This window comes from Castor canadensis, chromosome 18, assembly GCF_047511655.1.
Source record: "Castor canadensis chromosome 18, mCasCan1.hap1v2, whole genome shotgun sequence".
NCBI lineage: Eukaryota > Metazoa > Chordata > Mammalia > Rodentia > Castoridae > Castor > Castor canadensis.
In genome coordinates this window covers 317,251-422,500 of record NC_133403.1, presented here as the reverse complement: position 1 = coordinate 422,500, position 105,250 = coordinate 317,251, and the positions used below count along the sequence as shown (strand labels likewise).

General features: G+C 55.5%; 2 protein-coding genes across 10 annotated transcripts in view; both read right to left on the bottom strand.

Moving 5' to 3' along the window:
• The window catches only part of Myo18b (myosin XVIIIB), a 114,066-nt gene extending 111,179 nt beyond the window's left edge, over positions 1-2,887 (bottom strand). The window contains exons 1-2 of one of the 4 annotated variants that reach the window (XM_074061008.1): positions 2,700-2,887; positions 829-1,296 (exon numbers count right to left, since the gene is read on the bottom strand). The gene's annotated coding sequence lies outside the window, so the exon portion shown is untranslated. The remainder of the gene's footprint in view (positions 1-828; positions 1,297-2,699) is intronic. The other 3 variants (XM_074061009.1, XM_074061010.1, XM_074061007.1) reach the window with 3 other exon arrangements.
• A 6,721-nt stretch (positions 2,888-9,608) lies between these two features.
• Positions 9,609-85,615, bottom strand: Grk3 (G protein-coupled receptor kinase 3). Of its 6 annotated transcripts, none has more exons than XM_074061011.1 (22): positions 85,378-85,516; positions 81,393-81,625; positions 68,584-68,660; positions 55,218-55,291; positions 47,282-47,383; positions 45,591-45,665; positions 41,526-41,587; positions 39,575-39,626; positions 38,255-38,346; positions 36,048-36,147; positions 31,640-31,718; positions 30,056-30,186; positions 28,079-28,173; positions 24,745-24,852; positions 20,142-20,208; positions 19,575-19,675; positions 18,236-18,302; positions 16,933-17,028; positions 13,919-14,081; positions 12,929-13,065; positions 11,274-11,387; positions 9,609-10,701 (listed from the first exon to the last, which is right to left on the bottom strand). In XM_074061011.1, exons 2-22 carry the CDS (start codon positions 81,500-81,502, stop codon positions 10,540-10,542), a joined length of 2,064 nt encoding a protein of 687 aa, XP_073917112.1. In that variant the 5' UTR covers positions 81,503-81,625; positions 85,378-85,516; the 3' UTR covers positions 9,609-10,539. The 6 variants fall into 6 exon arrangements, with proteins under 6 accessions (XP_073917112.1, XP_020042471.2, XP_073917117.1 ...); XM_074061013.1 differs by lacking the exon at positions 81,393-81,625 and adding an exon at positions 12,275-12,422 and having other exon boundaries at positions 10,563-10,701; positions 85,378-85,615; XM_020186882.2 differs by lacking the exon at positions 81,393-81,625 and having other exon boundaries at positions 85,378-85,615.
• Positions 85,616-105,250: the final 19,635 nt, after the last annotated feature.

Genomic DNA, 105,250 nt, shown 5'->3' with positions numbered 1-105,250 from the left:
TTAATTTATGTTAATTAAGATGACATGAAACAGAATGGAGTCCACAGCCCCATTCGAGGGCTCGCACCACACGGGGCTGGCGGCCACCATTTTGGACAGAACTGGCCTGGACCCGTTCCAGCCTCGCCAAGTGTCAGGGGCCTAGGGACCTGGTGGGTGTGACATGGAGAGGAAGTGCCATCGTCACCTCTTGGACCAAGGTCAGGGTTGTGCTAACCTCCCTGCCAAGCATCCCACAGTGGAGAGAGAGATGAGAGAGAGAGAGAGAGAGAGATGAGAGAGAGAGAGAGAGAGAGAGAGAGAGAGAGAGAGAGAGAGAACAGAGACGAGAGAGCCCCAAACGTCACCGGTGCCCCGACTGACGCCATTCCGCTCTGTCATCCCTGGTCCAGAGGCCATGGTGACAGATGGGCTGGGGGGAGGGGGTGGCGCCATCTTGGCTCTGAGCAGGAGTGGGTGGGTGCGATTTGCCCACAGGTGACAGAGACAGCAGCCACCAAACCTCTGCTCCGGGACCCGTTTCCTCCTCAGAAAACCCCTGCCGACCGCGGAGTGGAGGAGGCCGGGGGTGAACGGGCCTCGTCCCCGTCAGACAAAGCTCAACTAAGTGACCCATGTCACCTCGGGCTCCTTAAACCCCAAAATCCCAGCCCTAATCTGTTCTGTGAACTCTGGCGGAGCCCGGGAGCAGCAGGCGTGAAGGACACGTTTAGAGCCTCTGTCTGTCTCTGTCTGTCTGTCTCTCCCCTCCCTGGAGAACCCAGCTGTCCTCCATGAAACTGAGACACGGAGGCTCCAGCCGCAGCTGGTACTCGAGAAGCAGCTGACCTGTGTCCAGGCCGTGGACGCCGGGCTTGAGACATGGCCGCTGAGGTCCCCTCGGCCAGAACCCGGCGTTCTCAAAAGTGACTTCACCGAGAGAGAGAGAGACAGAGCTGAAAAGGGAAATTACGGAGGAGGTGACTCACGCCAGGGACGGTCCAGTCCAGTGCCTCAGGAGAAGGAATGGAGCGGGGGTGGGGATGGAGAGACAGAGAGAGAGAGAGAGAGAGAGAGAGAGAGAGAGCGGCACCTCTATTCTTTGTTCGTCTGTGGCCCCATTAAAGCACGGCTGAGGTTGTTTTCCTCGGAGTGTTGGTGACCGTGGCGGTGGGCAGTTTTGGGGTGGGGTGACAGATTCAGCTGCTCGCTGAACGCCTCCTTGAAGGCAGGGGCTGACCTAACCACTGTGCAGGTGGCCAGCGCTGTGCGTCCTGGGACAACTTGCCTGGCCTCTCTGTGCCTCGACGGTACCATCTGTAAATGGGGGGTGGAATGGGGTCCCCACTTGTCCCAAGCTGCCTCCTCTGCTTTTCAAATAATTCAGTTCCTCCTAGTTTAAATTTCACAGAGAAGCTGGACACCAGAGCCCTGGGCCCTAGGCTCAAAACGCGCCACGTAGGCCTGTTCTGATCCACAGGGACCCAGGACCGCTGTCACACCGAGGGGCTGCGGCCCGAGGTGCCCCGCCTGTGGACCCTTGGGGTGTCTTTCCAGCGTGGGGTCCCTGTTCTCATCTCTCAGGGTGCAGAGCTTGGGTCTCAGTGGCCCCAGAGGAAAGGCTGTCAGGTCTGGGGGCAGCAGGGCCACTGTGAATTTATCCAGTTCTGAGACCCATCGGGGGTCTGCAATGAACCCACTGGCAGGTGAGGCTGCTGCAGGGACCCCACGGCCCACCTGGTCTCCCTCACAGACCCCCGGGCCCCCATGGGACGTGCCCAAGGTCACAGGTCAGCAGCGGCCAGACGAAGGGACTGGAGGTAACAGATGTGTGCAGGTGGACCAGGTCCCTATTAAACACAGGATTGCAGCCCCAGGGCACCAGGGCTCTCTCCTCCGCCCCCCCCCCACAATTCCGTCTTTGTTTTTGGGGTTTTTTTTCTCTCCTCTTCTTGGACAGAAGCAAAGTGAAAGTGGCAGCCTGGCGTCCAGGCCTGGGACAGCCGAGGCGGGGCTGGCGGCCTGGATCCACCCGCTCTTCCAGCCCCTGCAAGGGACAGCTGCCCCGAGCCACCCGGGCCTGCAGCTGTCCCAAGGCCTTGGACCCGGGGGCCCAGTTGACCCATCAATGTCGGGGCCGCTGGAACCTGTGGACGCCATCACAATGGCCTGGTAACCAGGGGCCAGCAGCACCTTTGTCCTCTCAAAAAAACAGCAGGACACCGACACTTGATCCACCACCCCCACCCCACCACACTCTGTTGGAAATTTGAAACCAAAGCCACCAGCAGGGGAAGATGACATGGGGTGCTGGGCGGGAAATCGGGGCTCCCTGGCCTCAGGCTGAAAGCCAGCCAGGCAGAAACCCCTGGAAGACAAAACCCCCAAACCCGTTGTCTGCGCTGAGACCCCCATGACAGAGGCCACCTCGGGACCCCGGTGTAACGTTTTAAAAATGACTCATGAATGGCCAGGCCTGACAAGAACTGCTGGCTTAAAATGTGTCCATTTGGCCAGCGCCAGGCCCTAAAACCATCCCAGAACGCCAGCTTGTTCCCAAGTAGCAGCTCAGCCAGAGAAGGCGTCAGGCCCCAGCGGCCACTGCCACCACAGGGGCCTAAAATAGACCCCAAGGAATGGACTGAGCCGCCCCCAGCCCCCAAAGCACATCCCACACGGGACCGGCCCCAGCTGCCATGGCAAAGCCAGCCCCCAGGTACCTCGTGGCCGAGCGAGCAGTGTCCCCAGGTGTCCCCCAGGTGTCAGCGAGGCCGCAGGCAGCAAGCGGGGTGCAGGAGGAAGAGGACCCTGCCCTGCGCTCCTCCCCACCCTGCCCGCGGCAGCTGTCGACAGACAGACGGTCACTGCTAAAATTAGCCCCTGAGCTGCAGGTCTGGCGGGGGACAGCAGAAGGGTGGCTGGTGACCAGCCGCACAGAGCATGGACATATTTGGAGGAGAGGACAGGGGAGGGGACAAATCTGGACACCAGCACATTCCCAGCCGTCACCTCTATCTCAGGACGGCCCCACGGCCATGTAGGCAGGATGTGGGCAAGGGAGGGAAGGGCCACCGCTGGCCGGAGGAGGGAGCCGGGCTGGTAGCGCCCCTCGCACGGTGGGTGTCCAGGGGGCTGTCATAAACCCAGTCCACATTACTCACCCCTCTTATACAGATGGAGAAACTGAGGCACAAAGGCTAACCAACTTGACCAAGGCAATAGGGGGCCAGGACTGGATCCCAGGCAGTGGTGGCCCCAGAAGACACGACCTAAACCTAACAGTAAGGGGCGCCAGGCAAAATGCTTTCTGTCAGGGGCTGGGCAGAGCCCTGGGAGTGGGGGTGGGGGGAGAGATAGAGAGAGAGAGAGAAACACACAGAGACAAAGAAAGAGAGAGAAATACACAGAAAGAGAAAGAAAGAGAGAGAGACAGAGAAAAGGAAGGAGGGAGGGAAAGAAGGGAAAGGAAAAAGAAAAGCCAGGTGCTGGTGGCTCCCACCTGTAATCCCAGCCACTCAGGAGGCAGAGATCAGTAGGATCGCAGTTCGAAGCCAGCCCAGACAAATAGTTCCTATGACCATATTTCCAAAACACCGGTGACAAAAAAGGGCTGGCTCAAGTGGTAGCACCTGCATAGCAAGCGTGAGTCCCCGAGTTCAAATCCCAGTAACTGCCAATCAATCAATCAATCAATCAATATAAAAGGAACCTCATACAGTGTGGATTTTCCTCAAAAGCTACAAACAGACCGGGACACGGAGTGTAAATCTGTACACGAGACACCTGCACACCCGTGTCCACCGCAGCTCTGCTCACAACAGCCAAGCAAATCAGCCGAGCAGCCAACAAGGATGTCAGCCATGAAGGCTGTGACGAGGTCTGGTGGCTGGTGTCGGAGGCTCAGCCATCTTTGGAGCTCCCCTGGGCTGACTCCAGGCTCCACTGTCCTCGCTGCTGGGGCCACCGAGCACCATGAGCTGTCCCCAGCCTCACGCTGGGTTTTCAATGGGCCACTGGCTTCTTTCTGCTCCTTAGTGTGTGTCACCTACAGAGCGACAGCCCCTCTGTCATCGTCTGCATTTCCTGCTTCCGCCATTGTCCCCAGATGCTTGCTGTGACCTGCGAGCTAACCCAGACCCTCCCACTGGCCCATAGCCCTGTCCACTTCCGCTGACAGTATGGACCCTTGGGCTACCCTGGGAGCCAGAGGAGATGGCGCTCTCCTGTCACCTCTTCCCGTGACACAACAGCCTTGCATGGGCCACCCAGCGCCCACATCCCACTTGAGCCTCGGTTTCCCCTGCCCCCTCCTGGAAGTGGACCCCGAGGTGGGACTGAGCAAGCAGGCCCACTGAAGGACTCAAGTCCACTCAAGGACGGGGACGTGTGTGCTCCGATGAAGCCCCTGGGCCACTGTGGCCAACCCTCCAGAGCGGCTTGCTCCCGGTTGCGACAGGAAGGTCAGGACCTCGTAGCCCTGTACACCGCCACTGGGGACGGCCACCCAGGAAGAGAATGAGACTGGAGGTGGCATCTGATGTGACACCCCTAAGGGGGATGACAAGAGCCGTCGATGACAGCACCGAGTTACTGAGTCAAGCTCATTTCTGCCACAGAGGATGTGGACAGCCAAGATGGCGTCCGTGGCTGACTCTCTGGCAAAGGTCACCAGGATAAGTGTAGTTGCTTCATTTGTGTCCCCAATGTCACCACTGCTCATGGCCCAGGTGGCTGTGGCGGCCCCTTAGGAAAATGGGGAAACTGTGACCTGCTCCGCAGCCACCCCAGGGCTCAGGGAAGGGACACTGTGGCCAGAAGAAAGGGGACGGTGCTCCAACATCGCTCTCCTGCCGACTGCCTCCTGCAGATCTGGCCCTGCAAATGTCTGTCCCGAGGAAAACGTCTGTCCCCCGTGGACGGCTGAGGGATTGAGCCCCTCCCAGGTGCCCGGCCATGTCCCCGGCACCACCAGGCGACCACCCTTCCCAACTCCCTGGCCGTCTGGACGCCGTCCATGCATGGACCTGTCCCCAGCAAAGCCATGAGGCCCGTGTCTCCCGCTATCATGGGGACATCCCACACCGCATTCTTCTCGGCCCAGGGCTGCGGAGTCCTAAAATAACCTGTTAGACGAAGGCGTCCTAACGGCCTTGTGTTGTCCCAAACTGTCAGACGTCACCACCCACAGGGACACACAGGTGACAGGTGAAATACAAACACCTTGACCTGGCCGTCTGCATGCGGGAGGCGCCTGGAGCCCCCGCGCTCTCCCTCCTTCATTTTCGGGTTCTTCTCTGTTCCAACCGTTGCACGGGGACCCTGCTGTTCCCACTTTCCCTGTTACTTGGTCCTCCTGCACGTCCATTACTGGTGGCCATTTCTGTCTGAGGCAGGGCCTTGCTGTGCAGCCCAGGCCTGGAGCTCGCGGTCCTCCTGCTGCCTCAGCCCAGAGCGCGGGGATTACAGGTGTGAGGCGCTGCGCCCGGCTAAGTTCCTTTTTTATCTGAAGTGGAAACCGTTGGCCCACGGCTCTGGCTGTGTTGTGCGTCCTCTTGTGCCACCGTCTGCTGGGTTCTCCGAGTTCTTACTGGTCGGCAGGAGGGAGCAGCTCGGATTCAGGCCTCTGGTCCTCCCTCTGTGGGCAGCTGTCTGCTTTCCGTGTGTCTTTGTCACGGCTTGAATAATAAACGAAGGCTCGGGTGCATGGCTTTCATGCGTGGTGTCCGCATCGGCTGCTGGCACACTTCGCGAGGTGGGGCCTGGCCGGAGGAGGTCACCAGGGCTGTGCTTGGCTCGGGAGGTCATACCTGGTCCCGGTCCCAGTCCCTTCCTCGCCATCGCTGCGTCCAGTCAGCCACCTGCTGAAGACGCTCCTCCACCACACATCCTGCCACGGTGTTCTGCCCACGCGCTTGGAGACCCAGTGACCTTGGGATGTGCCCCCAACGCTGTGAGCGTTGTCCTCTCGGGCACAAGGTCATAGGGAGGCAAACGTAAGTAACACGTTCTGTTTTGTGTGGTGCTGGATTTGAACCCAGGGCCTCACACGTGCTAGGCGAGTGCTTTGTCAGAGCCACACCTGGCCCTGTGTGGGTTTGAAAGAAAATAAAAGGAAATACTTAAAATCTCTGCCCTTGCTGTTTCCTTCCAGAAAAGTCACTTGAGTTCTTGCGTCTGGTCCTCGTAGTTTGGAAGTCACTCCCTAGCTCCTTTCAGCAGTCGCCCCGTGCGATTTTCGTGCAGTCTACACTTCATCCACATCTACCTGCTGGCGCTCCCGAAGTCAGGAGGCAGAGGACGGGGGACGACCGCCCCGCCCGTCCTGCCTCGTGGAGCCGCTGAAGGCTCAGAGCCCGCAATGGCCGGGGGCAGCTCGGTGGCGAGGTGCTCACCTCCCAGCACGCGTGAGGCTCTGGCTTCAATCCCTGACATGGGGGACAGAAAGACGTAAGGACCAAGTGTCAGGTCCACCTCTGGGCTGGGCCAATAGTGAGCTGGAGACAGTCAGAATACTGAGGGGACCAGGCATGGTGGTCCACGCCTGTAATCCCAGCTATCTAGGAGGTAAGATAGGAGGACCACGGTCTCAGGCTGGCCAGTCACAAGCATGAGGACCGACCTGAGAAACAAACTGGAATGGAAAGGACGAGCGGCTCAGCTGGTGCCTGCCTGACAAGGCCGAGTCCTGCAAAAATCAAAAAGACCAACACGGGGCCCTGGGAACAGCAGGGATCTCAAGTCAGAGCAGCTGACTTGAGAGAGGCCAGCGCCTCTGGGATGTCTGTGACAGCAGTGTCCTGTCCACATGGGGACTCTGAGGACAAAGGTCGGGTGACGGTTCGCTGGGCTGTGGCGTCTCAAGGTCGTTGGCATGGTGTCCCCCCTTCCCCAGGGTGACCCCTCTGCTCCCAAGAGAAACAGCAGTCAGGACCCCTCCAGCGCCTGGGGTGCACACCGCAGGGACCATCATCGCGAACCCAGGTCCCTGTGTGCAGGGAGCAAGCACCGTGCGCCACCGCTGATGCCCCTGGTTCACACACACTCCCTCCTCAGACACCCACGCTGGTGTCGAACACCCGCCGCACCCGGGAGCAGGCGCGAGGCCAGGGATCCTTCCAGGCTACCCTGGGGTAAAGTTGGAGTCCAGTCCAGGTCCTAGAAAAACTGACCCCACTTTGTCCCCGTCCTCGGTGCTGGGCAGAGGCCAGGCCCATGGCTGTCACATGGAGACCACGTCTGCAGGACGGGAAAGGGAGAGCTGGACACTCACAAACCCAGACGCCTGCAGCCCTGGACATCTGCACCCCTCAAGGTCACCTGTGACAAATGTGACCCTGGCTGACGAGAAGGCGTGGTCAGGACACGGGGCTGTTTCTGGGGCATCGAGGTTTCCAGCGTCCACTCCCGGCTTCATCACCCACAGAGATTCGCAACAGACATGGCTTTGTTTCTAGAGGGTGTGACATGTGGCCAAAGACAAGGTCACCTGGTACTGTGGAAGATGGGCAGAGGTGGCTGGCGGCTGAGGGGCTGCTCTCTCTCTCTCTCTGCTCTAATTCTGCTTCACATAAATCCTCAGCCAGGGTGTGATGGCACACAGAGATGTTTGCTTTTCTCACCCCATTTCCTTTTTTTTTTTTTTTGGCAGCACTGGGATTTGAACCCAGGGCCTCACACATGCGCCACTCCCAGCCCTGCAGGACCCGGTTTTCTAGACTGCTCTGAGTAGCAGGGGGTGACGGGTGTGTTTCAATCTCCCCATGGCAGCTGCAAACAGCCTTCCGGTAAAGGAGAAGGTGACAAGACGGATGGGGTGGTGGCAGTCACAGGACGGGGAACAAGGCTCACAGGCTCCCCCAGTCCTTGCAGGACGGCACTAGGGAAAGGACTCGCCTGCCCTGTCACCTGCTGGTCCCTCGGCCTGGCCCTGAGGTGTCCCTGAATCTCTTAGCACAAGGCCATGGAACAGGGCAGAGACCGTTAGGGACACTGGGGAGCCCGTGACAGTGCTGCCTGGTGACTGCGGGTCCACACGTGCGGACAGGAGAAGAGCGTGACCCATGTGGACATTTGCGTGATCAGAGCTTTACTGCGTAGACGACAGAAGATGTCATCGGAAACAACAGAAAGGGTGTTTTGATGAGAGAAACCCACAGATCCTGCAAATGACAGGTCCTACAAGTGACAGATCTGCAAATGACAGATCCCGCAAGTGACAAAATGCTTCTCTTGGAACAGGGTGGGGACCTCGCTCGTCCAACCTTCCTCCACCCGGAAAACGCCAAACCCACAAGATGGTTAACACAGGACAACACCTCAGTCAGTGCAAAAACCACACACCAGCCACAACACACACAGGGACAGGGACACGGACCCGGACCGATGACACAGAAACACAACCTCAAGTCGGTCACACGGTGCTCAGCAGGACGCACTCGTTCCCTGATGCAGGAAGACACTTCACTCTGGGACAAAACTGTAAGTGGCGGTGAGCGGCCAGCTCGGGGATGGCTCTGGCTGGGAGGTGAAACCGTGAAGCCATCTGCAGAAGTGTTGTCACAAAGTCATTCTCAAACATAATGAAGATGGAAAATGAGGGACTCTGGGGACCTGGGGACACAAGCCGTGTGGGTCAGGAGGACAAGCTGGGGTTCGTTTTCAGGGCGCTCCACGGACGTCACCAGCAGCTTAAGGACCCCGTGTTTGAGGCTCTGCTGCACCGATTCCTTTGAGTTAAGAGATCGAGGCTTACCACACAATTTGATAAAAATGACACCAAGCGCGGTCACTTTCCTGGACGGTGTTAGAACATCCAAACGACAGAAGCCTGAAACCATCAGGAAACGTGGGCTGACTGTCCCTGCTAACTGTCCAGGCGTGAGCAGGACCACGCGTGGAATCCACGAGCTCCAAGCTAAAGAGCCAAGTCCAGCAGGACGTCGCCTTTGCCCCCGGGCCAGATGACACCACACATCTCTGGGTCAGGGCTTTGACAAGGCCATTTCGCGTCCTCGGCAGCGTCCACATGGGCTCTCTCCAAGAGAGCGAGACAACCAAGTTCTCCTCCAGAGAAGAACCGACTCAATCCTCCGGCCAGGATGGGAAGGACAAGCCACCTGCAGGGCGTCGCTCATGTCACAGTACAGACGTCCGAGGCTGGCCCAGCGCCCAGGGGCCTGCGGTCAGCCCAGGTGACACCTCGAGGTCATGCCTGCAGTTAACCGCGGCCAGGAGACACTGCTCCTGGCGGCGTGTGTGGTGGGCACACGACCAGGGGTGTGGCGTGTATCCGTGTGTGGGTAGGCGTGTGTACACCTGGGCACGTGTGGGTGTACGTGTGTGTTTGAGTGTATTTCTATGTGTATGTGCGCACACGTGTGTGCTGTGTGTGCCCCACACTGGACACGGCAGGCGGGGAACACGTCTGACTGAGACACACAGGAGACCCCCCCACTCCTGGGAAATAATAGATCCTTTCAGCAAATTTGCCAAATTCTAAAATATGATTTTCAATAAAAAGTCCTTGTTTTCCCAGTGACCACACAACTTGGAGCCACTGAGACAGAACAGCAGGACGTAATCTCGTTTTCTGAGTTAATTTAGAGATGCTCACTAAAACCACGCCAGGCACCAGACAAAGATGTGGACTTTAAATTATTTTTTTTGTCTGAGGACACGGGGCTCGGCTGCTCCTTCACGGGGGCCCCCCCTGGGCATGGCTGGGCGGGGACAACCCCGGGTGTCATCACCATCACAGCACAGCCCAGTACAAAGCAATGCTCGCTAACAGCGATGAAGGACACAAGTCACCTGCACAGTGAGCCGCGGACACATTCACTTGAAATTAACTGAAAGGTAAAACCGAGATTCTCCTTTCTCCAGCACGTCCATTATCGCCATGTCTCCTGACGCCAGCCAAGGACCCACCGCGGAGGCGCTGGCGCTCGGGCAGGACGCGTGCGCTGGGTGCTGCATGGCTCTGACCACTGGCCCTGCCTGAGGTCAGCACTGCGCTGCTCCCACGCAAGCAATGGTGCCCTCCACAACCGAGGACCCCACACCCTGGGCTCAGGTCCCCATCGCCCACCTCACTCACGGCCATGCCGGGGGCACCAAGTAGGGGCCACCGTCAGGAGGCTTCGTCAGCCTCCAGCCCAGGACACAGACACACTGCCCGCTGTCCCCAGGGCACGGAGCCGGGCACTGGAGGCCTGTGAGTTCCCTCCTGGAAAGTCTGAGCTGTTCGACATTAGATTTAAAAATCTGAGGGGGGAGGGACAGTAGGAGTCATTTCAAGTTCAAGGTCAGTGAACCCCAAAATTTATGCAGCCATGAGAGTAAGCTTCTGCTTCTTCAGTAGTCTGGACTGTGGCAAAGCTTTCAAGCAGGGCCAAAGTCCGCCGGCCCCGAGGACACCTCCGTTCCCACCAGGGCATTGTGCTCAGGGCCTCCCCGGCTCACAAGAGCCCATGCTCAGAACCACAAGGGGCCCGGGCTGTGCTTCCCGGGCTCTGCTGCAGGGCCAAGGGCCGTGGCCTCCGAGCCCCCGCAGCTCCGGGGTCAGAGGCCGGTGCTGTTCCTGTGACACAGCGGTGGCTTGGACAGCTCCACGAGGCCAGGCCGGGCTTTGTTGAGGAACTTGGGGGCGCGACGCAGCAGGAGCTGGGCCTCGGTGAAGGCCTCCGTCAGCTCCTTCTTCCACTGCACGAACTCGGGGTCACTCTGCATGGAGACACGGGCAGGGGTGGGACCCGCTCCCCACCGGCCAGCAGACCCTAGGAACGGCTAGCATCCTGGGGACCAAGGGACACGTGCCCTGCCTGCCCGCCCTGCAGCCATGTCCCTGAGGCCAGGTCTGCTGCACCTGCTCAGAGCCCCCCAGAGAAGGCACCCTGAGCCCCACACCCCATGACCACGGCTGTGTCCACAGGCCGCGATGGCCTGAGTCCTACACGGCCACATATGTGGGGACTGGGGACAACGAAAGGGACATTCATGTGTGTGAGGTGACAAGGCCGTTATTTAAAATGTGCCGTTTGTGTGGCACCCGCCAAGGTGCCGCATGGACCCCTGCAAGTCCCCCGGGTCTCCTGCTTGTCACCCGCCAACCCCAGCCCGAACGTGCAGAGAGCCGAGACCCCAACTTCAGGAATGGTGAAGTCTGGAGCGTTCCCACAGGGCGAGCAAATCCTTTCACTTACTTCCCAGAATCTGTGTCCCCGTCTGTGACAGTCTCGTCCTCGGCCCTCTTGCCACGTGTGGGAACAACCCTGGCATCATGGAGGGCAACTCACCTCGCACTGCAGCACGAACTGCTTCCCGCCCTTGACCCTGACCAGGATGCAGGTCTTCTCCTTGATCTGCGTTTCCTCCACGGCCAAGATTTGGTCCATGGTCAGGAGGCTTTGCTAAGCATAAAACCACAAAGTTACTTCAAGCTTTTCTGCAAGCTCTCAGCTTACACTGCTAAGCAATTTAGGAAACCATTTTTCTTTCTCCGAGGACTCTCTAGAAGCCAGGGGAGAGGGCGCATAGGAGCTCCAGTGACAACGTGCCCAAGAAAACCGCAAAGAAAGCCGCGTGTCCCCGAGCGCACAGCCCCCAGGGCCTGGTCTCGCAGGGCCATGAGCACTGAGCGGCGGACGGACGCATCGCGCGTCTCACACGCTGTCCGTCAGTCACACTGCGCGTGACCCAGGGGTGACCCAGGATTTTCGGGAAGAGGGACACACGGTGAGGCAGCGTCAGCTTGTGAGCTGGGGGGGTATGTCAGTGCTGTTAAGATGTCATTATAAACACAGGTGACGTCCTTCAAGAGCATCACACCAGGTCTACACCATCGTCGCACAGGCAAAGGCTACAGCTCCGTGAGCCCCTCGCCACTTACGGGGTGAACACTCCAGGACCCTAAATGAGCACCACCACCAGCATCCACTCCCACGCCCTCGTTCTCCTTATCACGCTCCCAAGCCACGCGCGCCCCCACGCGGCCTCGGCAGGACCCTGAACCATCGATGCTGCTGGGCCGGGTCAGGCTCTGTCTCTGTGCACTGTGACACAGGAGCACCGTCCTGGCCTCCCGTCCCTGGCCTGGGCAGGACCCTGAGCCCCTGGCTGTGCTAATCTTCAAAGTGACTTCTCCGGTCCAACACCGATTTTGTTCATTTTTACAGAAACTGGGTCGTAAGCAATTATAATCCCTCGTAACTCAGTGGCAATGTTGCCCACAGAGACGGAGAACTGTGATTCGGCGTCACACGTGCAGGTCTGGGCCCTGTCCCCAGCCTTGCGTTACCTAGACAGGGTGTCATAATCAGGGCTGGCTCCTTCCATGGTGGCCAGTCTGGGCTCCTCACACCAGAGACGCTCAATAAACGCAGCTCGGTCTGCTTACAGGTGCAGCGGGGATCAGGAGTCTCTTCCTGCCTCATTCCCACACTTAGCTTTGGGGAGACAAGAAGGTAGCTGCCTTGTCCCGTGTCTTAAACGCCACCCACAAAAGGAAGGAGCTGTGGCGACCTGGCCTGTGTGAATGGGGGGAGATGGGACACGGGCAGGCCCGTCCAGGCCAGGGTCCCCTCAGCAGCTGCCTCTCCAAGCCTGGTCTCCTCTGGGTGCCAGGCCTCATGTGAGCACAGTGGATTTCTGCTGTTCCCTTCCACAGAGGGGGAAACTGAGGCTGGGAGTCCCTGGACTGTGCTTAATCCCTGGAGACCCTGAGCTGCCCACTGGCTCCAGGTCCAGCTTCTCTCCCTGACCCCACTGGCTGCCCCCCAGCCTGCGTCCCCCACTAAGCCCACAAGGCTTCGGGTCTCTGCGTGATGCCTGCAGTTTCCAGACACCACAAGCTCCTCCCTGACTGGGACTCCACTGGGGGTTCCGGGGTTCAGAGGTTCAAGTCTGACATGACCGTCCCACGCCAGGTGGACAATGCTGGTACCACACTCACCCGCGACTCGCCGTCTCCTCGCCACTCCAGCCTGTTGGGGAAGAGGTAGAAATAACGCCGCTGCCACTGTGAGAGGAAGGGGTTCCCCAGTTTCAGCATGGAGCCGTGCAGGATGCAGTCCTTCCCCAGCGCGTAATCTGCAGGCGAAGACAGGGCGTCACACGGGCTCCGCGGACGGCGCACTGTGCGGGAACTGGGTTTCTACGGCACCGCGCACTTGGCGGCCATCGCCCGGCTCAGGAGCGTGGGTGCAGGGGCTCCCGGCCATTTGTTCCTCCTGGGTCCTAAGTGCTGAGAACAGACAGCCATTACAAAGTGCCCGGCATGGGGCCATGGTCCCTCCAGTGACCCCACGGAGAGAATGGGTCTCTGCCCTTGTCACGTGGGCTCTGGTCGCCCTCACAGGCAAATGAGGCGACTTCTTGCCCCAAGCACTACAGAGAGTCACGGACTGACAGGCCCCAGGGACCGGAAGGCCTGATGCTCTGTGTCTGGAAGGCGAACAGGACGCTCAGTGAAACAGACACACGTGGCTTCTCGTGGTCTGTGACGTGAACGTGCGGTGTGCTTGTCGGTCTCGACAGTGACATGTCCTGCCACGGCTCTCACCCAGACAGCCACACACGTGGTGGGGACAGGAGCAAAACGACACTGCAGGCCTTCTCCAAAAAACATCTCAACAGTGACGATGGGCACTGAACCAAGCCACTGCCCTGCGTGACCACGAGGTCCCACGCTGGTGACACCCCCATCCCCGACCCTGCTGTATTTGTCCTCGAGGACTGAGCTCCCAGACACTCCAGGAGAAGAGATCTGGACCAAGCATGGCCACCGCACCCTCGCCTGGGGGACCGGGTGTGACACACCCACTAGCTTGTCTCACCCCATGACACCGAATAAGGTGCCATCTGTTGACCCCACGCCTTGTGGCACTGTGAGAAATGGTGGAATTGCAGTGCATGGGTGGTGCCGGCCCCACCACCATCTTACCTTCCTCGTGGCACAGCTGCTTGCCCTTGGCTCTCCTCCGGGCCTCGACTTTGTCAGTGTCGGCGTTGACTGCCTCGTAGACAGTGTCCACCACCTCCTGCTGCCAGCGTTCCGAGATCACCAGGGGGAAGTTCCTGTACAGCTCCTGGTCACAGTCAAGCAGCTGCTCGTGTGGGGACACCAGACATTCAGGACTCAGAGCGGCCCCAAAGGCAGCCGTGCCCCACCCATCACGGTGACCTGCAGGACTGTGCTCAGGGCATGACAGGTGACGACGGTGTGTGCTGCCACCATCACTACACAGGGTACAGGTGACACCGGTATCTGCTGCCACCGTGACTGCACAGGGTACAGGTGACACCGGTGTCTGCTGCCACCGTGACTGCACAGGATACAGGTGACACCGGTGTCTGCTGCCACCGTGACTGCACAGGGTACAGGTGACACCGGTGTCTGCTGCCACCGTGACTGCACAGGGTATGTCGGATGACAGACTTGTGTGCTGTCACCATTGCTGTGCACAGGGCACGCCGGGTGACACCGTCACCATGACCGCATGGGTGGCAGTTGTGTGATGCAGTCACGCAGGGCACCACTGGTCTCACGTCCCACCTTAAAACGTGGACACTTTACCCACTAACACCCCAACTTACAGAGCCCGACTGCCAGGCGAGCTCTCGGTCTATTTCTTTTTGTGAAAGCAGGAAGGCAGAGCGACAGAGTTTCAGCAACGATGATGAGGGGGAGCTGAGAGGCCCTGTGACTGACCCTCCTGCGAACTGTGAAGCCGGGGACGCCGTGACGCGGGCCCATCTGCCACTCCCTCCACCACTCTCCCAGTGACAGGCGCCATCGCAAGGCGTTTGATGTGAAGTGAGCATCGCGTGGAGATGGGACAGCTCGGCCCCCACGAGCCACGGTGGGATGTGAACTCTCCTCTCAGGGTCGCTCAGACCTCTCTGCCCCAGACAGAGGCCCGTGGGCGGCCAGTCTCTAGAGATGTCCCTTTCCCCACACCTCAGGTGACAGAGGTATCACGTAGTAGGTGAAGTTCAGAGGAAAAGGAGTAACGAGAGTCACCAGCACGTCCCTTGGTCACCTCCCCCCACACACCCTGATCTGGAACAGCATCGTCCCCCCAAATGTCTTCTGCTGTAAGACTGCGTCCACTGTGGGTTGCCTGGATGACCACAGCCTTCCCTACTTTCTGCTGTCCTCAAATGTCCCAGTAAACCCAGAGCTGAAGTCCCTGGTTGGTAGCAGTGTGACGAAGGCGCAAAGGCCCCGGTGTGTGGCATGCACTGGGTAGCGAGGACTCCGGCCCCACACACTCAGAAGCCTCCAGGACCTCCCTAACCCTAACCCTAAGAAACCCTAACCCTAACCCTAAGCCTCCATGTCAGCAAAAATGAACTAATGCAGAAGACAATTCATGCTGACAGGGGGATGGGGTGAGATTTTGGGTTTGCTTTGGGGTTTTTTTGCTTTTAAAATATGAACCGTGTCATCTTTGGGCTGCTCTTCATTTCTCAAGAGGCGACTGCCCCGGCACACGGAGCCCTCACTCCGGACAGGACCCTCACCACTGCCGTGTCCCCACCACACTCAGCATCGTGGTCCCCAAGTGACTTCCCAAAACAAGCTCAGAGGCCACCAGCTTGTCACACGCAGCCGCTGCCCTGGAGAATGACACAGGCCGTCTCACTGATCTGCACAGCAGTGCACTCCCCTCGTCACGGGTGGGGAAACGGAGGCCCCAAAATGGCTGGAATCCACTCAGCGAGACTGTGCAGCGCTGAGCCATCTGCTGCCCCCAGAGCTGAGGTCTGGGCTACAAAAGCCTCGCGTCTGAGAATCTCGTGGACTCAGGGACGTGACCTCCTGCACGATGGCAGCTCTGCTTTAGTACATGATGTGCAGCAGCACACCTGGTAACAAAACTCTGCTGTGACAGCAGTACTCTCTGCAAGTCGCTTTGTCAGCGACACCCACAGCACAGCCGCACAGTGGCACTGATGCCATGCAAGTCTGGGTGCTGGCCTCAGCTGTCCACAGGACAGCCTCCACTCCAGGTGGCCACCAACCTCGACAGTCCGGGCTGGGCCCACGGCACTTGCCTTGCACCTAGCTCTGCCTCCGGGGCCCCTCCTGTGGACGCTCCATCAGTGCACAGCTCGGCCCTCTCCTGACACCCCTGGCTGTACTCTCCCTGCCCCAGCTGCCCTCCCTGCCCCGGCCACCCTCCTCCACACCTCGCGTCCCTCCAGCCAGCGAGCTGCCCCCACACTGCCCCACGGCCCGGGAGGCTCCTGGCCGGGCTCACAGGCCACGTCACTCTGCCGTCCCCATTCAACAGGAGCATGTTTTAATGTGTCACAGCTCCTGGTGTGGGGACAAACGAGGGGCATGCAGGAGGAGGGCAAGCAGCTTGGGGAATGGAGCCGCCTGCAAGAAGCCACCACAGAGGGACAGGTGGCAGCCTGGCAGGTGACACACTCTGACTTGGCACCCAGACACGCCAGTTCCCTCTTGTCATCACGCCTTGTCTCTACTCGGAGGAATAATAACACGAGCAAAAGTCTGAGACGTGCAGAGGATGACACAAAACACCGGTTACGTCACCTTTGACTGACAAAGGCGGAGTGACCCACTGTCTCCCATCCCCTCCTCGCGTGCGCGGCGGATCTGAGTGAACCATGAAGGAGGCAGCACGGCCCTTCCATGCCAGGGAAGCGGGGAAGCGTCTGACCTCGCAGCTTCTCCCACACTCCAGGTTCTAACCCAACCACAGACGCTCTGGCGGCTAAGCCCTGATCCCTCCTTCCCTGATCAGTTTGTTCCTCCAGACTAAGATGACTGCTCAAGGAAAGTTCCCGGGGACTCCAGCTGACGGAGCTCCCTCATCTCTGTGTCCCCAGACACGTCTGAACTGAAGGTAACTGATTCCCAGCAGAAATTCCCGTCCAAAAAACACCAAAAAGCAGGAACACGGAGGGCGCAGAGCAAAGGCCTACCTTCACGCCTTTGGTGTCCTCCTCGTCAAACGAGCCGATATCGAAGGCATCGGCAGCATTGACCTCTCCCCGCGGTGGGATCAGGGGTGGCGCGTACTGGAGGACACAGAGCAGAACACGTCACGTGACCCTTCCTGTCCCTGTCCCAACCTCGAGCTGCACAGCGACCCAGCGCGAGATCCCCACGCTCGCTCAGCCTGCACGGAGCATGCCATGCGGGGAGTCACGGGAAGCCCGCACTCCCGGGAAGACCCCAGATTTAGAGAAACTGAAGAAAAGAGATGCACGGCCAATGTGCTAACTGATGGTTACACAGGACGGTCTCAAGACGGCCCCGGGTCCCCAGCACAGCTTACGAACAGCTGTTCCTCCTCGTGTGACGCGGCACAGCTGAGGCTGGGCAGGACAGCGTCCACACGAACATGGCCGCAGCCCCGACTCTAATGCCCCAGGACCCAGTACAGAAAGTCACCGCCCTTCTGCAGCCTGACCTCGTGCAGAAACACGCTTTAAACGAATTTAGCTGGGCATGGTGGCACACACTGTAATTCCAGCTACTGGGGAGGGAGGACAGCAGTCTCTGACCACTGTGGGCAGTTAGCACAAGACCGTATACAAAAAGCAAACTGAAAGCAAAAGGTGCTGGGGGGGCAGCTCAAGCACTACAGCACCTGCCCAGGAAGCGTGAGGCCCCGAGTTCAAGTCCCAGTGCTGCCAAAAAACAAGTAAAAATAAGGAAAGGGACCCTTACGTTCTGTGGTACTTGGGTAGAAAAATGTAAGTTTCCGTCACAATTTTCTTGTGTAGTTTACACGGGTTTACGTAAAAGGATGTTCACTTATTGAGACAGAATTCAAACACATGAGCACAAACTCGAAACATCTCGGCGGTGCAGACGTTTGCAACAGCTCGGCTCTGTCTCGCCCTTCACTGACTTATCGCAGGCCCCTCAGGGACAGTTCCCAGGCAGGCCCCATGGGCACCACATCTGCCTGGACCCACGTGACCCCTGTAACCCATGTCAGCTCCAGGCCGGCAAGACCCAGGGCTGTGCGAGTAGCCACGGTTCCATGTTGTCTGGGGACTGATGACAAGAAAAGACATCTGACCATGCTCAGCACAGACCAAACGTCTTTTCTGTAGGTGGCTGGCTGGATCTGCCAATGAAAGCCCCCGGGAACACGTGGCCAGCAATGTGAAGGAGTTTCCCACAGGGTGACCTTCAGGGGTCAGAACCCGAAAGCAGCAGGGACAGGCGAGTGGGCTGTGCAGAGGTGGTGGTCTCTGCGCCCTGGGGCCATACCTTTTGTAAGTAGACGTGCTGCCAGTCAATACCCCTGAAGAAGCTGTGCTCTTTCACCTCCTGTGCGCTGGAGAGAGAGAAAGAGAGAGTGAGAGAGTGAGAGAGTGAGAGAGTGAGAGAGAGAACCCCCGTGGTGGTAAGCACCCGGGAACGCTGTCCCCTCTGCAGAACCCAGAGGATTTCCACTCTCAGATGGCAGCTCAGCTGTCACGTAAGGCATTTTCACACACAGATGCGGGTGTCTCGCAGGCATCACGTGGACACACACAGGACATGAGCCAGAGCGGGGTGCTGGCGTCACACGTGACAATGGGCCTGTGACCAGCCGAGTCCTGTCTCATACCCAGCACAGCAGCGGGGTCAGTCGAGGTGGAGGACAGCGGGAGGACGCCTCAGACACGGGGGCCAGAGCTTGAACCTCACAACCCCGCTCTGAGGAATGACTAGGGAACCCAGAAAAGCAGAGACCTCGGCCAAAGGAACAGCAGCTCAAAAAATGAGCTGTGACAACAGGTGGGTCAGAGGGGTGACCCCGTGGAACAGCTCTGCTTCTCCCGGGGCTGGGCCATCGCTCCCCCCACAGAACCGCGAGAGACGGTGACGTACACGACTGACTGTGGACGCAGGTCTGGCCGCCTCTAGTCTGTCTGCCTATCTACCTATCATCTATGTATCTACCTGCCCGTATGTCTACCTGTCTATTCATCTGTCTGTCTATGCTAAGACTGATGCCCAGCCTCAACAGGAAGCTGTGATGAGCGACACTGATGACGGGAAGGGAGGCTGCAGAGGACACGGCATGTGTGAGCTGCATCTTCATCAGTTAGAGCAGAAACACGCCGCCCTGTTAAACTGATAAATGAGAATGTGCGCGTGAACGTGTCATCGTCTATCTATGGAGGACGCAGACACCATGTGCACACGCGCACACTCACGCACACAACACGCATTTGCGGTCGTGTGTGCGGGAGGTGACCCGGGAGGGCCATGGTCGGCTTCGGCCCTCAGCCTCACGGAGGCCAGCACGGGGCAGAGGCGCCGATCGCAAGCATGACTGGGGTCCCCCGGTTCTGCCTGAGAGAAGAGCTGAGAGCCTGTTAAACTGCCATTCCTACCAACGCACTCGTTCCCAACGGGAGACGGGCCTCCTCCGTCACCTAGGCCGATGCTTGCAGTGAGAGCCTGTCCACCCAGATCAAACACAGGACAGCACATGACACCCATGACCCCCACCCGGGCAAAATGGGAGCTTCCCAGGGCGAGGGATGACTGCTGGCCCTGGGAAAGCAGCTGCTCTGCCTCTCAGGGAGGGACCCGGGGAGGCAGGGACGAGACCTACCCGCCGCCCTGGCAGCCGAGACGCCCGCTGACCTCCCGCTGGAGCAGGCCGTCCAGGAGCAACTTCAGCTCAGGCGAGAAGGCGTCCGGAAGCTCCACGTGCTGGGGACAGAGAGTCAGGCTCGGGTGGGCGCCCCAAGGGATGGGACGGGATGGGGGCAGGGTGGGGGACAATGGGGGGCACCCCGAGGGACACGAAAGGGGCAGCACGGGGGACAGGGAGTAGCACAGTGTGGCCAGAGCTCCCACCCAACCACACAGGGGGGCCAGGCGGGACTGAGAGCCGGGGACACGGGACGGCTACTGGTCAGTGTCAGAATCCACGCCCAGAGCCACTGCCGAGGCAGGCGTCCCCGCAGCTTCTGCCTCTCGGTCACCGTGTTTAGTTGGGCGTGGATTTGCCATGGCTTCCTTGCACGGTTTGTTTGAGAATATTGAGTTTTGCTATGGCCTCCTTAGAAATTCTCCTGGTGATTTTATTAATTCTTTATGACTTTAATATCCATCCGTTACTACACTGTGTGGCCTGACAGCAGTGTTGTGCGTTTTATATAAAACCCATCCTTACCGTGGTGAGGGTCGCTCGGTCGATCTCGTGCTTGTCTTTGGTTCTGTGCTGCCGGAAAGGGCTGTGTCTGCGGAGAGACAGACATCTTGTTAGGTCCCGTCACCAGTGGTCAGCAGACACTGCCTGACCCTGGGGTGAAGTGTCATGTCCTGCTACCGCTCTTTCAAAGCTACAGGGACACAAGGATCAAAAACATTTATCATTTCTGGAAAAGCACAAGCCACCAGATATGTTGGGACCTGAATGAGCAAGATGGACACGCACTTGAACGGCTGGACCCTCGCCACCATGGACTGGTGGCCCTGAAATTAGCATCTCCAATTAAAATATCTGGGGATAAAACAAGCTGAGATGGGAGGGAGGAGGGGCCATCGTTCACACGTGTTAGTGACCTCAACGGCACACTTTTCCTGCACCATGGACCCAGGTTCCTAGAACATGCTGAGGCCTGGCAGAGCAGGACCAAGTGAACAGGACCTGCCCTGAGGGCCAGGACTGCTCAGCAGCCACTTCCTGGGGTCGTAGAGATGGGTCACAGGCACCACTGCCCCGAGGTCTGGGATCCTGGGTCAGCTGTGTGCTGACCTCGGTGGCAGTGTCCATCCTGATGCAGGTTCTGTCGCCTCACAGAAGTGCTGAGGGAAAATTGACTGTGACAGGGCAAGTGCCAGGGCCAAGGCCACAGCCACGGCAGAGGACAGCCAGTGCCTGAAGAGCGACACTGGTCAAAGTCAGACGTGAACGTCCTCTAGTGACCTACGTGGCTCTCTCCTGCTCTGTCCTGTGCCGGCTGTCGGGGAAGCCAGTAATGAAGGTCACCTTATGGACAGATTCCACCTGCGTGTGGTGCAGAACTCCAGGAAGGACGGAGATGGATGGCGCGGGTCTCACGGCAGGTGGCGAGCCCTGTGGCCGCTCCCTCACGCAGACTGCTCTCCTCCATGTCGTGAGGCAGCACAAGGTCCTCTCCCGATGCTGGCGTCCTGTTCTTAAACCTCCGGCCTCCAGAGCTGTCAGCCAGATGGAGTTCTGTCATGATGAAATTACCCAGTCCACCCTGCCTGCACTTGACCCTTCCATCCTGGCCTGGACCTGGTCCTGGACCTGCAGAGAGGCCCTCAGTGCTGGTGCTGTCTTTGTGAACTTGGGTGAGCACCACGAGCCTCGATCTGTCGTGAACGGCTCTGCCGCTCGGCACTGAGCGGTCAGCCGGGGAAGCGTGGCCTGCAGCAGAGCCTTGGATGCACCTGGGCTCCCAACGACTCAAGACCACCATTCTCTGTGAGCAAAGCCCAGATTCAATTTCTACTCCGGAGATGGTACAGAAACCTTGACCAGGAGTAATGTTCATCTGAAGGCCATGGCCTCAGGCCCTGGGACCACTGTTGTCAGCAGCTCACCTTGAGGCTCTGGGACAGCTGAATGTGTCCCCCAGGCCAGCTAGGAAGCCACTCGGGACGTGACAGACGAGGAAATGTGGCACACACCCATTACACATGACAAGTGCACAGGCCACAGCCAGCTCCAAAACAATACAGGTGTAACTCATGTCCAAAGAAAATTTTAGAATGCCACAGGATTGCCTGTCACAGCAAGTGTGCCGACAGCCCTGCCTATTTACAGACGTTCCTTTTCACCACTAGGAACCAACACAGTCCACGGGCAGCGTCCACTTTCAGAAAGCACCCAGCTCTCCCTCCGCCTATAGCTCCGGGGATGGAGCTGCAGCTTAAAACAGGCCAATGCCACACCATCCTTCCTCAGTGGACATCCGGAATCCAGATGAAGGTCAGGAAGGGGCAATGTCACAGATTTGCAAGGCGTTGGCATTTTCGCACACAAATGCTCTTGAACGTCACACAGAGTCACTTGAGACAGACATGCTGACCGCCCCAAAACAGGCAGGTGAGCGGCTTGGCTCAGAGTGTGGGTCCTTCTTGCCTGGGTGGCTTCCCTGTCCAGTCCTTCTCCAAATGCCTGATGGTGTTCTCCTGGGGTGTCCAGCAAAGCAAGGGGCTCAGAAAGCATTTCAGAAGCAGTGGGGACACGGGTCAGCTTGAAAGGAGGCCACCTCGCTGCAGACGTGGGAGCACTTCTTTTCTCTTCACTGATGACACTCTGGACGGGTCTCTGTTGGGGAGGGGACTGTCCTGTGCCCTGAGGATGGCAAGCAGCTCTAGGCTTTGTGCCCCTCTAAACCATGCCAACCCAAAGCACGCCCAGGCCATGTCCAGGTCCGCTGCAGTTGACAGCCAATGCTGGGCAGCTACTCCATGACAGTCGAGGATGCAGAAGGGACAGTTCTGGCCAAGGCCCGCCAGGACAGTCAGGACACAGAGGCCCAGAAGGCCAGGCTCTGCCTGCTGAACCCCTGCATTGCCCATTTCTAGCTGACGACTCTGCAATACCGTGGTCTTCGCCTGCTTTCCAGCGCCAAGCCACTGAGCCTGTCCCCCACTCATGTCCCTCTCCAGTTCCACTGCTGCCAGAACCACCCAGCATGTCATGCTGACCTTAGAGGCCTTCGGTCCCTGGGATGTCAGGAAGGTCACACTGCATGGCCATGCCTCATAGCCGGCCTTCCAGGCCCTCTGGGTCATCTCACCTCCTTCATAGACTATCCCTGCCCCAAAGAGGGCACTGCTGGCCTCTACACAGGACCCTGTCCTGTTTGTGCTACTGTCCCCCCACCCCGTCCTTCCAAGCACCCTGTATGCCATGTCCCACGTGAAGTGGGCCCTGCTCTGCAGTTACTGGGTTCTCCCATTTCGTGACCCCACATGGGGCCACACTGTGAAAGGGCCAGCTCGCCTCGCTTCCTCCCACCCTCGTTCTTCCCTCCTTCTGAGCCCTTCCCCCACTCGCTGGCTTGGGGCTCTTGCGCGCTCTAAGGGCTCAATAAATGTCTATCAAGCTTGATTTAAATCACTCCAGTCAAACTCACGTCCTGCTCTTTGGTTTTAGTGCCACGTCCTTCCCGTGAAGACAAACACGGGCGTGACATCGTAAGCCTTAGCAGGGACGATCCCATGATCCCACCCACCCTGTACTGATGGGTCCTTGTGTGTCAGTCTTGTTCATCCTGAAAACGCCACACAGAAACACAACATGGAGACCCTCCATCTGGTAGGGCAGCCTTCCATGCTACCTGGCCCCCAAGTTCTGTGGCAGCTCCTAGACCATCCCCAGAAGCCATCATCACCCCCAGCTCCTCCACCTGTGACAGTGACCATCCCTGGGGTGTCCTGTCTGCCACAGTTCTCTTGACAGGAGCCACACAGAGCACAGGGCTCCTCGCAGGCCTGATGGAGGACTTCACAAGGCGCTAAACTTTGAATTGGGGCCAAGCCACACTGGACTCACTTTATCAGCTGTAAATCACTCTGCTGGGTCACACAGAGTTCAGATTCAAACCAAACCCTCCAGCCTTTTAAGCCAAAGTGGTGCCAGGCCCGATCCTCCCTAGCTTCCATGCAGGGACACCTCTGCAAACAGGCAGAGTGACGAAATCAAGATGCAAACGCACCCTGAGCACACGTTTGCGAGCTCCCGCTGTGCTTTCCCTCAGGCATAGCACTCAGAGACTCACAGCCTTGTGCTCTGCAAACATGGTGTCCATACCTCCAGCCCCAGTGCGATCAGACCAGGACTCCTGGTGTCCCCACAGGACCACGGGGCCTCTGCCGAGGGAGAGGCTCTCACTGGGGAGCGCTGCCGATGCTAATCAGGTCAGCCAGTCTGACAGCAGGAATTGGGGTCATGCCGGCCCCACCAGTAGTGATTCAATTACAGAACAGCAGACCCGCTGTCTGAGCAGTAATGCAATTCCAGATCCCATGGGCACCACGGGAAGGAACCAGATGACTGGCGTCCCGAGCTAACTAGGCGTGCAGGACCCGGCGGGGTCTTCCCTGCGCTAAGCAGATGCGCGGCCCTCATCAGGGTGGCTGACGGACAGAAGAACGGCGCACGCGTGGAAGGGCTGCACCCTTGCTCAGTGTGCACTGAGGACAGGCTCTTTGGGAGAATTCCCTGCCATGTGTCCTCCACCTCACCATCTTCAACAATCTAAAAAACCAAGTTCAGTATCGGCTTTTTAAAGACACGGATGAGTTTCAGTGCATTCACGAATAAATGCAAATTTTAAAGATGGCTTACTGTGGGTCGTTTCTCCCAGTCCTCAAAACGTTTAGAGCTCACAGGAGAAATTCATCAGTAGACAAGAAAATTACCCCACCTTCAACAGTCTGCAAATATTCAATATAATTCTTAGTCCACGCCCGGTGCAGGCCATTCGCTTTGTTTAGGTCCTAGTTTTCCAGCACTGTGGATCCCCGTAACGTGGACACAACCGTGAGGCTTTGACCCAGAGCTCTCTGAGAGCCCCTGCCTCCCGCGTGGTGGTACAGGGGTCCTAAGCTGTGTGCGGTTCCCAGTCACTGCATGGCCCAAGACAACGTCAGGGAAGTCATTTCAAAAGGGTGCCCGTTTCCTTCAGGCTGGGCACAGGGCCAGGGCCCATGCGTCCAGGCAAGCGACCCCGGCTCCCCCAGCCCCATGTCCCTGGTGGCAATGCCCGCGGGCAGCCCGCGTGTCCACTCACCCTCTCAGGAGCTTAAACAGCATGCAGCCCAGGGAGAACCAGTCGGCACTGCTGTCGTAGGCTGTCCCCTTCTGCAGCACCTCGGGAGCCATGTACCCATGGGTGCCCCTGTGGGGGAAGACAGGTGGTTAGCAGGGCAGACTCCATGGATAAGGAGGGGGCACAGGGTTCAACAGGCCTCCCACAGGCCAGTGGGAAGCCAGGTCCCCCTCCACCAACACGGGCATTCCCACGGATGTGACAACACGGAGGGAGAAGGGACACCAGCCCAAGTCCAGCGGGTAAGGTCAGTGTCCTTGGCAGTGAGGAGCAGTTTCCTCACCTTCTTGAGAGCCCCATGGACGCCAGCCTGGGGGAGCAGGAGGAGGGACACAGGACAGCCAGCAGGCTGCACCACCCCGAGCTGTGCACCCGAGGGCAGGGGCTCTGCTGTGTCCCTCCCATGCTGAGGACCTGCGCTCTTGTGTGCTGGGGGCAGGGCTGCTTGCTGGGTCACACTCAGTGACAGTGACGGGTCCTGGGAGTCGGAGGGTGTGGGGGAGGAAGCACACGCAGGTATACGTGGTAGAGCCCTCATATCTGCCTAAAAAGCCACTCGAGGGCCAAGGGTCAGCTACAGCAGGCCGACTGTGACTTGCAGGATGTCACCTGACTTACAGAGTTCACGCTGCCCTAACTCTTCCTGCCCCACAGTGCTGGTCCCAGATGTCCATGAACAGCTGGAGGAGCTGTGGCATGGAGGAGAATGACCTCTGAAAAGCCATCACTGGCACCTGATTTCCTTCACCAACACCATGGATAAGAAGCCATCCACCTTGGGGTGCTTTGAGGACCGCAGATGGCACAGGCTTAGCATCAAGGTGTACAGGAGAACTCAATCCAGATGAAGGACTTATTTTATTTTTTTTGGTGGCACTGGGATTTGAACTCAGGGCTTCACGCTTGCAAGGCAGGCGCTCTACCACTTGAGCTGTGCCCCAGCCTTTTGTTTTTGTTTTTCAAATAGGGTCTTGCACTTTTGCCCAGGCTGGCCACCAACCAGGATTCTCCATTGCCTGCCTCCTGCATAGCCGGGATTACAGACGAGCTCCACCACTGCTGTCCTGCCGGGAATCTGAATCTCCTCTAACAACTCACGCTCAGACACCAGGAATCTGCTCAGAAACTCATCTTGGGTCATTAAAAGAATTCTTGAAGGAGCGCCGTGACCAGGTGGCAGTGGGTGCTGGTCCACCCCTGCAGGCCTGGGTCTCTGGAGGGCTCCAGTGCACAACCGTGTGTGGATGGCACTGCGGGGACCACAGCTGCCTTCCGGTGCATGGCCCCACAGGGAGCAGGGGAGACCTCCCTCAGGCACCCAAACCATTTTCTGGGAAGTTTAAACCCAGCAGCTCTGGGTGACCTGTGACTCACAATCCCAGGACTGAGTGGATCAGTTCTGGAATGGATGGAGCTGAAGGATAGTGAGGAACAAATGAGGGTCTGCCAGCTTCCACTGAATGTGATTAGAGTGGCTGATCTGCCCACCCACGACAGTGACGGCTTCCTGGCACCCACTGGAGGAGACCGTGACCGCTGGCCAACACATGGGGCCCGTGCTGCGGCTTTATGTCCCTCCCTCAGGTAAGCTGGCCCTCATCGGCCACTGGCAATTGCTTCAGCTCCATGGTCCTCTTTGGGTCCCCTGGCTCCTCACAGCTAAACTCAAGCTCGTCCATCTGTCACCCTGTCCCCACACGGACAGGTCTGAGCTCCGAGCAGGAGCCCCAACCATGGCAGTGCTTTGGGGATGGACTGGCCACTCAGCAATGTCCAGGCACTTTCTCTGCAGCTTTGAAGAGATCTGAGAAACCAAGTTCAGGGTGAAATTCTGGCAAAACACCTTCAACCTAAAAAAGCAGCAAAGCCTCGGGGATTTCGCCACAGTACACAGAGCCTAGGACCTGGCTTCAGAGCTGACGCTCTGGCCCCTGTGGCCAGGTGTGACGCAATTTCTCTGGACCTCACTTGCAGGCCATGTGGAGTGGACGGTGACACTCATGACTTGTGGGGTCTCCATGAACATCACAGCAGCAGTTCACGAGGTCTGGGCGGCCAATAAGCCACCTAGTGTCCCACAGACACGCTCACTGGTCACGTAAAGGACACAGTCCCTGGTCCCTGGATCTGCCGGCTCCAGCTCCGGCAGGTAGGGATTGGGCCGCCTTCCAGCTGCTTCTCCAGCACCTGCCACAGAACCCGGATCTGAGAGCTCGCTCTTTTGAAAGACTCACTCGATTCTGATGAACTCCGGCATTTGTACAATATTATGACTGCAGTAAATTGAAGAGATTAGCATACCAAATGGCGGTGGCATTAAAAATTCAAATGACTCTTAGGAGTGTCTGGTGTTGTCCCTGGGAGACGCTTACGCATGGTGCGCGCGCCAGCAAAGCTGAAGCTTTCGTGGTGGGGACAGTCCTCCAGGCCGTCCAGCACTGTGACGTGCCTTCAGTCTGGAGGAACAGCAAGATACAACTTTGAAAGCCTCAGCTAAGAACGAGATGCTTAAAGACAACGCCACAGGCCTGAATGTACACTGCGCACGGGTGTCCACCTCCTGCAGATAAACCAGTCCAGCGGGTCACCCATGGAGTCCCGGGTCCCTCACTTGTGTCTACAGAGCCTGGCCGGCCACCTCACACCTGTGGTCAGAGGAGCCTCGGGCCAGGTCACTCATGTTCCTGTTGGGTGACCACAGTGTCCCCTTAGTGGCCAGCGGCCTGCAGTCACCTCCCTCACTCACTCTGACCTAACGATACAACCCGCAGTGTCAAAGCCATAACTGCAAGGAATGACTGGCTTGTTTAAGAGGACAAAAGTCCTCATTCCTCTGCAGGGAACAGCAAAGGGCTTTTGGAAAGAAAGGCAGGCGGGAGGGCCGGCAGCCCTCAGCCCCTCCTGGGGTTCCGTGCAGCTGCCCGCCTCCTTGGCACACAGGCTCCTCACGTGTCCCTGGCACAGTGAAAAGGGGTCCGCGATCAGCTCCACTTACAGAAGAGACTGCGGGTCAAAGGTTACCAGCTTGCTCAGGGCCACATGGGCAGCTTATCTGCAGCTCTCGCTGGGCCCACCTCCTTCACACAGCACTGGGCCCTGAGCACGACCAGTTACCCGGGGTCAGTTCCATCCCCATGGATGGTGACGGACTGCGCACACACAGTTCTTCTCTCCACTCCCACGCCTGTGACACTGGACATCCCCACCCGACTCTGCATCATGGTGTACTGAAACCGCAGCTGGTGAGAGGATCGGGGCACCGATGCCAGGCCGGCACGGCACCAGGGCGACTCACACGCTTGCGTATGGCTTCTTCTTAGAAAAGTCACAGGCGAGGCCAAGGTCTGAGATCCGCACGTGTCCATGCTCGTCCAGCAAGATGTTTGCAGGCTAAAGGGAAACACAAAGACACGCCTGAGTCCCCGAGATGCTGGGAGGACTGTGACGGCCTCTGCAAGTGTGTGCACGTGACATCGCGCGTGACACCGCGCTATGTCTGCTCCAGCACACAGATGACGGTCTACCCTGTCACACCAACACAGCACAGGCACTGAGGAGAACACTGCTCCTGTGACGAAGGCAGCTACCGTCAGACAGAGCCTTACAGGAGGGTCGCCCGAGGGGCCAGACCGCCGGTCATCACAGCGGAAAGCATTTTCTTCACGCTGTCCGGGCCCTCCTGACAGCAGGAGTGGAACCACCAGCCCTGCAGCTTCTATGAGCCACAAAGACTTCAGGGAACGAGGGCAAAAAACAACAGCAAGAGCTGTGCAAGTGCAGAGGCTGCCCGGGCACCAGAGGCTCCTGCCTCCATTCCAGCTCAGCAGGGCAAACAAAGGGAGAGCCTGTCTCGACAGAAGCAAGCTGGGTGTGAAGGCACACGCCTGTCATCCCAGCCACAGCGAGAAGCATAGCAGGAGGATCACAGCCTGGGCAAAAAGTGAGACCCCAGCTCCAAAATAACTGGAGCAGAAAGAACTGGTGGTGTGGCTCGAGGAGCAGAGCACCTACATAGCAAGTGCAAGGCCTGCTCTCAAACCCCAGTGAACCAAGAAGAAAACGCAGAGGCTGACCTAAGAGATCAAGGCTTCCCACAGCACCACACAACCCAATCAGGACAGTGGAGCCGGGGCGGCCAAACGGCTAAGTACGGCTGCGACCCCGACCGAAGAAAGGGCCTTCCTGTGACTGGCAAATCACAGGATGACCCACGGCCATCTTGAAATCTCTTTCTGCTGGAGATCAAGTATCCCTTTGCTTGAAATAAAAGCGATATAATTCAGTTATAAAATTTGAGCGTGAGTAATCGATTGCGAATGACGCAAATGAGGCCTGAATGGACGTTAAATCAGGACACCGCCCCTGAACGGCCAGAAAGCCGAGGTCAGCACCAAGAGCCAGATGACAGCGGCTCATCGCGGACCTCTGCGACCCATTCCCCGTATGGAGCAGCTGCCTCCTCCTCTCTGACACAACAAAAGCCCGGCATCCTTTGCTTCCCAAGGCTCACATGAAAAGTAAGGGCCTCGTTTGACCTTGAAGAAAATGTTTTAAGATTTATCAAGTATTCTGTGAAAAAAAATACACAGTCAAACACAAAACCTAGCGTTTTAGGTGTGTGGACGGGAACTGTAAGCAAAGGGGTCAGATCGTCCGGCCCAGGCCCGAGAGGAAGGCGCTCTGTCCCTGGCGTCCTCACCCGCTCCCTGCACCGTTCCGGCATTTGCCTCGCCGGCTCGTCTTCATTTCTCGGGCTCCCCGGGTTCCCTGCACCTCCTGCGCTGCCCTTGGATCGCTGGCAGCTCGCCTAGCCAGTGTCACCACGAAGGGACTGCCCCCTCCCGAGCCCCTCCGTCGTGGGGTGCAGGGCTGAGTCTGGCCTTGGGAGACGGTGCAGGCTGTCACCATGTCACCACGTCACCCACGTCGTCCACATCGCTGGCCTCTGGGTCTCCGCCCCACGGCCTAGGTCCCTGTGAAACACTCGTCCAGGCTCCTACAGAACGGGGGCCGTCCGTTGCTCCACGAACACCCACTGGACCACGACGAGTATAAACTGGAGCATGTAACACGCCCCGGACGCTCGTCCCACTGACCTGAACTAACAAGCCAAAGCCTCTGACTCAGGGATTTGCTGCACCAGGGGGGCGCAGGCACCGTGGTTACCGTGACGACCAGGATGGCGAGGTCCCACCCTGGCAGAGCACGCAGAGGATGACTGGCAGGGGCAGGAGCCTATGGGAGAGAAGGATCCCCAGGGCGCCACCCTCACCTTCAGGTCCCGATAGACCACGCAGCGCTGGTGCATGTGCTCCAGCCCCAGGATGACCTCCGCCGCATAGAACCGCATCTCACTCTCCGAGAAGACCCCATGCTGCGACAGGTGGTAATGCAGGTCACCCCCTGGAGAGAGACGCACCTCAGTCTAGGGGACCTGATGGCGTCCACTTGCGGTCGGGATATAGGGGAAGGGGAGCCATGCTTCCTCTCCTAGCTGTCTTTGACATTTGTGGTTTAACACAAATCGTTACAGAGACCTGAGCTCAGAGCCAGGCACGAGGACACAACTGAGGGTCCCAGGCTCCCTGTGACACCGCGGCAGGCCGGCCGCCCTGCTCTGATCTCTGAGCCCTGTCCAACACCAACTGCACAGACATCCAAAGATGGCTTACCCACCACTTCTACAGGCACAAAAAATCCAACCCCAGAACCCAGTCGTGAGGAGAGACACTGGGGAAAGCCAGTACAGGCCACTCCAGGAGGGGTGTTGCAGTGCAGCTCTGCGGTGCCTGGAAGTTTCCTTAACACAACGCTGGAGAAAGGAACTAATCATGAGGCCTCAGGTATGGGGACAGAGAATGTCACCAACAGGGTGAGGGTGTGTTCACAAGCCACAGGGGAGAGTCCCTCCTAGTTTACAGAAGCGAAGCAAAGCTCACCTGCACTGCCTTGGCTTGTGCTGTCTCCCTGCCCCCACACCAGGGCACCAGATGGGGACATACAGGACCCACACCCCACAGGCCCCCAGTCTGTCTGCCCTGGGCCCTGGCTCTGCCCCCACCCTCCCTGAGCACTGCCTGTTCCAGAGGATCTGAGCTGCTGTGTCTGTGAAATTTGGACAGATCTGGTTTCACACTAAGCGCTCAAAACATAGAACTTTAAGTGAGCTGGGTGCAGTAGCTCACACCTGTGATCCTAGCTACATAGGAGGCAGAGATCAGGAGGATCTCAGTTTGAAGCCAGCCTTGGGAAAATAGTTCCAGAGACTGTATCTTGAAAACCCCATCACAAAAACCAGGGCTGGTGGAGTGGTTCAAGTGATAGAGCACCTGCCTAGGAAGCGTGAAGCCCTGAGTTCAAACCTCAGTGCTGCCAAAATACACTTTGTGTGTGTACCATGCTGTACACCACGTCACTTCCTCACCTACAAAAGTGGCTTTTCCAGCAAAGGCCCGTGGTTTAAGAGACGAGCGTACCATCCGAGGGCTGAAACCTCTCCTGGCCCAAAGTGAGCGGTCAGCACCGGCTGTGAATGCAGCCATCTTTGGCCGGTACTTCCAGGAGGCGCTTCCTCCCTAGGAGCCCAGGGCCAGAGGAGGTGGAAGCTAATTACAGGCCTGGCCACCCCAGGCCAGGCACCAAAGCCCACGGCGGAGCCCAGGTCACAGGACTCCAGCTTCTAAGGAGAGACGGGCAGGCCACGGGGAAACCACGGTGCAGGTTGTGAAATGAATCGTGACTGACAACTGAAGGGGAATCTGACTGTAGAAAAGACATGAGGCTTCAGCCTGCCCACAGCACGTGCTCAGATGGACAGAGACTGGCGGATGGACGGAGCAAGCGTTGGGCTGCTTACCGTTCATGAGGTCGAGGATGAAGCAGAGCTTGTTGGGCGTGTGGAAGGCGTACGTCATGCAGACGATGAAGGGACAGTCCTAGAGGGAGGACACAGCTGGTGAGAAGGTGGGCGCGTCTGGTGAGTTCGTCCCCACCCGACGCCGCTGTCCACACACTGGGTGCGACACCCGCGCAGTGACCACAGACGTCAGGGTTGGCAGATCTGGCTGTGGTCACATGTGACAGACGATGTGATCACTGGAGCAGGTGACGAGGCCGTCCCCCACGGGTTGTGTGACTTCTCATTGCCTCCACCTTCAAAGACGGGGACAGAGACACAGCGAGCTATAGTCCCCTTGGCCGGTCAGACACCCGTTTCCACCTCTGCCTCTGAAATGGAAGAACTGCACCACAGCAGGGACAGCACTGGTTTAATCACCAGGAACAAATTAAATCAGCTTTTGAAAGTGGAAAAGATACCATAGTCAGGGAGGCGTAGCTCAATGCTGAGCAGAACTCACGCATCCTAACTAACCTGAGATTCCGTGGGACCTTAATTAAAATGACGCTGACAAGCTGACTTAAAGATGTACATGAATGTAAAGAGCCAAGAAAATCCAGACGCGCGTGAAGAAAACCCAGATGGGGACTTAACAGCGGCAAACTCCCGGACTTATCCTACGGCAGCCAGCGTGGCGTGGGGTCACAGACACAGAGCACGGGCAGAAGACGGGATCCTGAGACAGACAAATGGCCACAGCAGGTGAAGGTGCGAGTGAGGGAAGAAAAGGGCGGCGCTCTCCATCACGGATCCTGAGGCATCTGCGCCACACACAAACCACAATACAACACAAACCGCACACCAATGTCACCACCTGGATGTCTGTCACTCTGAACCTGGAAGACAGACAGACGATCGAGCTGGTGAGATGACACGAGAGATCCCTGAGGATCTCACCGCAAGCGAGGACTTCACGACAGGCCACAGAACACATGAGCCACAGAAACACCAACAAACTGCACTAAGGGGAAACGCAGACTCCGCTCATCAGAAAACACCAAACGCAGGGCAGGACACTGCAATCTGTGAATGCACAGAGGACCTGTGTTCTCCTGTGTCCGAGGACACCTGCCACCAGCAAGGGTCACAAAGCTGAGGTGAACGCACTTGGCCAAGCCGAGTGCCAACATGCAAAGTGGGCAGCATTGAGTGGATGGCATGGAGTGGCTGGAGCCTCCACACCTGGCTGTGGGGTGACCAGGTATGGGTACTGTGGCCAATTGTGAGCTTGTGCTCACCAAGGCTGGACCTCGCCTGCACCCCAAGGGGCACAGCTATCAGCCCACCTTCCAGGTACAGAGTGTGGACGCCAGCCAATGTGGGGAAGACCTCGTATCTGTCAGCAGAAGACAGTGCACAAGCAGCAAGCAGTTCAGTGTTCCTGGCGTCCTGTGGTCACTGTTGTGCACTCTTCTCTGCTTATGCGCCTTACACTCCTTAAGACCATGCAGGCCATCCTTAGCTCATGGGCCGAACACAGAAAGACCACAGCTAGACTGGCTGATCCCTGACATCCCCTACAGAACAAGCCACTGCCACAGGCAACACCTGACACTTGACGCTGAGGGTGCAAGTTATCAGCTACACCACTGGGTCAGAACCTGGGGAGCAGTTAGCTCGGGTATGGGGCTAGCAACTCAAATGGGTGCAAGGAGGAGCCAGGTGTGTGGTGTACACCTGTAATCCCAGCTACTTGGAAGGTGGACGCAAAGATCCTAGGCCAGTCCAGGCGAAAGCATGAGACCCGTCTCAGAACAAGCAGGCCTGGCGGCCCACGCTTGCACTCCACTTGCTCAGGAGGTGGAGATGGGAGGGTGCGGTCCTACACCAGCTCAGGAGAAGGCGTGAGGCCCTACCGCAAAAGCAAAAGGGCTGGGGAGCAGCTCAAGTGGCAGAGCACCTGCCTGGCATGCGAGAGGCCCTGAGTTCAAATCCCAGGACCTCACGATGGGGTGGGGGCCGTGAGAGGAGATTTTGGAATCCTGGCAGTCTTCCATCGCGACCTAGTGCTGGGTTCCCTAGATGGGAACGCATCTGTTCCCTCTGATGGTGTCAGCTCTCTGAGCGCCACACGTCTGTTTAGACTCTTGTGGACCGCGCGTGTTTGCCACCAGAGATTCAGACTTTAAAATGGCAGCTTCCATGTCACGTTCTCTGCAGACTGTGAGTTATCAGTCCCAACAGTCACGAGCAGCACTTGTGTGGTTAAAACGGCATGTGGGTGATTCTGTTAACACCCCACTCACCCACACTCACCCCACATTCACCCCCACACCCCCTCCCCCCACTCTCATACACGCCCCCATACACCCCCAAATGCCCCCTACACTCCCACACACACCATGTGCTCCCACTCCCACTAGGAAACATGGTGAACCAGACTCGGTTTCCCTAAGTCTTCGTGGAAAGTCACCCAAGGTGACCTCAGAACCCCCGAGTCTTCCTCAGCGTTCTGCTGTGAGTGTTTACTGGACCCCGGCCCTCCTCCTAGAAGCAGCACTGCTCCGGGGCCATGAAGCCGCAGGGGAGGACCAGGAAGCCCTGTCCGCACTGTGGCAGAGCACAGTTCACACTTGCAGCCCATCACGGCCACCCCGGCTGCTGTGGAACCTCAGACCCTGGCTGCTGGCCTCGAGCAATGTGGGTTGGGTTTGGTGTGTGACTCTCCAGCCCCTCAGCCCCGGGCGCCCATTCTCAATTCCCCTGCCCTTCTGTGGGGCTGGGGACTCAGACGTGCTGCTACCGCCCCAGGCCCTGTGTTCACTGACACCTCACCCTGCAGGGTCTGGCAGGCAGGAGGAGAAAAGAGGTCGTGACTGTCACAGCAACTGTGCCTGTGACCACCTGTCTGGACAGGCAGAGTGCTCACCTCACCTGTGGATGGACAGACAGATGTGCTGATCCTGGTTCTCAGACCACGCATTTCCCCCTCTGCCCTGCAGAAGACTCAGGACAGGAACCCCTGCCGTCTCACCAGGGGAGGACACTTTGATGAGGACAGGACGACCCAGAAACCAGAGCAGGCTTCCAGGGAAAACAATAGCAGGGTGGCTGCCTCAGCTTCTCTGGCCTTGGACATCCAGCCTCATGGCCATCGGCCATCAAAATTCAAATCGCATGTACTGAAAAACCCACCAGAGTGGCCTTGGGTCAGCAAAGCCAGTCCCAAATAACCACTCCAACTCCAACTCTCCAGCTCAAACCACATGTGAATAAACTTTCAAACACATACGGATCAATACTTGACTAAAACATAGTGATCCCTTCAAACTAGTTCACAGTATGGCCCAGCATGACCCCATCTCTACTTTCTTCCCAGGCAGGACCCATGGGGAACCTCCAGGCTTGAGCTTCCACGCCGCAAAAACTTGCCTTGGACTTTCCCAACATCCCAGCATTTCCCCACAGGCTTTGTGAGAATAAATGGGCTTTGAGGTAATTCATTAAAAATTAATGTCCTCATAACTACTCATAATTTACAGTGAGTGGAACTTTGAAACTTGGGGCCGACCATCACAGCAGAACTGGAAGAACAGGCCACTCCCAGTGACACCAGCACATATGTGGCCACCTGGTTCCACCCAGCAGGACCAGCTTAGTCCCTCATGCACAGGGGTGACCTCGCTTGAAAGACTGCAGGGCGAGGCCACCATAAGTTATTTATAGCCACAGTGCTGTCACTTGTCACAGCTCAGCTAAATCACACTGGTTTGCTCCAACAGCACACAGCCCTTCTAGAAGCAGTTAGGACTGGAGCTAGAATAGTATACAGCAGAGTGCAATGCACACAGGTGACAAGCGAGGCCACACCACCTCCAAGTGACACTAATGGGAAGCCACTTTGCAAATGAAAAGGGGAGACCGAGCTGAAAAGAAGACTGGCTTGACACACAAACCAAATGTCCACCAGGGGACAGAGATGACCCTGTCCACAGTGGTGTGGACTGAAGTGCCAGCCAGGAGGACAGCTCGGAAGTGACAGTCCCTCCTTCCTCCAGCTTGCTCGTGAAGGGCAGGAGCAGCTTCCCTCCTGAGTCGGTCCTTCTCGGCACCTAGTCCATTGTCACTGGTCAAGTGACTTGTTCTCACGGTTCCTTCTGCTACCTGGGCTGCCTCACTCTGGAAGACGGTGGTCAAGGTCAAGGGCGAGGGACTGGGCATTGCAGGGGCCGTGTGCATGGCAGGGACAGCTGGGCTTCCTGACCACCAACACCGAGTGAAACACAAGGCCACATTTTAGGCAGCTGTGCAGGTCGTCCTGCTGTGAAGCAGATGAGGCCCTGAGTTCGAAGCCAGCACCCCAAAACAAATGCCAAACAACGGAGCCCAGGCCGCAGTGAAGGCACCAGAGGGCGAGGGTACTCACGCCGGTGCTGACCAGGGCCAGCATGATGCGCTCGTTCAGGGCCAGCGTCTCCCCCTGCTTCAGCTTCACTCTCTTCTTATCCAGGCACTTCATGGCATACCTGGAGAACAAAGATGGCTGCCGAGCCCATGGCGGCACGCCACGCCACGCCATGCATGGCTCCTGTGGACTCGGCAGTGGGTACAGAGACAAGTGGCGCCGGGGTACTGTGGGAGAAGAGTCAGGTCTCACTGAAGGCATCTCTGTCATCACCAGGGGAGACGTCCAGAGAGGGAGCAGCCCATGAGCTCTCCTGCCTGGTCCTATGAGCAAAGTTCTACCCCCAGCACTCACGGAGGGACAAGCACAATCCAAAGACGACAGCCATCATCCACGTAACTACTGCCCTCCTTATAGACCAGGCTACAGATGCCCAGACAGGTCACGGACTGTCCAGAAGACTGTGGGAGCTGGCCTGCCCTGGTGAGCCCACACCAGGACCCAACACCAGGGGCCCAGTCATTGACGACCCCAGACTCCAATGCCTGAGCGCCTGGCCTAGGTTCCCCTGCACAGGGCCCAGGCAGGAAGGTGACCACTGTCCAAACAGGTGAAGGATGATGTCCATCCCCAGATAATGAAAAGCCACCGAGGGACCTGTGGGACACACAAGGCAGAGCCTGGCAAAGCTGCAGCTCCGGGCACAGGCAGGGACAGAGGATGTGTGTGACACCCGGTGTGTCTTCTTGCCTGGCCCAGCCACCTGTCACTGGCCCCATACACCCCGCTCCCCCTCGTCTGTCACTACTCACACCTCTGATTCTGGGCTTATCAAACCTCTTTGTTCACTCTGTTTTGTTCTCAGAAATACCTTCTAATGAAAGAGAAAACAAAGCCAGCCACTGGTGACCCATGCCTGTAATCTCACTTACTTGGGAGGCTGAGGTCAAGAGACTGAGGTTCAAGGCCAGCCTGGGCAAATAGTTCAAGAAACCCCATCACCAAAAGTACCAAAGCAAAAGGGACTGCAGGGGTGGCTTAAGAGGTAGAGCACCTGCTTTCCAGTGGGAAGCCCTGAGTTTAAACCCCAGTCCACTAAAAAAAAAAGAGAGAGAGAAAGCAAATTCCCACACTTAGGAACTGTGCTACTGGCTTTCCAGAAAGACGTCTCTGCCTGGCCACCTGCACTGCTCACCTCCACGCCTGACCTCACCTCCCCACCTGACCTCACCTCACCTGCACCTCACCTCCTCACCTGACCTCACCTCACCTGCACCTCACCTCCTCACCTGACCTCACCTCACCTGCACCTCACCTCTCCACCTGACCTCACCTCACCTGCACCTCACCTCCCCACCTGACCTCACCTCACCTGCATCTCACCTCCTCACCTGACCTCACCTCACCTGCACCTCACCTGCACCTCACCTGCACCTCACCTCACCTGCACCTCACCTCACCTGCACCTCACCTCCCCACCTGACCTCACCTCACCTGCACCTCACCTCCCCACCTGACCTCACCTCACCTGCACCTCACCTCCTCACCTGATCTCACCTCACCTGCACCTCACCTGCACCTCACCTCCCCACCTGACCTCACCTCACCTGCACCTCACCTGCACCTCACCTGCACCTCACCTGACCTCACCTCACCTGCACCTCACCTGCACCTCACCTGCACCTCACCTGACCTCACCTCACCTGCACCTCACCTCCCCACCTGACCTCACCTCACCTGCACCTCACCTGCACCTCACCTGCACCTCACCTGACCTCACCTCACCTGCACCTCACCTGCACCTCACCTCCCCACCTGACCTCACCTCACCTGCACCTCACCTCCTCACCTGACCTCACCTCCTCATCTGACCTCACCTCCCCACCTTCACCTCACCTCCTCACCTGACCTCACCGTCCTCGCTGATCACAGGCTAGCCTCCATTCAGAAGACCATGTCAACTCCCTCCCAGTGTGTCCCAGGTCCCATGCCCCTAGCTGTTATCATTCACTGCCCCTCGTTCACCTCTGGACCCCAGCTCTTGGGGTGGCCCTACAAGAGGAGGGTCAGGCCCAGGTCCTTGTCCCCTGTGCTCAGCGAGGCACAGTCTACTTTCTGTGGGAATTTCTTCAGGACGTGATCACAGGTTCCCCGGCTCTACCCAGGGATTTTCTACAGTGACAGAAGGCCCTGAGTGGCTGTGGAGAGACAGTGAGGACGAAGCTTACATTTTCCCTGTGTCTGCTTTCCGGCAACCGTACACCTCCCCGAATCCTCCTCGTCCGATGATCCTATGCACACTGAAATCGTTCATGGTCAACTGCAAGGTGAAAACGTGACGTCACCCGAAGTCTGGTCATCATGAAGACTCCACGCCAAACACACACGGTAGTTCTGCCCGTGACTGAGGGAAGCCGCGAGACGGGACCCTAGAGGAGAGGACGTCTGCGGCTCCATGGTCGACCTCCATGGGGGAACAGGAGGAGGACAGGTGGATCAGAGGCCACCACACTGTTTTCCTCTCCAGCTGCAGGACACAAGGCTGGGGCAGCCCAGCCCATCCAGAAGACATCACGGTGCATAGACAAGGGTCCATATGAGGGGTTTTCAGAACGGGCCAGATGACCAGGACGCCACTATAGGAGTCTTCACTGGGACATGAGTGAGGCAGCCCCGTGCTGGGCGTGAGCAGGAGACAGGACAGGGTGACATGACACAGCACACAGCTAGGTTCTGCCACGCACATAGCTGGGAAAACGTTAAGAGGCACAAAAGCATGGCATCCCCAGTGACAGGCCGTCACCTAACAGTGTGTGTATTCTGGCAAATTAAGGGAGAGGCTTCCTGGGTCCCCACAACCCCTAAATCACCAGGTTCCCACGTCAGCTGCACTTGGAGTGCACACTGCAGGGCTGACGCTCGGAGTCCAGGAGGCCACACGGCCCACTGAAGAGCAGGATGCAAGAAAGGGGACTTTCTGCCGAACGAGGTTCTAACTACTTGCTATTAAATCCGCCTGGAGATACGACAGCAGGGGGAGGCCAAAACTCTCTGCTTTCAACAGAGCTGCCCCAAGAAAAACAGTTAAAAACAAACAAAAAAACAAAAACCAGGGGGAAATGTGGGAGTGAGCCGTGAGGAAACACCTGCACTTGAAGGTGACTTTCCTCGTTCTCAAAATGACAAAAAGATGACACCAACTCATATTATCACATCCAATAATAACCAAAAAAAAAAAACTTTACAAGCAGGACAGAAAGATCAGGTCGTGTGTCAATTATGCTCAGAAGACAGGTGTTTTCACCCCGACTTTGTTAGAGGGCCAACAAATTGTGGCAGAAACCCTTCCTTACGTAACTGGGCGCACTGCTGCGTGAGGTGCCGATCACTTACGGGGTGAGGGAGAAAGGCTTCACAGGACACAAAGCCTATGTGTGGGATGTGCCCCTTGGCTGTGCCCCTTGGAGCCTGTGTCTAGAATGAAGTCCTTTCTCAGGAGACTGAGCCAGAGAAGGCTTTTATTTAAAAAGAAAAAAGAGGATACTTACATGAATGTTTAATTCTACGTTTTTCCACTGACAAAATCTAGTGAATTTGTCACTGAAAGAGAACACAAATGATTATTGAACAGTTAAATGTCAAGTTATCTGGGTTGACAGGGTGACATTGCAGGACAACTCGAATGGCGGTACTCGTGTGGCCTCGGGGACGGGGACGGAGCTGGCATTCCCGTTTCACTTACAACTATGGTGACATTTTTCTGAGTCAGCACTGTCCCGCGGGGACAAGCCACAAACGCTATTCAATTTTAATTAATATTTTATGTAATTCCGGGATGAGTTCAGCATGTGCCCAAGGGGACGCCACCAGTGGGACCCCTGCTTTTTGTTTACGTTTGCAGGACTTGGTCTGGTGACTGGCGCACTCATGGAGCGTTGGGGGCTACATGTGGCCAGTGGTCACCATGTTAGATAGTGCGGTTGTAAATTATAGAAAACTGAAGTGTACAAATAATCTGAGAGGAGCAGGTGCTTAAACACCACACTCATCCTGTGCCAGGCCTTCCCAATGACTCCTTGAGCGAATAGGGACGACTGTGACCCCAGGTCACAGCGGAGCAGACAGACAGACGGAAGTGGCCTGGCCAGGACCACACAGGAGAGAGTGGGGACACCAAACACATCGCCTCCCAGAGATACACAGAGGGTAGATGAGGACACACACCGATCCACAGACACAGCCTCGAGGAGCCGTGTGTCACACGGACCTCCAGCTCCATGACCTACTCAACCGCCAGGCCAAAGCTGCTGCGTCCACCCCGTGCCCACCTCGGAATGGTGTGTTTTATTAAATAAATGTCCAAAAGGAACGTGTAGCATGGGGTGGGGTGGGACTCAGTGCAGAGCACCTGCCTAGCATGTGTGAGGCCTGAGCTCCACCCCCAGCATGAGAGAGAGAGAGAGAGGGAGGAGGGGGAGGGAAAGCAGAGATGTTCTTGGAGAGGATGACCCCCCAGCCCAGCACCATATCTGACACAGGCTGAGAGTCCTCAGTGTGGGTGAAGCAGAGGGACAGAGGGGGAGAGGGAGGAGGGGCTCGAGAAGCCCGGGGATGCCGACTGCCACAGTTCCCGAGGGTCTGAAGGACCCTGTGCAAGTATTTCTGAGGCTGACAATGAACAGGCAGAGCCAGGAGAAACCCTTGCAGTCTCACGGCAACCTCTGCGGTGACTTTAGGGCTCTCCCCAGCGCTCCCAACACGTGTGAGGCTGGCAAAGTCACCTCCTGCTCTGAGTCACTGCACACGGTCTTCACAGTCGCGCGAGCCGCCCTCCACACCCAAACCCAGAGCCGTGTTCAGAACCCCTGGGTCTCCTGGCCTTGCTCCCCGTCTTTCGTCACCCACTCGGGGGGTCAGAGCTGGGGGTGGGCGGAAGGTGACAGTCACAAGGGGCCTCAAAGGGTTGGCAATCAGAGAAGCTCGGCTCCATCCTGTCAGGCTCCTCTTTGGGAGACACAGATGGCTCTGGTGTCCAGGCTTGGGTCTCGGGGTCACTCAGGTGCACACTGCTCCTCCCCAACCCCAGGGCAGAGGGAGAACATGGGCACACGTGCAGGCCTTCAGGACGTCACATGGCCAGCACGTCTGAGTGATCCTCCAGACGTGCTTACGAGGCACACAAAGGACACACACGACCACAAGCAGACATAAGCCTCCTCCCTGGCCCATGGTTCAGGCCTAGCCCCCTTGGGGACATGTGGACAGGGAGGTCCCTGGTTGGTTGAGTTTCAGACCACGTTGAAGCAGAACTGAAGGTCGAGGGAGATCAGGTTGTGCAAGCGTGGGGTGTGCGCTGCAGTGAGGAGGAAACGGCCTGACCAAGGCCTAACACACAATCACGGCCATGAATGCCCAGGGGTGAACCAGTGAAGGACAGCACACGGTGACACAGTGACCTCCCACACACAGACCAGCTGGCACACACGTGGAGCTCCGTACCTTTCCTTGAACCTTTGGAAAATGTCACCACGCAGACTTTCACAGATTTCTTCTACGTATGGCTGGAGAGGAAGGAAAAGAAACCACACGTGAACAGGACAGCCTGGGAGTGGAGAGCACAGCCCAGTGCGCCAGGGACCTGAGGGGACCCCCGGGGGACCGAGGTGAGGGACTCAGGTGAGGGAGCCAGGTGTGCCCTTCAAAGCACCCTGTGCTCGTGCTGGCAGGCCCCACTACCAGGCTGGTCTCAGGAGCACATCATGAGTGTCTCCACCATTAGAGTCCCTGAAGGCAGGGCAGGCTGAGTGGTGGCCCTGTGTCCCTACTGGCTGGCGTGGCTCCTGGCGGGGTGACATGCACTTATAAATGGCCAAGGCTGTGCGTCACCCAGGGTCCCAGGGCTGGGTCAGTGGTCCCCTCCCACTGTCATGAAATTCTTCATAACTTTTGGAAACAGGTCCCTGCATTTTCCTTTTGCCCTGCACGCTGTGAACAGTGAGGCACAACTTATGAACCACGCAGAGCCATGCTCTTTAGTCAGTGTTTACCATGGGTTTCAGCCTCCTCCTGCAGGCGAGGAGGCCACGGGGCTGTGAGCAGGTGCGTCCCCCGGCCTCTGGGGAGAAGGTGAGGGCTCCAGGGTGCGAGCTCCTCCCTCTCTGGAGGAGGGCCTGCAACCGACTTCAGTTCTGGGCTGGTTTCCCCAAGACCCGAACCCACCACGCTCCTTCCTGTTCTGTGATGAATTTCCCATCACCAGCCACGAAGTTATAAAGTGCGTTTCCACAGATCGGAGGAGAGTCAGTGAGGCCTTTCCGGAAAATGTCTGACACCCTAGTGTGTTGAATGAGGCGACGTGTAACGTTTCCTGTCTTCACGGTTCATTCTGAGAGTTTACCATGTGAACGAGCGGGCGGCTGGGCAGGGCACCCACAGAAGCCACAGCTGCTCAGGGACCTCGCTTCCCACTACAGAGTGGGCAGCACCACACTGGCGAGGCAACTAGGCAAAGCCACCTGTACCCTCACAACCCATCACTGTCTCGAGGAGGCTCTGCCTCCCTCTCTCTCTCTCTCTCTCTCTCTCTCTCTCGTTCTTTCATGTGCTGATACCTACAACTCCACAGCAGCACACGGAGTCTATCCACGTCCCCTCAGCTGCGAGAGCATCAGAGTGGGTGAGTCCATAGGGACTCCATTTCCAAAAGCAGTTATGCTGATGAGTGTTCTTTGCTATTTCATCCAACATCCAGAGGCAACTCTCCAGGAATTCGTACCTACCACACTGCCACATTCAATAGCCAGGAAACGCCAGGGAGGTGAATGAAAGAACCAAGTTCAGCAGACAGGCCGTGTGCAACCCCTCCCCGCACACGGGGCCCTGTCCAAGCTGCAAGGCTATCACAATAATTCAATACATGAAGAACCTTTGCAGGACACGCCCAGGGCTGGCATGTTAGATGCCTGATGCCAGCTGGGATCCCTCCCAGCCTCACCCCCTCCACAGTCACTCATCTCCAAAGCTGATTGTGCAGCAAGAGGAATTTAATGTGACACACTTTGTCCTTGCTTTCAGGGTATTTCTGTTTCGCTATGGACGCTACCCGAGTAGGGTGAGTGCATCTCTATAAACAGGACGAGCAATGTGCGGCTTTTATTTAAAGCCTATGTGCTGTGCTGACATGACGCCCTCTTCATCTCAGAGCAAGAGCACCGCCCACCAGAATCGATTCCACCAGAACACTGTCTTCGTCCATTTTTAAGTGAACAAAACCAGTAAGTGTTTTTATTTCTAACAAGGAATCCTGAAGAGGCAGCATCTACTGTTCCCTGCAGTGTGAAAATGGTCACGCTGATCTACCTCGCTGACACGATCTCATCAACGAAACCCACCTGGCACAGCTTGAGTGAAGCTCAAGTGGCCCCCGAGGGCTCAGTGTGGGAGCGTGGTCCCCAGCGTGGCCACGTGGAGGTGCTGAGGTCACTGGGGCGCTGCCCTCACAAGGGGCAATGTGGTTCCTGGGACCCCAGTTAGTTCTCATGAGAGGACGGTCACACACAGATGGACACCTCTAGTCCCTCCCTGTCTCCCTGGCTTCCAGTCCCCCACGTGCCCTCTCCTTGCTGCCATGTCATCTCCATGGTGTGACTTGGCCAAGGGGCCTCAAGAGAGGCTACATTTGTGGACCTCCAGTCAAGCTTACCTTGATTCTTTATAAAGGGCTGAGCTCTAAGCACCCTGGTACAGCAATGGGAAACTGCCTCATATGCCACGTGTAACCAGGTCTAGTTTACCAGCATTACAGGAAATGGACCCTTCGGCTCTAGGTGCACCGTGGCAGCCAGCTGAAAACTGAAATTCTCACACTGAAGATGACACAAGGCAAATGCTCACACTGCACCTTCTGACTGTAAAACACCTGCTAATGGGTAAGATTCAGGGAATGTTGAGATGGGAGTACCCAGTGCCCAGTGTAAAGGAGGCCACGTGGACCTTTCTAGGGGAATCCGCATCACCCCACTTCACAGGCGAGCAAGCTAGAGTTTGGAGGCTGCTGAAGTTGCCTAGCACCCCAAAGACTGTCCTGCACCCCCCGAGACTGGATGGCCAGCGCTTAGCATCTTCTGGATGATGCACACAGGTCCTACACTTCAGGAAAGGTCCATCTCATTACTCTGATGAACACTTAACGCCCCTGGGCATTTCCTTCTCTCTAGGAAATCGGCTTCATTTTCTAACAGGCACTTGAACTGCCTTCACTAAAAAGCCTTTCTTGGGCCAGGAATTAAGTGAAAGGAGAAAGCGTGGCACCTCCGTCTCTGTTTCGTACCTGTCGTCCCTCCCTCTGAGCCACTCCCCACTGCCGTCACCTTGGACTCAAGGAAGGACAGGAATGATGGAAACATCTTTATGACAAGGGCCTGAAACTTCCCCAAGGGAACTGCAGAGCCTGGCAGGACAGACGCCCTCCAAATCTCCAAATCTCCAAATGCGGACAGCTACCTGTACCGCCTACACTGTGCTCCCTGGAGCAGGAGCAATCTCCTCACAGGAGCCACGGCTCCCCTAAGTGACGACAACAGTAACAGCTCCAGAACCCTCACAGAACCAGGACTGAGGGAAGAGCCACCAGGACACACCTACGACGGGGACTGCTTAACTCTGTACACCTTTTGTCCCCTGCCCTAATTCTCTATTTAAAGCTGCAGCTCATGTCTGTACCTGAAGATGGCTGAAGATGAGCGGAGTTCTCGCTCTGCCTCTTGCCATGGCGTGTCCTGGGCCATGTAATAAAACAAACCTCCTTTCTCTGCCTCCACCATTACCACCTCATTATTTGGTGTTTAGGAGCAGGTAGACACACCTGGGGTCCAAAACTCTGGCCTCAGTTTTGCATAAATAAATGTTCTCATAGGACAGCAAATCAACATCAGTTTACCTCCCTCTAATTGACTAAATAACCCAAGGCAAGAATAAATTAACTACTTTCATTTGTACATAGCTCAAGGACACTCTTTCCTTTTATAATCAACATAGACATAAAAAGGACACCGTCTCCTTGGGAAGGTGACCCTCTCCAGAAGGGCCAAAGGCTGTGGAGGAGGAGCCCTGCCCCGGCGAAGGGACAGCAAATGCCTGGCCTTGTCCTGATGATGCCAAATCCGATGTCACTTAACCCTGTAGGCCTGCACTGTGTGCAAACCTTGGTTCTTTGAAAATAAATCCACATAATCTGAGAACAATCACCGTAAACACCAAGATCTGACACGAGGAAATAAATCTCATTAGGTCCCTGATTGTCACAGGCACCAAGGTGTCAGATCCTTCTTCCTGGAAGGATTTGCACCTTGGCACCATGAAGATGGCTCCTGGCCTTTTCCAGGAAGACCAGGCTCTTGGGTAGAAATAGGTGACAGTGAGAAGATGGCCAGGACCAGCTCTGGTCATCCAGAGAGAGCACAGTTCCCAAAACAGCTCCTGCACTGCGTTCACACATGCCAAAAAGTGTCACCTAGCCCCACAGAGCAAATCAGATACACTTGTTGCAAAGGAATTTCATCTTACCTGAAAAAGAGTTGATGTCACTTGTTTCTTGGCTAGGTGACTTTGTACGTGTTCTACAGCTTTCTTTGAGAATGGCTTTTAAAAAAATCAAAGAGTATTTTTTTAGCAATAAAAAGTACCAAAACTGCACATCACGGAACACACAGCAGGTAGTTCAGCACGACAAGTGCTAAATGGTAGCCTAGGAAACTCTCAGCAGGATTCTTAAAACCTGTGGCTTGTCCCTCTGGTTGTCCATGTGCCTGGATGGGCAGCAGACAAGTCTCCCCCCTTGAGGTCAAGGGTCCAGTGGTCAGGGGGGTTGGAGGACCCTACTGTCACCTGTCCAGGTGGTCCGCAAAGGTAAAATATCTCCTATATAAAAACAAATGCAGGAACTCGTGCTCAGAGCCAGATGCAGGACTGTAGAGGCTCGGCCCGAGGAGGTGGCACCAGAGGCTCTGGGTACCAAGACTCCCTGCAGCTCCCCAGGGCAGAGCTGGGCAACGACGTGAAGAACGAACTGTAATCCGTGATCACAACTTTAAATTGTCAGGAAAATTGCTTTAAACACCACCTCATGCCGCTTAGCCCAGCTGACGGTGGGGCTCCATAACAGCCAAGTTCACCAGCTCCCCACGCGTCTCCGGGGATGCCGACCCAGCCATGCAGCGAGGCGACAGTGCCAGGGACTTGTCCCAGCTCAGGTGTCTTCCTCTGCCAGCTCAAAGCCATGGCGGTAAGAACTGTGACCGCGCTCTGAGCACCGAGGCACAACAGCGTGGCACTATGGTGAACCATCTACCATGACCAGGGCCACCAATCGGCTTTCTGCCAGATGCAAATGTGGTCACCTGTGTGTCCCCAACCTGATTTTAAAACACAGGGCCAGTGGCTACTGCGTTGGACAGAGTTGGTCAGGTCTGTCAGCTGTACCTTTGGAAAAGGCCTTAATTAATGTGCAGGTGTTTTGAAGTGGTGATTTTCATTATTCTACCTTTTGGAAATAATTTCCTAAGAACCTAGTTTACCGTCATGGCCAACTTAGAGTATCTTATTTACAAAGAAAACATTGATTTTACCTATTACTTAACATTCGGAAGCAAAATTAACCTATCAGTTATGCCCACAATTAACCTGAAGAAGTTATTTAAGGTTTGCATTTGTCCAATTTTGATCGGCCTAATTGTTAAAGTGAGCTAAATTAAAACTAAGCTCGTGCCATGCTGCTCGGTGGTCAAGCACAGGCAAGGACCACAAATGGGCTTCCTTTACGAAGTCTAGACCGAGACTTTCTCCTCAGCTGGTCCAAATTGGTCATGTGATTCCAGCCATTTTTTGCAGTGGGAGTATCAGGTTCTAGAAATATATTAAGAGAACCTGATGCAACAGGTTCTGTGCCAGAATTACAAGGAACAATTGGCAGAGCAGAAGAGAGTCTGGCAAAGTGGTGCACGCCTATAATCTCAGCACTCGGAGGGTGAGGCAGGACGGCGAGTTCTGGGCCACCCTGGGCTACGTGAGACTCCTGTCACAAAACAAGAGGGCACAAGAACTCCACCCCATCCCGGGTATGCAATTTTCAATGTTTAAACAGGTTCCTCCCAAGTTGCTCACGCTGGAAACACTGACCGTGCCTCTCAGACACCCTGACGTGTCGTGACAGGAGGACACACACAGGAGGGCGTGTCGCGGCCAGACAAAGCACCTACATGTGAGCAGGACAGGAGCTCCCTCATGATGTAGGCATCGTAGATCTGCCGGCTCCGACACAGGCGGTCTTCCTCGTTGTCCAGCTTCTCGTACTCCTTTATCTGCAATGTAAAGGTGCCACTCTTGGGTCATGCCGTCCTAGAACCTGCTGCTGCCCTGGGGTGACTGTCACTGACATGTCTCACAACGCATGAGGCCCGCCATCCGTCCTCGCCAGCCATCTCTCCAAACAAATCATACTTAAACTTGGCTGCAGGTCAGGTCGAAGGGCTCTGCTGGGCTCTGAGCCACAGCCTTCCCAAAGTGACAGGAGGAAAACTTGGTCAGGACTCCTGCAGAGACTTGTGAAAATCAGCCACAGGGAGTGCCACAGTGAGGAATTAACCCCTAAGCTACCACGCTGGGTTTTCAGCACTACAAAAGCATTCACAGAAAGGTCACCTCAAAGGCAGCACTTCAAACACTGTGTGAGGAAGCGTACCCTGGCCTGGACGTGGACATGGCCCCATCGCTCTGAGCTGGCAACAGAAGGGCCTGGATGGAAATGTTCCCAACTCTTTCCAGAAATCACTTTAACACAAAGGCAAGACTGAAAAGCTAAGGTTAATGTAGAGCCAGGAAGAGGCCTGCGGCAAGGGCCTGGGCACACCTGTGACACGTGGCCACCTGCTCTGGGAAATGTGCCCACCAGGCAGCCACTCCCACGCTGCCCAGGACACATGGTGCCTCCCTCCGGGGACAGTCAAGGTTGACCTCACCTATGAGAGTGCAGTTAACAGGGGCACAAGCTCCCCTGACTCGAGGGGTTTCGGGTGACAGTGTCAGAGCCCAGCCAGTCCTGCAAGGACTACGGACAGACACAGGACACGGTGTGTGTGGAGGGCAGAGGGATGTCTGACCCTGAGGGTCCACACTGGAGCTCCCTGATTCACAACAGGAAGTCACTGGACAGTCTTAACTGACATGGCGATGGCTGAAATGCCACCTGAACTACTGTCTGCTCAGGGCAGACAGCAAGGGCTGATGACGGCAGGAGCCTGGGCCAGCTGGTGGCCTGCCCAGAGGACAAGGCTGTCTCCAGGAGAACCAGGAGGCCGGCGTCACCAAGGACCTGATGTCCCCTTCCCACTGACTCCTGAAAGCAGGCAACCACACAGGAGCACGGCAGAGCTGGCAGACATGCTGGCCACGAGGGGGCAGGCGGGCAGCAACAGGCCTGTCCCCTCCTCTGGCTGCGCTGCATCTTGGCAGGCTCAGAGCTGCCACCAGAACGTGCAGTGATCAAACACCACCGGCTGCAGGCACGTCACTGCCTGCACACAGTAAGGACCACAGTAGAGCCAGGCGTTCATCAAGCGACTGACTGTCCACACACGTGATGAGGAGCAAGTCCATGAACCAGAGGCCCACAGAGCGACAGACGTTCTCTGGAGGTTTCCGGGGACTGCCTTCATGGGCCCGCGGTGACCTTTCCTTAGGTTGGAGCCTGATAAACTCCAACCTGAACACAGGAAAGGTAAGTCACAGGAAAAATAGAGACCAGGTGTCTGGCTGTAACTCAGACTTGATTTTCTACCCTCAAGGAGGCCACTGAGGACACAGCACCCGTCACCGAGTGGTAGAGGGAGCCTCCACTCTACCACTTGCTTCATGCCGGGAGGCTCGTCCAGATGCCCGAGCACACAAGGCTCTGCTCCGGTGGTGAAGAGCCTCTCACTGAGGGACAGACACGCGGTCAGTGGAGGCGGCCACATGGGCCCTGCAGCCCCTTTCTGCTCCCAGGTGGACCTGAGCCCTGAGTGTAAGCATCCTTGGTCATGGCTGCCACGGGTGGGTCCACCACCAGCAGGGAGCTGGACCCTAGTCACTCGGGTCTCGCCCTGCCCAGTCCACGGCTCTCTCCTTCCTCCTGCACATCATCGAGTTGGCGGTAGCCCTGGGCCCAGGAGTTCCCACTGTCCGTGATGCTGCTTCTCTGGCCTCCGAGGTCCCCAAGGCAGGGCCACCCTGCTCCTCCCCTCCATCTCAATCTCCCTCTGCTGATCTGCAGACGCGGCCACACCTCAGAGCCTGGTGCCCTCATCACAAGCTGCATTCTCCTTCTCCTTGGGCCAAGCCAGGCAGGCGCAGGGTGTCAAATGCCAGTGACAACCTGACCACTCGCTCAGGACCCCCAGGACTCACTGGGACACCGAGCTCCGGATTCTAAACACCCAGCCATGCTCCTGACCCTGCAGGCGGGGGCGTCTCGAGTTTAACTCAGCTACATAGAGCCCTCGGTTTCCACGTCCTCTGCACAGCAGTCACATGGGCCACCTGTCCTCTTCATCCTGAAACTGCATCCCCACAGCTTCAGCCAAAAGCAAGTGACGCCCATGGCCTCCCCTCTGCCACCGACTCACCAAGTGAGTGAGCAAGTGGTGTCTGTGCCTTCTTCAAAATTAACCACGAACCCAGTCAACAAGCTCCTAGCAGAGCCACCTGCCTGAGCTGGCAGCTGGGGACTCCAGACAGAAGGAACCATTACGTCAAGGTGACGGAGAGTTCCGGGTGTGTCAGGCACCAGTGGCTCACACCTGCAATCCCAGCTACTCGGGAGGCAGAGATCAGGAGGATCGCAGTATGAGGCCATCCCAGGCAGATAGTTCACTAGACCCTATCTCGAAAACACCCATCACAAAAAAGGGCTGGTGGAGTGGTTCAAGGTGTAGGACCTGAGTTCAAATCCCAGGACCTCAAAATAAAAAAGGTGATGGAGAGAGACATGACACACAAAGACAATGGAGGAGAACACCAAACAGAAGCCAAGAGGGACAGTGGGGATGAGGAGGAGGAAAGGGAGGGGTGAAAGGATCTGAGGACGCTATGTGTGTATGGGAACAAAGAAATGAAACCCACCAAACATGTTTTAAAGGAGGGATTACAGGGGAAAGATGAGCTGCTCAATGCACACTGCACCCCCCTGTACTATCGATGTATGGTAATTAAAAAATAAACTATAAAAACAGAAGGTACTTCTGAAAATAAAGCGCCACAAAAGGTGAGCCCCTAAACTGTCCCAACACCACCTCTGGGGCTATCTGAGGATACACAGACATAGCGGACGTAGCTGCCAGCAAAGGCCACCACAGGAGACGGAGCCCCGGGCTGACCCAAGTTCAGCGTCCACTGAAACAAAATGTTCCTCACCCTGGAGCTCAATTGCATTGAGATGCAACTGAAATTATTCCACCCCAAAAACAAGGAAATGGAGCCTACATGCAAGGAGGAGACCCAAGAGGCCAGGTGCTGGATCATCAGATGGCGACCTTGAAGTGTAACAGGAAAAGGGGCAGGGGAGAGAGAGAGAGAGAGAGAAAGAGCACCTGCATGGTGAAGGAGCCACAGAGAGAGCAGTAGAGAAAATCAGGACTTTACATAAGGAGAACCAAATGGAAACTCCAGAGTAACAATGCTGTATCTGAGATAAAACTGTCAATGGACAGATATCAGGTGGCTGAATTTGAACACAGACAGAGAAATTATCCAATCTGAAACAGAGAAAAAGAAAAGGTACTGGGGCAAAAAACTGAACGGAACCTCACTCATAGAACAACATCCGAAAATCTAGCACAATCTGAGTCCCAGAAGAGGAAAGCTGCTGTCAGAAGTCGCCATCCTAATTTCCTAGGTTTGGCTAACACCACACACGTACAGGGTAAAGAGCAGCAAACCCTACAACAGACAAACAGTATCCAGTGTCACCTCACTCAGAAGCAGAAACTGTCAGAGGCGGAAAAATGGCCAAGACCCTTCCACCGCTCTCTAAAAGAACTTCACGTGCACAGACTGCAAGTGGACAGGTGGTGATCTGTGTCTGCCCAGTCTGTGACAGTCACATGGAGACATCGCCATTGGAACTGTGTATAAGCCGCCAAACGCACGGGGAACTGACAGTGCTGGTGACTCCAATGCCGTCCTGTCTGTGCCCTGGCAGAACAACCAGATACAAAATTGTCCAGGGGGCCGAGGACAGGGCACAGTGGCCACCTGGACCTGACCAGTATCAACAGAACCCACTTCTCACACCCTGGTTATGTCTTCCACAGCCATTAGAGACAGTCTGAGCCCTGTGTCTCCACCTAACTTCAGGTCACGCACCGTCCTTCTGGTCATGGCAGCCGAGTTAGTGACTTTGTCTCCACTGTGATATCCGTCTACAATGCTCTCTGGTGCCCACCTCCAAGAGGCTCTTTGTCCAACTGCCACCCACTGAGACAGCCTGGGACTGTCCAGTGAGCCACAACACCCCACACTAGCCTGGACCCACGGTGTCATTGCGAGAGGTCCTCCTCCACACACTCCCGGTCTGCGTCACCATCGTTCTGTCGTTCATTGTCTCCTTCCCTCGACCAGAACAACAGCTCCAAAGAGCAGGCTTGGTGTCTGTTCACTCAACAGTGCCAGCCCAACAATCGGAGCGAGGGAACGGACTTTGAACAACATTCTGCCTGGCAGGCTGACCTAAGGGGTGACATCACCCTCCCTTTTCTGGGGCTCACCTCGGATCTGGGTGTAACATTTGCATTTTATGAGTTCCCTTGCAATCCCACTGGGACAGGAAGTTCGAGTGGACACAGGAGCCCCGGACACATTGGGCACTGTCCAGCTGTGCTGCAAGGCAGCCCTGGGAGACAGGTCGCCTGTGAGGATGGTCACAACTTGCTGACAGATGAGGTGCCTGGAACGTGGACGTTAGGTGCCCTTGAGTTCAGGGAGAGCTCCACTGCAGGGACGGCTAGATGACTGCCCCGTGTCCCCTGGTGCAGCTGTACCTCCATCCCAGCCAGGCTCTCTGTCCACACCAGAGGCAGCAGAGAGGCGCCAGGAGCAGCCCCAGAGAGCTGCGTTAAGTCCATGGACACAAGGGATGAAGGTGCCACCGCCCCACAGCAGGCACCTAGGACAGAGTTACTTGTGGGTGGGCCTCAGTGCCAACGCAGCAGAGTCACCGCTGGCCGTGTGATAGGTGACTTAGCACATGCTAAAACTCCAGAGTGGACGCTTTCACGAACAAGAAAGAAAAACAAGAACTTTCAACAGATGATAAGATGTGATTGTGGTTCAGACAGAAATAATAAGGTCAGCACATGCTGAGCAAAATCTTGTGAGATTTAGCCTCATTTATCTTCTGTTTGTGGTGGTATTGAGGTTTGAAGTCAGGGCCTCGAACTTGCCAGGCAGGCGCTCTACCAGGTGAGCCGCTCCACCAGCCCTTTTTTGTGAAGGGTTTTTTTGAGCTGGGATCTCATAAACTATTACTATTTTCCCGGACTGGCTTTGAACCGTCACCAGGTGTGAGCCTCGGCCCCGGGGCAGCCGCATTTTTGTTTGCATGATACTGAATGTACCTTTGTTTTTTTTTTTGGTGGCAGTAGGGTTTGAACTCGCGGCCTCATACTTGCTAGGTGGACGCTCTGCCAAGTGAACCACATACCCAGCTGGCAAGTGAAGGCTGAACTGGAGCACTCTTTCTAAAATGCACTACCGTGATTGTGAAGTGTGGAAAAGTAAGACATTTCCATACACACGCACGAAAGCCAGAGGGAAGGCGCTTCTCCACAACTTACACAAACAGTGGTGCCAAGCCTCTCCTTTGATCACTTGCAATGCTGTGTGCTGAGGGAACTGGCGGGGTGGCGCAGGATGGCGGGGACAAGGCCAGCCAGGCTGCGCGGCGAGGCCATCTGAAGAAGCGATCCAGGGTAAAAGGCCATCGTGCTGCTGCTGCTCCTTCTATGAGCTCTGACTGAGACGCAGCCTAAACTCCACTTTCATTTGTCCCTGACCCTCACTCAGGGGTTTCCACTTCCAAGCACTGTGGCCTTCGGGCTTACTCCATAGTGACTGTGATGCTCTCAACCACTCGGCATTCGGGGCCCAGCACTGTCCTCCGGGCTCCAGGTCCCAGGTGTGAGTCCGGTCAGGTTCTCCAATCCTTACTGGTTATGCTGTCTGTCTGTCTGTCCTGGGAGTCCTGAAAGGAGATCTGTCTCCTTTAACACCTGCCAGCTTTTGCTCTGGGGACTCTGAGATTACGTTATTTGTGACATCAAATTGAGATCGTGCTGCCGTGGCGCTGGCCTCTTTCTATCCTGGTGCAGCGAGTCCGTCCCTGGCGTGGCCACGGCTGTGGTGACGTAGGGGCAGATTGGCCTCTGCCCTCTCGCTTTCCTGCCATGGCACGTGGCCAGTCCTAAACACTCGGCTTCCACTTGGCGTTCAGTCCACGGGCACCGACGGCTTCTGTCCACCCCGCTATTTCGTTTCCCCTATTTTAAGACTAATGGATGTCTCTCGATCCCATTGTTCTCTGACCATTAGATACATGCTTTACTCTGTGACAAGTCACCTTAGAGGTCACCCCAGTGCCAAAGCCGCCCGCCCCACAACCATCCCAGAGCCTCCCCTCCATTCCTGTGTGAGCCGCCCCCCCCCACCATGTCCCCCGCATCTCCCTGGGACGTCCTCTGCCCAAAGGACCTTTTTCAGCTTTGAGCGACGCAGGTCCTGACCGAGTCCAGATGGCCTGTCTGAACACGCCTTCACCGCACTTTCCCTCTTACAGGAACACTCACTTGGGAACCGTTTCTGGTCGGCAGTGTTGGGTTCTCTCGGCATTTCAAGCACGGCCGTGTCACTGCCTTTGCTTTTCTCCAGCGATGCCCAGCGTCAGCCCACTGGTCCCCAAAGGTCACTTGTCCTCTTGCCCAGCCAGAGCTGGGCTTAACAGTCTCATTGGCGGACGTAAGTTCCACATTCTTACATGGACAGATGGACGGACAGACACATGCTTCCTCCGTGTTCCTTCTGTCGGCTTTTCTGAGCTTTTCTGCACCTGTGAGTAGCCACCCTTCCTTATCCTGTGAAACTGCTCCTGCTTTCTCTAGAAACATAGCTCTGCCCTTCTCTCGCTCTTCCCGTCTGGAACTCCTGCTCCCAGACTGTCTGTTTATCTTTGTTGTTTTTCTGAGGCAGGGTCTTGCTATGTAGCCCGGGCCTCAAACATCAGTCCTCCTGTCCCAGCCTCCCGAGTGCTGGGATTACAGGCATGTCTCCCCATGGGTGTTGGATATCCTCACCTATTTCTCTTTTGTATGTGTTTTCTCTCTGACACTGACCTTCCTTCCCTCCTGATCATCTTTCTCGTCTTTGCCTCTCACTCCAACACTACAATGCCCAGCTGGTTCCTTTATCAACTCCCACCAGTGAAGCTGCCTCAGCCTCCGTCCCCTCCCCTCTCCAAGCCCTGTCCATTGTCCCTCTGCTCTCTGCACCTGTTGCTCACAGGTGGTCTGGGCAGGTGTCAGCTGGCTCGGGTGTGGCTCACCCACACCTCACTGGTGTCCCAGCCACAAACTCTGCCTAGCCTCTTGCCGGCTGCTGGGTCTCCTGCCCCATGAGGCCTGAGTTTCCCCAGATCTGTGAGGCTGAGGTAGACAGCAATGTGCCTTCTGGAAACGTCAGTCCAGCCCCAGATTTCACCTGATGTCTTGTTGGGAAGCTGGCTGGACGCCCCACCCCCAGCAGGTTCCCAACTTGGCACGTCAGCATGACCAGGGAATTTTGCTCACTCTTCTTTCAAGCCCAGCAGTGGCCGGTGGCCTCAGCTCTCATCACCAAGAACAGACTGGCCGGTGCCCTGGGCGCCCCAATGGCTCATCCTCGTCCCTACAGTGCCCATCCAGCTCCAAGGCTACAGGGAAGGTGGTTTTTGGAACATGCCTGCATTTTGCAGGTGTGCTTAGCTCTAATAAATTATACGTCACGTTCTGCCCTAATTACTTCTGATGAATTTCTAAATTCATAACACTTAGTACTCTTAACGTCTTGCAAAGCAGGGTTTCAATTTAAATACGCTTTTGAAACAAAGCATCAGGAAAAGTTGTTTCTTACCTCTTCATAAAACTTCACCTGAGGAACAGCGTCATTAATCTCATTCAAACAAAAATCTTTAAATAGCAAGAACCCTAAAGGAAGAGAACACAAGATTTCAGGGTGGCAGCAGGTGTCTTCAAACAGCGCTCAGATCCCAGTGTCTTCCTCCCCGCCTTTGAAAGCCCCTAGTGCCCCATGAGTGGCGGCACCGGGCTCCTGCTCCCGCTCCTCCCGCTTCTGAAAACACCCAGTGAGCACAGAGAGGGAGGCCAGGCCAGGGGAGGCCGGGTGAGGGGGAATGCCATGTCCTCAGAAGCGGGTGAAACCCTAAGCAGAGAGAACCTCCTGGCCTCTCACCCCTTCTCCAGCCCTCGCTCACCTCCTAACACCCCACCAACGCCTTGCCTTGGCCACAACGGGCTCCCCACTCCTTGTCGCTCCTCATGCCTCACCCTGCCCCGCACCCCTCCCTCCTCTGCAGTGGGAAGCATCTAACTCAGTCTCCAGCATGGACTCAGGGTCACCTTTGCTCTGACAACTGTTCTGATGAGTCGGAGGTAGTGACTACAGTGCCCAGCGTACATGTGGTCTATGCGTGTTTGTTGAATGAATATGTGTTTCCATAACTCCTCCAACATGGGTCTGCCAAAATACTGTGAGTTTTGAGCCAACTACTCCTCTGAATTTGGCGCCTCCCACCCTCTGTGACCCTCGCGGCCAGCAGGACACACCCCATGCCAAGCCCACATAAAGGAAAACAGATAACTAAAGAGCAGGCTGAAGTAGAGGTAGTGGGAGATACAAAACTCCAAAACGCAGGGCAATTCTCACAGAAAACAGAAACCCAGAGGGAACTGCAGACATTCACAAGTCAGAAATGGGGGCAGCGAGATCCCCAGGCAGGGTTGAGTGAGGGAGCAGCACTGACCAGACTTGGGCCGGCTGAGGACCCTGGACCTGAACTTGTGTTGCTCTCCTGAGTTCCCCTCCACTGTTCTAGGAACACAGCAGATACCAACCAGTGGAGCTGGACGGGAAGGACCAGGACACTCAGTCCCATGGGCCAGGCCAAGCTTCCCTGAACAAGGGACAGTTGCTGCCACGCCAGTGACTGACCAATGGAGGAAGGGTGGGGGCCCTGGAGTCACACCAGCATTTTGTGTCAAGTGAGGCAATGGCCGCCTCCTCGTCCTGCATTTCACAGTGAAGTCCCACGTCCCTGTCCCCTGCTTCCACCATGAGTCATTTGGAGGTGGCCTGTATGAATCTCCAGGTTTCGGGAGCTTGCTTCAGGTGTTATTCAGATCTGATTCCAGAGAACTCAGTGTCATGCCAAGGTTTTAAATTCACTGAAACTCGACTGACTCTGCATTTGGTCTCTCTAGGTGAATCTCTCCTGTGTTTGGAGACAGTGGTGTCCTGGGCTCTGGAAGGGAGCAAGGCCATGATGTCACTACCACCTGTGCTCCGGTGATACCGAGGCGGGGTTTGCATCCCACCCTTCAATGGTGCCAATTTTGGAAGAGAAAACTAAAATGAGCAGTTGGATTTGAGAGTTCTGACGACATCAGAGACAATGTTGAAGCAGCCGCAGCATGGGTGACGGGCGCTGCTTCTGACCGCCCTTGGCATCGGCTGGGCCCGCAGTCCATCGCCACCACGGCGCCCTGGACTCTGGTCGGCTACCCCAGCTTGACTCCAGTGTTGCCCACAGACACCGGGCTCAGTGTGGGTTTCCAGATCTGCTGGTCTTGGACAGCAGTGCTCAAATCCCCATCCTCTAAGAACCTCGCTTACACTCACACTGCCCTCTCTGGCTTCTTGTCCTCCCTCCCTCCCTCTCTCCCCCTCTCCCTCCCTCCCTCTCTCTCCCTCTCTCTCTCTCTCATCACCCCATACCCCCCCTCTGTCCACACCCACTGTGGTGCGAGCTGCTGGCGGTCACACGTGTTTATTCTCTGCTTCGTTGGCAGCCACACAACATGATCCCAGCGAATCACCTGGGGACTGGCGGTGGTTACGCGCCTTAGGCACTTCTCAAAACTCACATTCCTGTACATCTAACTGGGGAATATTACTTTACTTAAATCACACCTACCTGACACTTCCCTCCCCCCAAAAAAAATCATGAAAGAAGAGAGAAAAATAAGACCAGGTGCACACAGGCGAGCCAGGGACAAAGCACAGATGTCTGAGCGGTGGCTGAGTGGACAGGGAAGAAGCCATGCCAGGCCGTGCCGGCCATGCTATAGTCTGCAGGATGCCTTCATAAACCACGACTGTGACTGGAGATAAAACTGCCACACACAGACGGGACAGAGGTCAGAAACCCCTCCTCTGGCACACCGGGATTCCTTATAAGCAAGAATAAAGGGATCTTTACTTGATAAATAGAACAGCAAGTTGTAAATGTAGGCAAGAAGTGACAGACGTGGAACCACAGCCCTCCTGCCTCCCTGGCATTTGCGCCAACAGAAGCAATTAGTAAATTATTGTCACCTGCTTTACACAAACGGTATAAACATATTTATGCTCATTTAACCCTGCTTATCCAACAGGGTTTTCACTTTTTTAATGTTTTACTTCACATCTAATCACTGCGGGCATTATTGGTGGCCGTCCATTTGCCTTGAAACATCAGTTAGTGTTAGGACATAACAGATGGATGACCTTCTAGACTCAGCCTATCCACCCCACCCCACCGGCAGTTCAGCACACTCATTCTCCCCAAGTGTGGATAAAATGTCCTTACACCTAATCTGTTAACAAGACTGTCCATGCAGGTGATGGGACACTCTGTCCTGGACACAAAGAGTCCAGTGAACAAAAGCACAAATGGCAATGAGGGCAGGTGCTGCTGCAGAACGGGCTCTTCACTGGACATGGAGCATGGAGCACAGAAAGCGAACGGGAGGGAATGGGAGAATCTGCAGCCAGACACTGTCAGGACCTTCCACAGCTCTTTCTTGCCTTCTAAAACTTTTATCACATGGTGACTGACAGAGGAGTAGAAGTTCTGCAGGGTCACCATGCTAATCCCCTCTCCAGACTGTCTGGTTGTTGTCAGTTTTTTCTCTCTGGTGTGAACAGAATGACTGCAGAGTTCACACCCATAACAGGACACCACGGAGCCTTCCTTTCTTCTGAGGCAGGGTCCCCAGTGTGACCCACGCTGCCAGTGAACTCGCCATCCTCCTGCCTCAGCCTCCTGAGTACTGGGGTGATAGGTGTGGCTACCTCGCCTGCTTAGTGTCTCCCTAGAGTCACAGTGGTGCTGTGATGCCTTTCTCCAGCTGTGTAGCCCTGGGACAGCACAACACACATGACTCTTCCCAGTGTTGTTACAGCTGGTGACACACAGCCCTTGGGGACGGCGGACACTGGACGGCGGACACTGGAGGGCCCTCCTTTGAGCCACATGGACATCTGTCCTCTGTATAGACACGGCCCAATGAGCCTGTGGGGGGAACTGCTCGCTCACTCATCAGTGGACACAGGGTCTGGTAGGAATCCACCCCTGTACCAAAAGTGGCTGTGAAACAGACTTGTTGCCAGTTTGAAACATTGGAAAGTGGATTTCGGAGTGACTTCATTTCAGAGTGATCAATGCATTCTCACATTTGAGTAAGGTTGCAGATCTGGGCTCCTGCTCAAGCCAGATGTTTCCTTCTCTGTCTTCACAAACTGCCATTTTTATTGGGTCTCAGGCCTTTTGCTTGGATGTTTCTGGGGCTTTCCTGTGTTGGGGCTGACAGTGAGCACAGCCAACCTGCATCACTCACGGAATTATTACACACAGTTTTGACCAAGCACAGTAAAAAAAAAACAGTAAGTTCTTAAAAATCAAAAGAAGCTTCAAAAACACCACTTTAAATTCCCCAGCACACCTGACACATCTCAGCTGGCTGGAGCAGCTCCCGGTCATTCCCTTGCCATCACCAGATGTGCTGAAGTCACTGTGTGACCTGCTGAGGGTTTCCCGGCCCTTGCTTTGGTGAAAATGCAATCTGCCTCCCAAAATGCAGGGTCGAAGTGAACAGGCTGAATTGGAGTGGTGGAGGGAGAGTCTGAGGTCTGCTGAAGGCGGCCTGTCTCCAGGAAGTTAGCAGCGCTGTGGCAAACGAACCCAGCGCCGCACACAGGCTGAACCAGCTCTGTGTCCTGTGCTCTGCACCCTGGGCTCCACACCCCAGGCTCTGCACTCCGAGCAGGCGTGATTCTCCTCAGTACCATCTCCTTGAACCTGATGCCATGGACGCCAAAAGGCCACAGCTCTGTCATCATTCTGGAACCCGCCCTGCTTCCCTCCTTGGTTACCTGACTGGGAAGCCCCCCGGCCTAGGATGGGTGGTCCACATAACCCTTCTATGTTCCCTATGTCCCTGGGTGACCGGGAACACCTCTAGCCTCCCTGTTCCGTGGTACAAGGACAGTGTGTATGGCGTGCAAGCAGTGGCCATTTACTCCTGTACCCCTCACCAGGCCAGGGCCCCACTGGCACAATGGCTTGACACTCGTCTGACAGAAGTGCCTGGGGAGATGGGAGTGACTATGGACAGCCACGAGGGTTCCAGGAGGAGGCAGGGAACAAGCTGGACACAAGGTAGCGGCTGGAGAAAAGAGCAAGTGCTGGGAGGCAGGAAACCTACATGGAATAAGGGACCCGAGACTCCAGGTGCGCCCCTACAGGCAGGGTGGAAGGAACGCCTCAGCATGTAGCAATGTGTGGGGACGACCGTTTCCCAAAGGCTGTCCTGCATCCAGCAGCCCATGGGACCCTTGCTCAGGAAAGCAATACTCAGAATACCAGAAATACGATGCTCAGTGTTTGCTGACAGCTTAGACATGCCAAAAAGCCTGCTGGGGAACAGCTTTCAATATACGTGGGCAGTTGTTTTATAAACGTAAAACCTTGGCTGGCGAATCTAGAGCTGAGGATTTTAGGGCACAGATGCTTTCTCCTGAAGGGCAGGCCTGGACCAAGCTGAAGTTCTCCACTGTGAATCCCACCCACCCAGGCACTCAGATATGACACTCAGATATGATACTCAGATACGACTGCCTGTCCCTATGTGGTCTTTGCACCATAGTCTGTACCCTAGCCTCACCTACTACAGGCACTGGGGTGGACACTGACCTTCGATCACAGGCAGAGATGTTCTCAGAGACAAAACTTAGTTGTGGGGCACCAGGTGTGAGCAGAGGCCATGAGCGAGGCTGACAGGTGAGAAGGCCAGCCTTCCAACTCTCCAATCCTGACCATGGTCCTCATGCCACAGGCTGGCATGGTGAATATAAAATGACAACTGGCCAGAGTGGTGACACTGTCTGTGACTGCTTTGCCCACATTTCTTTTTAATTTACAACCAACTGAATATAGCAACTTGTTGATCCAAGGACAGGCCTCTGTGTACAAGTCATGCAGCGAGCCGTGAGTGCTGGTCATGAGAGGCTGGTCAGCATGTGTTCAAAGCCACCTGGAAGGGGGTGTTGGGAAGCAGCACTGGCTTCCAGGACCCTGGCTCACTTTGGGGTCCGTGACCTGCTAGTCCACAGCAGGTATACTCAAAATAGCCACGTAACTGACCTTGGTATTTCCAGGATGGCCATCTGTCACAGCCACAGCAGACACCCATGGGTGGGTCCTGGGCAAGATGTAGGGGGACACCGTATGGAAAGCACTACCCATGGTTGTTGTCACTCTAGGACAACAGCACACAGTCACACAGATGTTCATTCCAAGAGCTGCACGTAAGGGAGCTATGTGGCCATCTAAGATCATTGTACACTGAGACAGAACCCAGTGCAAATGAAAAAGACTCACTCGCTCCCTCTTGCCTGTAATACACTGTACTGGACACCAGAGCTTCAGAGAGCTTGTGCTCGTTAGGGAAACCACGGCCAAGAGTCCGAGACCAGTACCTTCTCCACAGTAAGACCAGATGAATGCTCGGAGTGTGGGGGATGACAGGGACGCTGACTCCGCCCTGTCGCTCTGTCCACTGTCACTGAGCCTGAGCGCCACTGTGGCCCACCCGACACTTCATCCTTGGCATCAGGGGACCCTCTGGGCTCCTTCAGCAGGTTGGGCTCAGCAGAGCCATTAGGAACTAGGCAAAGTCCAGCGCCCCAAGCTGGATTCCAGCTCGGCTCAAGGCTGTCTGCAGGACACCAGGCAGGTCCTCCCCCGGGGGCAGCTCCTCATCTGCAATCAGGCTACAAACGGCCTCCGTGGGTCAATGAAGAACTGGGTACAAAACCCGCAGAAAACGCTGCAGGGGTTGTTTATGACAATGTGCTGCCAGGATCAATTCCCCAGCCCACTGAGGGATCGTAAAACCCGGTCAGGCCCAGTCACCCCACTGTCAGCCCAAGGACTGGTGGGGGTTGAGTCTCCCAGCCCCTCGGCACCACTGGCAGTGCAGCTCAGCACCCCACGCTGGCTAGTGTTGCTGGAGCACATGACCTGCTCCCCTAAAATATGCAGAACCCAGTGGGTTGGGACGGGAGGGGAGAGAGCTACGGAGTCAGCGTGGTGCCAGGGTTGACACCCAGCTGATGGCTTGGCCATAGCAGCGTCCCAGCCTTGGCCTTGAGGCTCAAGTTCACCTTAGCCCTTCCAGAAACCTGGGGGGTTCCCCCAGCCTTTCAGGGTGAGCTGGCCAGGGTGGGTGTCTGGTGTGGCCTGGTCCCCAGTCTTTTCTTGTTTAATGGAACAATGCCAGCGAAGCACCCAAATCAGATTTGGTAGGGAATGACTCATTCCACAAAGCAATTAAAGCAGACAGGATACAAGGAAGTCTTCGTGGCTGCCCAGATGCCGGATGTTGGCACCACTGAGTGCTGGCAGGAACTGCGTGCTGCCGTAGTATGGGGAGGGGACCACATGCTTCCTGCCACGTCACTTTCCCTGGTCCTGGGAGCTGTGTGGTGCTGGTCGGCCATCTGCCTCACACAGGAGCACTCAGCACAGTGGTTAGCACACAGGTCACCATGGTGTCTTGAGCAAAAGGTAATTCCTGCCAATCACGGGGTTGGAGCTGCTCAGGAAGATTAAATAGTGGACTTTTAAAAGATACCACATTTGCCAGCCTGCAGATCAAGGACCTGGGTCACACACTGGGGTCCCCCAAGCTCAGCAATGAGCAGGTGGATGATAAGGACTGTGCTATGCAAGTAGAAAGCCCCTCTCTGAAAGGTTCCAGAAGCGGTAGTCACAGCTGCTTCTGCCACCTGAATGATGACTTATAAAGAAAAAAAAAGCCAGCTTTCCCCCAGAACTGGTGCAGCCTTTTTACCCTGTTGATGACCCCAGACCCCATCCTTGCAGTGCCTGTGGGCCGAGACAGGTGGCATCTGTCAGCCGGGCGAGGCCGGCACTCACCCAATACCCAGGCTTGTTCAACCCACCGTGGACAATGAAGTCTCCAACAGGCCACCTTGCTGGGGGCTTTATCTAACAGCTTCCCCTCCTCCCGGCCTCTTTCCTCTCCGAGCAGCCTTTTTTATTAGAAACCAAACTGGAAACTACAGAATCTGTGATCCCAACTCAGCCAGGGGCCCCAAGGCGCTCCCTGTCAACTTTCAGCTGAAAACCCAGTCAGCTGTTTGTTCTTGGTGGATGTTGGTGTCCTGGCTAAAAGCGCCACTGGGTCTTCAGCTCTGTCCCACCACAAAAGCCTGGCTAACAGACGCAGAAGTGAATGGGCCAGGTTTTCTTCTCTTCAGGGATGGGAAAGGGCAGGACAGGGAGGGAACCTGGGGTGTTTCTCAGGGCAGGTCCCTTGGCTGGACAGGAAAGTCCAAGCAGCAGAAACAAAGAGAAACAAAATTGCAAGTTGGTTCCCAAGGAGGAGCTCCCTCCATAACCAAAGGAGAGAGGGTCAGTCGCTACAGTGTAACCCCAGCTCTTGCTCTGTTACAGTGTAACCCAGCCTTTGATTCCCAGTCACCCAGTTACAATCTCAGATTCTAACCATCTACTGTTTTAGACCATAAAACACTGCCTGCAATTATTTCATAAATTCTAAAAGAGCCTGGCAGCTTTATTCACTGAAGCTGACAAAAATGTAATCTTAAAGTGTTTTACGTTGTGTTGCTGGTAGTGTTCAGTATTTTTGTGGTTTTGTGTAATCACCGCATTTTTTTTTAAATGCCCATCTTTATATCTACAGGAGCTGTTCAGAAATGTTTTCTTCTTTTCAGGGGAGGAGGCTATAGGGTAGTAATTTCTGTTCCACAGTGTATTCTCTTTTTACCATGAAACACATGCTCTTCCCCTCAAAGCCCGCAGCAAGTATAATTCTCACACCTTGCCCCAAGAACCAAATATATTCTTTCTGGATATGATTGAGAACAACATAAAAATATTTAAACCAGGCACGGTGACACACAGCTGTAATCCCAGCTACGTGGGAGGTTCAAGGCCAGCGGGGCACATAGTTCCCAAGACCCCATCTCCAAAATAACCAGAGCAAAATGGACTTCAGGTGTGGCTCAAGTGGCAGAGCACCTGCTTTGCAAGCGCAAAGTTCTGAGTTCAAACCCCAGTCCCACCAAAAAAGAATATTTAAGAAGTTAAACTGAAAGGTAAAAATCGAGAAGTAGCAAGACATGAGATTGGAAAGGAGGAAATGCAAATGACTTAACAGAGAGGATGTAGAAAGTCCTCAGGACTTCTCACAGTATGCAGGGCTTACACTCGACTTACCAGACAGGGCTTACACTCGACTTACCAGACCTTAGAAGCTGCTGAGGAAGACGCAGGGCACCAGGGCACCACTGCGCAAACACTCATTCTGTCCCCACAACCAGAGATGAAACCAAGGAGACAATTCCATTCCCAGCATCACAAAAAGACAGAAGTACTGAGAAGTTACTTCAGTCACAGGGCAGCACAGCATGCCCACCTCACGGCTGCAGTGCTGAGCCACTCAAGGGAGCCTGGGAGGGAGGGTGGACACGATGGAGATGCCTTCTCCCAAAATGATACACACACAAGACCATCTCCATCAAATCCCAGCAGGCTTTGTAGGGCAGAAATTGAAAACCAATGCTAAGAGATTCATAGGGAAATGTAAAGGACCCAGAAATGCCAAAACCAACCTGAAACTCACAAACAGAAGAACACAGTGGGGATTTTATTTCCCAAACTCAAAAAAACTTGCTCTGAAGCCATAGCAAGTGAGGACACAGGAGGGTAACTGCGCCAAAATCAAGGCTCCAGAAATAAGTCCCTATGGTGACGGCCAGTTGATTTTCAGCTAGGACATCAAAGACAATCCAGAGAGGAAAGAAAAGTGTGTCAACAAACACTTTTCAGACAACTGGATATTTACATGCAAAAAATTGACAGTGGAGTTTTACGCTCCAGCCCCAAACTCCTGGGGCTCCACTCACATGTCAGGTCCAGCCAGTCACCCCATACCCTATTGGTCAAATAGAGAGCCATGGCAAAGGGCAGGGGACGAGGGCTATTACATGCACTCATCTTGAGCCATCTTTGGGGCACAGACAAGAGCAACAGGTCTGAGTAAAGGGAGAACTGCAGAGAAGCTTGCAGGATTACTACTGCCCTGGTCACAGGGGTGTCCTGGTGGCCTCGGTCCTTGCTTCGGGAAGGGTCTTGAGGTGTTATTATCGCACATCACACAGGTGTCCTTTCCTGAGGAGGCCCGCCTTTCCTCAGGGAGAGTTTCTGTCCTTTGTCCTAGACATGCTATCCATCGGTCCTGCCCTTCCTGGAGCCCAAGATGATTGCAAAGTGACTGGAGAGGGAGTGGCTCAAAGCAAAGACAGAGGTGCCAAGCTGTTCTCATGCTTTTAGTCAATTCCGGGGCCGAAGTGAGGAGTGCATGCTTCCCAGCAAAAGCAGTTTAAATAAATGCCTGTCAGAAAAGGTAATCTAGGCCTTCACCTCACACTACAGCAGAAATGCTCTCAAAATCAACCAGTAGAAGAAAAACAGCAGCACCCTGATTCACAACCAGGAGTTCAAAGGCATTTTTAAGGTCCTGAGGAAAATCTGCACTTGAACTCAGTGTTAGAGTGCAGAAACAACACCTTGGGCCTCACATGGAGGGTACACCTGTCGTCACAGCCCAGGGGAGGCAGAGGCAGGAGGATCAGGAAATGGAGGCCAGCCTGGGCTGTGCAGGGAATCCTGTCTCAAAGAAAACAAGAGCCACCACGAACGCCACGCGTTGGGGAAAGGTCTGGCGGTTAGACAGGAGAGCGCATGCACGCTGTAGAGGTGCAGAGAGAGGTACAGGAAAGTGCCAGGAGATACTGACTTCAGACAGCATGAAGAACAGATGTGCACAGACGGGCTCCTGACTCCAGTTTCCTCCGTGTGAAGAACGTTTGAATGAAGGATTTGTGTGAACAGCTCCCCTCACTGTTCACCTGCCCAGGGCCAAGGGCTGGCCAGGGTCCTCAGGACACCCATGGGGCAGGGCCCGAATTCCCCTCATCCCTACAGATGAGGGGAAGTACCCGTGAATCCACAGGTACTTCAGGGAGAAGCCAACAAGTCTGCCAAGGTTTTTCATTTCGAGAAACTTCTTCGCAAAGCTGCCACAGTGCACATGGGAGGTTGCCCCCAGCCCTTCCCTATCTTGTGAGTGGGGTCTTAGTCTAGAGTGGTGGGGGAAGGGGGACACAGGACAAAAGAAGAGCAATGGGGGAGGGGGTGAATGGCTGGCCATGGAAGAGGCAGCTGGGAAGGTCTGGAAGGGCAGGGGGATGGAGGATGGGGACAGAGGGTCAGACAGAGCCTGGCTTCCCTGGCCCACCTCCCATCCACCCCTCCCCTGCCCTTATTAATGCCAGACAGTTAGTGAGAAAGCCAGAGGGCAGGAGGGGCCAGATGGACACAGAAAACAGTGAGTGAGCAGCTCCATCAAAGACCATGGCAGAGGGCACCTGGCCAGTAACCTGTACCCTCGCCAAGTCTCCTGTCACACTACTCCGTCCCATGACCCAAACCTTCCAGATTTAAACTCAGCTTCTCCTGGACAGATCCAAGCCCCCAGGTTGGAAAGATGGAGACAGAGCTGTGTATTTAGCCATTTTTAATTGTTAGCAGGTTAACTGAGAGAAAATTCAAAGCCTTTCAATGTCAGCAAGGCTGCTCGGGGGACAAATCTGAGGCTGAGGTCCCCTGGTCCCTCGGCACCCTCAGCACGAGGACAGCAGTGATGACAGGACCACGGTCAGGTCAGGTTTTAATCCAAACAATGGAAAGGACATATTGGGGTCTGGGTGTGTGATGAGGGGGAAACAGCAGGCAGGAAAGGGGTACAGGAGGGAGAGAGAACCAGAAAACACCAAGCCAAGGATCCTGGAGCATCTCAGGAGCCAGAAGGCAACAGGGAACTCACCAGTCTACCAGCTGTGTCCCAGTGAACACCAACTCACGGCTGAAATCCCTTCCTTCCCTGGAAGCATTTGTGGGTAACAGGCAAAGGCAGAAACACCCCAAAATGTCCACCACCAACAAGGCATTAGCAAGACACAGCAAATGCACATGAAAAAATCCCACAACTGTGGAATGCCCTGACCTGGCTCCAGCAGGGGCGGCTTTGAAAACACCAGGTGAGAGGCCATGGGCACAGGAGAGGAGAGCAGGGGCTGGGGCCAGTGGGCAGGAGAGGGGACTCTAGCAGAGGCTGGGGGCCGGTGGGCAGTGGAGGGGACAGAGCTTCTTTCCAAAGGGAGGGAGGAAAATGGTCTGAAATCAGCCCTGGAGAAACTTGTGCAATTCTGCAAACCCACTGGAAACTCGTCTTCACACTCTCAGCTGTGTGGAATATTTTCAATAATGCTGTAAAGATAAACTTGAAGCAAGTGCATGATAGAAACCCTCTTTTCCTTGCCCTGCCACAGACAGGAGCTTCTCTCTTGTTGTTTTCTGGTTTTAAGAACAGCATCGGGAGGCAAAGCAGAGCATTACACAGAAGGAAGTTAACCAAACGCCCCCAAAAGCAGTGAGAAGAGTGACAGCTGGAGACAGGGATGACATGGGCTTGCACTTGCTGGGTGGGCGAGGCCACTTTAGCCACCCAGCCCCAAAACCCTTTAACCTATGTGTCCCCAACCACATCCTGGGGATCAGGGTGACATTTCTCTATGTGGCCAAAGGCCACTAGCTCTCCCCACAGCTTCCTCAAAGCACTGACAGGCCACAGGCCACCTGCTTCTCTGTGACAGCACTGTGCCACATGGCTCTTGACTTGGAGGCAACCTCTTTGAACGACCTCCTCAGAGACTGATTTTTACAAACTAGATTTTCAGTTTCAAAAACTGTGGTTTACAAAATCCAAAAACTTTCCACACCAGTTTCTACTGGACATCATAAAAAGGAAAACTGTAATTCCTTTGTTGTTTGTTTTTGAGACAGGGTCTCAGTGCACAGCCCAGACTAGACTTAAACTTGCCATCCTTCTGCTTCAGCCTCCTGAGTGCTGGGATTAAAGGTGTGCACCACCACACCCAGCATACAAAACCGTAATTCTTTCTTTAAAACCTAGAACTGGGAATCAGACAAGTCACTTTCCTCCCTGGGTCTGTGTTTCCTCATCTGTAAATGAGAAGGCCTGAAACAATCCCTGTTCTGTCTGTCCATCAGTCATGAGAAGAACTACAGCAATGTTGTGCTATGCAGATGAGATGGGGGAGACGTCCAGGACCCCCTACAGATAAAAACGTCACCTGGAAGGGCAGAGCTCACACATAACCCACACATCCTCCCAGTGCTTGGGTCACCTCCAGGTTACTTACAATACCCCATCTATGTCAATAGTTCGGTAGTTTAGGGAACCATGACAAAAACATGAGTCTGTGTTTCCTACAGACATAATGCTTTTTTTTTTCTGGCAATATTTCCAAACATGCCTGCTAGAATCATGGATGCTTGACTTGGGCAAACCTGCAAATTGCCTCAAAACTCGAGAGTCAAATTGACTTGTTTCCCAACAGGTTTTTGACAAGCTGTGCACAACTGCCATGCGGCACGCAGTCAGAAGAACCTCGCTCGCTGCGTGAGATTCCCATTGTCCAGCCCTAGCTCTGAGGACACAAAGCCTGGGGACCGTGTGCACAGACTACTGCAGCACCCTCTACATCCTGAAGGACAGGCACCCAGGGGGATGGACACCAGTGATCAAGTACCCAGGGGGACACACACCCAGGAGACAGGCACCCAGGGGGACAGACAGGCACCCAGGGGGACAGGCAGCCAAGGGAAACAAGTACCCAGGAGGACAGGCAATCAGGGGACAGGGATCCAGGGGGACAGGTATTCAGGGAATGGAGAGGTACCCAGGGGACAGGCACCTAGGGGGACCAGCACCCAGAGGACAGGCATGGGGATGGCAGAACTCACCGATCTTCTGGTTGAAGATCTTGTCAAAGGTGACCTCGTTCCTCTCCTCCAGATACTTCTGCATCACACTCCGGATGCTGAAAGACAAGAGCGGGGTATTCTGAACAGGTGACTCATTGTGAGTGACCCTGCCCAGAGGGACACTGGATGGACACCTGCACACAGGACATCACTTTATGAGGCCCCTCCTACTGCTGCCCTTCAGGACCTCAAGAAAGCACTGAGTGGACCAGCAGCCACGGGCTCACAGTCCACCCTCCACCTTCTCCTGGACCCAGGCCCACTCTACATGTAGAGACGCAACTACACAACTTCCCTTAAGGGCCTCAAAGCCACCCTCCATCCCACCACAGGTTTAATGTGCACGAGTGCTTGTTCACACACCACAGACCCCACACATGATCCCATACGTGCACACGTTCACCCAGTAAATTCATCAGTCAGCCTCTTTTAAGACAAAAGCAAAAGCTTCCCAGACCTGTGGTTCTGAAACTGCACCTCCATACACCAACAACCAGAAGGAATGTCAGGCGATAAATGAAAAGTTCCAAGTGCTTTAAAGTTAGGCTTTCAAAGCGTGCAAGACCTTCATGAGGAAAGACAAACTGTCGACCATAATTAAGAACTATCTGATCAAAGGCAAAGACACACCACCATCATGGTCAGAAGGATGAAACGTGGTAGGAATTCACTGTCTACCAAGGTGAACATAAACCCATGTCATCCCCATCAAGGTCCCAACAGGAACTGTCACAGAAAGCAGAGATGAGCAGCTTTCATTTCTACAAAACAACACGGGATCGGTGTGCCTCTGAAGAAAGACAGTGAGACCCGGGCTGACCGTGAACATGGCCACTGCGATGAGAAACAAACGATGGATGAACGGAGCTCCGAGCCTGTGAGCTGAGCCCCACGTACCCTGACTGTGACATGTGACAGAAGCAGCGAGACAGGAAGATGGAAAGGCACTAAGTCAGCCTGCGTGAGCTGGGGCATAGTTCAATGGTAGAACACCTGCCTAGCAAGCCAAGGCCCTGAGTTCAAACCCCACTACCTCTGAAAAAATGGACTAGGTAGAAAATTGAATCTTTCACCCCCTGAAACTGGGAGTGGACAATCCAGCATTCCTTTTTAACCTTTTAAAACAAACTAATTAGGTGCTATTGTTTATAACTAAATGTGCATCTTAGACACTTATACCCTTGTAACTTCTTACCTCGACGTACAGATTAAATTTTCTGTCACTCCCAGAAGTGGCAGCCCATTTGTGACAACGTCCCCCTCGTCTGGAATCCGGGCCACCGCCGGCTTCTTCGTGTCACTCACAGCCCTGCTCTGCAGTGTACTGCCATCTGAGTGTGGCTTCTTTCTTGCCATAGTGGACTCTGTCCATCCTGCTTGAGTATTGGTGTGTGGCTCCTTTCCAGGGCAAGTGGCAAGCCACTGTGTGAATTCTCTACAACGTGTTTATTACACAGTGTCCTTTCCAGTTGGGGCTATTGTGACTAAGGTGCGTTAAGAACCTGAGTTATCTTATGGCAAACCCCAAAAGCTTGACTCACTGGCTGGGTGGTCACTGTGACCCTCACACAGTGAAGAGCTGACTTCTGACAGCACTGCCACCATAGTTCCCACGACCAGGAGGGTCACTGTACTCAGGAGGCCAACAATGGGCTGTGGTCACTGTCATTTTCAGCCATTCTGGGTGCACATCTGATCTGATCTGTATTTGCATCCTCAGCTCCCTAGTGAACATGGCAGCGAGCACTTTTGTGAAGTTACTGGACTCCGTGTACCTCCTCAGTGAAGTGTGTCCTCACGCCCTCTGCCCCGCTGTACGGCTTCTTCACGCAGCCGGGAAATGAGTTCAGGGTCAAGTTCTCGTGTTCCCTCGCACTTGGCTTCTTATCTTGTCATTTGCTTCACGTGTCCTTCCAAGAGCAGATGTGCTGGCTGATGACTTCCGGTGCAGATTCCTGCCGTGACGGAGTCTGTGCTAAGAGCTTTTCCACACCCCGAGGCCGCGAACGTTCCAGTCTACAGTTTCCTTTGGAAGTTTGCAGGTTTTAGCATTCACGTTCAGGTCTCATCTCCCTCTCAGGCTAGTTTTGTGCTCAGTGTAAGGCAAACCAAAGCCCTTGCTTCCTCCTCATCCTACACAGGGTCCCTTCTCGAAAACCTTCCTTTCTCTATGGGTCATCTTGATACTGTGCTGACCCAATGCTAAGTGCGTGTGGGTCTGTCTTTCCTGTCCTGCTGTCTGTCTCTCATGACATAAACACCCCACACTGGCTTAATTGCTCCTTCTCTGACTTAAGCAGACCAGTGAACTGAAATATGCCTAATATGGCATTCCCGGTGGCCCTGGTTTAATTTTGTCTCATAGACAGTGACAACGACACTCCATTTTTGCCTTTTGATTCCGATTCTTTTCTAATTTTCCTTGAGCTTTGTCCCTCAACCTACAAGTGACTCCGGGTGGTGTTGCTTCATCAGCAGAGTCTGGGTCGTATGGAGCCGTTGAACTTGCACTCAGTTCCTTGATGGCCAGGGAGCACACGCTGAAAGACAGCACAGGTTTTGTTCCACTGCCTGGATGCGGTTCTCTGTGGTGCACTGTTGTCGGACTCACTGACCTGTCCCAGTCAAAGGGGCCACCGATCAAGAGCGTCACTTAGGTTTCCCTTGTTGTGACTGATTCCCCACTTTTCCAGAATTTCTGAGAGCGGAGTGCTGGTCTCACGCTGCATCTGTGGGTCTGTGTCTCCTTTGGTCACCGTGTCCCCTGCTGCGCAGCTCTGTGCGCTGTGAACGTGTGAGGCAACAACCCCTCACCTGCTTGCACTCAGGGGTCCCGCCAGCTCTCTGGCAGTGTTGACGTGGCATCATCCGTCTTTAAGCTCCCATTTAAAGCTCTGGCTCACGGTGCGCAGCTGGACCTTGCTTCCCATCCTGTCTGACAACCTCTGCCTCCAAACACTCCACATCTCGTGTGACAACAAATATTCAGATCTACGTCCATCGCTCCACCACTGGCTTGTGTTTTCACCAGCTCTTTTCATGGCTTTCTGGAGCGAGGTACACAATGACCCTCAGGTCAAAACTTCCTCTGTGCCCAACCGCGACCTGTCCCTGTTCCCCACAGGAGCATCTGTCTGCTGAGTCCCCTCTGCTTCCACCTTTTCTGGAAATTCCACAGAGGCAGAGCCATGCAGAATACAGTGTTTCACACTGGCTGTCACACACCAGTATCTGCAAAGGGGATACCCCTTCTTTCACCCACATGCTGGTCGCCGAATGTTGGACTGTTCCCTGCATGGAGCTGATGCCAGCAATGTCATCATGACCAGTCACCTGTAAGTCTTGGGATGCTCATGTCTAGGAATTAAGACCACCAGATGACAACTGCATTTTTAGTATTTTAGGACACTGAGAAATCACCTTCTGGGGTGAGGACCATCAGCAGGACAGGGCAGATCAGTTTCTCTGTGTCCGAGATCCTTGCTGTTTTCTGCCGGTTACTTCAGCCACTCTCCGTGGCAGGAAGGACACATCAGAGTGGCTTTAGTCTCCACTTCCCCACGAGTGATGCACTAAGCAACTTTTCTATGTGCTCATTTACCATTTTCACATCTTCTTTAGTAAAAATGTCTGCTCATAATTTGCCCATTCTGAGGCCCAGCCCTGTGTTTCATCGGAGGAGTCTTTGTATGTTCTGGATGCAAGGTACTTCTCGCATGTGTGATTTTGAAGTATTTTCTCAGAGTCTATAACCTGCCTTGCACTTGCTTGGCGCTGTTTTTCAAGGGCTGGCAATATGGAAATGTGATTTAGCTCACTTTATTGGTGTCTTCCTTCTATGCTTTGTGTGTGTCACAGCTAAGAAATGATGGCTGACTCCAAGACCACAAAGATTTTCCAGTGGGTCCCCTGCTAGAAATGCCACAGGCTTCACTCTTGAACATAGGGTGGGAGGTGAACGTGGAGGTTTCTGTTGGCTTTTGCCTTGGTGTATGCACATCCAGCACCATTTCCTGAAGCGCTCGCTCCTTCCCGCTGAATCGACTCCCTTTGCACCTTTTCAACCAGCTGACCTGAGCTCACTTGAGCTGGGCCCAGCTGGTGTCACAGAGCCAAGGATTGCTAATGGAAAAGGACATAGTCTGTGAGCCCATCGTCCTCCCATGGTTCCACGGGTATAGACAAAACTTACCAAGTACACACTGAAACGTGGGCATTCTGTGTCATTCAACATGCATGTGGCAGATATGAACACTGAACCTCAAGGGACGTTTGATTTTCTTTCCTTTATTTTAATTACATCACCAAGTTGCCATCGGCAAAATTCTGTTTGTGGAAAAGTATTAAAGATGCTTCTTTACTGAACATCTCGAGGGGGTACAAGGAAGGCAATAAAACTGTAGGTCAAAGGACTTAAAGACAGGAGGCAGCAGTCAGGAGGTTCAAGGTCCAAGGCCAATCCCAGCAATGAGACCCTATCTCGAAAATACTCAACACAAAAAAGGGCTGGTGGAGTAGATCAAGGTGTAAGCCCTAAGTTCAAACCCCAGTACTGAAAAAAAAAAGTCACATAGAAAAGTCACCCTCAGACAGACACTGTTTGAAGGATGAGCTATCTGTTACATAATTAAAGACACTGAAGGTTTGCAGTGCAGCCATGGCCTGAGATGGCTGCAAGAGTGGTTTTAGAATTCTTCCGCCTTTATCAAGCCCTTGTAAATGAGTACCATGCACAGCCATGCTGTTGGCAGAGAAGAGAGAAGCAGAAAGAGGGTGGGCAGAACGGGCATGGACCGGCCTTGCTTCCAAGAGTGACCACTCAAGAATTCCGTGCTCACTCCCAGCCCACGGCCCAGCAGCTGCATCTCAGCCACAGCCACCTTCTCCCCAGTGGCCACACTTGACCTTTTCACTCTCCACAAAAGAAAATGGCTCTTCCAACTCTGTGCCATCCTGCACCTGACACTTTCTCCTGTGCCTTTTCTTCCTTCATTTTCCTTCTTTCCGCCCTCCCTCCCTTTCTTCTTTCTTCCTCGTGAAAATCTCATGTTTACCCTCAAAAATCTAGTTTTGGGGCCACCAACAAACACCACGAGGCTTCCACCAAGACACACCACAAGGCTTTCTCGACCTCTCAGAGGCTTCTGGCCACAGGTCACCATGCTCATGATTGCTGTGAACTGTGCATGGATGACACCACTGCCCTGGCACCTTCAACACTCTAGAGAGACTCACTCCGAGGGACCATGGTGCCTGTCATCAGTGTGAACTGGGTAAGGAGGTACACAGGCAGCATCACTGTCCTCAGTAAACACACCTTCTGTCAATGAGCCTCTGCTGAGGACCTGTCACCAAGCCTGAAAGGGTTCTGGCCATGAGGACACAGAAGGTGAATGAGACCGACTCCTTGACACCACATTTGTCCCAAGAACAGCTTCGACCACGGAGGAAGCACGAGCGGGAACTAATGCAAGCAGGAGGGAGGAAATGGTGACTGCTCCCGCTGGCCATCCCTGCTGGGTTCCACACACGTTTGTGCACAGTGACCCAGACGTCAACCCACACCCTGGGCTGTGTGGTCTAAAACCATCTCTCCATGTTTCTATGCAGCACCACCATGGAGCCCAGATCAGCAGGAAAACAACAGCTGCAATCCTCTCTTCAGCCATGCTCATCTGAACAGTGCAGTTGGGGATGGAGAGGCAAAAAGCATGGAGGGCCAGGGCAGCATCCACTGCACCCTTGCACCCTGCAGCACTTAACCTGTACGTCTGTGGTGTGACTTATACCTCCGTCTGCGGGTGTGGCCTCACTTGCACAACTACACTAGGAGATCGGCTCAGCTCTCCTGGGTTTAGAGTCGGCCACTGATAGCTGATAACAAACTGATAAATTCCATGCTAACCAGCCTGTGTCCCCTGCACCATCCACCCGTAACAGGAACTGCCCTCCTCAGGTAAGCAGGGCACATGGCCCACAGCCTGCCACACAACCTCTGCCTTTCGCCCCGATGGGTCACATGACCTTAGCTCCACCAGTGGACACCTGCTACATCAGCACCACTTCCTTAAAAGGAAATGGCTGGGGTTCCACCTGTCTCCGCACACCCCCTCCTGACGCACAAGCAGCCGCAGCTGAGGCATCCCAGCCAAGTGATGCTGGGCAGCAGGCTCCCCGTCCCTCCCAGTTCAGAGTAACTGCCTGCTGCTTCTCACCTCGGCTAAGCCCTGTGATGACTACAAGTAGCTGTAAAAACCCTGGTGCCCAGGCCCCAGGCGATCCTGGTGGAGGTGTATGTGCTGTGGCTGAGACTCTGCGTTCCCCCATAGCTTAGGCCATGCCCCAACCACCAGACCATTCTGGACACAGGTGAGACCTCAGAGGGCACCAGCTCCTCTAACTTTCTCAGATCATCCCAGTCAGAAAGGAAAGGCTGGAAAAGCCGGATGTAAAACCTGACCTATCCTAACTGAGCAAAGCTCTCAAAACCTAACCTTTCAAAACAAATGAAACAGAGAGCCACACAGGCCAGGTGCCAGGACACAGTAGCTGGCTCATGTGGACAGAGGACAACAGCAACTGAAAAAGAGAAAAATACCAGACCTCACACAGCCTGCATGTGAAGACTGACTTATTTCTGTGATTATGGAAGGATTCCTGAATGGGGTCTGGATTTTGTGGCTTTTTAAAATACTGCTTCCTTCCCAGTGACTGACAGACATGGCTACAACGGCAGGAACACTGACTCCTTTGATGGACAGCACCAACTTGGTGTCCCCAGCTCAGTTCAGGTTCCCAGTGCCTCTGCCCCAGGTAGATGGGGTAAATAAGCATTATGAAGAAAAAAACTTTCAAACTAAAACACTCCAGGGAAGGTCATTGATTTCCTACACAGGCCACGCACCCTAAACTGAAAACCCAAAACCCAAAATGCTTCAAAGTCTGGACTTTGGCTGGGCATCATGGCTCATACCTGTAATCCTAGCTACTCAGAAGGCAGAGATCAGGAGGATCACAGTTTGAGATGAGCCCACACAAATAGTCCACAAGGCTCTATCTCCAAAAACCCCATCACAAAAAAGGGCTGGTGGCATGGCTCACATGGTAGAGTGCCTGCCTAGCAAGCATGGAGTCCTGAGTTCAAACCTCAGTACTTAAAAAAACACCTGAACATTTTTTGGGGTACTGGGACTTGGGCTCAGGGCTGGTGCTCATGAGGCAGGTGCTCCACCACCTAAGCCAACCCCAGCCCTTTGTTTGTTTTTGAGATAGGGTCTCTCACTTTTGCCCAGGCCACCATCCGACTCCAGACCACCATCCTCCTACCTCTGCCTCCGGAATACCTGTACCACAGGTGCGAGCCACCACACCTGGCTCAAGATCTGAAAGTTTGTGAGCACTGACAGGATGTCACATGTATAAAGTTCCACCCATGACTTCATGTGATCGGTCATGGTGAAAACACAGGTGCAGTGAAAATGTTGTAGAAAATACTCTCAGCCTGGGTGTACACCACAAATGTGAAACAAATGAACTGTGCATTTAGACCCAGGCCCATCCCAAACATAGCTCATGGTGTACCTGAAAATATTCCAAAATCCAAACCACTTCTGGTCCAGGCATTTCAGCTAAGGGGCACTTGTCCTGCACCTGTGATGACTTCTGTCCCATTAAAGATTCCTAACTATCAGTCTCCCCACTCACGGTTTATAGGGTGAAGGTCTGCTTTAGGAAAGCCCTCTGTGCCATCAAAATAGCCACCATCAGCTGCTCCTAGGTTCAACAAGCTCACAAAGAGCTAAAAGGGAAGTCCAGAGAGGCGGCCTCTCGGGAGACCACTGCAGTGTGGACCAAGGCACCCCCAGGGCTGGGGGTAGAGGGGCTCAGAGGGATTTAATGGCTAGATGCACAGGGGCTGGGAACTTGCCCGGCTCTTTCTACCTCTTCTGGCACTACAAGGAGCCTAGGTGAGCCATGAGAGCCACAGAAACTGTGCTAAGTGCACAGCTCCACAGGAAGGGGCCTCCTGCAGTCATGCAGCTCACTTCATCTGAAAATCACAGAAACCCAGACAGCAGGCGCTCTCCCCTGGGACTAAGAAAGCCAGCGCCTGGTGACAAACTCTCACGTTCTGCTTCACTGCAGGCAGAAGGAGGTGGGACGCCATCGATATCGGATCTTCTCATTCACCACAGGGCACACACAGCCTTGCCCTCTGTCCCAGTTCTCTGGGATGTTTCCGTGAACAGTGAGCTGTTCTCCGCCACTGTGGGAAGGGACAGAGGTAAGCAGGTCCAAACTGGAACAGGACAGTCTGGAGACACACCACACTCATTCCGCACTCAAGGTTGGATGACAAGATTTACTGCAAATGCCCTTGTCAGTCAGTGTCATTATAATAAACAGTTGTTTTAGTGGAAAAGAGCAAGCAAGAGCACACTGAAGACATGCAAGAAGCCTCCACTTCCCCCATCCATTGTAAATGAAGTCATTGATGCAGCACCACCAGATCCCTTGGAGGCAGGGAGGTGAAGGGGGGGAGAGACAGAAAGGGGAGTTTGACAGATGGAGCGATGGATGGATAAATAACAGATGGATACATAGATAACAGGTAAACACATAATAGATAAAGACAGATGATGGGTGGATGTGTGGATGGGTGGATGGGTGGATGGGTGGATGGGTGGATGTGTGGATGAGTGGATGGGTGGATGGATGGGTGGATGGGTGGATGGATGGGTGGATGGGTGGGTGGATGGATGGGTGGACGGGCGGACGGGCGGGCGGGCGGGCGGGTGGATGGGTGGGTGGGTGGGTGGATGGGTGGATGGATGTGTGGATGGTGGATGTGTGGATGGGTGGATGGGTGGATGGGCGGGCGGGCGGGCGGACGGGTGGGTGGGTGGGCGGACGGGTGGATGGGTGGGCGGACGAGTGGATGGGTGGATGGTGGATGTGTGGATGTGTGGATGGGTGGGCGGGCGGGTGGATGGACGGGTGGGTGGACGGGTGGGTGGACGGGTGGACGGGTGGGTGGACGGGTGGACGGGTGGGTGGGTGGGTGGATGGGTGGGTGGGTGGGTGGGTGGATGGATGGGTGGATGGATGGATGGATGTGTGGATGGTGGATGTGTGGATGTGTGGATGGGCGGGTGGGCGGGTGGACGGGTGGGTGGACGAGTGGATGATAAATGGATGGGTGATGGATAGATGGATGAATGGACAGGGTTTTTGTTTGAAATGCTGAGGACGCATGTGAGGAAAACGCTCTACCACACAGCTACGTCCCCATCCCCTCATATACCCAAAACACCATCACAGCCTTAGATATTTACAAAGCAAAGTCCATGGTATTTAACTTTGTGTAAAGGCCATTTCCCATAATTTCAGCTCATTTTGAACTTAAACCTTTGTACAAAACAGGCACAGAGAATTTAGTATAAATAACTCAAAATATAACCAGACTCATTATTATCTACATAAGATAAGAAAGAAAATGGACTAACTCAATCCCACAGAATGAAAATGCTGAGCGTGCTGTTCAACAATGTCTCACTGGCTGGGGACGCAGCTTAGAGCACTTGCCTAGTGTGCACTTGGCCCTAGGTTTGACCCTTAAGGACATGTGCCATCTTTCCTGGCTGACGGGGTCTTATGTTCTGAGGACCCTGCCGTCCTCATAAGGCGACTTTTCAGACCATGTTGACCTAACATCTTGTGATGCCTGGCGCTCCCTTACCACTCAGCAAGCAGAGATTGTCACTTTGAACCACACCTTGGTTCAAAGTCTGGCTACTGCAGACATTATCCCTGCTGAAACTGGGATCGTGACTTTTAAATCATTCATGGGCCAAAACATTCCCCCTAAAACGGAACTTAAGAGGCACTCGGCCAACACACTGAGCCAGGGCTATCCCAGCTGTGTCACTGCTAAATTATGATCACTTGTCTTCGTGAATTTCGTGTTCTCACTTAGCAACATTCAGACTCAGAGCTCAGACTTCAGCACATGACAAGGAGTGACTTGGGACCCACTCACAGCTGCCCATAAAAAGCCATGGGGTGTGGGGGCTGCCCTGAAACCTGTGAAGAGTTGTCACCTGACAGAAGGGCTGCCCTAGGATGGGAGGAGCTCAGTGCACAGCTGGATCACGGGGCCAGGCTGGCACAAGATGGAAAAACCCTGTGCTGTTAATCGCCATCTGGCCCTGAGTCTGAGAAACAGCAGGTGACTTTTACATCCTGACTCCTCCTTCATTTTCCTGAAGCAAAACCCTCTGAGCACTGAGCTGGCCCTCCAGGATACTTGGGTGTCCATACCTAATGACAGCAGACCTGGCAATTCCTGGGCACTGGTCCAGCCACAGCTCAGGGTCCATCAGAGGGATAGCTGGGCAGATGCAGAGGAAAGGAGGGAGGGAGGGAGGGAGGAAGGGAGGGGAAGTGAGGGAGAGAAAAGGATGAAGGGAAGGAAGGAATGATGGAGGGAGCGAGGGGAAGAAAGGGTGGAAGGGAAGGAGGAATCAAGGTAGGAAGTGGAAAGAAAAGGGAGGGAAGGAAGGAGGGTGGGATGGAGAAGGGGAAGGAAGGAAGGCGGGATGGAGAAGGGGAAGGGAAGGAGGAATGGAGGGAACTGAGTGAAGCAACATGCTAGAAGGTTCTAGATGCTCAGAGCCAAGACAAGCAGCTCAAAGAAGAAACCAAGGGGAAATCTGTGAAATTCATCAACTTAGGTTCTAAGGGTGAACCTCTGTGCGGGAGTCCTGCCTGACCCCCATCCCCTGCATTTGCCTAGTCTGCCTGGCATAGCTCTCAATCCCAACAGCAGCGGCAGCATCGTAAGGACAAAGAAAAGCCGTTCTTTTCACAGTTCTCACCACGTTTTCCCTGGGTTCTCTGTAGTTTTTAGTGCATTCTACTACTTAGGAACGCATGGGGGAAAGTGCTTTTGTGCAGATTTTTCCTGGGAGGTTTTAGGATCGGGAGTGAAGGCACCATGTGTTATAGGTGGGGAATCATGATGACTTGTCAAGTCCCATGGCAAGGTGCCTGTGGAATCAGAGCCACATGCCTTGCCTCCTGATCTAGAACCTTCTTTTACTACACACAGCAGTGGCAGGTGGCAGAGATGGCACAGGAAGAGAAGTGGCCACAATGACAACAGGGTGGCAGTCTGCTCCAGAGACCCTGGGAGGACACACAGGTCCCAGCCCACCCAGGGTGACCTTCAGCCACCGTACTCCAAGCCCCCGGGGGCAGAGCATTGCTGGAGTCTTCTCCAGGGGCTTTTCCTAATGCCACAGTCGAGAGTATCCCAATGCACCAAGGCTCATCCCAAGCACATACGACCCACAGTCAGCTTCCAAAATTAGAAGTGACATTTAGAGGCTGCGAAGAGCCATGGTGCTACTTCTGCATTTTACACCCACAGAGCAACCCAAAAACAGCCCAGAGGCTCCAACTTCTAACCCCTGATGAAAACAGAGGGGGAAGAAAGAGGTGAGGAATGGGAGAGGCAGAGGCAGGTCAGGATGCCTGGCTCCATCAGCACCAAAGGCATAGCCTGTCCTGGTTCAACACCAGAGCAACCATTGCCAAGTTCAGTGCTTCCATCACGGCCGGTGTGCAGGGAATGAGGAGGGTGAGAGAAATAACCGCGCACACCAGACACGCTGTCATCTGCAGCAGGCTTCAAATATTTCATTCACCAAGGAAGAGCGTATGAGTGAGGTGATTTTTAGTGTAAATCAATCACAAAATACTGTTTTCCCTTTTTACGCTTTTCCTAGAGTTGGTTGGTTTTTTTTGGGGGGGGGGGCAATCAGATCAATATTCCCTTTTTTCTGAATAAAAACCCAGGAGGAAACTCTGGGTGGGGTGACTTCTCACTAACACCAGCAAGCCTATGCTTCTTGGGAGCAGAGCAGGTACTGAGCTGTCCCCTCCTCACCCTGCCCCCTTCTGGTCCCGCCCCCTCCTGGCTCTGCTCCTCTTGAGTAAAGGGCACCACATGCTTTTTCACTGAGCCCTAATCACAGGTCCCCAGGAGCAGCTACTCTATCAGGTTCTGAGGCTACCACGCTGACTTTCCTTCCTTCATTTTTTGTGAATGTTTTAATTGGGGCTTGTGGCTGGGGATGGGAAATGTTACCTTGGGATGGCCCTCCCCCCCCCAGGGAATGTCCTTTCCCATCCTTCTGGGATGCTCTTTGGAACTTTTTCTTCTTCTTGGAGCTGCTCTTGCTGCTAGCAGCCTCTCAGGGCCCACTGCTGACAGGCTCCTGCTTGGAAGAGAGCTTCCTCTTTCTCTTGGGGGCCTCCTCCTGGCTTATCTTCAGGCTCCCTAGCTGTCCCTCGGGTGGAGGGAGGAAGACTTTACTGATGCGAGTCCTCTGAAGAAGAAGAAAAGTGCACAATTCCATCCATTCGTTGCAGCACGGGAGGCAGGGTGTGTGCTACTCCGGGCTGCCTTCCCTGGCCTCTCTGGGCAGCCCCTGTGAAATGGGAGGGTGCTGTCCCTCCCCGCTGGCCTGAGGGGTGACGGGAACTATGCCTGGGCTGGCGACAGCCTGGCAGAGGGAAGCTCTCAGTATAGGGTAGTTACTGTGGCATTACCTCACCTCACGGACACTGAATTTCTCTTTCCCTGGTCAGGCCCAGGTCATCCACCCACAGTCTGGGAAGCCCTGTGCTGCCCGTGCCCAGCCTGGATGCCTTCCTCTGCACTTCCATCCCTGTCCTCCCAGATGCTGACACAGCCAAGTTCATTGTGCTGGGAGGCACTTTACCCAGAACAGACTGCATGAAGACAAGTGGACAGACAACGGACTCTGGATTCAGGGTGTTGCTCAATGCTTCGCTGCGCAGATTCAGTCCCAAGCTGATGGCACTGAAGCATGGATTTCTAAGATCCATCAGCTCCACGGGGACCCGTCATCTTCTCTAAGTCACCGGCACAGATTATCTTTGACCAAGAATGAAATAACTGATAGGTCAAAACAAATGGCCTTTGGGGTTTGTACTGTGGAGAAAAGAAAAACAGAAAGAAAGAATACTTTTTTCCTGAAGGCTGTTGGGCTTTTGGGTTTTATTGTTTTGTTTTGGAGTCAGGGTCTCACTATGTAGTCCAGGCTGGCCTTGAACTCATGATCCTCCTGCCTCAGCCTCCTATATGCTGGGATTACAGGCGTGTATCACTATATCCCACTCAGGTTAGGCTGTGGGCACAGAATCAAGCCATGGAATACACTACAACCCAAACGGGAATATTTCAAATTTTCCACCAATCGCTCCCTGATCAGCTAACAAATTATAGGATAAAATCCACATCCACCAAAGAAAATCACACCACATTTCAAGATCAAGTTTACGTGGTGTTGTTACAAACAGGAAGGTGGAGAATATCAAGTTACTATGCCGCCATGTCTGCAGACCTCTTCAAAGGGTATCATTAACAAGTTACCAGAAACACTGAGCAGACATAACGAGAGCCATCCCACGCTGCTTGTCCACGGGCAAACAGATCTTCAAGCTGCCACACCAAGAAGCAAACCTCTTTTGTGGCCCCACTCTGAGTTTCCCACTGAACTCCTTAAATGACAGCCAGGCAGGGCTGAGGGTGACTCCCCAGGCCTGGTTCCTACAAATGGCTGTACAACTACACACTGAATTGGGGTCACAGACAGTATAAAGAATCTTTAATGTTCTCAGATCACCAATCACACTGTGTGAGAACTTGCCAAGGCAGCTTTGCAATGGACACCCCAGCATTTTCAGGGTCTGAAGATCAAGTTCAGGTTGCCCAACCTCTTTCAAGAATGCTGATTTCCAGGCAATTCAAGAAGAAAAGGGTGGAACCTAATGTAAAAGCTATCCTAACTAGGCCAGGTCTCCAGGGCCTTCCCTGGTGGATCAATAAAAGGATTCTTTTCCTAACCCCATGGTACAACTGGCCCTGTTCGGCTGGGCCTGCAGGGTGACCTCTAGGTCACAGTTGTGGTTAGTTCCCACAGGCTCCTTTATCAGCCCATTAGCTCAGCAAACGTTTCCGCAAACTGAAGCAGCTCCGTCATTAGGAGCCATACTCAGCCTCTGCAGGATTTATGCTCATTGGTTCCTTAATTGAATAATGTGTCAACATAACAAAATGTTTGCCTCTGGCCATCCCTGGGAGGCCAGTGCTCCAGTGCTGGACAGGGGAGGCCAGCAGGGCAGGCCCGGGATTTCATTTGCATTAGTGAGATACAGTGTACTTCCATTATCTGTTATTGTGACCTCAAATAATTAGCTGGAAGTTAAAACATAAACAGCGATAGCCCAGTTTCAAGTTAACAATGTCTGCTTCCTATTCAGACACAAACATAAATAAATAAATAAATAAATACAAGTCTGAACTTTTTTTCCCAGAACACTGAAGACTAGATCAGATGCCTCCCTCCAAAGTGAATCCGAGACAGGAACTCTTAAAGAACACCACTCCTAAAGAACACCATGCTGGCTTTCTCAGTCAACAGCTCTGCTTCATTTCACCATGAAATTAACTGGCCTGTCTTTAGAGAAAAGCTCCAACTTCCTCTCCCACATCAAGCAGGTAGCTGTCACCCACAGGCAGAGAAAGACTTGCAACATGCTTTAACCTAATCATCTCAACTAACAAAATCCTATTGAGCACAGGGTGTGACAGTTACTATGTAAAAGGTTACACTACAAAGCCAGGCCAAAGCCACTGAGATAAACACAAAACAAATCCTATCCCTAGCCAAGGCTTAATTGAAGTCTATTTGGAAAGTAGCAACAAAGTAATAATTACCCAAGGGCTGTTTCCTAAAATTACTCTCTTGTGGACTTTCTCAGTTCTAATGGACAGCATTACTGAGAGAGACCCTAGCTGCAAAACTAGAAAAAGCAAACAGGCTAGAGGCGTGGCTCGCAAGATCCAGAGTTTGGAGAGCTGGGCCCAGAGTTCAATCCCCAGTACTTAAAAAAGAAAAAAAAAAAAAAAAAGCATCAAGCATTTCCAAAGCATCTCACCAAAACAAAAAGGCACTAAAAAAGTGTTCTTAAGGAACGCTAAAAAACAGAAGTCACATTAAGTTCAAAATACCAAGGAAAAACATGAACAGAGGCTCCTAATTTTAGTAATAATTATATCCCCTTCCCTACCATCCCCTCAAAAAAAACCAGATCTGTTGATTTTATGTATAGAAACTGCACATGCTTAAGATTATCCCTTGGCAGTAGAAGGGGAGAGGAAATGCAGGAGAAAGACATTGAGCATTTGTGTATCACAAGGAAAGAATTGTGCAGCTTTTTCTTAATAAAATTCCTATTACCTTAAACCCTAGGAGCACCCAACTCACAACACCCCTCAAAGGCCAGCCCTTTACTGATTTTCACCCCTTGGCTTATCAGGGAGGAAGACATGCTACCCTGCAAACTGTCCAGAGGGCGGGGAGCCAACCCCCCCACAGCCCATCAGTCTTCTTTTTCACAGCAGACTCCTGAAAAGGGATAAGTTTTCCATGTCACAGGTTCCAGAGCAAAATAATCTGGTGATCACCGCCTTGGTGTGAAGGTGTGATCATAGCTCAGGGTAAAATAGTTACTTGCAAGTGTGAGGCCTACGTCTGCATCCCCAGCACTGGGCGGAGGTAGGGTGGACTCTTCGTCTCTTTTGCACAGTGGTGCAAGTGCGCTATTCACCTTTTCTAGGGTGGTGCTTACTGACGAGAGGAACCAGTGAAGATCAATGAAATCTCAGGAAAATCAAGGATAAATCACGGGGGACATTTTCCAATTCCATGGGTGCCCCTCTTGGGTACTTTAGCAACAAATCCCTGCCTGTACCACCCAACCAATATGCTTTGTAAGTGAATCTCATTTCAACCTTTTACGAAGTCCACCAGACACTGTTCAAGTTGGGAAAAGTAGCCCAGAGGACATGCTTGGTACCAGAAAGGAAAAGCAGGGGGTCAAAATCCACTCACTCCTTGGTGGGCAGAGCTGAGCAGGCAAATGGACAGTGCCCACGAGCCGTGCAAACAGTTTAAGTGCTGGGGACAAAGGACCCAGGGGACCAGAGTGGATGGACTTGGAAAGGCATTGAGGACCTGAGACGGTGACATGCATGGATGGGGCAGAGAGGCCAGAAAGATGGGGCTGAGGCAGGGCTGAGGCCAGGGCACGAGGGGTGACAAAGATGGAGCCAGAGGAGGGATGGGGACAGAGCAGGAAAGAAGGGCAGGGAACCACAACAGCAGAGCAAAGAGGACCACAGGGACTGGGAAGAAGGCTGGAGAGGAATGGGACCTGAAGGAAGGACAGGGATGAGACAGGAGGAACAGAAAGAGAGACACGCAGGAGGACAGAGACAGGTCAGAAGGATGGACAGGGATAGGGACAGAAGGAGGGACAGAAGGAAGACCGGGGCAGGAGGAGGGAAGGGATGGAGGCAGAAGGAGGGACAGAAGGACAGGGACAGAAGGAGGGACAGGGACGGGGACAGAGGAGAGACAGAAGGAGGAACAGGAGGACGGGGACAAAAGGAAGACAGGGACAGGAGGAGGGACAGGAGGACAGGAGGACAGGAGGGCAGGGGCGGGGCAGAAGAGGGCTCCAGCCCTGTCGCAGCCCCTCGCCGGCGCGTGTCCCCGTCCCCGAGCGCTCCGCGGCCCCATTTCAGGGACGGGCACGGCGAAGCGGGCCATGCTCCCGAGGTCACTGGCGCGGGGTCCCGGCGGCCGTGGGGCGGAGGGCGGCGCGGAGAGCCGGTACCTGGGCTCGGGCAGGACGATCCTTTTGCTGGCGCGGGCGGCCGGCGCGGCCTTGCTCTTCTCCATGGCCATCAGGTAGCTGACATCGGCCAGCACGGCCTCCAGGTCCGCCATGTTGGCGAGCGGCGGCGGCGGGAGCGCGTCCCGTCCCGTCCGGTCCCAGATCGAGGAGCCACTGCCGCCGTCGCGCCCCGACGGGGGGGAGAAAGTGCCGGGAGCATCGCCGCCCCGCCCCGCCCACCAACGCGCGCCGCCACCCACAGCCGCGCGCCCCCACCGCCGCTCGCCCCGCCCACCAACGCGCGCCCCGCCCACCAACGCGCGCCCCGCCCACAGCCACTCGCCTCCGCCGTGCGCTCCGCCCACAACAGCACGCCCCACTCACCGCCGTGCGCCCCCACCGCTGCTAGCCCCGCCCACCAACGCGCGGCCCCGCCCCGCTCACAACGGCACGACCCGCTCACCGCCGCTCGCCCCGCCCACCTCCGCGCGCCCCGCCCACCGCCGCGCGCCCCGCCCACAGCCGTGCGCCCCCACAGCCGCTCGCCCCGCCCACCTCCGCGCGCCCCGCCCACAGCCGTGCGCCCCCACCGCCGCTCGCCCCGCCCACCAACGCGCGCCCCGCCCACAGCCGCTCGCCTCCGCCGCGCGCCCCGCCCACAACGGCACGCCCCACTCACCGCCGTGCGCTCCCACAGCCGCTCTCCCCGCCCACAGCTTCTCGCTCCGCCGCGCGCCCCCACAGCCGTGCGCCCCCACAGCCGTGCGCCCCCCACAGCCGCTCGCCCCGCCCACAACGGCACGCCCCGCTCACCGCCGCGCGCCCCGCCCACCTCCGCGCGCCCCGCCCACAACGGCACGCCCCGCCCACTTCCCTCCGCCCCGCCTCTGCGCGCCCCTCCCCCCCGTTCTTTCCGCGGGGATCGGCGGCGAGCGCGCGCCCGGCCATCTGCCCACGCGCCCATGCGCCCTCGCCTCCTGACCCCGTCCTCGCGGGCGGCCCCGAGGGTCTCCTCTTCCCCCTTCTCCTCCTCGCCCTGGGCCTGACGCCCGCCACGCGGGGCCGCGGTGGGGGAGGAGGGAGGACTCTTCGCCTGCACGCGGCGGTCCGCAAACTGGACCATGTCCATCGCGGCCTCGGGGCGTTCGCGTGGCCGCAGAAGGGCAGGTGTCCCACTCTTGCACGGGTGCTGCTGAAGCCCGGTGGGGGGGGCCCTCTGACCGTGATCTTTGACCTCCCCATGAAAACCCAGCCAAGAGAACCCAAAAGCAGGGTGACCCCACCGAACCCCAGGGGTCTGCACTGGTCAGCACTTGGCCCCTCGTGTTTCCCGACCCCCCGGGGTCAGCACTGAGCTCCTCGTGTCGTCGTCGTCTGCCCCCCTACCCCCAATCAGCCCCGGAGCCAGGCTCCTGCCATCAGCTCCACGTCCAGGGAGGGAGCACCCCAGATTTTAGGGAAGGAAGAAAGTGAGCCCCACCCCAGGACAGGGGGATTTCCAGCTCCCACCCCCGCCTGGGGTTTCTGCTTCCCATTTTGCTCAGGAACCCATGTGCTCTCAGGCTGTGTGCTGAAAGGGACACCCAGGAAGTCTGAGGTCCCTCCACGTCACCCTGCATTGCCCCTAAAGCCTCAGCGTGGCTGGAATCTGCGTGAAGGTCCTCCTGAACTGGTGAGGGTCAAATTGGGGGCTGTCACAGAAGCAGTCATCACCTGAACCCTGATCCGCTTTTGTTTTCTGGACCATCCTGCCTGTTTCCCTGCCAAGCCTGCCCTCCTAGTTGGCCACTTTGACCAGATGTTTCTCAAGATCCGTGGCACAAAATGCGTCAAGTTGTCCAGAAAAGGACAAGAGGACTGTGAGCAGTAGGAATGCCAGTGGAAGGAGCTGAGCTGGCAGCAGAAAGCCAAAAAAACAAGGGGCCCTGAATATGTTACTGAGACGAGCGTGTGAGCCACACTTGGGACTTTCACCTTCCACCCACTCTTTTGCCTAAAAAACGGGAACACGGAATGTCATGTCAAGGGTCAGCCCAGAAGGCCGGGACAGGTCCCCCAAAGAAGCATGCCATAATTTCATGACTTGAAATAATACGTGTTTTTATCATTTGGGCTTTTGCATGGTCAGATCAAAGCTGCACCTCTTTTCTTGGTCCTCTTTTACTTCAGTAAATGAAATAACCGAGGGAAGGGGGTCGTCTGATTGTCTGGTCCAGCAGCAGTGTGTAGGTTGAAAACAAGACACCTGCTCAATGCTGAGTAACTGAGCAACTTCTTCCCTCTGCTGCTGCTCTCCTAGGGACAGTAAAGGTAATGAGGCCACTTAACCCGGGACTGTGGAGACAGAGAGAGAGAGAGAGAGAGAGAGAAAGGGAGATAAAAACTGCACCTGGCCTGACCCAGCAGATCCTCAGCAAAGGTCACCACACTTCCTGTGTCTATTCTGTTTCATTTTCCATGCTAGAGAAAATATAGGGACTATATTCACAGTCATTACCCTTGCTCCAAGCAGGAAGACCCCTTACCAAAAATAACATCGCCCCAGGGCATCGCTGGAAACCAAAATGGTTTAAAAAAAAAACAAAACTGAAGTGCATCTATAAAGATAGGCAATTACTTCTCCAGCAGAAGGAACAGAGAGTCCACAACTTGCCTATGAGTGACCCACACCACGGATGTCAGCTGACTCCCTTCCCCAAGGGGGATTTCTTTCCGGTACTGATCTGTGTGAACGTCTCTCTCCCTCGCTGCCTCCACCCCGTCCTTGTAACTGTTTTTAATACTGAGCAGCTTTTCTGTTCCCTGCAAACAAAAGGCGCTCAGTGACAGTGATGGCGTTGTCGTAACTGAGCTGCTGACTTCTGTGGCTAAGCAGCTCAGACTGTAATCACTGCTGCGAACACAGAAAGCAAAGAGCAGCCATTCCTGCTTGGCGCGAGTGTCCCTTGCAAATAATTACGCTCTCCACCGCCCTCTGTCCCCAGAGGATTGAAGGGACTTCAGACTCCAGCCCTCCCACACTTAGGATGCTCCTGTCCCACCACTCCCTCCCTCTCCCTCCCCCTCTCCCTCTCCCTCCCCCTCTCCCTGTCTCCCCCTCCCTCCCTCTCCCCCTCCCCCGTCCCTCTCCTCTTTCTCTCTCCCATTCCCTCCAGCCTCCTCTCTCTGTCTCTTTCCCTCTCCTCCCCTCTGCCTCTTTCTCCCTCTCTCTCCCTCCCTCTCCCTCTCCCTCCCTCCCTCTCTCTCTCTCTCTTTCTCCCCTCTCTCCCCCCTCCCTCTCTGTCTCTCTTTCTCCCCCTCTCTCCCCCCTCTCCCTCTCCCTCTCCTCTCTCTCCCCCCTCCCTGCCCCTCTCTCCCTCCCTCTCCCCTCCCTCCCCTCCCTCCTCTCTCTCTCTCTCTCTCTCTCTCTCTCTCTCTCTCTGTCTCTCTCTGCAGAGTTTACTGGGATAACAGCTTCCAAGGAAAGCACAGGGAAACTGGCCTTGGCTGGGAGTCCCCGAAGTGGGCCAGGCAGGGAGGGAAGCTTTGTCCCCAGGAAAAAATGGCGTCCACCTGGAAAGATTTTGATCAGCAAACATGCCTGACCTTCACTCCTTAGAACCTCCAGCTCAGAGAGACTCGCACCCACACTTGCCTCTCAAGAAAGCCAGGCACCTGTGCCTTTGAGGGTGTGGGCCCTCCTGCTCCACCTGTGAGGACTCAGCCTCATTCCTGGTCCATGCCCCCCACGACGGCACCTTTCCTGCACTTGGCTCACACAGCTGGGGAAACCCTAGTGGCAACGGTCCACACCTCGGTGCAATTTGAAAGATCGATTGGCTTAGGTTTCAACTGCATAGCCTTCAGGCTTAGTGTTAAAATACTGTCATCGAGCTGTGTGACCTCTCTGTGCTTCAGGTGTCTCTCTCCACAGCGCTGATGGGATTGCTGAGGACAGCGCTGTGGCATGTAAAACGCACTTCATAAATTCTGGACCTGTCCTCATTCCAGTATGTCCACCTCATGATGGAGAGACAGACAGACACCAGCACTTACTAGAGATTTTAAAATAGTAAGACAATGCGTGGTGCTGCCTGTCCGCGCTGGCTCTGGCTTTCCTGGGTCACCATAAGCAGACCTCTAAGCTTTTAGACCTCATTTTCCGCCACTAACTAACAAGGGACAGACGGAGCCAGTCCCTGAGGTCCTTCAAGTGCTAACGTTCCTTTTGCAAGGAGGACAAAACTCAAGCCCCCCTGGATTAGGCCACCGTGTGCAGGTGTCACACTATTGCAACACCCAGGGTGTGTGTCACCTTTATGTCACCAACGTGCAGGTGAGGTGAGCCACCCTGGCCGGCATCAGGAAGGGGCACCTCTGTGTCCACTCACCCAGCATCTGCCCTGAGCTTGACCCCCAGATATGAACTGAGCGGATGAGTAAGTGAGTGACTTACAGATTGTGGGGCGCCTCAGAGACTCTCCTTCTACAAGGTTATCGAAAGGGCTGGGGTGCAGCTTGAAGATAGAGTGCTTGCCTAATGTGCAAGAGGCTCTGGCAGAGAGAGAGAGGGAGAGAGAGAGAGAGAGAGAGAGAGAGAGAGAGAGAGAGAGAGAAGACAGGAGGGGAGGGGAGGGAGAAATGCTACTTAATACCACAAGTCGGCCAGGTGCCAGTGGCTCACACCTGTAATCCCAGCTACCTGGGAGGATCATGGTTCCGGGTCAGCCTGAGCAAACAGTTCTGGAGACCCCATCTCAACAGAAAAAGCTGAGTGTGGAGGCTGGTGAGTGTGGGAAGTGTAAAATAAGACGATTGCAATCCAGTCTGACCAGAGCAAAAGGGCTGGGGGGTAGAGCACCTGCCTGGCAATTGTAAAGCCCTGAGTTCAAACCCCAACACCACCAAAATGACAACAAAAAAGCCCCAGAAGTCCCCACGAAACTAGACGGGCTCAGGCAGGCCCTGGCTGGCCGTCTGTCCAGGCTTTAGGCCCCCGAACGGACAGAGCGCTCCCTTTGCTGATGGAGGAAGAGCTCGGGAAGCTGAAGGGTAACCGAGCCACCAGATCTGAGGCTGGGCACTTGGTGCCAGTCATGATGGCCAGTGGAAATCCCCAGAGGTGGGGCAGCCCGGAGAACACTCCAGAACAGGAAGTCTGTTCTTCTGCCTCTGTGTGGCTTTGTTTGCTGCTGTGGACACTGATGCCGTGCCTTTCCAGTGACCCTCTCGACTTCCTGGCTTCCCAGCTTGGACTCGGGGCTCTGACCGTGGCCGAGGGAGCAATGGGCAGCCAGGGCCTGACGGGGTGGACGCCAGGACCCAGGGAACGAGAACTGGGTCAAGGAAGAGACCAGAGCCAGCAATGAAGAGGGAAGGGGCCCCAGGGCCAGGCCAGCAGGCACTGAGTGCACCCCACCTCTGAGAGGCTGGTGAGCAGGACAACAGCAGGGCGGTCCCCATGCACTGGACATGTGAGGGACCCCAGTGTCCCCAGAAGTAGCGTCGGGACCTGCAGATCTTCAGGCAGCCCCAGGACGGCCCCAGGTCGGCGAAGGGTCAATCACCTGAACCAGAAGTCAGCATCACGGGAAGGAGGACAGCCAGAGTGGGGACAGGACGGAGAGAGACGTCACCAAGAGATCCCAGTGCCGGGAGCCATGCTGGGAATTGATTTTATCCCCAACCCCACCAGGGTCAGTACGAGTGGGAGGCCAGAGGAGAAGTGGAATCAGAGGACCTTTTTTTTTTTTTTTTTTTTGGGTGGGACTGGGATTTGAACTCAGGGCCTTCACCTTGAGCCACTCTTCCAGCCCTTTTTATGAAGGGTTTTTTCCAGATAGGGTCTCTCAAACTATTTGCCCGGGATGGCTTCAAACTGCCATCTTCCTGATCTCTGCCTTCTGAGTAGCTGGGATTACAGGCGTGAGCCACCGGTGCCCGGCCAGATGGACCTTTTAATAAGCTGCTTCTGGGGTGGGGGACCAGTGGGGGGAGGGACAGATGAGCAAAGGGAGACCATGGAGCGGTCAGTGTGGTAGGCAGCAGACCGGACACCGTGCGTGGTCCAGGGCGGTCCTCGTGCTTGTGACACAGTAGTGTCCTTCCCCACAGAACGAACGCCTCACTTCTCATCTGAGGGACGCCCACAGCTCGCAGATGCTCCCCTGACCCTGCTCAAGAACCGTCCATAGCTCCCCATGGCCGGCCGACTCTCTCCAAACTCCTCTGCCCCCACGTTTGCGTTCTGTTTCTGCCTGTGCCCTGGCACGTTAGCTCTCGCTTCACTTCGCTCCACAAGTATTTATTGAGAGCCCTGAACGTGGCAGACATCAAAAGAAAAGCATCACTCCTGTGTGAAGACACGGGATCGATCCCACGTTTACAGCTGCACTCAGGCTGGCTACAGAAATAAGACTGGGTGCAGGGGTGCACTCCTGTAATCCCAGCTCCTCAGGAGGCAGAGAGCGGGAGGATCGCAGTTAGAGGCCGGCCTGGGTAAACAGCGAGACCCCATCTCAAATCGATAAGCCGGTCTGTCCGGCTAGGCGTAGGCATAGGTAGGTGGATCGAGGTGGAGGCTGGCCTAAGCAAAAACACTAGACCCTACCTGAAAAATACCTAAAGCAAAAGGACGGGGGACTCGGCTCAAGTGGTGGAGGCCCTGCCTCCATCAAAACCCGAAAAACTAAGCTTTCACCGAAATGTCTCAGTTTTGAACCATGGGGCGCTTTGCCCTCTGAAAGAACTCGATATCCCGGGATGGTTTGTATCGGGGGCTTTTCCTTGACCCCAAATTCACTCCACCCCGTGAGGCTAGAGGGGTTTCAGGGCTAAGAGGAAAGAAGAGGACATTGAAGTCATTTGGGTTTCCCCCGGGAGTCCACTCCTAACGTGACCTGGATGACCTTGAACTAGGCGACGCCCCTCTGGGCCTTAGCTGTGTCCCCTGTAACGCAGGGGACAAGGGGTGACCCGAGCAATCCCATGAGATCCTAAGACCCCAGGAAGGACGTGAGGGAGTGAGGTCCATGTGGTCAGGCCGATGGCCGTGGTACCATCCCAGGGGTGACAGGGTGACAGGGTCCCAGGGACCCTCTGTTCAGAACTGTTTCCAGGAAGAACTGAAGTCCTGGAGTCCCTGCCACTGTCGTTGTCACCCACTGTCCTCAGACTGCCCCAAAGCAGGGAAGAACTACGTGGGGCTCAGAACTGCTTCAGCCCACCCCAAATCCTCCTTCCTGACCTTGTCACCAGCAAATGGCACCCTTTGACTCACCGTCCTTGTGACATTTCGCACTCTGTCCAAACCTGTCCACAAGTCAGTCCACAGCCACCGAGAAGTCAAAAGCCAGCTGCTTAGGTTAGACACCAGTGCCATCTCCATTTACAGGTTGTCACTCAGCTGTCACTTACTTGCCAGATACGCCTTGGGGGTGGGAGGTGAAAATCATGCTACGTTTCCAATTGTATAAATGGACATTTCAGAATCACGTGTGAATCCAGGAGGGCTTCTCTGAGGAGGTGGCATTTAAGCTGGGAATTAAAGGACCAACGGAAAAAAGTCAGAGTGGACCACCAGCTTCCCTCAGCTTCCAGGTGGAAGGACCATGAGTGGACTGGGGAGGGGACGTGGGATGAGGCCTGAGACCCTGCAGGGCCTCGGAGACCACGGGAAGGAGCCTGGTCCTTGTCCCGAGAGCCACAGGTGGGCATGGAGCGAGCAGGGCGCGTGAGGTGACTGTCTCCTCCTCCAGCATAGTCCAAGAGAGGCCTCGGTGGGGCAGGGAACAGCTGGAAACGGAAACGGAAGAGGGCGAAGAAAGGGTGGCCCGAGCTGAGCGGCCTCGGACAGAGGACAGAGCGACCGCGAGGTCACTTAGCCTCGTCCTGGGGAAGGCCACGTGCAGACGGTGCCCTTGGGCTAAAGGGTGCAGGGAGAAGTTCTTGGGTCACTGTGGGGACCAGGGGATCGACAGCCTTGGAGCTGACCCCTCCCCTTCCTCACCCCACTTACCGTCCGTCCATCCATCCGTGAGGACCAGAAGCTTCCCTAGCTGAACCCTGACTCAAGAAGTGTCACCGTCACTACCACTGACTGCCCCTTGGGGGTCTCGGTGGCTCTACTGGTGGCACCTGTTCTAGGGAGCAGGAGAGCAGGCACTGACTCAGCCGATGAGAGAGAGAGAGAGAGAGAGAGCTCTGTGTCTGTCTGTCAGTCTTTGTCTCTGTCTCTCTCTGTCTCTCTCTCTCTCTGTGTCTCTCTGTCTGTCTCTCTCTGTCTCTTTGTCTCTGGCTCTCTCTCTGTCTCTCTGTCTTTCTCTCTCGGTCTGTCTGTCTCCCTCTCCCTCCACTGCTTTTACAAACACTCCACAGAGGAGCCTTGGACGAGTCTGGGTGGTTTCGGTCCATGGCTGATGGCCGTGGTGGCCGTGGTGACCGTCACAGGGGACACGCATGGCGGAGCAAAACCGCTGGACTCAGGTCAGGAGTGGAAACAGGGAGAGGGAGGCCGAGGCTCCGCCCCCAACAACCTAAAGACCTCCCACCAGGCTCCGCCTCTTAAAGGTACCACCACCTCCCAACAGCACCACATGGGGACCTTTGGGGGACACCTGTGACCAAACCGTAGCCGCCAGAAAGCTCTGTGCTGTCCCCACAGCTTGCCTGAAATCCAAACTGACCCTCAGATTACGCGTTTATCTATTTATTTTTTGAAAGAAGCTTGTGCCCCGGGTGCAGTGTGACGGTCACCTCTGAGCTTACAAATGCCCGTCCATCTTCCCCTCCTCCCCGTCGCCCCTCCTCAGAACAAGTTCACCAGACTGCATTGTCCTGTCTTCACGTAAACACGGATCACAGCCACCACGTCCACCCTCCTCACGCTCGTCCCCAGCCTGGCTATGCCGCGTTGCAATCACACTGACCGCGCACTTCCCACCCCTCCCCATCCCTGCTCCCCGCCATTCAGCACCCACAGAGCGCCAGCCGCCATCTGTGCTCCTCCCTCGGACGCCTGTCCCTGAACACGTCTAGAGACACACGCACACGGGTGACAGATCACGTATGGATCAAGTCAAGGTTCCAGGGACCACGGCTGGACTCTGCAGCCACCTCACTTTTATCCGCTCTGTGACCCCGGGAAAGTCACCGACTTGCCAGAATTTCAACTTTCTCACCTATAAAACGTGACGGTCACAGCGCCTTCCTCACACGGTGGAGAGGAGCGAAGGGGACCCCGAATGTCACCGTGTGACCCGGCACGCACACCGTGAGCCTCGGTGGCCATCGTCTCGTCACGCCTGGCTCACCGGTGGCGTATCACTCCGTCGCGCCCGGTGGCCTGTGACCTAGGGACAACAGCAGCCCGTGTCGACACTGCCAGGGTCCATGGTGGAGTCACCTGCCGGCCACATGACATCCACGGAGGAAGCCCCCTCATCACTGTTAGAGGAGACCACAGCGCCGTCCCCACGGGAAGGGGACACGGCGCTGGGTTCTCTGCTCTGAAACTTCCAGAAGATCAACCTCATCCCTTCCCACCCCAAAGGACGCCAGTGACTTCGGACATCTGCTGGGCTTCAAGACCAGCCCAAGCCACAAAGCTCACGAGACCCCATCTCAACCCATAGCGGGCTGCGGAGTACACACCTGTCATCCAGCAATGGTCAGAAGGTTAAACAAAGAGGATCACGGTCCAGACATAAAGCAAGACCCTGTCTTGAAAATAACCAGGGCCAAAAAGGCTGGAGGTGTGGCTCAAGTGGTAGAGCGCCTGCCCAGCAATCACGAGGCTCTGAGTTCAAATCCCGAGACCACCAAAGAATGTACGGTCAGAGAGTCACTTACGTATGCTTAAGTCAGAAAATCGCAGGGTTACATTTGTTTTGTTTTGCTTCTGATTTGAAAGCACCGCTTCTTATTCCCTTCTGACTTCTCGTAATTATAAAAGGAAACTTGCACGGTTGGTGAGACGAGGCCACAAAACACGCACGTCACCGACTTCTCAAGCTTTTGAAAACGTCAGTCGCCATCTTTGAGTGAGGAAAACCAAGGTGTCACCCAGACCCCAGGAGACGATAGGTCGGTTGCTGTTTTTTTCTTATGAAAAGAAAAATGAAAAATATTCAACCCTGAAACGAGGACCTGCCTGTCACCTCTGCGCTTCCCCGAGTGAAAACCAATGTCACCCTGAAGTCAGTTAAATTTCGAGGGTTTCCCACCCACGCGGCCTCCGGTCAACAAAACGCTCTTCAGAAAGTCTGAATTCCCTTTGCGTTTCTTTCCCCAAAGCTTTGGTAATTCATGTGACAACGCGTCTGTCGGTGGCTTCCTCCCACGGCCCCTGACCTCCTCCCTCTCTCAGCGGCCATTGCTAATGGCCATGCATGGAACCCAGCCTCCCTCTCCTCTCCACCTGGCCTCGTTCCTCCTCCCTCAGCCTTCGTGGTGATGCCAGCGACAGCCTCGCTCGTCTGGTCTGCCACCTGTCCCCTATCCACAGCCACCCAAATAATCTTCCCAGGAAACCACCGATCAGTGTCTTCCTGTCCTGTCCCCGTCAACCGAGGAACAAAAACCCCAAAAAATCCTCCGAGGGCCACTCACTCTCGTACGCGTGCCCCTGTCTCATTCTGCTGATCCACACAAACCCTTTTATGATTTCCCACCTTGTGGTCTCCGTGAGGCTGTGCTATTTTTTTTTTTTTTGGTGGGACTGGGATTTGAACTCAGGGCTTCACACTTGCAAAGCTCTGCCACTTGAGCCGCCCCTCCGGTCCATTTTGCTTTGGTTTTTTTGGAGATGAGGGTCTCTCTAACTCTTTGCCTGGACTGGCCTTGAGCCATGATTCCTCCTGAAGAAGGGAAAACCACGCGTGCGTTTGTCACAGACAGGGTGGGGACTCTGCCATTCCCCCCGTCCCTGGTCTCTTGGCACCACGGTGGTGGACGCACGGTGAGGAATGTGTGAACCCTCTCCGTTCACAAAGGAGTCGAACATGGCCACACTGACCTGGAATAACTTGAATCCTAAGGATGTGTTAAATGACTGTTAAATCCACGAGGGAACATCTTTTGGGGGCAGAGAGGAGGATCTGAGAGGGAGGAAGAAGTCGGTTTGCTACCAGGGCTTTAAACTCTTGTATCGACCGTCCCCACTCCCGCTGGCGATTTCTCCAGGGAGATGGATAGGCCTACTTTAATTTCCGGGTCTTGAAATATTTTATTAGCTGCCCCCAACACTATTAAAAAGCCACTGATGGGCTTGAAGAGTAACTAGAAGCCACCAAAGTCAGTTTTGCACAGTCGTCAGACCTCGCTCCTGTCACTGGACAGAAGGGGACAAGGTGAAGGCCTCCGGCTCTGGGGTTGAACTGTCTGGATTTGAACCCTGGTTCTGCCACACATTGGCTGGGGACCTCGGGTCACATAATCCAAGACAAAACGGGGAAAATCTGAGGCAAAGCCCACAGAGCCGCTGCCAGCGCCAGCGGGGCAGGGGATGATGTGTCAGGCTGGCCATGATGACCAGTGGCTGACCTGTTCCCCCGTCTCTCTGCCCAGGTACACATGTGGCATTGTCTGTCACCAAGATGGACAAATCCTACGCGTTTGCCCTTGCACGGGAATCTCTAGACTCCCACCCTCCTGTCAGTTTGAAGAAACACCCAGGAGTCGCTCAGCAAGGAGCAAAGACCGGTAAACTGCGAAATTAAATTTCACAGTTTTAATATGATAGCGGTTTGATTAAGCTACAGAAAGACAGGTCAAGCAGCTGGTGATAAGCGACAGCCGAGCCCTGCAGGGTCAAGCAGGGATTCGGGGAGGTCAGCTGGACCCAGCGACCCCTTGACGGGAACCCTGACTTGACGCGGTCCTCACACTGCCTCCCAAAGGGAACATGGAGGCCAAAGCGTTGAGCAAGGGGCCGTGGCTTCTGAGGACACTCTCGGGGACTCCCTGGCCCCGCGATCAAGCAGAGTTCCTGCCAGGGCTGGCGGAGTGGCTCGGGTGGCAGAGCAACTGCCTAGCAAGCGTGAGGCCCTGAGTTCAAATCCCGGTACTGCCAAAAGTAAAGAAAGCCAAAAGGAGTTCCCTCAGCAGAATCACAGCCACCCCGTTGTCCACGGCGGGATGGCCTTGGCTGACCTCCGAGGACTTGGGCAGTGACAGGCTCCCTGTGGCCTGGTCAGCCCGGACCCTTCCTCGGGCAGCGTGGGAAGCTCGGCGGGGTCCCGCGTGCGGCTGGAGGCCGTTTGCAGATCCAGCCGTGGTCAGCGTTTGCTCAGACGCCGGGTGACAGCGGGGAGATCCCCCGGGGGTCTCGGCTTGCAGGGTGGGAGGCGTGTGGTCGCCGGCCGTCACGGCTCCCTGCCATCAACTGACCGGTATAGGAATCCAGGTGGATTTTGTCCTTGGCTCGCAGGGAGGGCGAAGGACAGGGTGGGGGGGCGCTGCCATCGAGATCTTCCTGATTTTGATCTCGGTTTTCTGTCTAAAACATGGGGTTTGGGCTAAACCCGGGGTGGGGACCGACGGCCATTAGAGGCAAAGCAGGGCAGACAAAGGAGTCCAGAGGAAGGGGCTAAGAATTGGGGGGCTGGAGGCGGGGAGGCCCTAAGTTCAAACCCCAGTACCGGAGGGGGCGTCTCCGTCCGTTCTGTGCGTGGGGACCGGGCTTTTTGTCCCGTTCGCTCCTGGGAATCGCCCGTTCTCCATGGCAGCCAGGCGTGTGGAAGGCGGCATTGGAGGTGCCTGGCGGTTGGGGACAGCGAGGCCACTGATGCGGTGACCCATGTCCAGCTCCTCCCCAGGGGGAGTTCCGCGCCGGCCTCACCGCTCTCTTCCGTGTCCATCCGAACACTGCCCGGCGCTCGGACAAGGAAAAGCAAGAACGAACTCTGCTCCCAGCCCTGTGGGGTGGCCGGGCCACCAAGTGTCACTTGGGGAAATTGTGACAGGTGCCACGGGGAGCCACGCTCAGATTTTGGTCACGTCCACCAGAGAGACCGGGATGAGGATTTTCTTGGGCACAAGAATGTAAGCAAAGGTCAGGTGATGTGACATGCACTGTGACGCAGAGGACACAGAAAAGGGCAGCTGTGGCCAGACGGGTGCTGGGGACGGACGCAGGAGGCAGAGCTGGGTGTGCAGGGCCTCGGGACCCCCACATGCTCACCTGCACCCCAAGAGCCCGGGAGACTGGAGTGGGGATCAGTAGGGACGGTGACACGGTCACTGAGGGGGGAAGGTGACACGGTCACTGAGGTGGGGGAGGTGGCATGGTCACTGGGGGGGAAGGTGGCACGGTCACTTGGGGGAAGGTGACACGGTCACTGGGGGGACAGTGACTCTGTCATTTGGGGAAGGTGACATGGTCACTGAGGATGGCTGGGGCTGCGGGGTGGAGGTGGCTTGGAAAGGAGCCTTTGTCATCGAGCTGAGTCTGAGACTGTGGTCACCAGGTGCAGGCCGGGCTCGGAGGACAAGCCAGGTCCCTCAGGGCTGTCTCACTCTCTGTGACGTTTGTCTGTTGTCACATGGACTTCCGGGTCTTACCCTGCTCTGAGGGGACAGTCCCATGGGGTGACAGGGCTGCGTGCTGACTGACAGCTTCAGAAAAGCGTCCAGGCCTCGGGCCGGCCAGGCGTCCTGTCCCTGGGCTCCCGACAGGCGGGCTCCTCGGGTCCCTGCACGTCTCTGGTTTTCTCTGGAGGCCATCTGTCCCTGACTCTGCCATAAATCTTCCTCTGTCACCTCGCCATATGGCAGAATTACTCCAAGGCACAAAGGACCCTGCAGCTCCTGGGCCGGGGGCCAGACGCCTCGCTGAGGAGCCATGGACCTCAGCCTGGCCACCGGGTCCCCCCAGGGCCGGGTGGGCCGAAGATCCCCATGCTCTGCTGTAGCATCTGCCACCAGCTTGACAGAGGCGGGTTCCCGCGGTGACACAGGTGGCATTTATAGACGGGAAGGCCACACACTGCCCACTGCCAGAGAAGGGAGCGAGCACCTATGACCTCGCTGGGGACCCAAAGCCATTTGTCATTTAATGGCAGAGCAGAAGTTTGTTCCACGCTGGCAGTTTTATGGATCTTTGGAAACAACTGAGGGGAAATCGTAAACAAAAGCTAGCCAAGGTTCATTCATTCAGTCAACAAACAAATATTACATCAACAACCATCCCTGTCTGAAGTGCTGAGGGTACAGCTCCAGCTAAAGATCTCCCTGGGAGCCGGTGGCTCACACCTGAAATCCCAGCTACTCAGGAGGTGGGGTGCAGTTGCAGGAGGCAGGTCACTGGGTTCTTGGGGGGCTGTGTCTTGTCCCGGCCCCTTTCTCGTTCCATCTCTCAACTTCCCGGCCACTGGGAGAAGAGCAGCTGTGTCCCCACTGCCATGATGCCTTGCTCAGCATGGCCAGAACCGTCCTCTCTTGTGTCACCCCCTGGGGCGGCATCGGCACTCTGGGGTGATGGTGAGCGAGGGGGAGAACGCCCTGGACAGGCGTGGCGGCCATGCTGGCAGTTGGTGCCAGCTAACGGGGCATCTCTGATTTCCTCCAGGAGGCCTCTCAGCCACATAGACGAGTGGAGGACGACACAAATGGTGTCCCTTAAGACAGCCCGAGAAAGCACACAGGTCACTTGTGCCACATCCTGCTGGTTTAGCATCACAGATTCCAGAGCAAGGAAGCACTCAGGTGGGTGACAAAGGAGGCTGCAGTGGAGGGGAGGGACGTCCTTTTGGGGCCATTACCTTCCCAGTCCACCACGAGGAGGTAATGCACCAGGATGGCATCTTCTCAACTCCTCCTCTTGCCCTGGCCCCATAGGACAGAATCCTCAAATGCACACGTTTGTGGGTGACAGAGAAGCCAGAGGGACCGAGTCTCAGAGGGACGGAGCTGCCCTCCCAGGCTTGGCGGGGGGCCTGGAGCCCAGAGGAAAGGTCACTGGCTGCTGCTGGCTCTTCTGAGTCAAACCAAACGGCCGCCGCACAGCCGGCTGAGCCTTTCCTGAGAGAACAGACTGACTTACGGACTTCTCCTTGCTGTCCACGCTCTGACCTCTGCAGCACGCAAACTGAAACGCCATCACCCAGGGGCAGCCGTGTGCTTCCTCCACTGACCCTCACATCTACAGCCCCCCGGGCCTGCGCCCTGACACGAGGGAGGGGACAGAGGTCACAACAGGAACAGAGGAAGGCCTTGAGGACCAGGGCTTCAGAAACTGAAGCTTAGAGTTCTGCAAATCCATATGAACAGCCAACCACCCACCCACCCATCCACCCACCCACCCGTCCACCCACCCACCCGTCCACCCGTCCATCCGTCCACCCACCCACCCGTCCACCCACCCACCCACCGTCCACCCACCCACCCGTCCACCCACCCACCCACCCACCCACTTGTCCATCCACCCACCCACCTGTCCACCCGCCCACCCACCCACCCGTCCACCCGTCCATCCACCCGTCCACCCGTCCACCCGTCCACCCACCCGTCCACCCGTCCATCCATCCAGCCGTCCACCCATCCACCCGTCCACCCACCCGTCCACCCATCCATCCATCCACCTGTCCACCCGCCCACCCGTCCACCTGTCCGTCCATCCATCCACCCGTCCACCCATCCACCCGTCCACCCATCCATCCATCCACCCATCCATTCACCCACCCATCCATCGACCCATCCGTCCACCCATCCGTCCACCCATCGACCCGTCCGTCCATCCACCCACCCGTCCACCCATCCATCTGTCCATCCATCCATGCATCCATCTTTGAGTATTTGCTGAGAGCCCTCTCTGTGCCTGGCCACATGGCGGGGATTCACTGGGGAACAACAGGTGGCACAGTGGGGACCTGCCCTGTGGAGCTCACAGGACGGGGACAATGGCAGAGTCACAGGCAGCGCGTTGTAGACTTGTCTTTGGGCCGGCATTTTACGCCACCTTCCAGGGATACAATCGGAGCACGTCTTCTGGGCCAGGCGCGGCTGTGTAAGTGCACCGCACCTTCTAACTAAACTCTTACTCGTACTGTCACCTCATGAGGTTGTCAGTGTTTCTGTCTCACAGAGGGACAAGTGGAGAGTCAGAGTAAAAGGTGACTTGCTTATCGTCACGCGGCAGAGCTGGTGTTGGGACCCCAGGGAGGAGAAACATCTGTGGTCGGGGCTCTGCCTTCCCTGCTCCAGGCTCTGCAGTGACGTCCGTCAATGGACATGGGTCTCGTCCACATTGTCACCCCTGCAGCTGCTCTTGGTCTGATGACTCATGCTGTAGGAATGGAGCAAACGTTGACCCGGTTGGTGTGACCAGACCCAAGGCGGCCATGGCCTTCCCACTGCCCGCGGCTCCAGCCCTCCAGGGTGGCCACAAAGGCTTTGGGGGCAGCCACTGGACTTCGGCAGTCCAGTGCCACTTTTCCCTTGATCCATCTGCACTGCCTACTGATGGGGCCCCGGTCAGTGAACTCACTCATCCCGAGGTGTCCGTGAGCCTCTCATGCACCAGGCGTTGTGACAGGCTCTCGCAGAGACTAACTGAGGAGTTTCGGTGACAAGACAGAAGCACCCAGTGTGGACTGGGCATGGTGGTGCATGGCTGTAGTCCCAGCTACTCAGGAGGCAGAAGAGGATGGAACTTTAAGGCTGACCCTTGGGGGGAAAGAAAAATCAAGAAGCTGCCAGTATGGCTGGGCTGTGGACTGAAGCAGATGTGACAGAGGGCAGGCATGGGGACATCAGGCCGTACCTGGCAGGGTCTCAGAGACAACACGGGAGCAGAGGGAGGTGCAGAGGTGCTGGGCTCTGCAGACCCAGGCGCTGGGCAGAGGAACCACAGGTGCAATGACAGCTTCAGAACGAGGTCCTATTGTGCGGCACCGCTGGGGTGACAACTTCTGTAGGACATCACGGGCTTCTAGACTGAGGACGAGGACCAGTAGCCTTCACCAGAGCCTGGACATCACACTGGGGGCACAGGGGCTCAGACCGTGTGAATCGTTTTCCTCTTTGTCATCGGGACCCTGAGCTCCCACTCTGTTAGGGACAGCTGTGAACTTAAGGGAGAGGTGACAGGTCCGGTGTTTGAACTGGCCAGGATCAGGCTGTCAGGAATGGCTTGATCCAGGGGCTCAAATGGTGTTAGTCTTTCCTCTGCTTTGCAGCTCAATGTCCTTGGAGTTGCCCTCGCGTGTCCAGTCCATGTCAGAAGCAGCGATGGCCGCTCAGTGTCCATCTGCACCCCTCCACGAGCACCGGAAAAGCCACCCAGGTCCTCTGGGGTCGGTGCAGAAGGAGCCACAGCCACTTAGGGCCGGGGAGGTGGACGTGCCGGCTGGCTCGGGTGAGCTCACACCCATGGGGTCCGGGGATGGGGATGGGGGGCAGTGGACTTCCTGGACATTTTGGAGAATAACGGTGGACAAGAGGGCCCCCCGCCCTAGCGAGTCTAGGACACCGTTTCCCTGTAAAAAGGAAGTGGGCGTTTCGTTGTGAGTGACCCTTGTGTCGCTGTGACAGAAACAGCTTTAGGGACAAGGGGTCTTTTGGCCCCTGGGTGCCAAGGTTTCCGTCCTTGTCCTTGGCTCTGTTGACTGCTGGCCGTGGTGAGGCAGGAGCCGGAGGACGAGGGACGGTGAGAGAGAGGAAGTAGTGGGGACCAGACGTCACCTTCAAAGGCATCCCCCAGGGACCCACCTCCTGCAGCTGAGGTCTCCATACCTCCCCAAATAGTGCCACCACCTGGGGACCAAACTCAGCCTGGGGTTTTGGGGGGGACACTGCACATTCAAGCCATAATGGAGGTAGCAAGCTGGACACGGTGACCCCAAATGCACGGCCATCCCCCAGAGGTAAGGGTCTGGGGTCTTGAGACACGATGTGACATTCCTGCCGAGGCTTGGGCTGGGAGTCGGCCAGGAAGAGTGAGGGGAAGCATGGTCACCGGGGACAGGAGCTGGCGGCAGTGGACAGTGGGAGGAGCCCCAGCCTGTCCTGAGTTCACAGCTCACAGCGATGACCTGAAGAGCGCCAGGTCCCAGCTGGGCGGAGGTCTCACTCTCCATCCCCCTCCCTCACTCAGGGGAGAGTCCCCCCCTACAGCCCCCGGGGTCTTCCATGGGTGGGCACAGGAAGACCAGAGGAAGGTGAGGGTCTCCCTCGGGTGGGCGATGGGCAGCCTCTGTGCCCAAGTCCAAGGAGCAAGGAGAGGAAGAGCATTTGGGCCCCTTGATCAAGCCATACCTGCAGGCCTGCCATCACCTCTTTCCCACCTAGGCGTCCAGTTCCCTTCCCTGCTGGACTCTGTGCTCCTAGGGCCAGCCCATGTCCTGGTTTTCCTGACCAGTCTTGGTGGATCTGTGTTGCCCCCGTGTCACTCTTCACGGTGCCCTTTTCGTTCTCTACGTGTCCTGGATCAGGTGATAACAGGGTCACTCCACACATCCCTCCATTCCCTCATCTCAGCCATCTTCCTCTGTCACTGAGGTCCCACCGGTCCCCAGCTGTTAAAATGTGAACCCCAGATGCCAGCAACGAAAAATCCTTTCCCACAAGCACAGCTGGAACTCGGCTTGGACATCCCGCTCTGATCCGCAGGATGCAGGACAGGTGAAGGCCTCCGTCCACGTGAACCCCGTCCTGTTCCGGGCCTCCCTGCCCTCTGTGTGCCCCACAATGAGCCCCCAGTGTGAGGTACACGCGTGACTCTCTTTCCTGTCACAAAAACAGGTGTACCTAAAATAGGCCAGGGCCCGGGCCTGGGGCCAAAGTGGACGGGAAAGTGGGTCAGTCCGAGAGGAGCGGCAGCTGGGATCGGGGAGGACAGGCTGTGACTCCTGGTGGCAGCGCCGGGCACCGAGCCCCACAGTCAGCAATGCCCCCCCCCCGCCCTGAGCTGGGACGTACCGTGGTCTACAAAGGGAAACTGAGGCTCACGGAGCTCACAGCCCTCTCAACCCAAAGCCTGCGCTGTGGGGTGGCGTGGCAGACGTCCAGGCTGCAGAGGGAAGATGGAGGCTCGGTCGTCTGGCATCTAGACACAAATTGTCTGCGTTTCTCTCTCTCTCTCTCTTTCTCTCTCTCAGAAAGAATGATGCTAGGTAATCCCAAACCAGGGTTTCCAGGTTTCTCTTCCCACCTCCTCATCCTCTTTGTCCGTCCTCCCGTCTCTCTCCTCTCTCTGTCTCTCCCCTCCTCCATCCAGGCTTTGGGGCTGGACCAGTTAAGAACGCCGTTCTCGCAGCTGGGTCTCCAGTGAGTGCAGGGCCTGACACACCCAGCCTGGTCCTCGCAGCAGCCTCCATCGCCCCGTGCCTGTGTGGAAGCGAGCGTTTCTGTCTGTCTGGGGCGCTCGTCCCGACATGGACACCTGGACAAACTCCAGGCGGGATTCAGGGACGGCTGCATCCAGGAGCTAGACAGCACCAGCGGCTCCGTCAGCTCTTGTCTCTTGCTCGGGGTTAAACAAGATGTCCTCACAGCTGGGCACGTGGGAGGCAGAAGCGGGAGGATGGTGAGTTGAGGCCAGGCTGGGCTCCATGGAGACCCTGTCTCCAATCCAGGGAACAGCTCAGTGGCCTCTGGGTTGGATCCCCAGGTCTGTGACCAAGAGAAATAAAAAGGTTTCTTCAAGCGGCACAGTGCATGTGACCCTCCAGTGGGCCCTGTGCCCACTCTTTAGTTGAGGAAAGTGACTCAGGACTGAAGGGACCGTCCACCTAAGCCTCAGAGCTGTGTGCTCATCCACCTTTGCTACTGTGACAAGAAACCCGAGACAGTCAACTTTAAAAGAAGGAAGGTCGGTTTGGCTCCCAGGGTTGGGGTTGTGGCCTTTGGGCCTGTGATGGGAGGGAGCTCATGGCAGGTGGACCCTGCTCACCTCAGG

Bases quoted from the DNA above. Each gene is read 5' to 3' on its own strand.
- Grk3 (XM_020186882.2), bottom strand. From the start codon at position 85,490: ATGGCGGACCTGGAGGCCGTGCTGGCCGATGTCAGCTACCTGATGGCC. The intron at 47,384-55,217 runs GTAAGAAACAAC...TTTACATTGCAG, and splicing joins AGGTGAAGTTTTATGAAGAG to ATAAAGGAGTACGAGAAGCT. The intron at 41,588-45,590 runs GTAAGATGAAAT...CTTCCTCTCCAG, and splicing joins TGACATCAACTCTTTTTCAG to CCATACGTAGAAGAAATCTG.